General features: G+C 50.5%; 2 protein-coding genes across 9 annotated transcripts in view; one reads left to right on the top strand and one right to left on the bottom strand.

The window, feature by feature from the left end:
• Positions 1 to 21,848: 21,848 nt before the first annotated feature.
• Positions 21,849 to 88,270, top strand: ENPP6 (ectonucleotide pyrophosphatase/phosphodiesterase 6). The gene is made up of 8 exons (XM_084877763.1): positions 21,849 to 22,565; positions 52,923 to 53,102; positions 66,458 to 66,569; positions 73,535 to 73,676; positions 74,413 to 74,592; positions 77,834 to 77,971; positions 81,777 to 81,900; positions 84,619 to 88,270. The coding sequence occupies exons 1-8, from the start codon at positions 21,941 to 21,943 to the stop codon at positions 84,822 to 84,824; spliced, it is 1,707 nt and encodes a 568-aa protein (XP_084733889.1). The 5' UTR covers positions 21,849 to 21,940; the 3' UTR covers positions 84,825 to 88,270.
• Positions 88,271 to 127,782: 39,512 nt separating this feature from the next.
• Positions 127,783 to 141,891, bottom strand: part of STOX2 (storkhead box 2) — a 159,425-nt gene continuing 145,316 nt past the window's right edge. For 7 of the 8 annotated variants that reach the window (XM_084877745.1, XM_084877749.1, XM_084877746.1 and 4 more), the window contains exons 3-4: positions 140,246 to 141,891; positions 127,783 to 134,211 (exon numbers count right to left, since the gene is read on the bottom strand). The exon at positions 140,246 to 141,891 is cut by the window's right edge and continues 623 nt beyond it. In XM_084877745.1, the coding sequence (XP_084733871.1) occupies positions 134,016 to 134,211; positions 140,246 to 141,891 (1,842 nt within the window). In that variant the 3' untranslated portion in view covers positions 127,783 to 134,015. Of the gene's footprint in view, positions 134,212 to 140,026; positions 140,076 to 140,245 lie in introns of all 8 variants that reach the window. The other variant, XM_084877748.1, reaches the window with a different exon arrangement.

The following is a 141,891-nucleotide window of genomic DNA, read 5'->3' as shown; positions in this document are numbered from 1 at the left end:
TCTTCATGAAGGAGACTAACACTCCAAAGCCCCTCATGATTTTTTGTTTGTTTGTTTGTTTTTTTTTATAATAAGTGGCCCCTTGCTTGGAAGCTCCCAGAAGGGACCGATGGGTTAGAAAGTATATAGCTGTTTCCCCAGGTTCCTAACGGAACTGCAGACTTGCCCGGTCAGGTGCACACCAGCTGCAGAACTCTGGGTACACACTTGTTCTGTTTCCATGGTCAAGCTCACAAACATGGTAAGAACCTTCCTGGGTGATTTGTCAAAGGATTTACTTAAACTGTTTCTATCCAGACGCTGAGACTAGGTCTGTGCTTTTGAGCAATAGTGACACCCAGTGTCTGAATTTTTAGGGCTGAAAGGAAACCAAGAATGAGCAGGGAGGAGGAGGAGGACGACACCCTACATACAGCTGCTGTCTTTTATTGAGCGCCAACGGTGCCCAGAAAGGGACATGATGGTGAGCTCTCGTCCACCTTCTCTCTCTGCACCGGGCTGGCTCCACTCAGAAGTGAATGTGGCCATCCCTGTGAGCATGGGGCGGGGAGAGTCCTTTTGGGTAGAAAAGATGGTGTGTTGCATGTCACTAAGTTGACGCTGATGCCTGGTAACCCTATGAGTGAGGGATGGGCCACAGGGTTCTATCCTCAGCAGCCCAGCTCGGCTCCTACACACTCGCTCTTGTGGCTTCGTGGATGGAGTCGGCCCCTCTCCTGTTTGGCCTTCCTCTTTTCTGCTGCCGTCTAGCTCCCCAGCATGACTGTCATTGCCAAAAAGCCCTGCCTCCTCGTGATGTGCCCGAAGTCAGACAGCTTCAGTTTTGTTGTTGTTGTGGTCTTTTGTTTTTTGTTTTTAAAAAAATATATTTTATTGATTTTATACAGAGAGGAAGAGAGAGGGATAGAGAGTCAGAAACACGATGAGAGAGAAACATTGATCAGTTGCCTCTTGCACACTCCCCACTGGGGATGTGCCCGCAACCAAGGTACATGCCCTTGACCGGAATCAAACCCGGGACCCTTCAGTCCCCCGGCTGACGCTCTATCCACTGAGCCAAACCGGTTTTGGCCTTCTGTGATGTTTTAGACTGATTTGCTCTGGGGCCCACTTGTCCGTCTTCCTGGCGTCCAGAGTATCCACAGAGCTCTCTCCCAACACCATGTTTTATATGAAGACAGTTCTCCCCCCACCAGCCTTCTTCCCTGTACAGCTGTCACACCTGTGCATAGTGATTGGGAAGATGAGGATGGGGGTGCCCTTGTCCTTGACCTCTAATGACGCATCTTCGTTCTTGGGGATCTCTCCCAATTCTCCATTGCTGCCCTGCTGAGACTTACTTTCTCTTGATTTCTTGGCTGCGGTCTCCATTTGAGTTGATGACTGAGCCAATTTTATTCAGGGACTATTTGGCTTTAAAAATTAATGTTCAGCCGAAACCAGTTTGGCTCAGTGGATAGAGAGCATAGGCCTGCAGACTGAAGGGTCCCAGGTTCGATTCCAGTCAAGGGCATGTACCTTGGTTGCGGGAACATCCCCAGTGGGGAGTGTGCAGGAGGCAGCTGATTGATGTTCTAGCTCTCTATCCCTCTCCCTTCCTCTCTGTAAAAAATCAATAAAGTATATTTTTAAAAATTAATGTTCAATTTATTGAAGTTACATTTTAAAAACAAGCTAGCTCTTTCTTAAGTGTTTTAAATTCAGCTTCCAAATCATATTTTTAAATCTACTAATAAAGTATATTCTCAACAATCATATTTACTATTTGGGAAGGTCTACCAAACAGAAACATTTTGAAATGCTTAAAAAGAAACCAGAATATAAAAAAATGGGAAAATGTACTTAAAATATGCTAATTAAATTTGTCATAGGATCCCCATAAATATCATTTTATTTATGTATTGATTATATTCAAATATCTAGTTGAGCATATCTGAATAAAATGTCTTCCCAAATACTTTAGATAACTTTTTTCAGCTATAGTTGACATTCAATATTATTTCATATTAGTTTCAGCTGTACAGCATAGTGGGTTAGACATTTATATAACTTAGGAAATGATCCCCTTGACACCATGCATAGTTATTACAATATTTTTAACTATAGCTTTCAGATGTTGTACTTTACACCCCTATGACTATGTTGTAACTACCAATCTGTACTTCTTTTTAAAAAAATATTTTATTGATTTTTTTACAGAGAGGAAGGGAAAGGGATAGAGAGCTAGAAACATCAATGAGAGAGAAACATCGACCAGCTGCCTCCTGCACACCTCCTATTGGGGATGTGCTTGCAACCAAGGTACATGCCCTTGACTGGAATTGAACCTGGGACCATTCAGTCCGCAGGCTGATGCTCTGTCCACTGAGTCAAACCGGTTAGGGCCAATCTGTACTTCTTAATCCCTTTACCTTTTTAACCCACTCCCCCAACCTCAGATAACTTTTTAAAATCAGATAAGATATAATTAAGGCAATTTAAGTTACTAAAATGACTCAATATTGTCTTCAAAATTAAAAAAAAAAATTGTATCATTCTTTACACTAAAATCCCAAGTGCAAATAACTCAAAACACACTTTAAACTGTAATCACAAGACTCAATATTTAGATTCTTCGACAGGGAAAATTATCTTTATCCTTACAAACATAATAAATTCCAAGTAAACACAGTTTATCCTAGAATGCAATAGGATGGGATTGATAATGAGTTTGATTTACATATGAACTCAAACCTCCTGGTCTTAAAAAAAACACGTACCCTATAAACTGTTAATGTCAGCCCAGCCCAAGTCCATCTCTATATGGATGCTTGAGGGTAGTCATCAGCCCGCGGGGGCCTCAGTACTGATCCTTGCAGTGACACTGGCGGCTAACTTAGGGCCACCATTCCAGAACTCCAGGGCCTCCGCACTGTCTGGCGAGGGCTCCACACCTCGGGGGTGGAGACATTTGGGATTTTTTCCTCCTTGGTCCCCGTGAAGATGGTACCCTACTTCCTTCGGCTGCAGCTAGATCTTCATTTTGTGGGCTCCTGGTGTGCACCATCACCGACTGGAGGAGGATCCTGTCACTTAGGGTTTTTACTCAAATGGAATGAGAGTTCTCTCTTGCACTTCATTATATTTTTAGCATGAATCACCTTTTGCGGGAACTAAAAACAAAGTAAATGTAAACCAAATCGGCGAAGGCCTTTCCAAAACGCCTTCGCATTCCGAGACTGACTCTTTTCAGTCGTGTTTCCGCTCAGTCGTTAATGTGTGCGCTTTTCAAAAAGTCTAACACCATTCACACTCGGGTGTAGAAAGAACACATGCCCCAGCCTCAGGCGGGACCAGCAGAGGCTGCGGGAGCGGGTGTGCGCTGAGAAGTGACGTTGGAGGCCGACCGCTGGGTCAGAAACAAACCCGGACAAACACCTCCAAGTGAACATGTGACTTCACACACCGTGACCCTCTCCCCAGGCCCACGTCGCACATGAAACAGAAGTGCATTCCAGCTGAAACAGGTTTGGCTCAGTGGATAGTGTCAGTCTGCGGACTGAAGGGTCCCAGGTTCGATTCTGGTCAAGGGCATGCAGCTTGGTTGCGGGCACATCCCCAGTAGGGAGTGTGCAGGAGGCAGCTGATAGATGTTTCTCTCTCATCGATGTTTCTGGTTCTCTATCTCTCTCCCTTCCTCTCTGTAAAAATCAATAAAATATATCTTTAAAAAAAAGTGCATTCCACTACACAAATGCGTGACATGGAGCACGCGGAAAACTATGCCGCTCTCTCTTATTTCCAAGGTTTGGAAGGTTTTTTTCTCATTTTTTCTTCCAAAACACACTGGTGAGGGAACCGTTCTTCAAACAATCCATGGAGGAACCAACGCCGCTGGTCTGGCTCGTCAGCTGCAGTTACAATTGTGCCGCAGCAGCCAGCGTCCGCCTCCTCCTCCTCCAGAAATGTCGCTGAGCACATCTGCTCACCACTCCCCCCCTCCATCCTCAGAAGCCTGTGCTTGAAAGCGTCTTACGCTGTTATTTCCAGGACGTTCCTTCCAGCCATGCTAAGTTCTGCTGCTGACGCTTTTATGTTCTAGCATTTTTAAGCGATGATGCCTGCTTCCCGGCTGCTGCCTGGCAGACCCTGGGGGGAGAGGCTGGGATCTGAAGGGGCTCCCCACGTCAGAGATGGCCACGTGTCGGGGGAACACACGTGCCTAGAATCGAGGAAATGCTGCCAAAACCGGTGTGGCTCAGTGGATAAAGCATCAGCCTGCAGACTGGAGGGTCCCAGGTTCGATTCGGGTCAAGGTCATGTACCTTGGTTGCGGGCACATCCCCAGTGGGGGGTGTGCAGGAGGCAGCTGATCGATGTTTCTCTCTCATCGATGACTCTAACTCTATGTCTCCCTTCCTCTCTGTGAAAAATCAATAAAATATATTTAAAAAAAAATGAAGGAAATGCAGCCAGTCACAGAGAGCGGGAAGGTTCGATTGGAAGCCTAGTCTTGTGTGTGGCCTGTATGGGGCACGCTCTGTCCGTGACGGGAGTCTCCCTCTCCCTGAGACCTACGTGGTTTGTCCTCACTACCTCTCTCCCCCACCACGAGCGGGGTTTCCCGAGGAGAGTGAGTTCCTGCAGGGGCTCCCCAGCTGCCACCTTCCGCACCCCTCGGCTCCCCTTCAGGGGCTTTGACAGCAGGAGGAGGCCCCGGCTCTGCCAGCTGCCCTGGGACCCTGAGCCCGTCCCCACAGGCCACGGGGAGGGCGGTCTGTCACAACGCGCTGGGCGACGGCGTTTCTCCCACACCACGGCCGCCACGGGGTCTCACATGCTGTGACATCGTGGCCGATGCTCCCCAATCTGCATGTCCTGGCACATGGAGCAGGTGCGAACCTTCACCCAGCCACCGGCCCAGGGGGAGGCCTCTCCGGGCTGGAAATGATTGACCGGGGCTGCCGCTGACCCCTGCCTGACCTCCCCAGGCTGCGGGGACCGGGCCGTGCCCTGGACTCCCGTGAACACAGGGGGGGCCTGTCTGTACCCCGGAACCCCCGTGAGCCCAGGGGGCCCGTCTGTACCCCGGAACCAGGTGAGCACGGCGGGGGGTGGGGGGGTGGCTGGCAGTGGCTGCGGGCCCAAGGAACCTCCAATGAGAAATGAAGCAGGTCACTCTTTCACAGAACATGCCTCCTGCCCGTTGGAGGAAGTGAGTGAGCCACCTGCACACCAGGAGGCAGACTTCGGCTGCGGCCACAGGACTCCTCCTGTACCGGCCGGACAAGGACACGCCTGGCCCCTCTCCCCCGAACCACCCCCCCTCCTCCCTGCCCACCTGCAGCAGGAGAACAGGCCACACTGAGCTCAGGTCTGGGAGCGCAGCCTGGGGCCCGGGTTTGAGGAGCATGCCCTGCCCCTGCAGCGAGAGGCTCAGCCCTCGGCTCCTCCTCGGGGTGGGCGCCCGCCTCCTGGGTGGAGTGACCACCACCACTCGTCCTCCACAGGGGACACTGTTTCTTCTTTTTGAGGCATGTCGGAGGAGGCAGCCCTCAGGAAGAACAGTCTTCGTGATTGGCTCCGTGCGGTTGCATCTGACAAGGAGACGTATGAACTCCGTTCCTTCCAGATTAGTCAGGATGAAGATGGGTCTGAATCTGAGGCACCTCATATAGGCCTTTCCTTACTAGTAAAACATATGAAGTGTGCCAAGAGAAACATCTAGAAATGGATTTTTAGTTTATCAGTGAATACAAAATGTAACACTCTAAAAAAAAAAAAAATAAATGAAATGCCATCCAGGCTGCCCCTGCCTCATGTGACCAGGAAATTTGACCACTGTCCTAAACAGATGCTTCTTCTCTCCCAATGAGCTCACACAGAGGAACTGTGTTGAAAGGTCAAGGACTTATGCTGCTATTTTATTTTTATTTTTAATTTTTTTTAAAAACAGTGTCTTCAGGGAAGACATGGTTGCACATGCACTCAGGTTCACATTTGACAGAAACAAGAGCAGGGACACTTCCCCTCGCCCTCCTCCCTCTCGGGGCTGCGTGAGGAGCTGCAGACACGTACACTGGGTGCAGGCAAAGGGGCACCGGAGGCGCCCTGGGCTGGGAAAGACAGCTCACAGGCTTGGGAAGTGGGGAGGGAGACATTCAAGTAGAGCAGCTTCTGGGATCCGTGGAACTTCATGAGGCTTCGCTGCTTTTGGAATTGAATTTCTATTTCTTTTGGACGCGATTCTACATGAAAACGGGTCAGAAGGGGTCAGGACTCTCCAGGACTCATCTGTCCCCTCCCCGTCATTCAACGTCTCATTCTGCGGCTGCTTGCCCAGCATGGCTCTAAGAAAACCTAAGAATGTGAAACGTTCAAGTATTATTTTAAAGTTTGAAGATATAATACTTTGGTTGTGGGAACTCAGATGACCCCACACCACAGAGGAACGTCCTCTCGTCCAGAGACGGAGGGTGCGTGCCCGAATCCACGAAGGGGAGTCCGGCTCAGACACTGGCTCTGCCCTCCACACTCCCCGCGAACCAGTGCCACCGCGGGCTCTGCCCTCCACGCTCACCGCGAACCAGTGCCACCGCGGGCTCTGCCCTCCACACTCCCCGCGAACCAGTGCCACCGCGGGCTCTGCCCTCCACGCTCACCGCGAACCAGTGCCGCGGCAACGCCCGGGACGCCCCTCTTCTGAAGACGGGAGGGCGAGGATGACCGGGCCTTGTGCACAGCTGGAGGAAACACGGAGCCCTCTGGGAATTACCCCTCCACGGAAACTCCCAGCTGACACCCCGGCTGCAGGCTCCTGAAGTGGCTCTGAAGATCAGGCCCAAGTCTGATTGCAGAAGCCAGCCTGGAACTCCTCCCCCGCAAGGTGGCCAGGCGCCCGGGACCCCTGCGTCCCTGCCCACGGAGCCCTCTCCGCCCCACGGGGTGGGGGAGGTGCTGGCCCTGCAGAGGCGGCCTGGCCCCGTGAGGCAGGGTGCCCAGAGCACCCAGCAGCTTCTTCCTCTGCAGCTCCCGTGCCTGGGCTCTGAGCAGGGTGCTGCTTTCTCCCAATGCCCTAGACCCGTGGCCAGCAAACTGCGGCTCACGAGCTGCATGCGGCTCTTTGGCCCCTTGAGTGTGGCTCTTCCACAAAATACCACGGCCTGGGGGAGTCTGTGTTGAAGAAGTGGCGTTAGAAGAAGTTTAAGATGAACAAATGTGGCTCTCCAAAGAAATGTCAATCATTGTCCTGTTGATATTTGGCTCTGTGGACTGATGAGCTTGCCGACCACTGCCCTGGACAAACTCTGTGAGATCTGAAAGAGGAAGGCCAGGGGTGGTGGTGGTGTGTGTGTATGTGTATGTGTGTGTGTGAGGGGGGGAGGGTGCGGGGGGGGGGGTGGTGGTAAGAGAGAGGGCTGTTTCAGCCACTGGAGCAAACATCCAGCCCAAACACTTGACTATTTCATGCCACAGCCCAGCTCAAGTGACTTCCACTTTCCTTCCCAGAAAGGAGAAGTGGAAGCCAGGAAGGGGGGAGAAGAGGCAGGGGGCAGGAGGGCGAGGAGTGCAGTAGGTGGTGGCTGCTAGACTGGGGTTGGGATTGGGCAGTGGGGGCAGCAGCCAGGCGGGGTCCGTGGAGCACTGAGCGACAGGCAGTGGGGTGGGGGACAGCCTGCCTGCCCCAGCTGGCTGGTGCCAAAGGTAAACAAAGCTGGATGCTAAGGTGGACAGGATGAGTGTTCATGAGTAAGACGCCATTGTAATAGGGTGGTGGTCAGCAAACTGCGGCTCTCCAGCCACGTGTGGCTCTTTGGCCCCTTGAGTGTGGCTCTTCCACAAAATACCACGGCCTGGGGGAGTCTATTTTGAAGAAGCGATGTTAGAAGAATTTTGCTCTCCAAAGAAATGTAAATCGTTGTCCTGTTGATATTTGGCTCTGTTGACTAATGAGTTTGCCGACCACTGTAAAAGCGTGGGTGGACTCCAGTTTGCTTTGTACAGAAGTAACTGAGCACGTTAAAGGGAGAGCGAGGGGCTAGGAGGAGGCTGATAGGGCCCCCAGAGAGCAAGGAAGTGAAAAATTACAAAAAGTGAGACGGGCGTGGCATGGGCTCCTGTGAGCGCCATCTGGACTGGCAGCCACCAGCCAGGCTCCACCCCCCTCGGAGGCTGGGAGGGGAAGGGCCTGCTCCAGGTGTCAGCTGGAACTAACAGGCAGCTCCTTTGGCCTTGAGTTCTCTGGCCCTTTAAGGGGGGGCGTACAGTCAGCCTAGGAATACGGCCTTGAGCTCTTAGACACGACTTGGATGTTTTGTTCAAGTCTTTATGGGCCAAGCTGGAGGCTTAGTTGGGAATGGGGTTCAGAGGGGTCTGGCTGCAGTTGAGGCAAGTTGATGATCTTTTCTTTCTTTTTTTTTCCTCTCTTTTTTTTAAGTATTTGTATTGATTTCAGAGAGGAAGAAAGAAGGAGAGAGATAGAAACATCAGTGATGAGAGAGGATCATTGATTGGCTGTCTCCTGCACGCCCCACATCGGGGATCCAGCCCACAACCTGGGCATGTGCCCCGATAGGGAATCGAACCAGGACCTCCTGGTTCCTAGGCCAGTGCTTAACCGCCGAGCCACGCCTGCTGGGCGCGCCGAGAACCTTTGTCACTGGTGGAGGTGGTCTCTTCATGCTGAAGGTCGTTAGTGGTGGTCTCACGCCGCCTCAGGTTTCTGTGGGCAGCCTCACGGACCACGCCACAGCCGCTGCCAGGGATGTGCTGGCACCCTGACCACATGGTCGCTCCTGGCCTGGGGAGTGTCTGGGCTGTGCCCACTCTCAGCCCTGCCCCGGGTGCTCAGGGGGCCATGGCCAGCTGTGTGAGCGGAGCCATGGAGATGGTCAGGCTTTGGTGATGGGACTTGGTCCAGGTCCCGGTTCTGCCGCTCCTGTGCCTAAGCTTCCATTTCTCACTGAGGGAATAGGGGAAGAGCCGCTCCCCGTGGGCTGGTGGGCCAGATGGGATTGTTCTGTAGGGTCGGTGGCATCTAATGAACATTGTGCACATGTTCATTCCTTCTCTCCTCTCGTAGCAGAAAGTTCAGAAAGTGCCTAAACCGGTTTGGCTCAGTGGATAGAGCGTCGGTCTGTGGACTGAAAGGTCCCGGGTTCGATTCAGGTCAGGGGCATGTACATTGGTTGCGGGCACATCCCCGATAGGGGGTGTGCAGGAGGCAGCTGGTCGCTGTTTCTCTCCCATTGACGTTTCTAGCTCTCTATCCCTGTCCCTTCATCTCTGTGGAAAAATCAATAAAAATATTGATATATTAAAAAAAAGAAAAAGAAAAAAAGAAAGTTCAGAAAGTGCCTGAGTCAACAAACAGGCGAAAGACCAAAATTCCCTTTGTAAGTTGGTTGTTTGTAACTTAGAAACAAGATGATTATATTTAGATTCCCAAGACCGCTCACAAACGCTCAGCGATGCTAAATATAGACGGTGCCTACATGCGTACAGCAGAAAGTACAGGAGCACAAAGTCACATGTGGGCCGCAGCGTCAACACGCAGGATGTTTGCCAGTGAGGCGTCTGCTCTCGGGAGGGCGGCCATGGTGGAGACTCTGACAAAACCCAAGCGCCCGTGCTTCGTTCTTGTCCCCTGGCCTGGAACTTTCTCTGGAAGTTAAGAGAACGAGCTTCAGTGCCAGGCTTGACCTCAAGTCCTGACTCCTCTACTTAATAATTTTGTGGTGCGGGGCAAGTCATTGAACCTGGGCAGGCCTCAGTTCCCTCATCTGTGAAATGGGCTAAGAACAGTGTTGGTCCATCTACACACTGCAATACTACGCTGCCATAAAAAAGAAGGAGTTCTTACATTTGCAGCAACCTGGATGGAACTGGAAAACATCATGCTGAGTGAAATAAGCCAGTCAATGAAAGAAAAATACCACATGATCTCACTCATTTGTGGGTAATAAAGAACATTATAAACTGATGAACAAAAAGATAGATACAGAGGCGGTAAAGCATCAAACAGATTGTCAAATTACAGCGGGAAGGTTAGGGAGAGGTGGGGGAGATAAGAGATCAACCAAAGGACTTGTGTGCATGCATATAAGCATGACCAATGGATGCAAAACTCTGGGGGGTGAGGGCACATATGGGATGGGGTGGGAGGGGCAATGGTAAGATATGTACACATATAATACCTTATTAATAATAATAAAAAAAGAACAACAACAAAAAAAAAAGAACAGTGCGTGTCTCAGAAGATTTGGATGTGGTTCAAATGAGAAAACACACGGGAAGGGCTTGGTGGAGCGTCGGGTTCAGCCTGTGCTGCAGAAGCCTGCACACAGCCGCATGGAGGGAATGTTTGGAGAACTGGTCTACGGTTTGAGGGAGAGAGGAGGGACTCACCTTGCCCTTGCAGGACAGCTGCGCTTGGTACAGCTGCAGTTTATGACAACCACACTTTACGACAGCCGCAGGTAGGCACAGCGTGCGGGCTCTCTGCAGGGCAGTGTTACAGCCCGATGGGTGTGGAGCCAGAGGAGGCAGAAGTCTAGGAGGCCTCCAGGCCTCCCGGCACGCTGCAGGGTCCCTGTGGAAGCCATGCAGGAAGCACAGGGCCCCACGCTCTTCAAGCTCCAGTCACCCTGGAGTCAACGCTCTAAGGTCCTGGCAGTGACTGAGAAGTGAACGGAACCCGGAGATATAGATTCACAAGGAAATTTTTATTTAATATCAATGAATGCTCACTAAATGGGTGGTGATGGTGACAATATGCCAGGCTGTTAGCTTCTCCATCCATCCATTCATCCACCCACCCCCCTACCAAGCCCATGGTCTGCAAACTCATTAGTCAATAGAGCCAAATATCAACAGTACAAATATCAGGCCCACCCAAGAATGCACATGCTCTCCTTTGTCTTGACTTTTAGTAAAACTTCCTGTTTGTTTTTTTGTTTGTTTGTTTTTTCCTGTATAAAATAAACACACTGTATTGGCTCTGGGTCCCTGTCCCTGTCAGAGGACGGTGGTCCCACCCGGCCCCAGCTTTTTCCTTCTATCTCTGTGTCTGTCTCTTTCTTTCATTTTCTCAATCCTCAGCCACCCCTACTCAGGAACTGGATCACTATCTAAACTAGGTGGATGCAGAAAAGAGAAATATTTACACAATAGTGTGGGCAGGTGGACAATCCAAGTTCTTGTCCCCAATTCTCGGCTGACATTCACCTATAGGATCTCTATCTTACCATACAGCCAATGTCTCCTACCTTGCCTATTGGTTCTCTGACACGGTGCCCTGAGTCCAGGGAGTCCACAAAACACTCGGGCTCTAAGACACCGCCCAACAGGTTTCTTTCCTGCTCTCCTGTTACTTGAGAGCTGTCCCTGCGGGTGCTGTTGTTCCTAAAATGCAATGAGCTACCGCAGGATCCTTCTAGTTCCAGCACATATTTTTTGAAAAGCTCCTGTCTCTGAATGAACATTGATCAAAAGGGGAATTAAATGAGTGGGTATCACAAGGGTGCTGTTCTCAGAAAGTCCACAAAGGGGCACTATTGCCATGAACCCCTTTCTAGGCTGCTGTTCTCAGAAAGTCCCAAAGAGAAGAGAGACCATATCACAGGAAGGAACCGTGGGGTGACTTTCTGGTTGTTTCAGTGTTCGGATCCCGGTCCTGGGATGAGGGGCATGCAGGGATGTACGGAGTGTCTAACAAGCTTCTCAGGTCTCAGTTTCCTGAGTGAAGGAGAGGTCTGCTGGCAGGTGGGCCTTCCACTAGCTCTGCGGTGAGGTCGTTGATGGAGTCTGTGCCTACTTTCCATCAGGTTAGGCACTGAGCCCCGTCCTGGTGGTTTGTGATTTGTGCTTTTCCCTGGAAGACTGAGAAAAGTTGCATTTTTAGGGTTAATGATCGGATCTCATAAACACCAAAAACGTATTTTTCTATGTTTGACACCACTTTGATTTTCCTCAAAGCAGCATAAATATTGTCCATTGAATATGCGTTCTCCCTGCTCAGCTGTCTGTAGGGACTAGTGCGAAGGGAGCTCAGAGGAGGGCGTCCGTGTTTTCATGTTTGCGGGGACATGTCAACCCTCCTCCTCTGAGCGAGAGCAGCCTCCCTTCTCCTCCGAGCTTTCTCTCTTTTAAAAAAATATATATATTTTGCCAAAACCGGTTTGGCTCAGTGGATAGAGAGTCGACCTGCGGACTGAGGGGTCCCGGGTTCGATTCCGGTCAAAGGCATGTATCTTGGTTGAGGGCACATTCCAGTGGGGGGGGGGGTGTAGGGGGCAGCTGATTGATGATTCTCTCTCATTGATGTTTCTAACTCTCTATCTCTCTCTCTCTTCCTCTCTGTAAAAACAAAAACAAAAAAACAATAAAATATATTTAAAAAAATAAAAAAATTATATTTCATTTATAAACTCCCCAAGGAGTTTATAAGTTGGAATATATTTTAAACATATACTTTAAATACTCTGTTCCTGAGATAAATACGTATTTTGCAACTTCATTGGTTTATTTTTGTTTATTTGCTTTTTTAAATCCTCATCTGAGGATATTTTTCCATTGATTTTTAGAGAGAATGGAAGACATAGAAATATTGATATGAGAGAAACACATTGATTGATTGCCTCCTGCATGAGCTCTGACCAGGGCCTGGGCTGGGGAGGAGCCTGCAACTGAGGTACGTGTCCTTGACTGGAATGGAACCCGGGACCCTTCAGTCCACAGGCTGACACTCTATCCACTGAGCCAAACCGGCTAGGGCTTGGTTTAGTTTTAAACTCACACACGCATTCACACCTGCCTTGCATTTACTTTCAACACAACAATCTAGGGACCAAAATGGAAACATTTAGCTCATAGACTCATAGATTGTAGACTTTAGATTGGCATAAAATGTGAATGGGAGCCAGCAGATTTGCTGAGCCAGTCCTTGCAATAAGCCTTTGACATGGTCAAGATAAAAAGCCATTGGAGCTGCACCTGTCAGCCAGTTCGGAGCCGAGGGATGGACTTCATTTTGAACGTAGGGCTCCGCCTAGTGGCCGCTCGCGGGCTGCCTTCTGAAGTTGAGTTCCAAGCCCCGGTTTCCGAGGAGCGTCTCTCCCAACTCGCTTTCTTCCTGCTTCTCTTTTCTGCTCCCGTGTGTGAGCGGGATTTCAGCGTCCACTCGCCCCCAGGTCAGGAACCTTGTGTTGTGCTTAGGACTGGAGGATGATGACGGGCGTGTGATCAGACAGAAGGCGGAAGGGCCAGGGCCCACCGTGGCCGCTGTCCCATGGTCCTCAGAGGCAGCTGGCGGCTGGTGGAGGGAAGAACACCGGGCTGAGGCTCTTGGAACCCCCGGGCCTTGCTCCTGGCTGTGCCTAAACGAATTCCAGGCCGGCTTCCTTCACCTGCAGCAACAACAACATCCTCGTCAATCCTCCGGATCTCCAGGTCCGGGAAGGGGAAATGGGGTCCTCTCTGCCCTGCTCCTTGCAGGGAAGGGCAGGGAAGGGCAGGGAAGGGCAGGGCTCACTCCTAATGCTGTACATCAGACAGCCACGGAGCTTGACCAGATAAGAGTGCTCAGGCCCCAAGGAACCCGAGACTGGAAGGCTGGCGTGCCCCAGGTGGGCCCGAGGTGACTCCTGTGACCTTTGGGCTTGACCTCTGACCCTGAGCTCCTAGAAGCCCCTGTGACTTCAGGCTGGAGGTGATGCTTTGCCCTAAAGTGAGCACCCAGAGTTCGATTCAGGGGGGATCCGTGCCTCCGTGGCCTCCCCAAGGCTGTGGCAGGAGTCACCCCTCCATCGCAGCACCTCACAGAAACGCCTCCTAGACGCCGGCAGCCCTGGGCCTTGCTTTGATGGAACCCGTAGGGGAACAGATAGAATTGCAGAAGCAAAAGGATCGTTGTTACTTTATCAACTGCGTGAGAGGCTGAAGGACTCACAGATTCATAGAGTTTGTGGAGCTGGAGGGGGCCAGCAAGGTAGTTGAATCTTAGGGGCGATCAGGCCAGCACTCAGAGGCAGTGAGGGGGCGGGGGACAGTAAGAGGCAACCAGGCAGGCAGACAAGTGAGCAGTTAGGAGGCAGCAGTCCAGGATTGGGATCGGGATGTCTGACTGCCGGTGTAGGCCCAATTCCCGGGACTGGGCCTAAACCAGCAGTCGGACATCCCCCAAGTGGTCCAGGATTGGAGAGTATGCAGGCTGGGCTGAGGGAGACCCTCCTTGTGGCCACGTGTAAACCCTCCTCCTCTGTCTGCACCCACAGACTTGAGAAAGGGCCTCAGTTCCTCGAAGAGTTGTCTCCCTCTAGTGGCCAAAGATTATTTTTTATTATTATTATTATTATTATTATTATTTTGTTGTTGTTGTTGTTAAGATTCAAGCCTGGCCCTAACGGGTTTGGCTCAGTGGATAGTGTTGGCTTACATGACGGGCTACTGTGCTGACTGGAGGAAGGCCGGGCCTGCCCCTCTCAGGGTGGAGAGGAGCACAAAACAGCTTCACCTCGGCGCCTGGTCACAGACCCTGATCGGGGCCTCCTGCGCACTCAGTCCGAGGCTGATGGCAGGTCACTTCCGGTCAGGAAGTAGCTTCAGGGTCTGACAGGGTCGCGCATTGCCCCGAGGAGAGCAATGAGGGGCTTAAAACAACACACACGTGTCACCTCGCAGTCCTGGAGGTCAGTAATGCGAAGTAGGTCTCCAGGGGCGGACACCAAGGTGACGTTGGCTGCTTCCATCTGGAGACTCTCGGGAGAGACAACCTGTTTCCTGGGCCCGTCCAGCTTCCAGAGGCTTCCCACCCCTGGCTCCTGCTCTCTCCCTGCCTCCTCACACCTCACCGCCTGGGGCAAGTTCTTCTTGTTCTCTCAGGACACCCCTCTGACCTCCCCGCCCACCTTTAAGGACCCTGTGATTCCATTGGATGCTCCCGGGTCATCCAGGATCATCTCCCTTCCGACTGCACATCCATCTGCTACATTCATGACCCGTTGGGAGAGCCGTGGTTCTGCCTCCCACAGGGCACGCCCTGGGACAGTCCTACAGCATGCCTTTCCGCCCATAGCCTTTTTTTTTTTCTTTTTTCTTTTTTTTAAGATTGTTTTGGTTTTCCAATTAAGAGATAATTTTATTTTTATTTTTTAATATATTTTATTGATTTTTAAAAAATATATATTTTATTGATTTTTTTACAGAGAGGAAGGGAGAGGGACAGAAAGTCAGAAACATTGATAAGAGAGAAACATCGACCAGCTGCCTCCTGCACACTCCCACTGGGGATATGCCCGCAACCAAGGTACATGCCCTTGACCGGAATCAACCCGGGACCCTTTAGTCCCCAAGCCGACGCTCTATCCATTGAGCCAAACCGGTCTCTGCTGAATGCTTTTGGTTTCAATAGTTTGGAGGTGACAGTGCATGACGAACGATTGTTTGCCTTTCACGTCTTTGCTGCTGTGCAGAGCCAGCATCTAGCAGGGAGGGGGCCTGGCCGGCCTCCCCGCTTTGATGCCCCAGCACAGCTTTGTTGCTCTCCTTTAATGATGCTCAGATTAGATCTCACAAAACCCTTTGAAACTGGTATTGTCATTCCAGGATTTATGGTGAGGAAACTTATAAAATCACAGGCTATAATTATATTGTCAAGTTCAAGGACTATGCACATATTCCCCACAAAAGATGAAGGTTTTCTCAGTGACTCATGCTTTCTTGCAGGCTTGAATATTTAAAATATATATATATATATATATATATATATATATATATATATATATATACATATTTTATTGATTTATTTACAGAGAGGAAGAGAGAGGGAGAGAGAGTTAAAAACATCAATGAGAGAGAAACATCAATCAGCTGCCTCCTGCACACCCACTACTGGGGATGTGCCCGCAACCAAGGTACATGCTCTTGACCGGAATTGAACCTGGGTCTTTCGGTTCTCAGGCCAACGTTCTAGCCACTGAGCCAAACCGGTTAGGGCCATGCTTGAATCTTAAAAAAAAAAATTAATAATAATAATAATAATAAAATCATCATCATCTTTGGCCACTAGAGGGAGACAACTCTTTGAGGACCTGAGGCCTTTTCTCAAGTCTGTGGGTGCAGGCAGAGGAAACGCTGTTACTGTTTATGAATGGTATCCAGGGCTGACCTAACAGGTGAACAATGAAGGGGCAATTCCCACACTTGCCCTCAATGCTGACCTCAGTGAACCTCTTTCCCCACCTTCCCACGCTGCCTCTTCCATGGTCCCCCAGGCCATTCAAAGCAAGGGCCTCTTAACCTCGCCATCGGCAGCTTATCAGCTTCACATTCAATCAGAATTCTTGATGGAAAGAAAGCCCAGAACCTGTCAGAACCGATGCCACGTAAAAACACAGAATCACATCGATTTCAAGTCTGCAAGTGCTGTTGCGTGGGGTCTGACCAGCGGCCACGGGCTGTCCAGACAAACCCTGTTGTGACCCCGTGTCCTCTGACAACATTGCTCTGAAGTAGCAGTCAGGGTGCGTGTTCTCCATTAGAAGGCTCTGGGCTCCCTGACACATGTTTATTGCTGACATCTCACAGTTTGAAAATAGAGCTCGGCCATAGTTTTGGCTGAGTGGTCGAGCATGGTTGAGTAGTTGAGTGTCAACCCATGAACCAGGAGATCACGGTTTAAAAAATTTGTCTCTCCAAAGAAATTTCAATGGTTGTACTGTTGATATTTGGCTCTGTTGACTTCTGAGTTTGCCGACCACAGTCCTAGGCCGGTATCTTCACTGACAAAGTCAACCTTCACCTTAACTGAGCCTATCTGTCTTTTTGCATCGATGATAACATACCCTTGAAATGTCTGGGTAACCTGTAACTTCCCTTTTTCTAGATCCCCTTGGGGCACAACCTAAAGTGCTCGGTGCCAGGACTGATACCACAGATTCCTTCATTATCATGTTAATTGTTCCTGCACCCACCTAAGTATGTGTCCATCATTTTACTTTTTATCCAATCCCAGGGATTTCCCTGCTTTTGCCTTCTCCTGCCTCTCTAGTCTATCACCTGTGGATTTCATGTAAGCACCTATGTCCCTTCCCTTTGATTACAATGTATAAATACAGATGCAACCTGAGCATTATCTCAGTATATTGAGGTTCTGCTAAGTCCACACTTTGGCTCAAATAAACTCACAAAAATTCTCTACAGGTTTCAATGGTTTTTTTCATTAATAATATGATGTTAGCTGTGGTTTTTTCATATATGGCCTTTACTATGTTGATAAAGTTTAATTCTCCATCTGCTTTTTAGCTAGACCTCTTTGTATTATTTTTAGTGGTTGCTCTTAGCATTAACGTATGCATCCTTATTGTAATCTACTTAAAATTAATATTTGGTCACTTTACATTTTGTTCTTTATATCTGACTTTCCCCACTTTGAAAATGAAAACATGTCACAACAGTTTAATTCCATTTAAACATCCTACCCCTGTATTTTAAGCTACTGTTTTTGTCTTCTAATTCTTCATAAGGTATAAATAATAAGTCCCAGCATAGTGTTATTATTTTGACTTTAAACTTATTTTTTTGTCTAAAAGCAAGTTTTTAAATATATACTTTTTACTGATTTCAGAGAGGAAAGGAGAGGGAAAGACAGAAACATCCATGATGAGAGAGAATCATTGACCAGCTGCCCCCTACTGGGGATCAAGCGCATGTGCCCTTGACCAGAATTGAACCTGGGACTCTTCAGTCTGCAAGCCAATGCTCTATCCACAGATACCGGCTAGGGCTACACTATTATTTTTAAAGAGCATTTAAAAAAGAAAAATATATAGTCATTTATATTTATCCATATATCTACCATTTCTGATAACTTTTTTCTCTTCCTGTAGGTCTTAATTTTTTTTTTTAATCTTGTATTATTTCCCTTAAACTTAAAGGACATTCTTTCCTATTTCTTAGAGTAGAAGTGTGTTGGTGACTAATACTCTAAATTTTAGAAGAATATGTTCATGGGTCTAGAACATATTCTGTAGGGTGTCAGCCCTTTAAAATTTATTAAGATTCTAGTTCCTACGCCTTACCAGAGAGAGGGCCGATGGGACACTCGCCCTGGTCTCGGATCGGGGCAAACACTTAGAGGAGCTACGACTGCTGATTTCTAGGAAATGAAAGAGTTGACATGGGCCAACAAGGCCCAACAGGGTGGGCAGAACAGATGGATTAGCAGGGCCAGTGAAGGCTGGTGTTGGCCAGCATGGCTGACTGGAATCACACCTTCTGAAGCTCATTGATTCTACAGCTGGAAAGGACCTTAACCCTAAAGGTCATTCTTCCCTATTTCTTTCTTTCTTTAATTATTTTATTTATATTTTATTGCCAAAACTGGTTTGGCTCAGTGGATTGAGCGCCAGCCTGCAGACTGCAAGGTCCCAGGTTTGATTCTGGTCAAGGGCATGTACGTTGGTTACGGGCACATCCCCAAAGGTGAAAACCGCGTGTGGGGAGGTAGCTTTCTCAGAATCACACAGTTCCCCAATGCTAGACTCCCAGGCCCTAGGACCCCGTTTTGTCCCTTTTCCGACCCGTTCCTCCCATCTCCGACCCGTTCCTCCCGGAGGCCAGGCGCCACGGTGCTGACGGTCTGCACAGCACATTCCCGGGAGCTCATGCGTGTCCCAGGGCAAAGGTGGTCCCTGTTCTACAGAAAGTTCTCGTTCTTCTGCACTAAGGTTACACCCCCGCGGGCAATGACCTTAGGGCACTGCCAACCCTGGAAAAACAAGTGGCAGGAAGTCCTGTTACTTGGTAGGTGCTGACAACCCTCTCCAACCGAGGGCCTCCCCGAACAGACAAACACTGCCTTGGGCCGCCCGGCTCTGGGCACTTAATATTGACCACTTTTTCTGATCGAGCGCCTTTGCTTAGCATTGCTTAGCTTTGACTTCCCACCTCTTCTGCGTCACATGGACATGGGCCAGGAGTCTGAATGGAATCCCATCTCAAACTTTCCTTGTTCCTTTCTTCATATGTTGGCATGTATGATAAAGATGTTCATGGACAATAATTTTGATGCCAAACCTTAGAGAAACTACTAAACATGATCATATAACAATACGATCATCATAAACAATTCAGGGCATGTCAGCAATCCCGCCACCCACACGGCCCAGCGTGAGGAGGGGTGCGGCCTAGGGGACCTAGGGGCCTGTGGATTCTCTGAGAGCGCGTCAGGGAAGGCCTGGCCCCCTCACAGCTGTATTGGGCACTCAGGGGGCTGTATTTTGGGTTGCACTCCCAGCTAGCAGCAGAGGAGAGTGGGTGCCCCTTTTATAGAATCCTGCACCTCTCCCCAAGGTCATCCCCAAGGCGACTACGCGGCCTTGGCCTCTCACTGTTATCTTCACCGCCCGGAGGCTTCAGAACCACTCAGGGCCTGTCTACTGCCTCCCGGGACCCTCCCTCCCTCCAGGAGGAAGTTCTTCCCCCCACCCCCTACCCCTCCCTCCCCAGAAAGTTCTTCTTCAGGGTGTGTGACAGTGACCGGCACCCCCCCCTCACTCCTTCCCCTTCACTTTCCCTCCCTGCCTTTCCCTCTCCCACCCTTTATTGTTTCTGTTTAGAAGAACAAGTCTCCCACAATGCACAGAAAGAGAAGTAACATCATGTTCTCAAAGTCACACACTTTACGAATAAACTCCTCTTTTTTATTTTTTTTTATTTTAATTTTTAAAAATATATTTTATTGATTTTGTACAGAGAGGAAGGGAGAGAGATAGAGAGCCAGAAACATCGATAAGAGAGAGTCATCGATCAGCTGTCTCCTGCACACCCCCCACTGGGGATATGCCGGCAACCAAGGTACATGCCCTTGACCGGAATCGAACCCGGGTCCCTTCAGTCCCCAAGCCGATGCTCTATACATTGAACCAAACCGGTTTGGGCTCCTCTTTTTCTTATTTTCAATCATAAAAGGCATTATCTTCCTTGGAAAGATGAAGTCTGTGCCTGTCTGGTGTGTTTTCTTTTTTGTACACAATTTAGAGAGTGACCGGTGGTCTCTGGTGAGGGCTAGGCCCCAAATACGGGAGAACAGGAGGGCACGGGCGGGGGGGGGGGGGGGGGGGGGGTTGGGGGTAGGTGTTGTTGAGAGAGGCGTTCAGAGTTGATCGAGGTCAGGTGGCTGGTGTCCGCCTGCCTTCAGTCCCAGTGGAGGTGGCCCTGACCTTTCAGCCTTCACCAGAACCCAAAGCTTAGCTAGCATTTGGAAGCACCAGCTGTGTGTCTGGCACATTTTATAAGCCTTTTTCATTGCCTGCCACCCTGGGCACCCTGAGAATCTGGATTAGCGCTCAGGCTCTCACCCCTGTGCCTGGCTGTAGTTCACTGAGCCCCGGTCAGCCTCCGCCTCCCGCCCCGGCCCGTCCTGGGAGGGAGCCTGCATCCTTTCCAACTCTGCCTTCCCATCGCAAACTCTTACCTCCAGCCTCCTCCAGGCCCTCCCAGGACAGTGCTGCCTCAGAGCACTCTGCCCGCAGTGACCCCTGCTGGCCCACTGGGGAACTTCCTCTCTGCCACCACAGCTCAGCTGAGAACCACTCCTCCCAAGGATGGGTTTGGACCCCAGAGACTTGAAAAATAAAGCAGGAGACAAACAATTGGCTTGGGAGAGCTAGGGCCAGGAATTTGCCAAGAAATTCACAAGCAGGACCACCGAGTTTAGCTTATATACGGGGTGCACAGGTTTGCATTTCTAAACCGAAAGCGACCAAGTTTAAGTGGAGCAAAGAGGTAGGATGGCGGCAAATTAAAAAGATGGCCCTTCTCCTGGGCTCCTCCCCGGGGGGAGTCCAGGTGCACAGTCAGCGTGGCCTTCTGTCATCTCCTGCACTTCCTCCTCTCTGTGGGGGCTTGTGATCCTGGAACCTTCATCCCAAATATCAATAATAGGGCGGCACGGTCTCCCCTGGCATTAATTCCGGGTTGTTTGTGGATCCAGCTTCTCCAAAGGAGTCCGCTCCTGATTTCCTAGGGAAGGGTGAGCAGGGATGTCTTTTGAAAAAAAAAAAAAAAATGGGTGCTGTCCCGGTAGGCCTTGTGCCTTAGGGTGCCTGACCAGCTCGGAGCCCCAGAAACACCACAGGGCCGTGGCCCTGACTGCGGGGACAGGCCATCTGCGCAGCCTGCTGGAGGCCTTCTGTGGACCACGTCTGTGACGCTGGGACTGGCCGGCTCCCTTCGCGTAGACGTGACCCGGCTGGCGTGTAGCAAGGTCAGAGCCCTGAAGGCCACCTCCAGGGCCACCTCCTAGGCCCCCTCCAGGGCCACCTCCTAGGCCACCTCCAGGGCCACCTCCAGGGCCACCTCCAAGGCCACCTCCAAGGCCATCCACGGGTACATCCCGAGCTGAGCCAGGAGGGAGGCCGTGGACCGTTTGCTGTCTGGGGCGTGGCCGCGGCTGGGAGGAACGGGAAGGAATGTGCTGTTTTCATCTTCCAGACACTCCTCCGCTGACAGAAACCATGCCCAGGATCCTGCACGTGGTGAACTCTATCCTGGGCGCTGCTTTCAAGGCAGAAACAGATGCGGAGACTTCTTATCTAAAACTAATCTCACAACTATGAGATGATAGAAACAGCAGCGGGGAAATGTTAGGGGCAAAAATAAAAAAAAATAAAAAATAGAATATTGGGGGCTAGTTATTGTTTTTTGTTGTTGTTGTTTTCTTTTTGAGGCTAGTCAAGTGAAGCAGTGGGAGTGGAGAAGGAACAAAGAAATCTGTAACTGGCTGTGATCAATTAGTTGTAAGACACCCCTGCACTCGGACCAGCCCAGCCGAGGCTAGCTATTGCTATGGGAAATATTAATCCAGGGTCGCCTGGATTAAGGAAAGGACCTTCTGACCTGGCTGGGAATTGTGGGGACCTGGGAGTCAACCTCGGACCTAGGGGGAGGGGTCATCCTTGGAATGCGGCCCATTCCATTCAAGAACAGCCCGAGATCATGGAAAGAGGAACAACCTCATTGCCCCCGCCCCAGCCTCTTCCTTCCCCATGCCTGTCACGCCTGTGTAATCTGTGTCCCGCCCTATAAGAGCAGCCGGCTTCTGAGGGGTCTGCAGAGCAGATTTTTGTGGATGACCTGCTGCTTGGAATCAATGCTCATAGAGGACTCAAGAAAGAAAAAGAAAAAAAAAAAGGGTGCTGTACCTTTAAATTCTGAAAGTGAACTTGGCTCAGGAAGGCCAGCAGTCAAGGTCCAGCCCCTAGAAGAGAGAAGAGCTACAGACTCTCCATCCTCGGTCTTTGCACGGGGACGACCGTGCCAGCCGGCTCGGCAGGCTCCTGGCAGCATGGCGGCGCCGCTCCGGGCCCTCCTGCTGGCCCTCGCCCTGGGCCTGGCCCAGCCAGCCGCTGCCCCCCGGAAGCTGCTGGTGTTCCTGCTGGATGGCTTCCGCTCGGACTACATCGGCGACGAGGCCCTGGAGTCCCTGCCCGGGCTGAAGGAGATTGTGAGCCGGGGGGTGAAAGCGGACTACCTGACCCCCGACTTCCCCACGCTCTCCTATCCCAACTACTACACCCTGATGACCGGTGAGTGCCTGGTCCTCTGCTTGGCAGGGGGGGGGGGGGGGAGTGGGGTAAAGGGTGTGAGGAGGGTGCTGGCATCCAACAGGGGCCCCTCAGCGCCTGGCCTCGAAGTCTGATGTGCATGTTCAGGTTCCCCTAGTCCCCGGGGACCGCCAGAGAAAGACAGGAAGTCTGTGTTCTCGGCCGAGGTGGTTGTTTTCACAGTGCTGTTCTCCGGAAGTTATCCCAAGGACCTGCTCTGGATTCTCGGAGAGTGGAGAGCAGAGGGAGCTGCGTGGATGGGTGATTGGAAAAGGGGGCTATTCGGTGTGCAACTCAGAATGCTGGCTAACCCCGTGCTTTCCAAGTTCAACGTTCAAGGGCCCATTTGTCCTCAGGAGCCTGTAGCACATTCCTTCCGTCCCCTTGCCCTGCAGTCATCTGTTATCCCCGGGGAGTCAGCATGTTTATCAACGTGCTGGGCTGTGCGAGGTCCACGTGCATTCCTGGGGCGCAGGAGGGAATGGCCAGCTCAGTCGGGTTGTGAAGTATCACTTAGCGATGCCACCCGGCCCTTTGGCTGTTTGGGGGCAGGTGACACGGTACAGAGAAGAGGTGTGCTGTGCTTCAGATTCCCACTGTTCACCGGTAGCATCTGTTATGAAAACCAAGCAGAACAAGCCCAGCCAGCATGGCTCAGTGGTTGCGTGTCGACCTATGAACCAGGAGGTCACGGTTCCATTCCCGGTCAGGGCACATGCCTGGGTTGCGGGCTCGATCCTATCATCCTTGATGTTTCTATCTCTCTCTTCCTCTCCTTTCTTCTCTGGAATTAAAAAAAAAACACAGGACAAACATGCCAGCTAACGCAGACTGGGCCCGGGTGCGAGGAAGCTGGGTGGGGCCCGGGGCGGCCTTCCCTCAGGATTGCAGAGGGTCAACGTGAGTCCATGGTCCTGTCCCGTCTGCTCAGCAGGGACTTTCTGCGCACGCAGTTGGGTTCCTGGCTCCCCGTTGGCTTCCCAGTAACCTGTGTGAGGTCCAGCGAGCCACTCCCAGGAGGAACTGAGCCAGCTGCGCGGAGGGTGCTGAGCTCGGCCGTGTGCTCTGAGCGCAGGGAGCGCTGTCGGTTATGAGAGCGGGAAGGGGACGAGAACTCCGGATCTCCTCATGGGTCCCCACAGCACAGCTCAGCCGCAGGAGCCTGCAAAGACAATGGACATATCTGACCTCCTGTGTGGGTCCTCTGTGTAGAGACCCATAAAAACTCCATCAAATGAAAGGGGAAGAGACTTTGGAGAAATAGAAACGAAGGCACTGAGACGGGGGTTGGGTGGGGGGTGGGGGGGAATCCAGGCTGTGCTTAAGAACAATGCATTTGTTGGTTTTAAAATGTTTTCTGAGCAGACAAATAGCAGCCTCTCTGAGATGGGGGGGCGGGGGGGAGGGGGGACAGAGCCCTCTGGTCCCCCCTGGGCGTGCGTCCCCCCTCGTCGGGAAGCAGTGTGCAGGCCACGGGTCACACATAGATGCCATTGTGTGTCACAGCCCGACTGCAGCTCCGTCCCAGGAGGTTCGCACACGCAGACCACCCCCTCCAGCCGCTTCCAGAGCCTCCCGGGAGACCCCATTCATAGCTGCCACGTGCAGTCCCTGGTCTCCGGGGAGAGCGAACAAAATCCATCTCAGAAAGCCGGGCTCCGGGGAGTCAAAGGGGCCATTGCCATCCGCACAGAGGGATCGGGCCAGAGACACGGCCTTTTGTTGGGGGGACCCCCGTTCCTGACATTGGCACCAGGAGTGATGGCACCGAGCCCCGCCACACAGAGACACGCCTCGGGTTTAGGGATGGCTCTTGTCACGTGTCCTTCCTATGGGGGGCCGGGCAACCCCTCCCCAGGCCTTCAGCACTCCATTGTCTGTGTCCATCTATACATTCAAGGTCTTTGGCTGATTACCTCCCACCCACCAACCCTCCCCGCCTTCCCTCCAAGATTCTGCACTCTGTTCCATGCTTCCATGTCTCAGGATCCACTCCGTTCATCAGTTTATTTTGTTACTTAGATTCTGCATATGAGTGTGATCATGTGATATTTATCTTTCTCTGACTGACTTATTTCACTTAGCATGATACTCTCCAGGTCCCTCCATGCTGTCTCAAAGGGTAAAATATTCTTCTTTTTTTACTGCTGCATAGCATTCCATGGTATAAATGTGTTACAGCTTTTTTATGCGTTGGTCTACTGATGGGCACTTGGGCTGTTTCCAGATCTTAGCTACTGTAAATTGTGTGCTATGAATACAGGGGTGCATAATTCTTTCTGATTGGTGCTTCTGGTTTCTTAGGGTATATTTCTAGAATTGGGATCAATGGGAGTTCCATTCTTAGTTTTTTGAGGAAACTCCATACTGTCTTCCACAGTGGCTGCAGTATTTGTATTCCCACCAGCAGTGTACTAGGGTTCCCTTTTCTCCACATCCTCGCCAGCACTTGTCATTTGTCAATTTGTTGATGGTAGCCATTCTGACAGGTGTGAGATGGTACCTCATTGTCATTTTTTATTGCATCTCTCTGATGATCAGTGACTTTGAGCATGTTTTCATGTCTCTTGGCCATCTGTATGTCTTCTTTGGAAAATTGTCTACTTAGGTCCTTTGCTCATTTTTAAATTGAATTGTTTGTCTCCCTTTTGTTAAGTTGTATGAGTTCATTATATATTTTGGATATTAACCCTTTATCAGATGTATCTTTGCCAAATATGTTCTCCCATGCAGGGGGCCCCCTTTTCATTTTGTTGATTGTTTCTTTTGCTGTGCAGAAGCTTTTTATTTTGATGTAGTTGCATTTGTTTATTTTCTCCTCAATTTCCTTTGCTTTAGGACATGTATCTATAAACATATTGCTATGAGAGATGTCTGAAATTTTGCTGCCTATGTTTTCTTCTAGGATTTTTATGGTTTCACGACTTACATTTAAGTGTTTTATCCATTTTGAGTTTATTCTTGGGTATGGTGTAAGTTGGTCTAGTTTCATTGTTTTTTCATACATCTGTCCAATTTTTCCAACCCCATTTATTGAAGAGACTCTTGACTCCATTGTATGCTCTCGCCTTCTTTGTCAAATGTTCATTGAGCTTGGGTTGATTTCTGGGTTTCACCTTCAGTTTCAAACTGAAGCTCCTTGTTATGTCTATATCTATTTAGATGGTAACATGAAATGTACACTCTGATGGGAAAGACTGCTCAATACTTAGGTCAGCTTTCCCCCTTTCCTAGAAGCAATATTAACACAGGACGTGTCTAGCAAGGCTCGTGTTCATGTGTGGATGATTCTGGGCAGGGCTTTCTGGTACCCACTGAGGAAGCAAAGGCCGGAGAGGCCAGGCTGTGAGGCTGGTATCAGCTCTGCTGCCCTGGAACCGACTCAGGGCTAAGTGCAGACTCTTTCCCTCAACATTCATGCTTATTTCTCTACCTGATGTTGAAAAATTCCTCTTTTTTTTTTATGTAAGGAAGAATATAACCATGGGGAATTATACTTGAACATATGGTTTGAGCATTGGAGCATTTTATGCACCAACAAGAGTCATGTTGATGCTTTGGGTTTTGAAAAGGAGGCTGTTTCAGGGTTCCCCAGGATTCATAGGTGAGACTTACAACCTCACCTCATTACGGGAATTATTGCCCATAAGACACAAGGCCCTGGTGTCCTTCTCTTAGCGGGAGGAGGAGGCCTGGGTTCTTGGAAAGAGCCTTGGCCTTGGAACTGGAAGAGCTTAGATTGAGTCCTCTCAGTATCTGGGGGACGCGGGACGACTTGGGGCAAAAGACATTGCACTGTCTCAGTTTCCCCAGCTCTCAGGTTGCCACCAGATGCAGAGGTGAACACGAGCCATACAGAGGGATTTAAGTAGAGTTTCACAGAGGGAACTAGAACAAGTTAGGTTGGCACGTCTTGGTAGGCCTATATATAAGGAAGCAAATGTCTGAAACTCCTGGGAAAGAGAATTTCATGGGAAGGAAGCCACGTGGCCAGTGATGGGAAATGAACAGGCTGTGGAAGGAAGCTCAGAAATCGAGCCCAGTCATTGACTTAATGCCCCTGCAGCTGATTTTATGTTCTCCTTCAAGTTATATGTGTATCGGGATACATGTGCACAAAATAGTGATTGGGAAAATAGTGATGGGAAAAATCCATCAAACCATTGACTTCTGGGGACACAGGATCCTAAAAGAGGGCCTTTTACCAGGAAGGTTACACTCAAGTTGAGGATGGGAAACACCTCAACTACCTGGTAATATTCTAAAATGAATGACAAGGACTGATGTGTTGAATTCCCAATCCCTGATACCTCCGAGTGTTACCATGTTTAAAGGTAAGGTCTTTAGCCCAGCAGGCATGGCTCAGTGGTTGAATATTGACCTATGAACCAGAAAGTCATGGTTCAATTCCCTGTAGGGCACGTGCCTGGGTTGTAGGCTTGATTCCCAGTTTGGGGTGTGCAGGAGGCAGCCAGCCTGTCAATGATTCTCTTTCATCATTGATGTTTCTATTTCTCTCTCCCTCTCATTTCCTCTCTGAAATCAATAAAAATGTATTAAAAAATAAAAAGATTAGGCCTTTGAGAGGTGATTAAGTTAAAACGAGGCCCTCGAGTGGAGCCCTATTAGGAAGAGGAGAGAACAGGCCACCTGAGGACACCGTGAGGGGCTGCTGTCCGTAAGCCACGGAGTGAGGTCTCGGCAGGAACCAAACCTGCTGACACTTTGGTCTTGGACTTCCAGCCTCCAGAACTGAGAAGTAAATTTCTGTTGTGTTGCCACCCAGTCTGTGGCAACTCTAGCAAACAAATGCACCAAGACCAACGGGTAGTTTCCGGACATGCTACGGAGGACCAGAGGAGAGGGGGGTTTCTTCCTTTTGGAGGAACGGGTGAGAGCATTTTGAGTGAGGTGGGCTCTGTGCTGGGAGGAAGAGCCACCAGCATTGTGTGGGTCAGTCTACCTTACTGGACGCATAAGCTCTCTTCAGGAAGAGCTGTGTGACTCAACGTCATTGAGGTTAAAAATGCAGCCACAAGAGGAACTGCTATTGGGTGCTGTCTATGTTAGTATGGCTGTGGATCTTTCCGTAAGGTTATTCTCTTTTTGAATTAAGTCCACATTTGATTTAAAGTTTCACATGAAATCCATGGAAGAAAAACAGTGGTGTGTTCACTCCAGATCGTGCGTTAGAGAGAATGTTGAGTATGTTTTCAAACGGCATGACACTTACCAAGGCCAATGGCAACATTTGTTTGCAATTCTTTGAACACTTTTTTTTTAATTATTAAAATATAGTTGACGCACAATATTTTATTAGTTTCAGATGTACACCACAGTGATTCTACCTTTGTATACCTTAGAGTGTGATCACCAGGATACGTCTAGTGACTGCATATCACTGTGCAAAATTATTGTGGTATTATTGACTATATTCCTGTGCTGTACACTCTACCCAGTGGTTTAATTATTTTTTAAGTGGAGGTTTATACCTCTTATTTCTCTTTACTTTTTTTCACCCATCTCCCACCCTCTCCCTCTGGCAACCATCAGTTTGTTCTCTGTATGAGTCTGTTCCTATTTTCTTTCATTAGTTCTTTTGTGTTGTCTTTTTTAGAGTTCACATATAATTAAGTGATTTTTAGATAAGGAGAAGAAGAAGGTTGGAATTATGCTTTGTTTTATTTGAGCAATTAGCAGTCATTGAGGTGAACTGGTTACCATTTATGTCTAATGATCCTATGTCTCAAACTGTGTCTATCAATTTTGTTTCAGATTTTGATGATAAAGTTGGTGGCAGCGAGAGGGTTGAAAGGAGAAGGGAGCTGTGCCAAGTGAGGGATCAAAGCTGTTGGGAATTTAACCAGAATGCTAGCCATCGGCGTAGCCTGAGAGAGAGCCCAATTCAGCCAAGATTGCTGAAGCTATGAGAGCCGAGGGCACAGCAAAGCGTGAGAAAGGCAAGCGGTTTCGAACCTCACAAACAGCCGTGAGGGGACAGCCGAGGCCAAGTTGTGTGTGGTCCGGATGTCGGACCAGGGCTGGGTCAGGCAGGGCCACCCTGTGTTCTCAGATTGCTCAAGCGGTCAGGCTGTCAACATTGGGAGACACTACTTCGATGTTTGACACATGGTGTTATGGACTGAATTGTGTGCGGGCCCTCCCCCTGTCCTCCTCAGTTGTCAGTTGGAGTCCCAATCCCCAAGGCTTACATTGTGACTCTATTTGGAGATAGGGTCGTTCAAAAGGTAATTAAGTTAAAATGGGGTCAGTAAGCCGGGGAGGGGAGTTGCCAACTCAATATGACTGGTGTGCTTATTAGAAGGGGAGATCAGGACACAGGTGGGCACAGAGGGAAGACAAGGGAATTCGCGGGGAGAAGATGATAAAGCCAAGGAGAGAGGCTTTAGAAAGGACCGACCCTGAGACACCTTGACCTTGGACTTCGAGCCTCCAAAATGATGAGAAATCTGATGTTTGTGGTTGGAACCACCAGCTGTGGCACATGGTTACAATAGCTCTTGGACACTAGTCAGGTGGGAGGGTGACTACACGGCTAGTAGAAGAATGAATGTTTTCCTGGACAGACTACTGCCACCCCCAAACCTACGTACTGAGGCTCTCCGGTGGTTTCTGCCCTGAGATTGAGGTAGTCTGGTGTGCTGGTTTCCTGGGGATGCTGTAACCAATTCCCACAAGCTGGTGGCTTACTTAACACCACAGAAATGATTTCTTCCCAGATCTGGAGGCCAGGAACCTAGAACCAAGGTGTCGGCAGGGCCACCCTGTCTCTGAAGGCTCCTGGGAGAACTGTCGCATGCCTCCTCTTAGCTTCTCGTGAGTGTCTTCCTTGGCCTGTAGATATGTCCCTGCATCCCTCCAGTCTCTGCCTCCTCTGTCACATGGAATTCTCCGTGTGTCTCTGTATGTGTCTCTTCTCTTCCCAGGACACCAGTCATACTAATGGCTTCATCTTACCTTGACAAGTGTGAAGACCTGTTTCTCAATCAGGTCACACTCATGGACGCTGAGAGATAGAGCTTAAACTGGGGAACACAATTCAACCCGTGACACCTGATGTCGCAGAGAGAGCTATGGTTTTGCTGCAGAAGACCTAAGCTCATGGGTTATGTGACTTTCTGGCTTTTGGAACTGAAGCAGTTCTTTTGCATTTTGATATTATTTAGCAGTAGAATGGAGAAAATAAACTTGGCCAAATAGGCTTGGGGTGAGGTCAGAATGAGAAACGTGTAAAGTCAACATTCTGAAAACTCCACATTACACACTGTATCAGGAAGATGAGGCTAACCTGTGCTGCAATAACAAGCTACACCAGAGGCTTACAGCAACTCAGGTGTGCTTCTCACTCATGTATATGAACACTGAGGATGAACTCGGCCTCGTTTCCTCTTCGTTTTGAGACCCAGGCTGAAAAAGCAGTTTTTAAATAACATGCTGGTCACATGGCCAAGGGAAAATGGCAAATGGCTAAACGATGTGATAATGCTTAAAACTTCTACCTAGCAGTGTCACAAGTCACACCCACTAACATTTCATTGGCCACAGCAAATCCTATTGCTCACTCGATGCCAGTAAGTCAGGGTGGTGCAGTGGATGCAGGACACGGAATGGGTACTTGCATTTAAAAAAATATATATATTTTTATTGATTTTTCACAGAGAGGAAGAGAGAGAGAGAGAGAGAGAGAGAGAGAGAGAGAGAGAGAGAGAGACATCGATGAGAGAGAAACATCAATCAGCTGCCTCCTGCACACCCCCTACTTGGATGTGCCCACAACCAAGGTACATGCCCTTGACCGGAATCGAACCTGGGACCTTTCAGGTTCCGTAGGCCGACACTCTATCCACTAAGACAAACCGGTTTTGGTGGTACTTGCATTTTGGAAGAACCTTGTGGGTCTTAATGAAAATGAATGAGTTAGAGACCTACGTATCTGCAGCTCTGGGAGGGTTACCATGGTCTTGAACATTTCCAGGAGAAGGTGGAACTAGAATTAGACACTGAAGGATGAGTGGAAAGATTGGTAGCAAGAGATAAATTTTGAACCAGGTCTTCAATAAAAATCTATAATGATTGATCTGAGGGACATAACATAAGCAAAGTCAGAGACGCATTCACAAGATGGGAGCTGCTCACAACATTCACCACTCAGGTGTGGGATAGAGCATTAGAGAGGGATGCATTTGTTTTCTTTAGAGACATTTAGTTGGTGGAAGGCTTTGGAAGCTAAATTGAGCCTGGCCAGTGTGGCTGAGTATTGAGTGTGACCCATGGACCAAGAGGTCAGGGTACATGCCTGGGTTGTGGGCTTGATCCCCAGTAGGGGGCATGCAGGAAGCAGCCAATGTATGATTTTCTCTCATCGTTGATGATTCTATCTCTCTTTCCTTCTCCCTTCAACTCTGAAATCAGTAAAAACATTTTTTAAAAGAAATATGATTGGAAGATAATCCAATGAGCTCATCTTTTCTCCCTTTTCACTTGAAACATTTGAGCATTTTTTCTTTTGATGGCTGGGAGTGAATGGTTGAATTGGAAGAGTGCCATTGAGGCAGAACTTTCTGATCGGATAACGAGTGGATATGGAAGAATGAAAAGTAAGGGATCCTGCATCAGTTCCAAGGCTGTGAGGTATTCAGGAGTCTGGGACCCCTATGAGCAGAGAAGAGAAAGTTTGGGGGACTGTTTATTGGGGAGGTAAAGTTTCGTCAGAATAGATTTCAAGTTGGAGTAGAATATCTACCTGGAGTTGAGACTTCAGCAGGGGTCCTCAAACTTTTTAAAGTGGGGGCCAGATCACGGTCCCTCAGAGAGCTGGAGGGCCGGACTATATGAACTACTAATTCCTACTGTAACACCTCGGCTGCGCTCACTGCCCAAAAAACCTGGCGGGCCGGATCAGACTCCTCTGCGGGCCGCATGTGGCCCGCGGGGCGTAGTTTGAAGACCCCTGCTTCAGGGGATCAGTGACAACGTCTTAAAGGAGAGTCCGTCCAGAAGCGTGTAGAATACCTATGGGGGAGGGTTTTGGGGGGGGGGGAGAATTTGCTCCTGTGGGTGCCAGGGGACCCAGCCAATGGGCTTCCTATCTCTCTGCCTGCCACTCAGCGGGTGAGGACTCTTCTCCCAGAAGCACAGTCAAGTCTGTCTTCTCACCTGCATGATTTCCCCCCTAAATTTTGTCACTTACTTCCTGGGGACACCTAACAACAGGTTTCTACTGAAAACGGAAGTCTTAAGGGGCCCTGGTTAAGCTGCCTGAAGAGGCGGGCTGGGTCAGGGAGGGGTCGGCCAAAGGCCGCCGCGGAGAGCGCTGACCGGCTCAGGCCCTGAGAAAAGAGTGTGTTCCAAGAATTTGCAAGACTCGTCTCTCCCGCACGTCATTATTTCAGCTCCTTCAACAGCACTGAAGGGCCACTTCCCCGAAGGCGTGTTTCTCTTGGCTTCCATGGTGACGAGAGGAACCCCTCGCTCCATGGTGTTCAGCTGCTGGGAACCGGCCCCGCAGAGGGAGGGTAGGGCGGTGGGGAAAGTTTCCGAATGTGGTTAGAGCTTTGGATTATAACAAGAGCCAGCCCTTCTCAAGAAGGTCCACCCCCCCAGAGCCACCGAGGCTGCGAACCTGGGCTGACCTCCTCCCGCTACTGCTGAGTGACAGGCCTGTGCCCTCCCACCCAGGCTTCATCAGGAGTGCCATGTGCCAAACACGGGTAAGAGGGCATTGAAAGCGAATTCCGAGGGAGCCTGAGTCAGCATGGGAGCGCTCATTTCGGAGACTCGAGGCAGCACCTCCTCAGGTTTCAGAGCCCCCTTCGTGAATGAGGCCATTGTCTGTCGTCTCCGGGGTGGGCGGGCAGCTGGGGGGCCTCTTGGAGAAGATGGAGCATTGGCTCTCGGTGGATATTGTGCCGGATCATAACCATCTGCCCTCGGCCCTTTCCAGAGGGAGGAGAAAGGGGCCGGGGAAGGGCCCAGCCCCACGGCTGGGCTGGCTCTTGGGGACGAAGGGCTGCCAGGTGGACATCGCAAGCGGACTTTGGGGACACTGAGGGTGCTCTGCACCTGAGGAGGTAGCTCCCCGACCCCAGGCCCAGGCCGCTAAAAGCGTGCACTCCTGAGGAGGCGGGACCGGAGGGGACCAGCGGTGGTTGTGAGAATGGGTGTGAGCATCTGCCTGGGCTGCGGGTGAATGCTCCGGGTGTGTGGGGAGCCCAGGCCCCCTGCCCCGTCCCCTTGGGCCTGTGCAGCCCTATCTGCTCACCCAGGCTGTCCCACCAGCACAACCGATGGGAAGCAGGCTGGAAAACCCACGGGGTGAGCACGGGGGAGTCAGCCGGCCAGGTTCCTTCTGGAGTCTGTGCGACCCCCTGGGACTTGGGATGAGTCACGCCCTCTTCCGTCCCAAGTTCTCACTGCTTCCCACCGAGAGGCCTGGGGTTAGCCATGTGCTCAGTGAGTGCAGAGTGTGGGGTGGTCTAGCCCAGTGGTCAGCAAACTCATTAGTCCATAGAACCAAATATCAACAGGACAACAATTGACATTTCTTTGGAGAGCCAAATTTTTAAACTTAAACTTCTTCTAACGCCACTTCTTCAACATAGACTCGCCCAGGCCGTGGTATTTTGTGGAAGAGCCACACTCAAGGGGCCAGAGAGCCGCATGTGGCTCGAGAGCCACAGTTTGCTGATCATGGGGACTCTAGGCCAGCAGTCACCAACCAGTGGTCCGTGGCCCTCTGGTGGTCCCCGCGAGATCTGAAAGGTTGGCTGGTGACTGCTGGTCTATGCGCTCTGCTCCAGGACTGGGGATGCCCGGGAGGGTCTAAGGAGGTTAGGGCAGAGGGACAGGGTGACTGGCAGGGGTGCTCAGTGACTGCCTGCTCCTCTTCCCCGATGGTCACAAGCCCACCTCTTTGTACACTTGGAGAGCGTGGCCGGCAGGGTGGGAGGTGGCAGAGGGAGGTCCCGTGCCTGTGAATAAAGTGGGCCAGACACCCACAGCGCTTTCCTGAGGGGGCCCTGGGCATGGGCTCTGCTTCCAGGTTGTGCTCACAAATCAGACAAAGGAGGCCACCCGCCGTGCAGCGCGCCCTGTTCCCTGAGCAGGAGGGCTCCCTCTGCACGGGGCGGGCGTGGCTCTCAGGTGGACCGGAGAACGCGGATTTACTGGTGGAAGGCACAACCTTAAGCAAACACAGGAACTTGGGAGGAAACCTCAGATATTGGGCTCTCAGTCCCTCATTAGTAGACCACAGGCCCCGCCTGCAGCATGCTGCCCGGCCCACCCCGGTCCGGCCCAGGACCATGGAAAGCCACGCCAGCCCTCCCGGGCCACGTGGACCCCTCCAGGGCTCAGCGTTGTCTCTGGTGAAGGAGGCGGGCCCTCTCGAGGCTACACCCTTGGCCTACAACACGTCCCACCCAGAGTCCACCAGAGAAGCAACCCAGGACACGCTGGCACCTCAGAGAAGTCCCCAGGGTCCTCACGCTTGCTTCCAGCAGTCCCTGGAGAATGCCACGAAGCCACTCCATGGAGATGTTCCCGGAAGCCAGGCCACAGCCAGTTATTTTAAGTTTTTCACACCCGTCCCCCCAGTCTGTGGTCAGGAATGCTCCGTGCGTGGAGGCAGCACCCCCTGCCCTGGGTCCAGCCAGACTCCCCGGGGAGGGAGGGAAGAGGCAGCGGGCACCACAGGCACCACCATCTGGGGCCACCAGGAGGGAAAATCATCTCTAAAGGTACATAGAGAGCAGGCACTGGCTTCTTATGGGAGGGCCCCCTGGATGGATGAGAAGCAATACATGGGACGGCTGTCTCTCTTTTTGAACAGTATGATTTATCTGTTTAAAATATCAAATTGAAAGGGTTATCTGGATCCAGTGGAACTTGCTCATCTTTGGTTGACTATCGGACATGTTCACTTAGCATTGGCTAAGCCCCTGTTTGCATTCAGGCTGCTGTGACAGTACCGCAGACTGGGCGTCTTACCAACGACAGGCATGGGCGTGTGCTATATTGGTGCTGGCAGGGCTGGTGCTGGTGCTGGTGTGGCCCTCTTCCAGGCAGCAGACGGCCACCTTCTCATTGAGTTCTCACATGGCGGGAAGATGGCAGGACCTCTCTGGGGTCCCTTTCCTAAGGGCACTAATCCCACTCACTAGGGCCCCACCCTTATGACCTAATCCCCTCCCAGAGGCTCAGCCTTAGCCTGATGCCCTCACATTAGGGATTAGATTTCGATCGATGAGGTTTGAGAGGACACCAACATTCTGTCCACCGCACTCCCCTTGGGACTTCGGGGAACAGAATCACATTAAAGGGGTTGTTTACAGGGGGCTCCCCAGCCCAGTGGGCCTAAAGCAATGTTTGGTTTGCTCAGTTTGTGTTGCCAGCTTACCAACCATAGCCAGCCGGGGCCCACCTCCTGTTCAGCCCTGAAGCTCCCACTCCCCAGGTGGCTCCCTGAGGCTCCCCCTGCAGGCCAGCCTGCACCTCACCCTGCGTTTGGTCTACACTTGCTCAAGGGCAGGAGAATGTGGGAATGTGGGCAGTGTCAGGGCCCAGTGCCTGCTCGGAGGAGACACTTGATGGTGCTTGTTGCACTGCACTGGGTCAGTGCCAGGAACTGATTTCGGACCGCACAGTAGAAGTCTCATGTCCTCTGTCTTCTGGCCTCCAGACTTTTGTTGTTGTGCCTCATCTGCTGAGGGTCTGCTATTTGCTAACGAAGCCCCGGCCATACTCCAGAGCCTCTAAGCTCCCTCCTTCCTCTTCACACCGAACATGCTTCTCCTGTCAGGCCCCGAGCCACACCACCGCCACATTCCTCCTGTCATCATGGCCTCCCGGCACCCAGGGATGTCCCCGGTGTAGCTGGGGTCTGTGGTCGATCTCATTCCAGGTTCCGGTTCCTCCCCGTCTGGCCCGCTCCCCGGCAGCCTGGCCATCTGGCCTTGTCCCAAGCCATGGCAGCCCTCCCTGTCCGTGTCTGCCTGGGCCTTTCAGAGTTCGTTTCAGCGTGCATTTGTCCGTAAAATATAACACGGAAACCATGTGGAGGAGCTCGGGAATATGTAACCGAACCCACAATATCCCGATCCAGAATTTCCCCCGAAGGCGTTCAGAGTTACAAAATGTAAAAAGCAGAAGAGGCTTTGGAAATCTGAATGTGTTTATTCGTCTCACAGGAGACCGAGCCCTGACTCAGGTCCTACCACTAGGGCAGGGCAGAAGCTCACCTAGCACAGGTCTCCGAGTCCGGGCAGGTCCGACCTCCCTCCGGTGACCAGGAGGGAAGCCCAGGTGTCCTTCCCGACCTGCCTGCCCGGTGACCCAGGCCACCTCCTTGCCCGAGCTCTCAGCTGGGCTCTGGGCTCTCCACTCCACTCTTCATGGGTGGGCTTTGGTTCTTCTCTCACCCTCATCTCCAGGATGGGTGAGCTGCAGTGGAGATGAGATTCAAGGAAGCTTTCTCGTAGATTTTTAAAAATATATATTTTATTGATTTTTCACAGAGAGAAAAGGAGAAGGATAGAGAGCTAGAAACATCAATGGGAGAGAATCATTGATCAGCCGCCTCTTGCACACCCCCTACTGGGGATATGCCCACAACCAAGGTACATGCTCTTGACCGGAATCGAACCCGGGACCTTTCAGTCTGCAGGCTGACGCTATATCCACTGAGCCAAACCGGTTTTGGCGCTTTCTTGTAGATTTTATCAAAGATCTGGTCAGAGAGGAGATTGAACCACCTAGAATGCTGGGGTGGTGCTTGGACTCCGCGCAGCCGTCCTCCTTGCGTCCCAGGGCTCTGGGTGACACTGGAAGGCCGGCTGCTATTCTTTAAACTCCGGACGTGCCAAAACCGGTTTGGCTCAGTGGATAGAGCCTCAGCCTACGGACTGAATGGTCCCAGGTTCAATTCCGGTCAAGGGCATGTCCCTTGGTTGCGGGCACATCCCCAGTAAGGGGTGTGCAAGAGACGGCTGATTGATGACTCTCTCTCATCGATGTTTCTAACTCTCTATCTCTCTCCATTCCTCTCTATACTAAATCAATAAAACATATTAAAACAAAACAAACAAACAGAAAAACAACTCCCGGACGTGAGCTCACCAAGTTCTGATGAAACAGATAAGGCAATCTTGTTCCAAAGAATTCACTCTCAGACTGTGTCAACATGCACTTTTCAACATGAAGCTGAAAGCCAAGATAATCAGATGAAAACAAAAGAAACGGTGTTATTTCCCCAATTCCCAACCACCTGTTGGACTGGGTGGGGGTCTTGAGAACTCGCCTCCAGATTCCATCAGCAGACATCGGACTGACTCCTAACCTTCTGGCAAAGGGGTCGCCAGGGTCCAGGGGGCCAGTGGTGACCCCCCTGGTGGCCCGGAGTTTTGGAAGCTGACCTCTCCGCCTCTGCTCTGCCGCCTGTTTCTGTTGGAGGCCCGTCTGGAAACGTGCAGCCCTCCCCTTTGCTTGGCTGCCGCCCGGGCCCAGCTCCCCTCCGCCCAGCTTTCTCTTCCCCAACAAGTCATCCCTCCTCTGAAAGGCCTTGGCCTCCGGTGGTAACGTTTCAGGGCTGGGTGGGGCTTGGATTGATTATGTTCTAATCTATTCATGGACTCCTTCACCACTGACTGTCAGAACCACAGAAATTGGCAATTGTCACAGCCTATAATGTCGGCGTATATTCACACAGTGCATTTGTATATGAACAATCTCCCAGGACGGGTATATTGAACGTTTACTTTGTGAGGAGGGCTGGTCTAAAGATGACTGGGACATGGCCTCGTCTGTCTGTCTTGAATGAGCTTGTAATTAAGACGGAGCAACTAAATAAATACATGTTGAGATAAATATAAGCACAGGACAGAGCAGAATAGGCACAGGGGACGAATAGCTCATTCCTGAGGCTGTGAGGTGAGGAGGGAAGGTTCATGTAGGGATGGTGTCTGGGTAAAGCCTGCAGGATTCAGGCAGGTGGCAATAATGAGTCCTTGGGCCCCAGGGCCAGAATGAACCTGGGGTCAAGGATTTGATAGGCTCTGTGGAGAGGCAAGACTGTGTGGAGCAGTGGTCGGCAAAACTGTGGGTGGCTCGAGAGTTTTGCTGCTCTGTTGACTGGATTGGCTGACCACTGGTATAGAGGATCAGAGAGAGAGAGAGAGAGAGAGAGAGAGAGAGAGAGAGAGAGGGAGGGAGAGAATCGGAGGATCAGACAAGAATTCAAGCGACTCTTAGGGTATAATTAATAAATTAATGAATCAACATATGTTCACAAAGTTGAGTGCATAAGAAATAGTACATGCTTTGATTTTCTTAACAAAATCTAAACCCATGGGGACACCTTGAAAACATTCTAAGTCAAACACGCTACACAAAAGGGCACACATTGTGTGAGTCCACTACCATGAGGTAGGTAGACTAGTCAAGGTCACAGAACCAGGTAGCAGAGTGGTGGATACTGTGAGCTGGGGAGATGGAGTGTTTAATGGGACAGGGTTTCGGTTTGGGATAATAATTCTGAGGATGGATGACAGTGGTGATGGTTGTACAACAATGTGAATGGACTTAATGCCACTGACCTGTACATTTAAAAATGGCTACAATGATAAATTTTGCATTTGTTTATTTTTACCACAGTAAAAATAAATAAATAAACCCAAATCTGGTCTTGACCCCCACCCCACTGGGCTCAATAGAAAGTCAGTCTCAGGCCTGACCAGTGTGGTTCAGTGTTTGAGTGTCAACTACTGAGCGAGGAGGTCACGGTTCTATTACTGGTCAGGATACATGCCTGGGTTGCAAGTTCAATCCCAAGTAGGGGGCATGCAAGGGGCAGCCGATCAATAATTCTCTCTCATCATTGATGTTTCTATCTCTCTCTCCCTCTTCCTTCTTCTCTGAAATATATATGTATTTCAGGGTAAAATTTTTTTTATCAGTCTCAGATACTATTGTGAGTAACAGGGTGACTTTTCCTCCTCCAGGGTTACACAGAGGTCCTGGCTCATAGATAATCCCAAGGCACTGGGCAGCGGCCTGGTCACTGGTCCATCCTGATTCCCCCAATGCTCACATGTTGGTCCCTACAGCTCCATGCCCTGGCTCTGCTGTTCTGAGTTGGAAACCTCATGTTTGGGTTCCGGCCATCCCTGTTGTGTCTCTCATCTGTCAGTGCTCCCCCCAAGCAGTCCTCCCCGTTTCCTGCTCTCCCTGGCCCAGCTGACTCCCTCATACCTTTCCATCAGGACCAGCTTCGTGGCGGGTGCCCATGAAGAGCAGGCTGTGAGGTCAAACTCCCGTGTGATCCCATGACCTCACACTGCCTCTCTCCCACTTTTAGGGAAGTGGCTCTCAGGGCAGCGCCCTCCGTGTCTGACCCTCTGACAGCCAGGAGGTGGTTGTGTTACGCACACGGCACATGCCTGCACATGGCACATGCCTGCGCACAGCACATGCGCACACATGCAGACACCCGTAGGAGGGCATGTATCTCCGTCTTCGGGCTTCCTCCAGACGGAGCCACCTCACGGGCAACCAACTGTTTTAATCCCTGCTTTGTGCGTCTCAATGGACAATGCAAACAATTGGCCCTTCTGGGCTGGAGTATAAAAGGGAGGATTCAACCCCAGACACTCAGCTGCTTATCCCAAAGGGCCCGGGCTGAGCAGTCGGGGAAAAGGGCTCGAACAGGCCTCTTTTGATAAGCCACATCTGGGAGCTGACTTCCCCATTCCTGAGTTGCAACCCCCACCCCGGCTAGCCCCTCCAGATTGTCCTGGTTCTGGGGCTGGGGGCCTGGTGGTCCCACCCGGGCAGGGCCCAGTCACCTACCTCCCCCTCAGGTGTCTCATGGCCCTGACACTGTGGAGGAGCTCAATCAATGCCTCTTTGTATTTGTTTGAAGTTACTCGGAATTTGCGTTATCCGAAATCTCAGCCAGTGTCCTCGTAAGCCTTTCTCTTCCGATCCCACCCCCACCCCTGCCAGGAAGGGTTTCTGCTGCCTGTCTGTCCAGGGGGAAGCTTTTGTCCCCCAGCAGATGACAAAGCCAACGGAAGTGGCCAGGGTCGCCTCCGACACAGCTCCATGACCCTCTCTGCTTCTCCTCCCCAGGGCCGTCCACACCCAGCCCCGGATGTAGAGTACAAAGCAGAAATGGGTATAATTAAGTCTTCTGCAAACTCGAATATTTTAAGAGGCAAGTAGACACCCAATTTAAGATTATGATGGTTTGCCTTTTCACTGAATTTCAAATTGGTGAGTGGCCCAGGGCTCCGGTGGTTTAAGACGACGGCTCTCATGTTCCCAGAGACAGAGGGTTGGGAGGTTAGGCCATTTGTAACGAGTCTAGAAATGTCCTCAGAAGCCACGCTGCTCCTGCTCTGGCCCAGGCTCTGTGGCCAGGTGGTTCCGTGGGCGGCGGGAGAGTGTGGGTTTCTTAACTCCGATCAGAAATAAAGAGGCATCGCTTCTGCCAAACACCACTTGCTTGGATTTCACTCTGCCACAGTGAATATATTGTGTTCAGCTCATGGCCAAGCCCATCCACTTCTCCCCGCACGTGGCCCCTTCCTGGGCTCTGGCCTGGTCACTCCTGTGCTGTCCCTGAGGATACCTGGGTGAGGTCAGCGACGGGCCGAAAGCAAGAGACTAGCTTCTAGTCTGGGCCAACTTCATGGCCTGGGTTTAGGGTTTGTTTTCCTGACAAAATGAGGCAGATGAGGGCTCCAGGGAATGAATTTGAACATTACCATCGTCTTCTTTTTCTTTTCTTTTTAAAAAATATCTTTATTGATTTCAGAGAGGAAGGGAAAGGGAGAGAGAGAAACATCAATGATCAGCATGATTGGCTGTCTTCTGCACCCCCCACACTGGGGATTGAACCCTCGACCCAGGCGTGTGCCCTCACAGGGAATTGAACCGTGACCTCCTGGTTCATAGATTGACACCCAACCACTGAGCCTTGCAGGCCCGGCCATCTTCTTTGTTTTTAATCTATTGCTGTGACCATCCCTGATCTGCTTCCCCTGAACTTCCTGACCTTGGCTTGTGTCCATGACCTTGGCTCGCATCCATGAAAGGCAAGGTGTGTAGGCGATGTCAATGTAAAAAAACCATTGACACCTGTAAAGAATTTTTGTGAGTTTATTTGAGCCAAATTGTTGATATATGCCGAACGTCAATGAACTGAGGAAATGCTCCGGAGAATGGCGGGTTACATCTGTATTTATACATTGCCATCAAAGTCAGGGACAAACGTGAAGTCCATTGGTGATAGACTAGAGAGGCGAGAGAAAGCAAAGTAAGTGATAGACACATACTTAGGTGGTACAGGAACAATTAACATAACAATGAAGGAATTTGTGGTATTTGTCTTGGTGCCCGCCTGGGCACATTAGGTTGTACCCCAAGGGGTCCAGAAAAAGGGAAGTTACAGGTTACCAGACATTTCAAGGGTATGTTATCATAGATGCGAAATGACAGGCTCAGTTGAGGTGAAGGTTGACCTTGTCAGTGAAGATACCGGCTTAGGACAGTGGTCAGCAAACTCTAGAGTCAACAGAGCCAAATATCAACAATACAGTGATTGAAATTTCTTTGGAGAGCCACATTTGTTAAACTTAAACTTCTTCTAACACCACTTCTTCAAAACAGACTCACACTCAAGGGGCCAAAGAGCTGCGGTTTGCTGACCACTGGCCTAGGATATAACTACCTACCATTACTGCTTTTAGTTAAAGTTTGATTTCAGACCATCCTTTGTGGTGACTTTAGGTCTGAGTTCGCCAGACCATGGCCATGGAGGCCTCCCCTGAGCTGGTCAGGTTAGCTGTGGCCCCTTCTCCACAGTGACCTCCCGCCCCTCTTCACAGCACGTCCCCCACAGGAAGCTTATCAGCATTTCCACTGACTCCCAAAGCCCAGGGTGAGAGTTTTGCACATACTCCTCACTCTGGTAACGCTCAGGGCTGTGATTTAAAAAAAAAGGGGGAAACAGCCTGGCTTGAGGTAGGATTTTTGGGATTAGAAACCCGGGCCAGAAATTTCTATTTAAAAATCACACCCTTCACCACCATTTCCCCAAAGAGCAGAGTTCAGACTTTTTAGCAAAATATCTAATGGACTACGTCCCCCTCCCGCTCACTGGAGCAGCCCGCACAGAGTCACAGAAGGAGGGCAGCCTTGGGGAGAAACCTTCGGCATGACCCTGAAGGGTGATTTATCACATCAACGCCAACCCACGCTCCAGCCGCCAACCCACTCTCCAGCGGGGCCTCGGCCTGGGGGGAAACGGCCTGATAGGCGGGCTCCGGGCCACTCCCGAAGGGCACAAATGGGAAATATCCAGGAGATTAAGGAACAGCTAGGACATTTGCTCTCTTAGTCACCCCATCTGTCACGCTGATTCCGATCAATCTTTCTAGATCTCATGGGTGTCCAGTCCAAGTGTTTCCAAGGCCAGGGGTTGGCTCCTCCAGGCAACGCCTCTGATCACAGGAGGAAGCACGTGAGATGCCAAGAGTGGCCCCGCCCACAGCCCCGGGGATTTACAGGGAACCCAACATCTGTATGTTCAGATGTCTCCGCCATTTATTTATCTATTTTATTCTTTTACACTTGTAAAAAAATTGAATTTATTGGAATGACTTTGGTTATGAAATAGGTTTCAGATGTACAATTCTATAGTACGTCATCTGTATATTGTATTATGTGTTCTGCACCACAAGTCAAGTCTCCTTCTGTCACCATGAATGCCCCATCTGCCTCTTCCACCTCCCTCCCCCACCCCTTCCCCTCTGGTCCTCGCCATGCTGTTGTCTGTGGGTTTTGTTTTTGTTTGTGCTCAATCTTCTCACCTTTTCACCCAGCCCTGCAGCTCCCACCCTCCCCTCTGATCGCTGTCAGCGTGTTTGTTCTCTGTATCTATGAGTCTGTTTCTACTTTGTTAGTTTATTTTGTTCAGAACTGTCTCCACCATTTAATTGGCAGCACATTTTCTCATCTTGGGTCCTCAGAATTTACCTTTTTGAGGGTAAACTGTTCTCTGGAGCTACTGGGGTCAGTTTGCACACGTGGCTTCTTCTGTATTCCATGTCCATCTTACAGGAGATGCCTGTGTGTGGCCCAGAGGAGGGGACTCCTAGTGACCTACAGCGGTCAGCGTGGCCAGGTGCCTGCCAGCGACAGGAGGGAGCGTGGTCTTCCAGGCCTCCGGTGGCGTTGGGAGGGCTGAAAGGGGGCAGCTGGGGAAGAGGTGACTTTCTTTACTGGCAGCAAAAGCCTCAGCCAATGTTTGACTTCGTTAAATGGAACTGGGTTGGCATTTTAAGAGAATGTTTGCTTTGTAAGTCTCCAAATTTAGCCCACAGAAGCCAAGCTTGGATAACGTTTGTGTAAAGACACAGCACTGGGGAGGGCTTCAGGCACAACGCTTGGCTTCTAGAATCCAAGGGTAGACCCTAGAATAAAGTCAGAGATCTCTGGGCTTGTTCCACCCATGGGCCATGCTATGACTAGTAAGACCCTAGCACCCAATATGCAGTCGTTTATTTAAAAAAAAAAAAATGTATGCCCCATGACCACAGGACTTTGTCTTGCTGGGTCCTTACCTCAGCTCACAGAGCCGTGCCTGACTCGTTCATTTTTTAAAACTTTATTGATATTTTTACAGAGAGGAAGAGAGAGGGATAGAGAGCTAGAAACATCAATGAGAGAGAAACATCGACCAGCTGCCTCCTGCACACCCTCTATCAGGGATGTGTCCACAACCAAGGTAGATGCCCTTGACCGGAATGGAACCTGGGACCCTTCAGTCCACAGACCGATGCTCTATCCCAGTGTTTCCCAACCTTCTCTCATGATGAGAATCACCTGGTGGAGTTGTTAAAACACAGATTCCTGAATCCCAACTAAGAAGTGCTAAACTAGGATTTTTGGGAACATATAGGTAAAATTGCATACCTAACTTAGTGCTCTGTATATAACATCTGTCTTAGAGCACTAGTTAAGTATGCAATTTTACCTATATGTTCTCAAAAATCCTAGTTTAGCACCTCTTAGTTGGGATTCAGGAATCTGTGTTTTAACAACTCCACCAGGTGATTCTCATCATGAGAGAAGGTTGGGAAACACTGCTCTATCCCACTGAGCCAAACTTGTTTCAGCTGACTCATTCATTCATAAATACACTCAGGCTTGGGGCAGGTGTTCCTCATTCACACTCATCTATGCTGAGAGCCTTCCATCAGCCCAGAGGCTCACTCGTCAGGCCCTGGAGACACACGGGCACTAAACAGGGCAATGTTTCTACCTCATGGAGCTGCCAGGGCCACAGAAATAGCAAACATGTATCCTTCATTCTGTCCCAGATTTCTCAGAACTGCAAAGGCCCTTAATACCCAAACCCTTCCTTCTCCATCTTCCACCACCAGTGCAGACCTTCACCAATGAGGGGTTTTCCTTAGTTCTGCTCCCCCCATATCCTCCGGAACATCCCCCAGTAAATTTCAGGTGTGTCTACTTTCATCTCCATCTCTCTTTTTTTATTTTTATTTTTAACCATATATATTTATTATTGATTTTTTACAGAGAGGAAGGAAGAGGGAGAGAGAGTTGGAGACATCAATGAGAGAGAAACATCAATCAGCTGCTTCCTGCACACCCACTACTGGGGATGTGCCCTTAACCAAGATACATGCTCTTGACCAGAATGGAACCTGGGACCCTGAGTCCGCAGGCCGACGCTCTATCCACTGAGCCAAACTGGTTAGGCTCCGTCTCTGACTTGAATCCCTGTGGGTCGTGGTGCAGACTTTGGGTTTTGTAGTGCAGGAAATGCCTTGGGGAGGTGGGTTTGAGCAGGGGCGTGGTGTGACAGAAAGGTCATGCTGGCCATGCGGGCATGGGAACACAGACCACCTGGGGTGAGGGCGGAAGTGGGGAGGTCTCCAGGAGGCCTCAGCTCCGACCAGAGCCGGGCAAATGTAGGAACTGCAACTTGACTTTCGATGGCATCCTTCTACTACAACTGCTTTTCCTGAATTCACCCAAGACCTTCTGATAGCCACATCCAATGACGTCTTTCACCAGCTCCATGTGGTATTTTACCTTTGGACAGACAAGCTTTCTAGAGACCATCTCTTTATTGGATTCTGAGTTTCCTCCATCCCCTCAACTTCACTTCCAGAAACTTCCACTGATTTCTCTCTCTTTTAAAAAAAATATATATATATTTTATGATTTTTTTTACAGAGAGGAACGGAGAGGGATAGAGAGTTAGAAATATCTACCCGTGTTTCCCCGAAAATAAGACATCCTCTGAAAATAAGACCTAGTGCATCTTTGGGAGCAAAACTTAATATAAGACAGTCTTATTTTCGGGGAAACAGGGTATCAGCTGCCTCCTACACACCCCCTACTGGGAATGTGCCCGCAACCAAGGTACATGCCCTTGACCGCAACTGAACCCGGGACATTTCAGTACGCAGGCCAACGCTCTATCCACTGAGCCAAACTGGTTTTGGCTGATTTCTCTCTCTCTCTCTCTCTCTCTCTCTCTCTCTCTCTCTCTCTCTCTCTCTCTCTCTCTCTATATATATATATATATTTTATTGATTTTTTACAGAGAGGAAAGGAGAGGGATAGAGAGTTAGAAACATCAATGAGAGAGAGTCATCGATCAGCTGCCTCTTGCACACCCCCTTCTGGGGATGTGCCCACAACCGGAATCGAACCCAGGGCCTTTCAGTCCGCAGGCTGATGCTCTATCCATTGAGCCAAACCGGTTTCGGCTGGCTGATTTCTCTTATGTCAGCCCCATCATCTTGGGGGTGGCTAAGAGTTTGTTCCTTGATCTTCTTTTCTCCTTCTCTCATCACCTCTGTGGTCTTGTCCCTTGAGAGGTCTGATCCCTCGCAATTTCTGACAATTCCCATTTGTCACCGCCTGGGTTCCAGACAGCCACTCATGTGCTTCACGTGTTCTTACCTCTGCCTCGTATGGATATTGGATACCAATGGAGTCATTCGATATGTGTGGTCTCTTGGATCTTGCTTCTTTTACTGAGCATAATATTTTTGAGGTTCACCCACATGTAACCACAGGCTGTTCCTTCGTAGTGCTGAGTAGTGTTTCACCACATGGATATCAGTCATTTCTTAAAATAAAAAAGCTCAAAACTACAAGGGCACGGACACAGTATTATGAATGTCTCTGTGCCCTTCCTGTGATCCCCTAATCACTAACATTTGGCACATTCATTCATTCTCAGGTGAGAAATATAGCGTTCATTTTTGGTGTTTTCGTGTGTTTTTTAAAACCAGTTGAAAGTAAATTGCTAACATCATGACCCTTCACCCCTAAACAATTCAGCATGTGGGGCTTGTTCTCCTGCGTCACCACATGGCCTCCACTGGCCAAAAAGGATCCTCCATAGCTTTTAAAACATAAAACCGAGAGGTTCAAGCAGTGCCTTTGGTTGCCACGTTTCTTTGCTCTCCACGAAGAGGAAGCGTCTTGCCCTCGTGTTTTGTTTGTTTTCAGGAGTGACCTTGGCATTCTTGGAAAGCCCAGCCCGTGGTCCTGTGAACAGGCTGGCTTTTGGATTCGTCTGGTTTTTCTCTCTGGTTAGATCTGAGTTAAGCCTTATTTTGGCAAGAATATGACATTTTGAAAATCCAAATGAGGACACAGTTTTATGCGAGTTGGGAGCGGGCACATGCATGCATGTGTGTTTGGGGGAGAGGGCGAAGGGGCAGAGGGATTACCACTGCCAATTGGAGTGAAAAGTCACTGACCTTAAGCAAAAGGGAAAAGAGAGGGTGATGCAGGGCTGGGGTCGGGAATGATAAAATATCCGACAGAGCAAACCTGGAAAAGGTAAGTGTGACTACACCAGAGCGGGTGATGAGGACAGGGGAAGGCACAGGAGACGCAGAGAGAGGAGAGTTAGATGGCAACCCCTCATTTCCCAGGTTGTGGGGACCCTGGGGCTGCCTGGGTGCAGGGCTGCCTGGGTGTGGGGCTGCCTGGGTGCGGGACTGCCTGGGTGCGGGGCTGCCTGGGTGCGGGGCTGCCTGGGTGCGGGGCTGCCTGGGTGCTGGCCTGCCTGGGTGCAGGGCTGTCCAGCCTCGCTGGCCTCGCTGTCGGCCTCGGTCTGGGTTTTTTGCGGGTTCAGCATTTTCACAGGCAGCTCTAACAGCCCCGGGGGCTCCTTCCAACAGTGAGATGTGAAAACAAAATGACAGGCGGCCCTGGGCAGCACCCGGGTTGCGGGCCGTGGAGGCATTGTGGCCGCCAGCAGAGGGCAGTGTCGGGCCAGGCATGTCCCAGGCGCAGGGCGCGCTTTCTCCCCAGGTGAGCCCCGGGATTAGTTTCTGAATTTGGGACTCGCCTCTGGCAAACTTTCCGGAGCAAAATGTGGTCAGGCTTCTTTTCTTCTGAGTCAAGAATTTTGAGAGTCTTCCCCAGACTATGATGTATAAATATGAAGTAAGAAATAGGCTGCAGCCTCACCCCTCCCTAGAAACCACTGATCATTGCAGACTAGTTGATAACATCCCCGTTCAGGGGGGGGTGGGGGGGGTGGGGTTAGGTGATGTTTATCAAATGTCTACTGTGTTCCAGACACTGTGCAAAATTTTACCTGCCCCAAATTACCCACCCTGCAAGGAAATATGTTATTATTATTATTTTTTAAATAAACATTCTATTGTTTTTGTTTTTTTTTACAGAGAGGAAGGGAGAGAGATAGAGAGTTAGAAACATCGATGAGAGAGAATCATCGACCAGCTGCCTCTTGCACACCCCCTACTGGGGATGTGCCCGCAACCAAGGTACATGCCCTTGACCGGAATCGAACCCGGGACCTTTCAGTCCACAGTCCGACGCTCTATCCACTGAGCCAAACCCGCCAGGGCTGAAGTATATTGTTTCCATTTCCCACTGAAGTGACGTGACACGTGTGGGGTCCCACGGCAGGCAGGCATAGGGTTCACAGGTCAGTGTGCTGGGCTCCAAAAAGCTTCCTGCTGGGCCCCAGGCTTCTCGTAGGCCCTCCGTTCCCGCCTGCTCCCATCCTGCCCGATACTTCCAATTCTCACTCCCAACCTCCTGTATGCCAGTGGTGCCTACTGTTTGCACAGGGAAACTCGGAACACGTCAGAGGGGCCCTCCTCACAGCCAGCCAGGGGGTGAGTTGCGCATCTGAGTTAGGCTTCCATCCCGAAGGCAGATTGTCTGTGAACGTGTTTTACACATGCTAGGAGCACCCCAAGGGAATGCTGGCCACATGTCATTGGGTGAGGCTCCTTGTCAGTGCCAAACACGGCTGTGTGAGTGCTGGCCATGGGTCAGAACAGATGGGCTAGGCTGCCGTGATGACCTACATTCTCTTCCCCCCATGGCTTGAGGGGCTGGTCTCACTTCTCTGGCCACACCTGGCTCAAGGAGTGAACACGGATGGATAGGCCGGCATCTGACCTCACACCTTCTCGCAAAGACAAACAAGGCGGCCCGGGCGGAGACACGAGTCCTCGTCCGCTTGCTTCTGGTGGCGTGGCTGCTTCTCACTGGCTGGAGCCGCTGGTGTTGCTGATGACCGCACACTCCCCAGCAGCTGGAGCCCATCATTCTGTATCAGCTCTTGGCCTTGGCGGCTGTTCTGATAATATGTTGAATTCTGGTCACCCATCGGTCACCCGGGGTTCTGCACCGATGGAGAAGCTAGATGGGAGAACATGGCTTGGATCCAAAGCCTAAGTGTGCTCTTCTCCTCACCCCCCCCCCCCTTTTATTTTTTTATTTTTACTGAATTGAACTCCCCATTCTTACCCTCCACCCTGCTCCAGTCATGGGGGTGGGGAGGGCAGCTGGAAAACTAGAGCAAGCCGTATGTGCACCCCCTCCCCTCCCCCCCATTCCGTCTCAGAGAAGAGAATGCAAAGAGGCCTCTGCCCGGCCACAGCAGACAGGATGGGAAGGCGCTGGAGACTGTTTTAGCCAAAGTCACCGCCCCAGGAGCGTGAGGCCTGAGCCAGAACGATGTCCAGGGACAGGAGGGAGCTGGTGGGGAAGGTGGGCACCTGATCACCAGGGAGAAGGAAGTTCAGGACAGAGACACTGCTGGCTTCCCTCCTGTGTAAGGACCCATAGGCCACGAGCTTCCCCTCCAAGGACCTCCCATCCCTAGAGGCACTGGGAGGACTCAGTGCTGAGGAAGTGTGCCATGAAAGAAAAGTACCACATGATCCCACTCATTTATGGAAAATAAAGAGCATTATAACCTGATGAACAAAAAGATAGACACAGTGGCAGTAAAGCACCAAACAGACTGTCAAATTACAGTGGGAAGGCTGGGGGGTGTTGGAGAGAGGGGTGGGGGAGGTGGGGAAGAGATCAATCGAAGGACTTGTATGCATGTATATAAGCACAACCAATGGACACAAGACACTGGGGTGGGGGGCAGGAATGAGGGTATGTGACAGAGGGTAGGGGAGGCTGGGGGAAGGTCAATGGAGGGGGAAAAAAAGAGATATATATTGTGTATTACTTTAAACAAAATAAAACAAAATAAAATAAAGAGATCCCATCCCCAAAGCAGAAAGTAATTCAAGCTCGCCCCTACGTCCTCGCAGAGGGGTCGTGGATTCAGTTACCTGGAAATTTCTGAGCTCTGCTAAAAATTCACTTCCCCAAACCAAAGAGTGTTTACATAAGAACTGCCAATCTTGCGTGTTTGTCCTGACGCGGGAAAACCGTTTCTGCCTCCTTTCCTGCATTCTAGTCGTTAAACAACGGCTCCAAGCCAGCGCCCGCCAGAAAAACAGCAGCGCGTTCGTTCGGGTCCAGCGACCTCAAAAGCAGGAGCATGAATGTCTCTAATCAAACCTCCTGCCACCCCTTTAACATTTCGGGTTCTTTTTGCCTCGGCGCCTCCCGCAATAACCAAAGCCTGGCGTCTGGCACACCCGCAGGAGCGGCACGCGCAGGGGAGCTAACGGAGTGCTCCCCACTGGCAGGCCCCTCCGAAGCCGTGCCTTTAACGCACACGCTCTGCCTTCGGATCAGTTAATAAGATGTATCCTCGGCAGAGACGATCTGGGGAGCACATTTCCTTTTGTGGGCAGTGCATCCGAGTCCCTTGGATAGCAAGTATTTATTTGAAAATGCACTAGGCAGGGTCTCCGCCGCTCTCAGGCCCTCAAAGACTCCGGGGAAAGTGCTCGGAGGAGTCTGGTGGTGGGAAGCCCTGCCTTCCATGACCCGCTCGGGCCGCCTGCTGGGACTCGGCTATGATTGCTTCCCGGGGCCGTGTCAATGTGAGGTGATGCTTATACACTTGACCTCCAAAAGGCACTCATTAGCGTGAGGCCCGAAGGGTCCAGAGCTTTGGACGACTCTTCTTTCCAGAGGGAGAGGGAACGGCAGATTCTTGCTTGCTTTGTTAGTGCCCCTGGGCTGGCAGCATCCTCCTTTAGGATATTTACGGTAACGGCTCATGCCAGTGGGCAGGAGACAGGAGTGTGCCTGGCTTTCTGAGACCCACGAAACTCCCTGTGGCTACTTTCCTGACAGTCTCAGAAGCAGACCTGGATTTTGAGGCCATTTCTACGAAGACGGCCCGGCCCTGCTGGGCGGTGAGAGCCCAGTGGCTGCAGGGTCGCTGGTCCCAGAGAGTGTGGACTGGGGCAAAGAGGCCTGGGTTGGACCATGCTCTGCCTTTCTGCCCACCGCCTGGTCACCCAGCCACGCCGAACCCCAGTCCTCCCATGGCATCGGATGCTATCGTCTGTCTCTCGGAGTGACGGGAGGCCCAGTGAGATGGAAGCTGGAAGCTCTAGTTCCCACCCCATGGGAGGTGGCCGGACACTGCTAGCTCGTCTTTTCACAGAGCCCACCAGCAAGCACCTGTCGAATTGGCTCAGGCCTTTGCCCTCCTGCGCCTCCTTGGCCCCCCGCGCCTCCATGCATTGCCCCAGGTGCAGCGCTGCCTGAGGAGGCGGAGCCTAGACCCTCACCAGGGACGGAGCTCGTCCCCAGCCCTCCTGTCTGGAGGGTGGAGCTGGCCGATGGCATCAGAGCCAGCATGTGGGCACCAGCTCCCTTTCCTCGGGCTTGCAAAGGGCCGGGACCTGTACCAAGTGCCAGTTCCTACCCTGTGATTCCTGCAGGAGGCCACAGCCGCAGAGAGCCAGGCCCCGGGCCAGGCCGCCTGCCGACACCTGAGTCCCCTCCCCCTCCTGGTGTGAGACTCTCTGGGCCCCAGTGGCTTCACCTGAGAGGTGGGCTAGCTGTGGTCTCTCTGACCACTTGGCTGGCATCTTCCCACCGAATCCATCTCCTTTCAGAGCTGGACAGATGGCCCTCCGCCTGGTTCAGTTGTAACCCAGACTTCCAGCCTGCAACTTGGAACTCAACTCCCGAGGGCTGCGTCTGTGAAAACATAATGTCCTAAAAGAATCATCTCCAGCTCCTCATTAGTATGTGTAAACTATTTATGTTGTCATGTTTGGAACACACGGATGCGCCTAAAATGTAAGTTTATTCTTCACGTTTCAACCAGCTGTTTTCTCAAAAATTGATTTCAGAGTGATGGGAACACAGCCTCCTGTCACAAGCCCAGGCCCAGGCCACCAGCAGAGTGAAGCCCACTCTCCAAACAGGGTCCGAGAGGGTCTTGTTGGCAGAGCTCCCCTCCACACGCGGGACCCTTTAACTCATACAAGGACAAAGCACTGGTCCCGGCAAAGCTCTGGGTAAAAACCCACCCTCTGTGGACCTCCGGGCTTTAAGGTCAAAGCGTGACTTTGCAGTGCCTGGGCTTCTGGGATGAAATAAAAGGTTTCCCTTTTGCTACGTGGGATTTCCAAATTTTATGTTATGGTTTTTCCTTGTTTTTGCTTAAAAATTAAGAGTGTGTGTGTGTGTTGGGGTGGGGACAGTCAGGAAGAAACAGCAAACAAACAAAAGCCCACGTCGGTGAAGTGCAGTCAGCTCAAGGAAGCAGGCCTTCTCCGGTGCCAAGTGACGCTCTCTGCAACTGCAACAACTTCTGATGCACTTGCCAATGTTTGTGTTATTTTTACTTTAAAGATGTAACAGATTGCCGCCACATAAATAATGTAAGCCTCGCGTTTCAAAGGCGGCCAAGCGCGTGTGTCTCTCGCTTCTGGCTTCTCTTCTGGGACGAAGCCGTGCCCAACAGAAGCACCGCCGTGTCTCTAGCACTCCATTTGGACTGGTGCTTTTTTGTGTTGCATCTAGTTCTCGCCGTTTTGTTCCAAATGTCACAGGTTCTGCATGGAAGCTGTAACTCCGCCTCTACAGGAAGGAAGGGAATGCGCTCTATAGCTTGTACTTGTGATCTCGCAGGAAGGTCACCGGCTTGGAGGGGGAACAGGAGTGCTGGGGAGAGACCCTAACCCAAGTCCCACAGGGGTCTGCCATTTCCACTTAGATTCACACTTAGACTTCCAGCCACATTTTTCACACAGCAGCCTCAGTTTAACTTAAAATAGCTTAGACTTGGCAGATGGATTTCACACAAAATGATCCCACCCTCGATCAATTATTGGACTTTTCACTCTGTTGTGTGCCATTATGGTACAACTGAGAGAGGAGAAACATCTATGTTAAAAAAAAAAAAAAAAAAATCAAACACCAATCTTTATGCTGCTCTATACTTCCTCAGTGTGGTTGAACAGCTCTTATAAACCAAAAAACAAAGATATATATATATATATATATATATATATATATATATATATATATATATAAAAGGCTAATATGCTAAGTGTCTCTCAAACTGTCTGACTGGTTGCTATAACGAGCGCTGACCACCAGGGGGAAGATGCTCAACACAGGAGCTGCGGAGCTCCAGTGACTTGGCAGCACTGGTTCTCGGGTGATGCACCCTGGGTGATTCCAACTTCGGTCGTGGGTTATGTTGTTGCTGGGGCACTATCGTCCCTGAATCTGGTTTCCTGCACTCACACTTTGTGCTTGCGGACGATAACTACTTTGCAGAGTGCTCTCTGGGACCCCTCAGGGGATGTTGGAGAGCCGGTTTCGGCCCAATTCCCACAGGCCAGGCAGAGGGGACCCCACCTGCCAGAGGGACCCCGCTCACTCCACAGATGCTGGGAGAGCCACGGGAGGTTGGCTCCAGGGCATTTTCTGCCAGTACCGCCCCACTGGCCACCTCCTAATTAATTTCCCTTCAATGTGCACGAATCCATGCACCGGGTCACTAGTACAATATAAAAATCCCGGAACAGTAACGACAGCTTTGTGTTCTATTTACTGCAGGCAGACATACTGAGGTCCACCAGATGATCGGGAACTACATGTGGGACTCCAACACCAACAAGTCATTTGACATCGGTGTCAACAAAGACAGCCTGATGCCACTCTGGTGGAATGGGTCAGAACCTCTGTGGGTCACTCTGACCAAAGCCAAGAGGAAGGTCCACATGTACTACTGGCCAGGTGAGTGCATCCACCCACATCTCAAAACATCGTGGAGTCCCCAAAGACAAGGGATGACATGTGTGAAGCCCGGGCCAGGGCTTGGAAAGTGAGATCTTTAGTCAAGAAAGATGGCTTTTGAACGTGTTTGTAATCTTTTCTTTTGAACTCTCTAACACCAGAGCAGGCACAATGCCATTCCAGATCCCCCTGGTTCGGCAGTGCTGCTGTAGTCTATCATGCTTTTTCCTGCGCAAAATCTTCGATACACATGAGAGATGGTTACAGCGCGCCTATTTGCCTGGCAAGAGAATCTGGCATACCAATTCTTTAGGTTTGGAGCTCCTCTACTGCGTTGAAAAGATGATTCAGAATACTTACAACTGTCAGTAGTGCATTTGGTGGAGCCCCTCAAAATAATATTCAATGAAAAATGAAATTAATTAATTTACTGCAATGAGGTGAGCAACCATGCCAGCTGCCCTGGCTGCTCTGAGGCGTCTTCAGGACACTCTTGTTTCGCAGTGGAGAATAGCTCATTAAGGATGAGAGGACTAAGTGGTAATGAAACAACCGACTTCGCATTGTCTTCCCACTGGAGGGCTTTGTTCTCGGGTAAGGGTGCAATTTGACTTTTCCATGGGCATGGCTGTAGACACTTTCTCCCTAATTCTGATTGCCATGCGGAAGAAAGTCTCAGGGAAGGTCTAGAAGAAATGAAGGGACAGATAGGGAGAAGCAGCTGAGGGGGTTTCATTGGCTTGGGTTGGAGGGCAGCAGCGGCCTGATAGAATGATGAGAGCATGGTGGGTTGTGGGGGACGGTGGATGAGAATGGGGCGAAGGACCAGTAAGCCAAGGCTGAATCATAGATGGCCCACAATGAGGGCGTGGCCTTCAGCAGGAGTTTGGAAGATGCTGGATGGAGAGCTGCTCGCTCAGGGCACTCCAGGCTACACCTGCTCTCAGGAGCATAGAACACAACAGATAGAGCCATGGAGAGCCATGCTGTGGCGAGGGCCCTGGAAGTGCCACAGAGCAGAGCCTGGCATGTTCAGGGGAGCTGTGAAGGCAGGAGCAGGCTGCCTTCATCCAAAACCGGGCAGAAGAGCAGGCAGACACAGGCTGGCCTGCGGGCAGATGCAGTTTCGGGGGGAATGCTAGTTTCCCCAGAAGACACCTGGGATAGTGTCCATTGCAGACACTTTGGCTGGGATGGTAAGAAGCTTTGGGGCAAGGGAGGGGCTTCAGAGAGCTCCATTACCTTTAAAGGAGACTCTAGCTTTTGCATGAAGTTAGATTGAGATCAAGGAGACAAGACAGTGCATCAGCCAAGCTGATCAGACTTGCGGGAGGAGCCATGCTCATGGTTCAGCCCAATGCCGGGAGGTCTGAAGCCAAAAGCTTGAACTGCAGTTTGAGGTCATTCTCAGAAATTATTATTTCAAACAAACAAACAAACAACAACAAAAAAACCCCACAAACCAACAAGGTCCACATGCAGACACAGGAGTGTGCGGGTTGGGTGCGCCGCCTCAGAGACCACCTTAAAACACACCCGAGGGCCCTCAAGGCAAACACTGCCCACGGGATCTGGTTAACCCAACATCTAGGTTTTGGAACCCTAGCTCTTCCTGAGCAGTCACAGAGCATCATTCTTATATATATATATTGATTTCAGAGAGGGAAGGAGAGGGAGAGATAGAAACACCAAAGATAAGAGAATTATTGATTGGCTGCCTCCTGCACGCCCCCTACTGGGGCTCAAGCCCACAACCTGGATATGTGCCCTTGACTGGAATCCAACACCTGGGACCTTTCAGTCTGCAGGCCGACACTCTATCCACTGAGCTAGGGCCACAGAGCACCATTCTTGATCTCATGATGGAGAATCTGGCTCCTTCGTTATAATAAACAACTTGAACTTCTATATCACTGAGTATCTGTAAAAAAAACAAACCTCAAAGCTAATTTGCATGTAAAATATCTCATTGCCCCTCTAAAACAGCTCCTCAAGGGCCACGTTCACAGTTCGATAGCTAACGCGGTGCGCTGCCTTAAGATCAGCTTAGGGTGCTCACTACCAGGAGGAAAGCAGCTAAAAGGATAGCCTCCTGGCATTTCCCCAGTGACCTGCAAGAGGATTCATTAAAGACCTAGCATTGGTGACTTGATAGAAATTTCTTGATAGAAATGGATGAAAAGTCTCTGGTTTCCTACACACTGTCCAGTCCCACTGAACTGGAGACCCAGATAGTGGCCGCCCAGCTTGCCGGGATGGCCCGGCACTCTGGCTGACAGCTGAGGGATGGGGGTCACTGCTCTCCTCTCTCCCTGGGCCCCCTCCCGCCACAGCTAATAGCACGGCAAGTGTCCATTTGTCTCAGGAAGATGAAGCGAAGGGCGGTGGCGTTTCTTCTAAACACGGCTGGATTTTGTTTTCCTTCTCGAATCCTCCTCTTCCTTCCCCAGTCCCACGGGACATTGCACAGGCCCCTCGACGAGGCCTGGAAAATCTTCATTGCTCCAGTGAGCTGTGTTATGACACGTTGAGTCTCGCCATTAAGTCAATATTTAGAAGAGCAATTTAGAAATGGCAGGAGTTCAAGTCTTCCTGTCAGGTAGATAAAGCAGCAGACTGAAAAATTGATCAGTGGGGAGGAGTCCAAAACACCTCACTTCCAGTCCTGAGAAAGAGAATATTGTAAGCAGACCTTTTATTCCCACACCCAACGGTGCCATGGAGCCATGCAGGGAGCAGCAGGCCTTGGGACACGATCCCAGGCCCACGGTGGAATATTTCTTTGGGAAGGCACGCATAGGACCTAGTAATGTTTTGCAAAGGATAAGAACTGATTTCATTTTTATAATTTTTAATATATTTCAGAGAGAAAGGGAGAGGGAGAGAGAGATAGAAACATCAATGATGAGAGAGAATCATTGACCAGCCTCCTCCTGCACACCCCACACTGGACCCATTTAGCCACTTCCTCACTGGGGTCAGTCACTTACCTTACCTGTCCTCCTGTTTCATTGTTTGTCCGACAGTGATGACCATATGTACCCCGCAGGCTTGCTGGGCATGTGAAATGAGACGAGCGATGTAGAGTATTTGACCAGAGTACGATAGATGCTCAATCCATCCTCTGCCCCCAAATTCCAGAACGAGAGCTTAGCCTATGTCCGTTTTCATGAGACATGGGGAAGAGCTCCCACCCAGCTCACCCTTAGCCCCAAAGAAAAATGTTTGAATTCACACCAGGAATTCAAATCTGCCCTTCAGCAAGGAGCGCAGAGGGAGCACAAGCCCTGTTTTAACTCGCCAAGAGGATTCAGGGCAGGAAAGGGACAGAAAAGGGGTGGGCAGCTGGCGCTGGCCACTTGGTCACTGGAGAAGGAAAGGAGGACAAAGTCTGGCTTTTCCACGCACAGGACACGTCATACCCCTGACCACACACAGAGGTGCACTCAGCGCCGGGCAGGGTGGGCACTGGACTGGCCTCTGGCGATTGGCCCAAGGGTGGCAGAGAGGTGAGGTTGCCAGGCCACACACACAGCACTCACTCCTGGCCCCAGTGTTCCTGGAAGTAACCCAGAACCACCTCGCAGGTCAGGGTCCAAGGTCCCCTCAGACACACGGGGAAAGGGCCATTTGTCCGACTCGGGGATCACAGGCTCAGATTTGAGGGGCTGGGCATGGGGAGTCCCTGGACAGGTGCCAGCGCTCAGCAGAGTACCTGTTCTGGGAAGGAGGCTTTGGCTGGGAATACCATGTGGGGCAGACGTCAAGATGGCTCCCCGTGGGCCAGCATGAGCTCGCTGCAATCATGGGCTCATTTGTAAGATTGGGGTGATCTTGAAGCACAGCACCTGCCTCAGCCCGGATAGCCTATCTGAGAGGCCTCCAGGGACATCAGTCCAGCGGTGGTCACTCATTCCTCACCTCGTTCCACCTGGGAGGAGGGCAGGCCCGACCCCAGCCCAGAGACTGTCCCACCGACTGTCCCACCGGAAGCCAACCGGCAGGTGCAGAGATGCAACTCTACCTTTCCCCTCCTCGTGCTTTTCTGTGGCTTCACCACCAACTTCCTAAGCGGAGACTCAGCAGGGGGGAGGCACCTGATTCTTCTTCTCACGCTGGCTCCCTGTGAGTCCCTTCCGGTGCCACTGAGGCATTTTCATGGAGGCTTTGGAATCGGCTCTCAAGGACGAGTTGCTTCTCATCTCCTCTGTCGCCCGGGCTTGCTCTCTGCCCCTGCACACAAGGCCCGCCCACCACCCTCTGCTCCATCAGAAGAGCGATGACGCAGTCAGAGGTCTCCCAGCCTGTGGGCCCTCCTGACCCAGGGGATCAAAGGGGCCGCTGCCCCCCCCCCTTCCCCTCCCCGGACCTGTTCCCACAAGCTCCTGTGGCTCCGATGCCTTTTTCTGGAAAAGCTCCCATGATTCTGAGTTAATTGGTTTCGCTGCTTTAATAAGGTCTCTGGAGACATGTAGTCAACAATCGTACACCTGCCTCCGATCACGGGAAATGGCGCTCTCAGGGCTCATTGTTACAAGATGTGTCAAAGCTGGGAGCGTTTGCAAGGTGAGCCCTGTGCTCCAGGAAGCGGGGGGAATGCGAGTTTTAGGGGATCCCCTTGGTGGTCCTTGGAGAGAGTTGCCAGGAAGCCAGGCTCCTGCGGGGAAGCCGTGGGCATGGCGAGAATGTCCCAGAGCTGGCGACCAGTGGGCAGGGAGGGAGACATTGGGACGGTCACGTCTCCTCTCCGTGGCTTTTCCTTCCTCACCCGTACAATGGAAAGATTGGATGGAAGGCTGCCAGGAAGGAGTCACTTGTCTTGTAGACATCATCGATTTGCACATTTATTTGGACAGTTGGGGCCCATCGCAGCCAAGTGGTGTTGTGACAAAATGGGCATAATAAAATAATGGAAGTTAAGTGTTTTGAAGAAATGTCTTTTAAAAAATATATATATTTTATTGAGATTTTACAGAGAGGAGGAAGGGAGAGAGATAGAGAGTTAGAAACGTCAATGAGAGAGAAACATCGACCAGCTGCCTCTTGCACACCCCCTACCAGGGATGTGCCAGCAACCAATGTACATGCCCTTGACCGGAATCGAACCTGGGACCTTTCAGACCCCAGACCGACCCTCTACCACTGAGCCAAATCGGTTTCGGCAGAAATGTCTTTTTATAAAAATATTTTTTTTATTGATTTCAGAGGTGAAGGGAGAGGGAAAGAGAGATAGAAACATCAATAATGAGCTCTAGCTCAGTGGATAGAGCGTTGGCCTGTGGACTGAAGGGTCTCAGGTTCGATTCCAGTCAAGGGCACTTAGGTTGCAGGCTTGGTCCCCAGTGTGGGGCACATTGGGGAGGCAGCCAATCAGTGACTCTCATCATTGATGTTTGTCTCTCTCTCCCTCTCCTTTTCCCTCTCTGAAATCAATAAGAATATATATATACATAAATATATATATTAAAAAAAAAAGAAAAGAAAGAAACATCAATGATGAGAGAGAATCATTGATTGGCTACCTCCCACACGACCCTTACTAGGAATAAAGCTGGCAATCCAGGCATGCTCTCTGACCAGAGTCAAACCATGACCACTTGGTTCATAGGTTGATGCTCAACCACTGAGCCACACTGGCCGGGCTGAAGAAATGTCTTTTTAATTCCTTCATTTATTTTGCACAAAGGTGCCTGTGCTGAGTGGTGGTCCTCTGGCTGTCTGTGAGTGCCCCGTAACTGTGTTCTCCTCAGATTGTCTGTGAGGCCCTGTAACTGTGTTCTCCTCAGATTGTCTGTGAGGCCCTGTAACTGTGTTCTCCTCAGATTGTCTGTGAGGCCCCGTAACTGTGTTCTCCTCAGATTGTCTGTGAGGCCCTGTAACTGTGTTCTCCTCAGATTGTCTGTGAGGCCCCGTAACTGTGTTCTCCTCAGATTGTCTGTGAGGCCCTGTAACTGTGTTCTCCTCAGATTGTCTGTGAGGCCCTGTAACTGTGTTCTCCTCAGATTGTCTGTGAGGCCCTGTAACTGTGTTCTCCTCAGATTGTCTGTGAGGCCCTGTAACTGTGTTCTCCTCAGATTGTCTGTGAGGCCCTGTAACTGTGTTCTCCTCAGATTGTCTGTGAGGCCCCGTAACTGTGTTCTCCTCAGATTGTCTGTGAGGCCCTGTAACTGTGTTCTCCTCAGATTGTCTGTGAGGCCCTGTAACTGTGTTCTCCTCAGATTGTCTGTGAGGCCCTGTAACTGTGTTCTCCTCAGATTGTCTGTGAGGCCCTGTAACTGTGTTCTCCTCAGATTGTCTGTGAGGCCCTGTAACTGTGTTCTCCTCAGATTGTCTGTGAGGCCCTGTAACTGTGTTCTCCTCAGATTGTCTGTGAGGCCCTGTAACTGTGTTCTCCTCAGATTGTCTGTGAGGCCCTGTAACTGTGTTCTCCTCAGATTGTCTGTGAGGCCCTGTAACTGTGTTCTCCTCAGATTGTCTGTGAGGCCCTGTAACTGTGTTCTCCTCAGATTGTCTGTGAGGCCCTGTAACTGTGTTCTCCTCAGATTGTCTGTGAGGCCCTGTAACTGTGTTCTCCTCAGATTGTCTGTGAGGCCCTGTAACTGTGTTCTCCTCAGATTGTCTGTGAGGCCCTGTAACTGTGTTCTCCTCAGATTGTCTGTGAGGCCCTGTAACTGTGTTCTCCTCAGATTGTCTGTGAGGCCCTGTAACTGTGTTCTCCTCAGATTGTCTGTGAGGCCCTGTAACTGTGTTCTCCTCAGATTGTCTGTGAGGCCCTTAACTGTGTTCTCCTCAGATTGTCTGTGAGGCCCTGTAACTGTGTTCTCCTCAGATTGTCTGTGAGGCCCTGTAACTGTGTTCTCCTCAGATTGTCTGTGAGGCCCTGTAACTGTGTTCTCCTCAGATTGTCTGTGAGGCCCTGTAACTGTGTTCTCCTCAGATTGTCTGTGAGGCCCTGTAACTGTGTTCTCCTCAGATTGTCTGTGAGGCCCTGTAACTGTGTTCTCCTCAGATTGTCTGTGAGGCCCTGTAACTGTGTTCTCCTCAGATTGTCTGTGAGGCCCTGTAACTGTGTTCTCCTCAGATTGTCTGTGAGGCCCTGTAACTGTGTTCTCCTCAGATTGTCTGTGAGGCCCTGTAACTGTGTTCTCCTCAGATTGTCTGTGAGGCCCTGTAACTGTGTTCTCCTCAGATTGTCTGTGAGGCCCTTAACTGTGTTCTCCTCAGATTGTCTGTGAGGCCCTGTAACTGTGTTCTCCTCAGATTGTCTGTGAGGCCCTGTAACTGTGTTCTCCTCAGATTGTCTGTGAGGCCCTGTAACTGTGTTCTCCTCAGATTGTCTGTGAGGCCCTGTAACTGTGTTCTCCTCAGATTGTCTGTGAGGCCCTGTAACTGTGTTCTCCTCAGATTGTCTGTGAGGCCCTGTAACTGTGTTCTCCTCAGATTGTCTGTGAGGCCCTGTAACTGTGTTCTCCTCAGATTGTCTGTGAGGCCCTGTAACTGTGTTCTCCTCAGATTGTCTGTGAGGCCCTGTAACTGTGTTCTCCTCAGATTGTCTGTGAGGCCCTGTAACTGTGTTCTCCTCAGATTGTCTGTGAGGCCCTGTAACTGTGTTCTCCTCAGATTGTCTGTGAGGCCCTGTAACTGTGTTCTCCTCAGATTGTCTGTGAGGCCCTGTAACTGTGTTCTCCTCAGATTGTCTGTGAGGCCCTGTAACTGTGTTCTCCTCAGATTGTCTGTGAGGCCCTGTAACTGTGTTCTCCTCAGATTGTCTGTGAGGCCCTGTAACTGTGTTCTCCTCAGATTGTCTGTGAGGCCCTGTAACTGTGTTCTCCTCAGATTGTCTGTGAGGCCCTGTAACTGTGTTCTCCTCAGATTGTCTGTGAGGCCCCGTAACTGTGTTCTCCTCAGATTGTCTGTGAGGCCCTGTAACTGTGTTCTCCTCAGATTGTCTGTGAGGCCCTGTAACTGTGTTCTCCTCAGATTGTCTGTGAGGCCCTGTAACTGTGTTCTCCTCAGATTGTCTGTGAGGCCCTGTAACTGTGTTCTCCTCAGATTGTCTGTGAGGCCCTGTAACTGTGTTCTCCTCAGATTGTCTGTGAGGCCCTGTAACTGTGTTCTCCTCAGATTGTCTGTGAGGCCCTGTAACTGTGTTCTCCTCAGATTGTCTGTGAGGCCCTGTAACTGTGTTCTCCTCAGATTGTCTGTGAGGCCCTGTAACTGTGTTCTCCTCAGATTGTCTGTGAGGCCCTGTAACTGTGTTCTCCTCAGATTGTCTGTGAGGCCCTGTAACTGTGTTCTCCTCAGATTGTCTGTGAGGCCCTGTAACTGTGTTCTCCTCAGATTGTCTGTGAGGCCCTGTAACTGTGTTCTCCTCAGATTGTCTGTGAGGCCCTGTAACTGTGTTCTCCTCAGATTGTCTGTGAGGCCCTGTAACTGTGTTCTCCTCAGATTGTCTGTGAGGCCCTGTAACTGTGTTCTCCTCAGATTGTCTGTGAGGCCCTGTAACTGTGTTCTCCTCAGATTGTCTGTGAGGCCCTGTAACTGTGTTCTCCTCAGATTGTCTGTGAGGCCCTGTAACTGTGTTCTCCTCAGATTGTCTGTGAGGCCCCGTAACTGTGTTCTCCTCAGATTGTCTGTGAGGCCCTGTAACTGTGTTCTCCTCAGATTGTCTGTGAGGCCCTGTAACTGTGTTCTCCTCAGGGCATCTGCATGCGGTCGTGGGAGAGGATGCTCACCCAGCCTCAGGTGGGAGTATCAGTGGGAAAGTGGACTCGAAGCAGAGATTAGACGATGCCCTAGAAATGAACCCTAATTAAGGGTAAATTAAGGGTAATTTCCATCCAATTTCCCTGGGAGCCATGAGCAAACAAGGTGGTGCAAAGTCAGACCTGCCCTGGGAGTGGCTGTGAAACCAGAATCTCACTCCAAAGCTATTGTTTGTGCTGTGAAACCGCGAGGCCCGGGCCACCGCCTCTGCTCCCCACAGATCCCCCTGCAGAGGCAGGCACCTCTGAGTGACCTGCAATGACCTCCTCTAACCAGACCCCATGCTCCTGGGGGGGCCCCGAAACGGCCTGGAGACAGCAGCCCCGAGGCTGAGCAATGCACCCACCGGTGGTAGATCCAGAAAGGGGCCAGAGAACTATCTCGTGGGATCCATCCATACAACGCCCCCTCCAGTCGGCTGATTTCCATCAGATAAACACCAAGGAAAACAAAGCCAAGCACCCGCACTAATTCATGACGCAAAATTAGCCTTGCTCTCTCTAAAACCACCAGTTCATGTTCCATTACATAGTGGCTGTCATTTCTTGCTGGCTGCTTTCCCTGTCATTTATTCATTCTGGGTTAGAAGATTAGAGGTAAGGGAAAATGCTTCTTTTAAAAAAAACATATTTTCATTGATTTCAGAGAGGGAGAGTGAGAGGGAGAGAGAGATAGAAGCCTCAATGATGAGGGAGAATCATTGATTGGCTGCCTTCTGCATGCCCCCTACTGGGGATCAAGCCTACAACCCCAGCATGTGCCCTTGACTGGAATTGGACCCGGGACCCTTCAGTCCATAGAGTAGGCTGACTGAGCCAAACTGGCTCGGCTGCTTCTCCTTTTGAGACTTCACCAAGGAGAGGCCATTGGACAAGGGAGCCGAAAGATTCCATTTCTCCCCATTTCTGTCCACTTGGGGGTAGGAGTCTAGTCCTGCTTGGGGCACATGGCGGTATAACTTCTATTCAAAGTAACCGTGTCTGCAGGACTTGCATTCAGCTTATTGATACTAACATCCCAATCCTCCATGTCTTCCTATAACTACATTTTATATTTTACATAGATACATCTTCTCTATCTATTATTCTTTATATCTCTCTACTGACAACGTTTGTATTAGGGTGGCAGCAGCCTCATACATCTTGTGTTCATTGAGTCTCTTGACTGCATTATTTTCTCCTGTGCTTGATTTAATCTCACGTTTTTAAATTTATCATGGCCCCTAAGTATACAAAACCCACTGCTAAAGTCGCCAATAAGAGGCCATGCTGAGCGATTGGCCTGAAGTGAAATAAAAGTGATGAAGGACTACAAAGGTGGCAAATCGGAGATGGTTATTGTTCTCCAGCCACGCACGTCCCTCCCACCATCGCTACGAGCTTGAAGAACAAGGACAAAGTGAAGGGTCTGCTTCTTTGGAGGGTCTGAAGGCAATGAGACCACGTTGAGGAGGGCACAGATCAGACACACAGAGACTCCGAATGGCCTGGATCGAAGGCCAGCCACACGACTTTCCCCTCAGCACCGCGGCGGTCACGGCCCAGGCAAAGCGTCTGCGGTGCTGAGAGAAGAGGCTGGCCCACCTACTATGTTGAATTGACTTTTAGCTCTGGGTGGTTTAAATGACGCAAGAATCGTTATCAGTTACATTAATTACGTCATGTGAGCGCAAGGGTTAGCTGGGAGTGCTGGTGTGAAGGCAGCTGAGGAATTTTTGGAAACTCCAGATAAGCTGAGGGTGGAGGAGAATGACTTGCCAAAGCAAATAGTCAAGTTGATAAAACCTCCCTAATCTGGAATTGAGCGCCTGGAAGGACTTTCGTCCACACGGAGGCCAAGTGGGTATCGGGTTCAGGGCGCTTAAGGACAGGATGGCCATCTTGCTTGGGGGCAGTGCTGCAGGATGCAAATTGAAACCCTTTGTGCTCTGGCAGGTGGGAACCCCGGAGCCTTCCAGCGCATGTGTAAGCACTCATGCCAGTGAGCTCGGGGCCCTGAGAAGTCGCGGTGACCCCGCTCCTCCCCCAGGTTGCCTGCTGGCTTGCTATGCCAGTGAAATGGAAAGAAGGACGTTTGGAGAATAATGTACCTTTCAAGCTTTTACTTATTGTTGGCCCCGCTCCTGAACTTCGTCCTTTTACTGGTTATCCTTTTCCTAATGTCAGAGTGGACATTCTCCTTTGAGCCACCACCCCTTTGAGGTAACCAATGGATCCAGGAATTACAGCAGCTGCTAAAGCCTTTTATCTGAGGGGGACTGTTGCACAGGCTACATGCAACCAGGGAAGATTCGAAGACACGGATGCAATCCTGGAAGGATGCTGCCATGGTCCTTAAGTTAAATTCATTGTAATTTCTAAAAATTAAAAAAAAATCCATAACAGTGTTACAACAGGTCTATGTTGCCACACATTTTGTATAACTTCGTGTAATTAATTAATAATTTTTTACATCATCCTTTAACCTAGGCAAGTATACATTTCTCAGGCAAACTATATAACTATGCTAATATTAAATCCAGATTCGTTTTAATCCAACAAAGCTTTAAAAGAATATATGATTGATAATATTACCAAACATAATTATTATTACACAAAATACTGATTGTTTGATATTAATGAATAAACACAAAAAAATTGTGCAGCTTTTTACTTATGAAATGTGTTAGTTGAGTACTTGTGGTCAGCATGATTGTAGAGGTTTCAGGTGTGGGTTTCTATCTTAGAAGATCTGAATATTGCACAGTGTGCCCACCACTCCACGGCAGAACTTCTCAACACAGTTTGCTTTATCTGCAAAAGCGTGGTCAAAATGCCATTGCTTGTAAACTCCCATAACTACATGTCAGATGTGCCAGCAGCAGCTACCTGGCCGCTCTATGTAAGGCTGGTAATCTTTTGCAGGATAAGTGGTGTCTTGCTTGCATTTGGGTTGTTGGCCTTGAGCACAGATAGACACAAAGTGTGGGCCCACTTATACCTGGCTGAGGAAATAGCTTTGAGAGAACAACAAACATTCACAAATTAATCTTCGACTGATAAAACGCAGGTATCTTAAGTGCTGTAACTGGCCAGGATCCCACTGGCATTTCTTCCAGTGATGAGTATTTTCTAAGAATCCTTGGGGCCTCTCACCTGTATATCCATCTCAACAAACAAATCTTGGGAAGGCAGCTTCCTGCCTTTGGGCCTCTCTTAGATACACTTGCTCTCCCTGCACCCGTGATGTCAGCCAGAGAGGGGTGGCGTGTCCGCGGAGCACTCGGAGCTTGCTCCAGAATGCCGGGTAAAGGAATTCTTCTTGGAGGCTGCCCCACCTTCTAATAAATCAGCTTTAACCAGCTACAGACCAGATGGCTACCAGCTGTAACCAGCTGTGCCCAGGAGTGGGCTTAATGTGATTCTTGACAGACACTCCTTTCTCCCCACATTCCCAACTTGTCCTACTGTTACTCACGTCCACCTTGGAAATCATTTCCCGGGGCTGCAGGAAAGCTCACCATCTGGTCTCCTGACACCCCTTGTTTGAAGCTGTGTTGGGTGGACAGTTCTCCACACACACCTTATTGCTTCTCACTTTGAACTTGTGCTTCTGCTGCTCTCTTTGCTTGGGATGTCCCTTTCTCTCCCACCTTCACTTCCAGCCCCCGACACGTTGCCTAGATGCAGTCTGCAAGACTGAGCCCAACACGGGCATTCAAGAAGGGCTTCCAGGAGGACGTGCCCCTCACCACCTCGCCCAGACTTCACGTAGTACCCTGTTTTCCTATGTGTCTCCTCCCTCTGGACTTCTCTCCGAGGCGCTCCAGGTGGGAGACCCCGGCTAATAAATGTCTCTTTCCGCCTGGTCTGAACACGGCAACTAGTTGGTAGTAGGTGCTCAATGAATGTACCCAACTAACTCAAACGGAAGTGGGCTCAACCCTCTGCTGCCTTAGATCCTGAGAAGGTTGGGTGTCTCTTCCTCAGGGCAACTGCTTCTACCTTCCAGGGGGCTGGGGCAGAGAGGCTAAGGCCACAGCAGCCCCTAAGACCTGAGTGCCTGTTATTCTTTTACTTTGTTTTGGGAGAGGTCATGGCTTAACCCCTTGCGTTCACTAGGTGATTTTTAGGCTTGCTAATCTAGTGCAGTCCCTCTACGTCCAGTCAGACTAGTGAAATGCTTACTTATTTTATTATTCCTGGACTAGTATCTAACACCTGATTCTAGAATAGGCAATGCTACAAAAGAAGAATTAGTGGTTATGAAAAAAACTATAGGAAAATGTTTTAATTGAGACATTTCTATGCACTAATTAATTTTTTTGTTTCAAATGTAGGAATTAAGAAAGACAGTTATTAACCAATTTCTGTTAGTCCCTGTTAGGGGACTGATGTTGAATAGGAATGACATTTGAGAATTTCTGCCCCAGTTAAACAAAATTACAGTTAAATATGCTACTTAGCAGCAATAAGTCCTTTAAATTTCTTGAAAATGAACAACAACAAATTTTTTTAAAAAACTAATGGAGCTTACATCCTGAAAGAGGCTTATCGCCCTCCCTCAATCACTGAAGAGAATAACCATTTACCACCTTTTTTCCTTCTTAGGCTGCGAGGTTGAGATTCTTGGTGTCAGACCCACTTACTGCCTGGAATACAAAACTTCCCCAACGGATATCAATTTTGCCAACGCAGTCAGCGATGCTCTCGACTCTCTCAAGTAAGTGCCCCGGGCTCTTAGCCATGCCATTGCTCTTCCTTGTTTTCAGCACCAAAGACAAATGCTAACGTGAATGAAGAAGGCTTGGTGTAGGTGGAATGTCTCTAATGTTTTGGTACAGATGGGAGGTAGGCCGTGACGTGGTGAGTGCTTGTATCTCAGACGATATCAACAAGTGTGTGACCAAAAGGGAGGATCTGTGGTGAAATAGGTCTGGATAATGGCTCCACCCTCTTCTTGGAAAGGTACAAAGCAATGAGCATAGAACTTTATCTTCTCTCCCTTGAAACCATAACACAGTTTGGAAAATGCAGCAATTAGTAATAGCACATGTGAGTCTGTCAGGGAATGTGACCAACAAGACAAGTCAGGGCAAAGTCTCAGTCAGCCTCAGAAATCACGATGTGGATGTCAAGATGGATGACCAGGTGGGGTGATCTCCATGAAAAATCACCCGCCAAGAGACTGAGGATATTGGGGCTCTTACGTTTCCAGGGCTGGACATGGGGTCGCCATAGCTACTGAAGGGGCCTCTTGGGCGGGGTCAATGTGGACGACCCATCGCGTTCAGAGGGTGGAGACCATGGAAGGACGTTCATGCAGGGCAGCTCTGGGGAGCCTTACTCCATAGGCACTGGCCACGGGACTCTACCTCAGGTAGCATTGGTCAAGTATGAATCCCATTCTTACCACCAGCACCGCAGGCATCATGGGGAGTAGCAGTGACCCCTCGGAGCTGACAGGAGCAGACAACAGGCTTGCCTTTGCTGTCTCTTAGAGTGATTCCACTTCCACGAACGTCTATCAAGAGGGCATTCTGGGCACGTAAGGGTTCAGGCTCTGATCCACAGATTAGAGAGAAAATAGGTTTAAAATCCTTAAGGAAAAGGGACAAAGTAAAATTTTAGGGTATTTGCGGGGTTGGTGATGGGGGGCATGGAGGCAAGGGACGGGGATTGGAGGAAGTCACCTATATGTCAACATTCTCCACGAGGGTTGTAACTCGAATGTGCCATGGGATCTGCCTCCTGCCTACTCTGCTGTCTTTTCTTGCCCACAAGTGCTGGAAAGCCACCCACATGGCGAACTGGAGTGTTGTGTGGCAGCCTCATTTGTGCAAACAAAGCAGAATGGCGTGGCAGGCATAGCAGAGGAGCTGGACCTTTCCATGGGTCTCGGTTTGCATGAGGCTGTTTCCAGCATGCACAAATACTAACACTCCCTACAGCATGCACAAATGCTAGTGATCACTCCCTACAGCTCACCACCTTGCCAAATGGGAAAATGTGGAACACAGTTGCCACACAAACACCTCCCAACAATGCAACACTGTTGGGCATGGGATCTTTTTTGCATCCATCTTGTCGTGACAGCTGGGTGGTCTCCCACTGTGCACCGCCCAGGGACGCACAGGTAGAGAAGTATGAGTAGCTGAGAATTATGCAACAGTCCACGTTAATTTCTTTCCGGGGGACTCAGAAGATGACAAGACAGGTCGGAAGGAGACTCTAAGAAACCCAGACGCAGAAAAGGATGGTGGAGAATTATGGGATACTATCATTGTAAGATGCAGAAATGCTTAATAACGTAGAGCAGTGTTTCCCAAAGTGTGGTAGGCATACCCCCAGGGGTACGGGAAGAGTTTGGTGAGGGTACGCATTGCACCGGAGTTCGGTGGGGATATGCACTGCAGCGTGCTTAGCTGCGCCTAATTCTACGTTCTCATGAGTACAAGTGGTACTCAGTGTTACGAAAATTATAGAAGGGGTACACATATGTCAAAAGTTTGGGAAACACTGAGTCATAGGGGATCATCAAACCACAATCTATCAGACGAGAGTAATTCCATCCTGCCAGGCTCCCGCAGGTTACCAGCTGTGCTTCTGGCGTCTGGGCGCTAATCCGTAGTTAAGTCTGGGAGCGTAAGCAAGATTACTAGACGCCGCCTTGTACCGCACTGCAAGGACAGGGGCTTACGTTTCTGGCCTTATTTCTAACTTTTGGATTGCCTTTGTTAACAGTAATGTCCACCATCCCTTGAAATTGCCTCCCTTTCCCTCTCCCTCATTCTTTCTCTTTCCAACCCTCGTCAGTCAGGAAAATGAATGTGGCATTATGAACTTTTTACATTGAAAGGAAATCTGGACAGAATCCCGAGGTGCTGGGGGACCGGAGTGTCCCTGAAGTCCGGGACGAGGGGCCCCTTACAGCTCTCAGGTAACTGGGCTGATGGCCACATGTCCTGGCTCTGTTCCTGGACCTTTAAGCCATAAATAGCCAATAACAGGCCTGCAGACATTCCCACCCATCGCTCCTCACCCGAGCACTCCGTTACAAATGAGCTGGCCTGTGATGGAGACCAGGCCCAGGTGGGAAACAGCTGGCGACCAAGAATTTGTCAGCTAGACTCCAAGCAGGCGAGAGCTCTAGGCCTGGAAGACGGGGGTCCCTCATGAATCAGGGAGACCCCAGTATTGAAGCTTTCACGCAAGGCACATGCATAAATCCCGGACTCTCAAGCACCCCGAGGCCGGAGCTGCCGGCATCTGGAGTTGACAGCTTCCTGACACGAAGCCATCAGGGACCTCCGAGAGAAACCCTGGCTGTCTGATCACACGGAGATTTGTGGACATGGCAACTAGGCTAAGAGAGACCAGCCCAGTGGCTGCTGCGGGGAAGCGAGGTGTCTAAGACGAAATGACCTAAAAGCATTTCATTGAACTTGACTGCAATCCTGGCTGGGAACTGTTTCCCACATACAAGCCCCACCCTGGAAGGGTGCACACCGAGACACAGGACACACCGTGCAAGCCGCACAGCCACATGCTGAGGCTTATCTAAACGAATGACTTTTCTGGACGGCTCCGCACATTCAAACGAAGCACCGTCACCCTTCATTGTCATGAACTTGGGCCTCAAAGAAGCTTAGGAATAAGCGGAAATGCATCAGGGCCAGCAAGAGGCCCACCCGCCGCCGATGCACGTGGAGATCTCAGTGGCTTGTTCTCTGCTGTCTTACATGCCGAGGGAGTGAGGGCTGGCCACTCCCACGTGAGTGTGACCAGTGATAACATCATTTGTGGGAAACACCTAAATAACAACCTAATCCAACCCCCGCTGTGAAGGACAGTGGTCTTGGCATTTGTAAAGAAGAGCCAATTTATGTGTGTTCTAAAGAGAGAAAAGTGGCCCCGGCTGGGTAGCCCAGTTGGTTAGGGCATCGTCCCAATGTGCTAAGGTTGGGGGTTCGATCCTTGGTCAGGGCACATATAAGACTCAACCAATAAATGCATAAATGAGTGGATGAACAAATCGATGTTTCTCTCAAAAATCAACAAAATTTAAAATATATATATATATTATTGATTTTTTACAGAGAGGAAGAGAGAGGGATAGAGAGTTAGAAACATCGATGAGAGTGAATCATCGATCAGCTGCCTCCTGCACACCCCCTACTGGGGATATGCCCGCAACCAAGGTACATGCCCTTGACCCGAATCGAACCTGGGACCTTTCAGTCTGCAGACCGACGCTCTATCCAGTGAGCCAAACCGGTTTCAGCATAAAATCAACAAAATTTTTGATAAAATAAAAATAAAAAGAGAGGGGGAAAAAACCCCCAAAAAACAGTTCTCTTACCTTGAAAGCAAAACTGTGACGCCCACCTCAGGGCTGGCAGTAGAGCAACAACACAGGGTCATTAAGCAGTCCGACCACAAGAAAGGGGGGGAGGGGGCGTTCACTTGTGTGCATCAAAGCCAAACCAAATGGGAACAGAAGTTAACAGCCAGGAAAGAAGGGCTTACCAGCTGAGGAATTGGTGCCAGCCCAGAGTCAGGGAGCTGGTGCCCAGAGCCTGGCTCCCGATAGCGTCCGGGGTGGGCTGTGTGGAAGGGAAGTCATTCCTCGCGGTGACAGAAGGAGTGGGGTCATGGGCTCTCTGACTGGCTGGGCCAGGGGAGTTGATCACTGCCTCAGGCTCCGACGTCAGCACAGCGTGGCTCTGTCTGGTTTCGTGGGGTGGTCCCTAGGGTCTTTCTGCTCTCATGGGCCTGGGTGACACAGCTGAAGTCCAGATGCCACCTGTAGCTTGGCCGGAACGCTGTTTGTGTGGCCAGCAGGCCTGAGGCTTTGTTCTCAGACAGTGTGATGCTGCCCAGAAGCCGATGCTGAAGGGCTGGAGGAGGAAGGAAGGGGTGGATGGGCAGGAAGGAGGAAGAGTCACGGCAGAGAAATTGCATCGCACTTGCCTTGGCTGGCCTGGCACCAGTGGATGTCACAGCATGGTCGTCTGAAAGGTCGTCCAGAAGGTCGTTCGGCTGTCTGGTCTAATTAGCATATTATGCTTTTATAATTATAGATGAGAACCGTTTTCCCAAGATCAGTTGGGTTAAGCAGAATGTGCTGAGGGCTGTTGAGGTTTTTCAGAGTTTTCAGTGATTGTGTTCAGGGTGACGGAGTCGGTCCCGCCTGGGTTTGAGTCCCATACACCTCTCACCAGCTGTGTGTTGCTGGCAACTGTATTGAACTCTCTGTTCAATACATACATACCTTATAGGGTTGTTGTGAGGATTACTCAAGATAATGTCTGTAAAAGCCCTCAACATATCACCTGACCCAGAGAAACTATCATTCACAGAGCACTTACTATTATTATACATCCAACCGACAGTTTTATTTTTATTTTTATTTTTTATATATATTTTTTTAATTGATTTTTTTACAGAGAGGAAGGGAGAGAGATAGAGAGCTAGAAACGTCGATGAGAGAGGAACACTGACCAGCTGCCTCTTGCACACCCCCTACTGGGGATGTGCCCGCAACCAACGTACATGCCCCTGATCGGAATCGAACCTGGGACCTTTCAGTCCGCAGACCAATGCTCTACCGCTGAGCCAAACCGGTTTTGGCCCAACCAACAGTTTTAAAAGCACCTACTGTGTGCCAACTAGTAGACTAGAGATAGGCCAGTGAATCACCACCCCTAGGGTAAAAGAATTTCATAATTTAGAGAGAAGGACAAACACATACATGGGCAACTACAGCCAATAGGAAAAAAATCATAACCAGAGATGAACCTGGAGTGCCGTGTCAGCACCTGAAGGGCCACGGGTTGGGCCTGAGCATCATGGCCGACCTCCCCGAGTCCGGGGGATGGTAGTGTAAGCAGCACTGTGTAAGCCGCACTGTCGGGACTGCCCTGAGGCTACTTGCTCCCCCGGTGGTTGCTAGACACAGCAGGGGCACAGCAGACTCTGAGGACACCTTGTCTTTCCTTCCTCGCGTTCCAAGGATGGGAAGGCCCATCATGTCCTGAGGGTGGAAGGCATGGTCTCACCAGGAGAGACCAGACCACCTCGTGTGTGAGTGTGTGTGTGAGTCTGTGAGTGTGTGTGTGTGTGTGTGTGCGTGTATCCGTGAGTGTGTGTGTGTGTGTGTGTGAGTCTGTGAGTGTGTGTGTGTGTGAGTCTGTGAGTGTGTGTGTGTGAGTCTGTGAGTGTGTGTGAGTCTGTGAGTGTGTGTGAGTGTGTGTGAGTCTGTGAGTGTGATTGTGTGTGAGTCTGTGAGTGTGTGTGTGTGTGTGAATCTGTGAGTGTGTGTGAGTCTGTGAGTGTGTGTATGTGTGTGAGTGTGTGAGTGTGTGAGTGTGTGTGAGTCTGTGAGTGTGTGTGTGTGTGTGTATCTGTGAGTGTGTGTGTGTGAGTCTGAGTGTGTGTGTGTGTGTCTGTGAGTGTGTGTGAGTCTGTGAGTGTGAGTGTGTGTGTGTGTGTGTGTGTGTGTGTGTGTGAGAGAGAGTCTGTGAGTGTGTGTGAGTCTGTGAGTGTGTGTGTGTGTGTGTGTGTGAGTGTGTGTGTTGGCGTTTAACATAAAGCTTCTCAAGAGAAATCGGGGATTCCACCAGAGTGTTAATTATCAACCCTTGTAAAGTCCAAGCAAACCAATTGGCTCTCATTCCCTCTCCTTTACTCCAGTTTGTACCAGTTCCTAGGGAAGAAGCTCGTTATGCCAGCAGCACCATCGCTGCTTTCTGAGGCTCTGGGCGAAGGCAGGGCTGAGGAGGAGGCTCTGGTGGCGCACGCCGCGCGAGGCATTTTCCTTCCATCTCGTTTCCATCACCAGCTCTGGCCACTCCTGGCCGGGCCTCGGGGGTTAAGTTAGCTTGGCTTTTACCCAAGTCCTCTGGCCACTAGCGGGTGTTTTTCCTGGGACCCACAGCAGTGTGGTCACTGCAGGATTCCCTTTGTCCACATTGGAGCTGGCCCTCCCGTGTCCCCAGGGGACAAGGGGTCCGGAGTGTGTGCTGGTGTCAGCCCCGAGCACGGACCTGCTCGCCTCCCAGAAGGCCGTGGTGACGTTTGCTCTGGCCCATCAGTGACCCCGCAGTCCGGGGATTTAGTCAGAGGCCCCTCGACTGCCCAGCAATAACGGGACCCCCTTATTTAAAGGGCTGCTTCTCTTTTTTCTGGCCCCCGATGCCAGCAGGGAGCGGGGCGGAGCTATCAGAGCATCCCTGCCTGTGCCCACGCCTTCCACCTAGCGCCGTGACGGGCAATGCCACAGCAGCCAGAGACGAGGGGCCCATGCACGTGTCCTCGGACCCTTGTCACCAAGGTGCTCAGGACCGGCGTGTCTTGGTGCTGAATGCCTGCCCCTCCCTGCAGATCCCATCCTGTTCATTTTCAACACGGATTCTGCATCCTTTAGTTTAGCTCTTATGTTCGGTATTATTCTGTACCTGTTTCAGAGGCACAGCGTGGCGGTTAGACCATCGTGTCCTTTAGAGAGTGTCCCCCCGCCCCCATATTCCAAGGACCCCCCTGTCCACATCACCCTGTCATTTAGGGCTGTCGGCCTTGTCGCCCTCAGGGAGGGTTTGGGGACGCCGATGCCGCCAGGGCCTGGGAGCGGGGTGAGAGTGGAGACGGGGGGCCTCTCGGCGCTGACTCTCCCCCTGCTGCCCCCAGGAGTGGCCGCGCTGACCTGGCCGCCGTCTACCACGAGCGCATCGATGTGGAGGGCCACCACTACGGGCCCTCGTCGCCGCAGACGAAAGACGCCCTGAAGGCCGTGGACACCGTGTTCAAGCACATGGCCCAGTGGATCCAGGTGACCGGGCCGAGAGCAGGGCCCCCGCCGCCCTCCCTCCTGTCACTGCCTGTCTGTCCCCTGGAGGGTCACGCCCCTCAGCATCCTCTCCTGCTGTGGGAGCTGACAGGCCAGCCGCAGGCCGTGATGGTCTCCCTTCCTCACTCACCCCTCCTCGGGGACCAAGAGACCCCTTGTTTGACAGCCAGGGCCTGGGGGCGGGAAGAGACGTAGATGGCACCGTCAGCCAGCCCAGCTGGCCAGCTGGCCCGGTTCTGCACCGAAGTCAGTGCCTGGGAGCCAGGCCGGGCTCTGTTCCTCGGGTGCCACGGCCTGGCTGAGTGACTTGAGCCAAGGCGTTGTGCACATGTGTGAGATGGGAGGGACAGTTCTAGTGCCGTGCGAGTTGGTTGAAAGAGCCAGAGATGACAACAGTGAGGGCACTGTGCCGGATGAAAGGCCCGAATGTGTCACTGGAGCGGGATCGGTGCCCACCCCCTCCCCAGAGTGCTTCTGCTGAGTGCGAACTGCATCTTCAGGAGGGGAGCAGACGATTGAATTCAGACTTGGTCATGTGTCTTTCTCCTATAAAGTGTAGCTTAAAACACCTCCCCTTCTCCTACACATCCTCTTTCCTCTCCCCCTCCCCTTTCTTCCCTTACCTCTTCCTCTCCCCCTCTCGCTCCCCCTTCTCCCCCTCCTCCTTCCTCTCCCCCTCCCTTCCCCTGCTGTGATGACCGCCTTTGTCCACCCACAGGAGCGGGACCTGCAGGACAAGCTCAATGTCATCATCTTCTCCGACCATGGGATGACGGACATCTTCTGGGAGGACAAAGTGATTGAGCTGAAGCAGCACGTCAGCCTGGGGGACCTGCAGCAAGTGAAGGACCGAGGGCCCCTTGTGAGCCTCTGGCCAGCCCCCGGGAAGCACGCGGAGGCAAGCGGCACACGGCGGGAAGGGAGACGGACGCGGGAGGGGAGGGAATGGGGCCCGGCCACCACTCCGCACTTGGTCTTTGTCCTGCCACAGCTGGTGATCTCCATCACCGTCTCAGCCTCCCCTGCCTCCGTTTTCCCTTCTCTAAAATGGGCGTGCTGGGACCTGCCGCACTGACCGTTAGTGGCCACTGAAGGAGAGAAAGCGTGGACAGTGCTTCACAGGCTGAGTGCTGAGCCCTTCCCGGGCCTGTGGCTGGCCCCGTAGCACCTGTCGGGCAGTATCAGACGCACATGCTCTTTCTCGGGAGCAGCCCCGTCTGACTGTCTGCCAGTCAGACAAGCAGGTGGATGCGCCGCTGAGGCCGTGTGGGCTGTGGTCAGCTTTGGCTCAGGACCCACTCTGCTGGGGTCCCACCCCGCTCCCCATAACCCGCATCTTCCTACCCAGGCCCCCCTGGCCACGTAGCCCAGCTTCTGTCGGGGCTGCGGGAAAACACAGGTGCGCGCTGGCCCTGCACGGACGATGCACGTGTCACTATGATCATCACCATCAAAGGCCGGTGCTCCCAAGGGGTGTGGCGGAGTTCCCACAAGTGCAGATGTGGCATCTCGCTTGCTCCCCCCATCTCTGCCCTCCGGGGACCGGGCACCCTGAGATCATAGGCCTCTACCCCCCCTTCTCCCCAAACACCAAGTACATCTGGAGAACTGGGTGCTGCGTCACCCGAGGAGAGGAGGAGGAGCAGGTGGTACCGTTGGGTGACCACTCGGCCCACCCAATGGTTGCCTCCCAGTGTAGGCTTTGGGGCTCCGGCCATCTCCCAGAGAAACTGCTCTGGGCCAGGACAGTGGGTGCCGGCTGTGGAGGAGGCAGCCGTGGGGTGCCAGGAGTAGGCCTTGGCGGGTCTGGTGCCTCCCCCTTGCTCACAGCCACGAAACACTGGCCCACAGGTGCTGGGAGGTTGCCGGTGTAGATGGAGCGCAGGTGTAGACTTTGGCCAAAATTTTCTCTTTGGCTCAGAGAGACTCCTCTTTTTATTTTATCCCACCCAACCCAACGAGAGCCTGAGAGCTGTCCGTGTGGGGCTGAGGGACCCAGTGGCCCACGGCCCCCACTCCAGCTCTGCCCCCTCCCCCAGCAGACATCCCTTTTTCTCAGGAAGGGAAGGCGTGTTTGCCCTATGTCCCATGAGCTCCCTCCACACGAAGTGGGATGACGGTCTCACACACGGGCAGGAGCCACAGTCACCGCTTCTCTCGGTGACGGTCTGTTTCCCTGGCAGGCAGGCTCCGCGCACCCCCAATTTGGCACCTAGGAGGGCACCGTTTCCGGGATGCCTAGGTGGCGGCAGCTTGCGAGCTGGGAAGCGCTCCTCCCAAGCAGGCGGCTGCCAGCTGCCTAGAGCAGTTGGTAGATCCTCCACACGTGGGGGCCGTGTTTGGGTGACAGTCTGTCACGTGATGGACACATCCGTGGGTGAGACTGACTGCCATGTGTCCTCGGACGTTCCCCTTCTCCAAAAGCTTGCGGCACAGGCACCCCACTTCCCCGAAGCACGGACTTGAGTAAGGAGGAAGTCACAACGCAGGGGCCCATCGGAAACGCTGCCAAACAGCCCGAGGGCTAATTAATTTCAGAGTCCAGGGGATAAACTCCAATTTGCAGTCGGCTCCTCGGCGTCAGCCAGTGGGTTTTCATTTTGGCCAGAAACATGTAAGCTGCTGCTAGATATGGGAGGTGTGTGCCGAGTTTACATGTCATCAGGAAACCAGCAGTGTAATCAGTGGCAAACTACTGGTACTTTTAAGATTGGAGCCGAGGGAGGGCAATGGTATATTTACAAAGATAATATTAATAATTAAAAAAAAAGAAAAAAGATTGGAGCCGAAACCAGTTTGGCTCAGTGGATAGAGCGTCGGCCTGTGGACTGAAGGGTCCCAGGTTCAATTCCAGTCAAGGGCATTTACCTTGGTTGCAGGCATATCCCCAGTAGAGAGTGTGCAAGAGGCAGCTGATCTTGATTCTCTCTCATCAATGTTTCTAACTCTCTATCCCTCTCTTTTCCTCTCTGTAAAAAAATCAATAAAATATATTAAAAAAAAAAAAAAAAAGATTGGAGTGTAGGTAGGACATGCTCTAGGTCAAGTCAGAGAACAAACCCTCTTTTTTTGGTCATGGTGGTATCCGATTTCTCATTCTCTTTTTATTTTAGCATTTTTGACATACATAAGCTTTTGTAATTTGTTCATTTGTTATTAGATACCAAAAATTACTATAAAATGTGTGTAAGGTGTAAAGGATAATATTATGATGGCACCTTACACTGAGTGGCCAGATTATGATGATCTCTGAACACATAATAATCTGGCCACTCAGTGTATATCCCATAAGATAAAAGGCTAATATGCAAATTGTCCCCTCAACCAGGAGTTTGACCAGCAGGCAGGCCAGCCAACTGCCTATGTCCCCTCCCCTTGGCCAGGCTGGCTAGACCCCACTCATGCACGAGTTCATGCACTGGGCCTTTAATAATATACTGAGTGGCCAAATTATTATACGTTCAGAGATCATAATAATCTGGCCATTCAGTGTATATTCAATATACTGAGAAATAGCACAGTAGCGTTACCTGTAGGAACACCTGTGTGCCCTTCTCAGACGCTATCACCCCTGCAGCCTCCTCAGAGAAAGCCACTGCCCTACATTTCGAGTGATCATTTCCCTAATTCTCTTTATAGTTTTACCAAATATGGTCATTAGTTTTTGTAGTTATTTGAACCTTCTAAAATAAGAAAACTCTTGTCTGTATTCTTCTGCAACTTGCTTTTGTGTGAGTGAGTGTGAGTGTGTCTCAAACTGAAATTCAGGTGTTCTGTGTCGCTATAATCCATTTCCTCTTCATTGCTGTATAATATTCCACTGCCATTATCGCCTCGACCCAGGTACCCCATCCACTGTCGCTAGGCTTTGGGGTTGCTCCAGTCTGCAGTACGTGTCCCTCTACAGACACACAGGTGCACATGCACCGGGGCTCTCACAATGCCCCTAAGGGAACCCCTTGTTTTCTGAGGCATATAGGAGTTTCTCTTTTTTTACGTAACCATGTCTATCAGCTGTGTGAGTAATTTCTTCTTTCTTTTTAGTCTTATCAAGTCCGCCCTCTCCTCCAGGTGCATTCAGTATTCACATTCATGTGACGAAGAGAATGCAACCCCAGTCACCCTGCCATTCTTTGCAGATATACAACAAGCTGCGGACCGTGGAGCACATGACCGTCTACGAGAAGGAAGCCATCCCGAGCAGGTTCCACTACAAGAAAGGGAAGTTCGTCTCCCCCCTGACCTTACTGGCCGACGAAGGGTGGTTCATAACGGAGGTAATTATAAAATAGACGGCCATTTACGCATGAGGCCTCTGGTCAGCAAACTGTGGCTCTTTGACCCCTTGCGTGTGGCTCTTTCACAGCCTGTGCGAGTCTGTTTGGAAGAAGTGGTGTTAGAAGAAGTTTACGTTTAAAAAACGTGGCTCTCCAAAGAAATTTCAATCGTTGTACGTTGATGTTAGGCTCTGTGGACTGATGAGTTTGCCGAACACTGCCTTAGACGAGTTCTCCCAAACAACCAAAGGTACCAGGTAGCTCTTCAGCCTTCCCAGGGAAGAGGTTTTGTTTTCACTTAGATGTAGCTCATTCCATGGTTTCCTTCTCTAGGGAATCAAGAGGCTTGGTCAGGTGACTTCTATTTATTTATTTGTTTTTGTTAGTCCTCACCTGAGGGTATTTTTCCTATTGACTTAGACTCAGTGTTTCCCAAACTTCTCTCATGATGAGAATCACCTGGTGGAGTTGTTAAACTACAGATTCCTGAATCCCAACTAAGAAGTGCTAAACTACAATAGAATTTTTGGGAACATATAGGTAAAATTGTATACATAACTAGTGCTCTAAGACGATCTGGAAGAGGCGGCTCCGATGGGCGGTGGCAGCCGGAGTGGCACTGTCCAGGCCTGGCTAATGGCGCTCCCAGGAGCGGGGGTTGAGTGCTGGGAGCTGCTGGCTCTCTGGTGGTGATGAGGGTGGTCTGTGTCAGCCGTCTGAGCACACACGCCTGCCCTCTGCACCCCTGGCACACATCAACAAACAAGATGGGGCAGGGGCATGGAGAGAAACCCCATCCATATGGTGCTGTCCTCCCCCCTCCCTTCCCTTCCCTTTCCCCTCGCCCAGGGAGCTCCATTCCTCTCCAGGGCTGGATTCCCTGTGAGGCATTTCTCACTTCCAGGACCAGGGCCAGAGCCTGTGCAGTCCCGCCTGCTTTAGAAAGAGGGCGCCGTCTCAGACAGGGACAGAGACACGGGCAGAAGGACATCTTCTTGCAGCGGCCTGTGGCACACACGTCTGAAGGCTCTGTGGCACACACGTCTGAGTGCTCTCCCGAGAGGCCCCGTCAGCGAGGCCCCACAGGGCCCAAGGAGCCTCGCTGACAGGGCCTCTCGGGAGAGCACTTAGAATGGCGGTGCCAGACTCTGAGCGGCAGGGGTCTGTAAGGAAACCTTACCCCCAGGCCCGTCACACACCCAGGTCAGCACTCACCTTGTATTTATTTATTTTTTAATATATTTTATTGATATACAGAGAAGAAGGGAGAAGGATAGAGAGATAGAAACATCGATGAGAGAGAAACATCAATCAGCTGCCTCCTGCACACTCCCTACTGGGAATGTGCCCACAACCAAGGTACATGCCCTTGTCCGGAATCGAACCCAGGACCCTTCAGTCTGCAGGCTGACGCTCTACCCACCATTACTTTTTGCAAGAGTTCCCCATGGCTACACACACACACACACACACACACACACACACACACACACATGTCCTACCCCATCTCACCTTTGGCCAAATCTGGAGAGTCTGGGCACCTCCCTAGGAAGCCTCCAGGTGGGGTCAGGCTCTCGACCGGCAGGTGGAGGATGGGCAGCCGGGGGGCTCACCCTCTGGGGCAGGTCTATGCCTCGTCAGTGCTGCCCCCGAGTGAGCACCGGGAGGGGAACGTAGGAGCCGTGTGCCGGTGGGGAAAGCTGCTCGGTGGGAAAGGAGGAGCAACAATCATTCAGCCAGTGCCCCACCGGAGCATATCCCGTCCGGTCACTCACCGGAAATGGCCAGCCTCTCGCACATGCAGCCGGTTACCGCTGCTTTTGAAAATCTGAGGACAGTGGTCCCTGGAGCAGGTTTTCCCCATCTGGAAACTCGTGGGTTACCCTGTGAGCACAGATTTTCATGGTGGTGTGTTTATTTGTGGAATTTCCACTGGAATTTTTAAATCAGGTCATTGATCTCCATCTCCCTTCCCCCTGTGCCTCTGTCTCGGGGTTCTTGTGTCCGGTGGGGCTCATAATCAGGGAAGTCGCCAGCAACTCAGTGTCCTGCCTGGCATCCAGGAGTCTGCCTGACTGTGACAAAGCTAAACTGGGACGCGTCCTGATCACCAGCTCAGGATCAGACAGACAAGGAACAGAAACGGTCTAGCAAGTCAGAAATGCAACACGGGAACGAAAGTGTGCCCGTGGGAAAACACGAGCTGCAGCTGGAGGAGGAGGAGGGACGAGGGTGACGGAGACTCAGGAAACGGAGCGGCAGTGACAGAGTGCCATTTGGCAAGCAGTCACGCTGGGGGCGATGGATGGGCTGAGAAGGGTTGGTGTGCGATCTGACAGCTAAATACACAGAGGTGAGTTCAGGCCTCACCGCCACCCCTGCCCGGCCGTCATGCCAGAGCGCCTTGCCCCGCAGCCTGGGCATCTGGGACCGGCTGCAGCCATTCGGCGAGCACCTCCTGTGTGTCAGGTCATCCTCCAACCTTCCTGAGGCCGGTGTGATGGCTCCGCAGGGAACCCGAGCCTCAGGTGGATCACGGGCTAGGAAGGGGCAAGGTGAGACTTAACCCACGCCCATCTCGTTCCAAAGTGTCTCTCTCTCTCTCTCTCTCTCTCTCTCTCTCTCTCTCTCTCTCTCTTCTCTCTCTCTCTGTCGGTCTCTCTCTCTCCCTCCCTCTCTCTATTTCTCTCCCTCCCTCTCTCTCTCCTTTATAACTGGCCGCCACTTCAGGGAGTGAGGAGGCAGGGACAGGAAGGGCCTCACTTGCGGGCCCGCAGGAGCACTGGGGACTTCTGGCTGTGGTCAGTGTAAGGACGGGAGATGGTGCCTGGGTTTTGGTCCCAGGCCTGCCTCTCGGCAGCTTTAAGAGCAGCGGTTCACCCGGGTGTGCCCTGGCTTCTTCAGCTATAAGCAGGGACATACCGCCCGTGCTGGGATGCTGTGGCGATTTGGTGAAGGGCGGTGTCGGCTCTCGGTGCACCGCACGGCATGCTGACTACATGGGACTCTTGCTGTCTGGTGAGCCGGCCTGTGCGCTGCTGGTAGCTAGTGATTCTAAACTGACGATGGCCCTAGCCAGCTTGGCTCAGGGAGTGGAGCATCGGCCCTGCAGATGGAAGGGTCCCAGGTTCTATTCTGGCCAAGGGCATGGATCTCGGTTGCAGGCTGGATCCCGGCCCTGGTCGGGGCTCCTGTGGGAGGCAGCCAATCGATGTCCCTCTCTCTGTGTCTCTTCAGCTCCCTTCCACTGTCTCTAAAAATCAATGGAAAAACAACCCTGGGAGAGGATAGAAAAATAAAATAAAGCCAAAACCAGTTTGGCTCAGTGGATAGAGCGTCGGTCTGTGGACTGAAAGGTCTCAGGTTCGGTTCCGGTCAAGGGCATGTACTTGGTTGTGGGCACATCCCCAGTAGGGGGTGTGCAGGAGGCAGCTGGTCGATGTTTCTCTCTCATCCATGTTTCTAGCTCTCTGTCCCTCTCCCTTCCTCTCTGTAAAAAAAAAAAATCAATAAAATATATTTTAAAAAATACTTAAAAAGTAAAATAAAATAAACCCCTCCCCAAAACATCTGATTACGAGGCGCAGGGTGTAGTTCAGCTCTGAGGAAGAGACCGCCTGCATGCCCAGAGCTGCCTAGCAAGGTGCGGGCTGCCTCCCAGGGGCAGAGCTCCGGAGTGGAAGTGATCGGAGGGGTGACCCGATGCCGAGAAGGAAGTGCCCCCTGCCACCGGGTGGCGGTCGGGCCCGGTGCTCCCGGGCCACGGGGCTGGGACCCTGGAAAGTAACCGCCTTGTTGGTTTCAGAGCCGAGAGCAGCTTCCGTTCTGGATGAACAGCACCGGCAAGAGGGAAGGCTGGCAGCGCGGGTGGCACGGCTACGACAACGAGCTCATGGACATGCGGGGCATCTTCCTGGCCTTCGGACCCGGTAGGCGGGGAGCCACGGGGTTCCCCAGGCCGCGCCCCCGGCCGGCCGGGGCTCTGGCGGAGGGGAGGCCGGCCTGACTGCTTTATGAGCCACGCTGAGCAGACCCAGCCGGTCTCCGGGGCACAGCCCTCGCTGGCCGGCTTTCAAATGCTTCTTGGGTTTGGCAAATGTGGCCGAATAGTTTTCCTTGTAAATTTTAAACCCTGAGTGCAGTGCGGAAAATGTGTTCCACATGTTTGCGATTCATTTTTCACTTAATTCATCAGAATGTGAGTTCGCGGCCATCCGATGTCCAGGAATGCTTACCGGACACCGGCGTGCTGACAGCTGCGAGTTTCAGCGCTGGTGTGGCTGCTCCCCGGCCAGGCCCCCACACCCCCTCCTTGTCGAGAGCGCCCAGCCCTGGGGGGCATTCGGTTTAGGGCAACCAGAAGCTGGCCTGCGCTCCAGGGCAGGCTGGGAAATGCCCCGGAGGCTGGCTTCCTCAACCAGATGAATCCTGGGGCGGGCAGAGAGCAGGGGTGAAGAGGGCCTGTTTGGTCATTTGCTTTCATTTTGTAGAGCACCGGAAATTCACATTTTGCAAAAGGTTATCAAATACTCTGAGGATCATACTACCACCTGAAACCCCCTTTCTTTAAAAACAAACAATTAGGTTAGCTCTAGCTGGTCTGGCTCAGTGGAGAGGGTACCTGAAGGGTACCTGGTTGGATTCTGGTAGAGGGCATGTACCATGATGCAAGCTCCTCCCCCCAGCCGGGCCCTGCCGTGCAGGAGGCAACCAATCCATGTGTTCTCTCACATTGATGTTTCTCCGTCTTTCCCTCTCCCACTTCCTAAAAATTAATGGAAAAATATCCTCAGGGGAGGATTTAAAATAATAATAATAATAATAATAATAATTAGGGTAAAGAGCATTCAACAGCCGTCACCAGTCAGTTGACTGGCTCATGAGCTACATTCCTGCTACTGTCCACCCTCCCGGTTAAAGAGACCGAGCCGACCCTGATACCCACATTCCAAATGCCCCTTTCTGGATGCTGAAAAGAAGGCTTCCATTCATGAAAGCCACGCTTTCCTTACAAAGTATAAGCTAGAGACCACCCTGGGGAGCAGCCGAGCTCCTCTTCCTGATACCACCAGCAAAGGCACGTACCGACCCCCTGCTGGGCCCACTCTCCCCACCCAGACACAGCTGCTGAGAGCCCGAGCTGTCTGTGTCCGCTCCCTCCGCGGGGCCTCTGGCAACCTGAGCTTAGCGAACTCATGGGTCCAAGTCCTTCCCCACACCCAATGCTGAAGGAAGAATCACAAACAGTAGCAGCAAACATCTTAGAGCCCTGACCGGGTCAGGACCTGGACCTGGGCCTGGGGTTGGGGCAGAGCAGGGCGGGGGGGAGGGGGCCGTGCAGAGGGTGTCCAGCATGTTGCCATGAACCAGTAATGGCCCTCAGGTGCTCCCCGGCAGCCCGGGCCCTGCCAGACCCATGCAGCTCAGAGCTGAGGGAATGAGTGATGAGACCCCGAGGACTCCGTGGAGGTCAACTGCTAGGTTAGGCTGGAGACACTCCAGGGCCGCAGCCTCGATCCGGGAGAGCACCAGACGGCCGGGCTTTCGTTCAAAACCATCACCTCTCCCTTCCCCGGAGAGAAAGAAAAGATCATGAATGCAAAACAGTTGTCCGTTGAAGGAGTGTTTATGAGCGAGGCCCCGGCTGTATCTTAAAGCAGAAGCCAACCAGAAACGTTAAACAAAATACCCAGAGCTGCCTTAGCTTCGGCGGGGGAGATTCTGTCCGTCAGCACAGGCCTCCCTCCCGGGCTCCTTGCCTACTAAAAGCCCGTGTCTCTTAGAGGCCGAAAGACGACCCCTGATGCAAACCGCCCGGGCTCCCTGCAGACATGTTCCCGGGCAGAGAGGGCCGGGAGAGCCGTGCCCACCGTCCCACCTCAGGCTCCCGTGAGAGATGGAACCGCTTTACACACGGCTGTTCACTCAGAAGACAGTTTAAGAGCAAGGCCATTCCTGGCTCTCTAGCTGCACACGGAGAGGAAGGCCCAGCCCTCCTGGTTAATTGTCGGCGCCGCTCGCTCAGGGAGGAGGCCCGGCATCCTGGCTGCTGCCAACGGGCCGTTTAGGAAGTCAGGGAGTCTGGCCCAGGCTGACCTTGAGCGTAAACCGTGCTCCTTGCCTGGGGATTTCTCTCTCTCTCTCTCTCTCTCTCTCTCTCTCTCTCTCTCTCTCTCTCTCTCTCTTTCTCTCTCTCTCTCTCTCAAACATATTTTATTGATTTTTTTTTTTTCACAGAGAGGAAGAGAGAAGGATAGAAAGTTAGAAACATCGATGAGAGAGAAACATTGAACAGCTGCCTCCTGCACACCCCCTACTGGGGATGTGCCCGCAACCATAGCACATGCCCTTGACCGGAATCGAACCTGGGACCCTTGAGTCCGCAGGCCAACGCTCTATCCACTGAGCCAATCCAGCCAGGGCGGATTTGTCTCTTAAAGGAACTCCAGGAGCCATGGAAAGCTACTTCCTCTCACAACCTGTGGCCTTCTGCATCTGCCACGCCCCCCTACAGAGCTGGTTGTGCAACCCCAAAGCCCCGTGGAGCCTGAGCGTGATTCCTCCACCCTGGGTCGTGCCCCTCCCCGCCCGGTCACGGACGGAGGTCTCGGATGGTGATGACTTGCTTGCCTGCCTTTGTCTTTCAGATTTCAAATCCAACTTCCGAGCCGCCCCGATACGCTCCGTGGACGTGTACAACCTCATGTGCCGCGCGGCCGGCATCGCCCCGCTGCCCAACAACGGGTCCTGGTCCCGGGTGATGTGCATGCTGAAGGGCCCGGCCAGCCCGGCGCCGCGGCCTCTGCCTGCCGGCCTGGCCCTGGCCTTGACTCTGCTCCTGCTCCTTCAGTAGCTGCGCCTCCGTGTCCCAAACACTCGGCCAAGGGGGCCTTCACAGGGAACAGTTTTATGTCCTATTTGAGTAATAGCTTCTTGAACGCAATCAAGGCCACACACACTGCCAATATTTTATTCTTGGATGATTCTATACATAAAAAAAAAAATCCCTACTTCTTAAAAAAACAAATATCTGAACTGAAGATAAGGAAAATCTTGCTCTTAATCTGTTCAGCTGTATGTCAGCTTGTCCTTTCTTTTTCATTTGGAAATTCAGATGAACTGTCTGAGCAAGGGCCTGTCCCGAGCAAGCAGCCTTTGAGAGATTATTGTGTGAGGGTCCGGGACCCCACTCCGCCCTGCTGTGCACAGAGCAGCCCCTCTCCTGTGCTCTGTGCACACCCAGGAGCCCTCCACAGCCACACAGCCTGGACTGCCCCTTCCTTCCCAGAGAGAGGAGGTTCCCCATGACAGCCGTGGCTGCCATCTGTTCCTGTCCCAGCTCCTGGAGCTTTTCATCTTCTACAAAGATCCAAAAAGGGTGTTATCTTAGCGTGGGCCACCCGTCAATCAAAATCCCAAAGGATTGGAGAACTCAGAATAAGGTGGCAGGCATGACTGCCCTCCCAGAGTTGGGATGCACAAAAATGTCCACCTCACCTTGAGCAGAAAAGGCTTAGCATAGATCAGGGCTCCCCTGTGACTTCTCACGGGGTATCCAGGCCTGAAGCCTCGCCTGTAGCAGCCCCTGCGTGCTGTGGGTGGGCTAATGGATTGCCTGCTGCCTGCCAGCGTGAAGGCCTTCTCAGAGACTACACTCTTTGGGTCACCACACACAACATGGACTATAGCAACGCCCGATGCACATTACAGCTGGGAAAGGTATCTGGCTGGTGAGTGAGGGGACACCTCTGCAGAAATCTCAGGCCATTGCTTGGAATGGTGATGCATTAAGCACAAGTTTGATGCGTCGGTGTCCTGGAGCTTTGCTTGTTAAACAACAGTAGCAAAGTGGATCCCTGTGTGACCACAAATTCCAAGGAAAACCAGGGTGGGGTGGGAGCAGAGAACCTGATGGAGTCAAACCCCCATCGCTGACCAACAAGCCATTTGATTAGGAAAGTGGTGCAGCCGCCACCTGCGAGAGACGAGCCGCTGAGCCTGGCTGGAATGTTTTCAGTCCGTCATCGAGTTGGGCGCAGGGGATCTTGCACAGACAAGGGACAACTGAATGTTTAAGTGATCCGACTCATGGACACACATCACTGCCTTAAAAATGACTTTGCAGGAAGCGAGGTGGATCCACCAGTGAGACTTTTGTGTCAGGAAAACAACCGCCGGTCTCCTCCGGAGATGACGCCCTTCCAGGGTGTTGACCTTGAAAAGCGGGTATCCACGCTCACCCTGACTCCCGAGGGCGAAGCCAGCCATCTCTGTGCCTTGAATCAAGGGAGTGAAGGGTCCCTGTTTCAAAACGTCCACTTCATCTCCACACAAGCTTCCTAAGGGCTTACATGATTTTAGAACGCAGCATCGGATCTAAGGACAGAAGGCAAACCAGCCTCTGTCTGGTTAAAAGCAAATCAGTGCTCTCAACACTGGCAGCGGACGTGAAGTGCACACCCATTGTTCCAGCTTCCTCTGTCCTTAAAGGATGGAGCTCTGATGAACACCGCCCCACCCGCCTTCCTGTGAAGCAAGGATCCTGAAAAGAGACACAAGCAATTCGGTTAAAAGTGGATCATTGAATGAAGAGGGGTCTAAACATGTATGCTGTCCTGCATTTGTCTTTCCTGCTCTGTTCTACCCACACTTCCACCACTACCACCACCACCACCACACACACACACACTTACACACACACACTTACACACACACACTCACACACACACACTCACACCACACACACACACTCACACACACACACACACACACACACACACTCACACCACACACACACACACACACTCACACACACACACACTCACACCACACACACACACACACACACTCACACACACACACCACACACACTCACACCACACTCACACCTCACACACACACTCACACACACACACACACCACACACACACTCACACAACATACACTCACACACTTACACACACACACACACTCACACACTCACACACACACACACACACACACTCACACACTCATGCCTAAAACCTTCAAGTTACATAATCAAATTTCAGATAGTGGTCTGACGAAGTTACTCAATAAATGCTCTCGAAGCAATGAATGAGAATAAAGAACTTTTGGAATGATGACTATTGGTAACTAACTGAGAAAATCCTGCCCCTAAAGGGAAAAAACACTTTGTGCCTTAAAGAATACATGCATTTTAGTGGCTGGATTCTTTGGCTAAAGTTCTCTCCCCAACCCCTTTGATTTTTGGTTTTAAAGGTGCCTTCTTTCCCCCAGGAAAATTTTACTTTCTCTAAATGGTTTGGTTTCACAGAAGTAACATCTGTGAGGAATCCAGACAACCTTTTCTGGATTATTTTACCACTTTGTGGCTAATTCCAGGAGGCTGATAATGACATTGGATCGACCTGCCAATAACAAAGATAAAGGGGAGATCCTTACATCGAAGAGGTGAACGGCCGCTTTCCCCTGTTTCTATGCATACTCTCCAGAACCCAATCCAATTACGTCCTGAAGATGTAAGCTTAAGGTAGAACAGGTCCAGAGAATTCTTTCTCACCTAGACGAGTTCTGAGTGATAACTTCAAGCTCCCTTTCCTCTTAAAGTGACCCTGGGAATCCCTGCCAGATCTGAGTTCAGACCCAGACCCTTCAGGCTGGCAGGACCTGGGTGGTCCCCACGTGATGCTGATGTCTCACTGATGGAAGGCTTGGGTTTGCTCTAAGGAGAAATGGTGCCAAAAGGACCCTGGTAGACCCGAGTCTCCCGACAGTCATTTCATAGCCCAGCAGTTTCTCCTGGGGCCTGCAGCCCCCCTTAAACCAAAGCTGATGGGTTCACCCCGGTGATGGAGAGAGGAGCCCGAGAGCATCGCAGGCTTCCCCACACCCGCTCCTCCCCGGGTCTGTGATTCCCAGCGGTGCTATCAGACAAACTCTTGTTCAAGACACAACTCTTTTATGGATTTTCTAAGTGGTTTGCATTTCTGTAAATATCAAGGGATTTCCAAACACGATCACATGTTTACTCTTTTTAAGCAACTCGTGACAGACCAAAGTCCGCACGTATATACCACTGGCGAGTAGGAAGGGAGGGTGTGCGTGGTCGTGGCAGACTGGTTATAAACACGGGAAACCTGGCCTCGGGTACGTGCTATGAAAATACACTTCTGTGTTGCTTTGAAATCATAAAATCGCACTGAGTGCAAGTGCCTCAAATGTTTAATAAATGTCCCATAAATGTGTGTTGAATGAGAAAAAGAATAAATGTCATTAAAACAATTTGCTTACACCTCAGATATTCTGTCTTGAGTACCTCAAGTTAAATAAGCTTTGCTCTTTTGGCTTGCTTCCTTATCCACTGGTCATTATACTTCATTCCATAAACCAGACATATTCCATCCCATCCTTATACATTTGACAGAAAGAAGGAAGGGAAAGAGAATGGAAAAAAAGAGAGAAGGGGAGGGAAATGAAGGGAAAAAAGGAAGAAAATTAGGTTTTAAATATACTGAGCATATTTACTTTAAAAAATGTGACAGCTTTATCAAGGTTTAATTCACATGCCATAAAAGACCCCTTTAGCAAGTGCGTAGAATTCTGCAGCCATCGCCACAATCAGTTTCAGAGCCTTTTTATCAGCCCTCAACGCCATGTCCATTAGCTGTCACTCCCATGTCCTCCCACCACCACCCTATGTCTACAGATTTGCCTCTTCGGGATATTTCATAAAATAATGGAACCATGCAATCTGGTCTTTTGTGGCTGGTGTCTTTCACACAGCATAATGTCTTCAAGGCTTTAGCATAAATCAGTGTTATTTATTTCCAAAACTAGGGGCCCAGTGCATAAGTTTATGCACCTTGAAAGGAACTGTGGGCCACGAGGCTGCAGTGGGTACAGGGCCAGGTCTCAGCCCATCCTCCATGCCTCCACCTGACCCCTCCTGCCATGGCCCCTGGTCCCCTGTCTGCTGGCAGCCCCATTCCCATTGCTACCACTCCCACACACTGACAGTGCCAGCTCTACTCGCACTGCTGGCGCTGGCCCCAATCCCTCCACACCATCAGCAGGAGTGAGTGGAGTCAGTGGGTGCAAATGGTAGCTGCTGCCCTGATTGCCCCTCAGGAGCAGGGGAAAGTGAAGAAGCCCTCAGGGACGATTGGGGCCAGCAGCTGCCGCTCACACCCACTAACAGTTCCGAATAATTGGGACCAGTGCCAGGCACTGGCAGCAGGTATGAGTGGCAGCTCCAATGCCAGCTCTGGGTTCAAGCAATGCCGGCACTGACACGATGGCTTCAGTGCCGGCAGAGAGTGAGTGGGGCCATCACTGGCAGTGGGTGTGAGAGGCATGTGCCGGCCTTCATCACCCTCAGGAGCAGGGGAAGGTGGAGAAGCCCTAAAGGGTGCTGCTTGCACCCACTGATGGTGCCAAGTGATTGGGGCCAGCACCAGGCAAGGGCAACAGGTGTGAGCAGAGGCTCTGGCACTGGGCGCTGGTAGCAGGTGCGAGTGCTGGGTGGGACCTTGGTGTGCAAGAGCAAAGAGTTTTCAGTAACCACCAGAGGCTTGCCCTGATGACAGTGACTGGCACCATGCCTTGATCTGGCATCCCTGTTCACTTGCTCCACTATCCCACTACTGCCAGTACCTGCCATGTTCTGCGCTCTGCCACCTACCATGTTCTGTGCTCTGCTGCCTGCTGCTGAGGCCTGCCATGTCCCATGCGTGCCCCCTGGTGGTCAGTGCACATCATAGTGACTGGTTGTTCGGTTGTTTGGTTGTTCCCCAGCTTGGCCTATGTGCATATTAGGGCTTTCTATACATAGATACTATTCTATTGTGCAGCTATCCTACATTTTATTTATCTATTCATTAGTTGATAGGCACACCTTTTTGGGTATTATGAATACTGCTGCTCGGAAGGAACATTCATGGGTGAGTTTTTGTGGGTATATGCTTTCGTTTCTCTTGGGAGAAACGAAAGCATATACCCACACTCTCTTGGAGTGGAATCGCTGGGTCTCATGGTAACTCTATGCTTAAACTTTTGAGGAACGTGTCAGACTGTTTTCCACATTGGCTACCCCGCTTTGGAACTTACCAGCAGGCTTCCTGATTTTGAGCATCCTCACCGACACCTGGGTTTTACATGACAAGCCATCCTGGTGGGTGTGATCTCTTGCTGTGGCTTTCTTTTGTGTTTCCCTCGTGACTAATGATACTGAGAATCTTTCCATGTGCCTGTTGGCCATGTGTCTATCTTTGCTGGAGAAATGTCTATTGAAGTCCTCTGTCCACATTTTTTACTCGAATGTCTGTCTTTTTTTTATTGAGTTGTAACCGTTCTTTATGTGATCTGTATACACGTCTTTTCAGAGACATGATTTGCCAATGCCTCTCTTCTCATCACGGCTCCTGCATCTGGAAGGGCTCTGTAGCCGACAGGAAGGGAGGACACTGGTGCACCAAGTCAGGAGGTTCAAAGATGGACCCCCAGGAGTTCCCGATGCTGCATGCTGAATGCCTGCGAGGGCGTTTCTTTCCTGAGCCACCTGGCACATGCATCACTGTGCTGGTTCCAGGGTCCCCAAGGGACTTAGGAGGACCCGGCATGGCTTGGTCCACATGATGCCACATGGGACCACCTGTCATCTGGTCCTTGGGAAAGGAGCCCCACACAACTCACTTCCCTGTGCCCCTCCGCACACCCCCCTCCCCCACCCCTGCACCTCTTCCCTCCTCTAGCCCTGCTGGCTGCCCTGGTCTCCTTGTTGAGCTCACGTGCAGAGCACTCTAAATTATTAGGTTTCACACGTTTTGCCGGAAGCCCTCATAAATAAGCCAAAATCCTGTGAACGAACATTCTCCTAATTATGAGTCTTACTTAACTCTAAGCAAAAGAATGATTCTTTTCCTTTCCTCTTAAAGGAAAGAAATTTGTCACGTAATTGCCAACAGTTTGTTATAGTCTCATCAAGTTGAACTTACGCATATCTGTATACCCAGATCCTGGAACAGAGCTGGGCACACAGTAGGCTCTCAAATACGTGAAAAATGGATGCGTCTAATTTTTTGAAAGAGCTCACTGGCTGTGTGATACAATTATTTGATGATATGGAGCCGCCTCTCCAGCCACGAACCAGGGGCAGTGGAGCAGCTGGGCAGACAGGAAGAAGAGATAAACGAGCTCTGTCTTCACCATGTGTAACGGGGCTTCCAGCAGGCCTCCGCCACCAGCTCGCACTGTCCTCTTCCTGTGGCTTGGAGGAGTTTGGAGTCACAGTCACTGAGTCCAATTGGCCATTGACCGGGGGAGTTGGGGGCAGGGGGTGGAGAGGAGCTTTCAGTGGGAGGGAGGGAGGGGACCCTCTCCAGGAGAAGCCTTGTCTAGCCTCTCCTCTCTCCTCTGCTTCCTGCTGCTTCAGAGCCTCTGGCCTCAGTGGTATTGGGCGGACAAGCAGAACCGAACTTCACCAAAGCCATGCCCCTCCACTCGCTCAGTGGGTGGTGAGGGCCAGAGGGATGGGACTAGGGTTGGGGAGGGGAAGAGAAGCAGGAGACAGGAGGTGGTTCTTCTGCTCTTAGAAGAAATAATCAGAAGGGATTCTGGCAACTCAGCACTGTCCAGACCATATAGTTCAGCTCAACACAGCTAAGAGGGGCTTGGGGTCAATGAGCCACAAACCTTCTTTCCCTGGCACCTCTGGGAGCCCGCATGGAGGGTAGGTGGTTTGTGGAGGCCTTGGCATCCCGGACCCAGGCTGCTCTCTGTGCCGAGGCCTAGCATCAGCACCGGCTTGGTGCCTGCATCAGGAAATGCATTGGACACTAAGCGTCTCTTGTTGGTCTTGGGCAACTGAGCAGCAGCCAGAAAGTTGAGTGACCTGCCTGAGGCCACACAGCTAGGAACGAGAGATCCTGGTGAGTGTGACCTTGGGCATGAAGAGAGGGGGCACAGCCCTGGCTCAACCTGCCGAACCCAGCAATCTCCGTCAGCACTCCCTTATGCCCCCACACCCCCACCTCCAAAAACGAGTGAGCAAAGTCCAAGCAGGATCTGAATGGAACTGCTTCAGACATTCTCATAGCACCAGCCCTCCCAACCTGTCACTCACACTATCTTTTTTTTTTTAAAAAAAAAATATGTTTTATTGATTTTTTTTACAGAGACGAAGGGAGAGGGAGAGAGAGAAACGTCGATGAGAGAGAAAAATTGACCAGCTGCCTCTTGCACACCCCCTATCAGGGATGTGCCCACAACCAATGTACATGCCCTTGACCGGAATCGAACCTGGGACCTTTCAGTCTGCAGACCAACGATCTACCACTGAGCCAAACCGGTTTCAGCTCACGCCGTTTCTGAAGCTGCCAATGATGACCCCAAAGCCCCATCATGTGGTCTCTGCCAGCCCCAACATAAAGAAACACGCGTTTCTCTGCACATTGTAATAATCTCAACAAATTCCATTTTACAGATTTTGGGGCGCTGGGTTCCAAGCCTGGCTGCCCAGAACTGGGTGAGGAAACTCATAGTATTGATGCCCCAGCTCCAACCCTGGGGATCCTGATTCCAATGGTCTGGAGGGGGCCCAGGTGTTGGTATTTTTAAAAAATCTTCCCAGGTTATTCTAATGTCCAACCAGGAATGGAAAAAAATTAGTCAAAGAAGAAAAATCTCAGTAGATACTGGGCCCTTGGATGCATGCTAAGGGAGCGTGCATGGCTGGCATAATTTTAATGCTAGAATTTGTCCCGATTAGGACATGCGTTGTGTTCTGCCATGTTGTGGAAAACACATCTGTCAGGCCGCGGGAAGGTCTTCAGTGCTTTGTAATAAACGGCAAAGTCATCAAAAACCAGCCAGGAAATGGTTTCTGCTCCAAACGAACTGCATTGGAGGTACACTCACTGCGGTGAGTCACAGCTACTGCCAGCCACCGCGGGCCGCTCACAAGGAATCCGCTCAGAGACACCTACCGCCCGCTGGGACCAGCTCCGTCAGTGGGGCCGCAGCAGCTGTGGGAGATCCCTCAGAAACGCGGCACACCTCGCTCTGGGCCTGACAGGAGAGGGCATGGAGGATGGAATTTAATTGGTCTTTGTGGGAAGTGGTCTCACCTGGTTAACCGTCAGTCTGAACCGAGAAAACCAATCTAGCAATGAAATGAACACGGATGAGGTTAAGTCCAGCAGGGATCAGACAGTCCCACCGGGAGAGCCACTGAGAGTCAACAAACTGCTGAACAAAGGCTCAGTAGATGCTTTGCATCTCGAGCCGTCAGCCCCACCCCCGTACTTACTAAGGAAAGGCCATCCTGGGAGCAGCCCCCCCCCCCCCCCCCGGCTCAGCACCCACACGCAGCTGGGACCCCGAGGGGCTGGGGAGGGCCAGCCAAGCAGAGCAGAGGACAGAGATGTCAGATTAGGAGATTCTTCCCGATTCATTCACTTCCAAGCTCACCTCACCTGTGTGCCTGCCCTGAAGGGAGGTAAGCATCATGATTTCTTTCCTGGCTGCATCATCTCAGCCCCAGGCTGCTACTCACGTGAGTGCAATAATGAAACCTGAGTCATTAAATCCTCAGACTCTGATGTGGGTGGTGGGAGGGGAAAGGTGAACTTTTAAAGCTGAAGAACAGTGATGGCAACTATAAAGGAAGCATACAGTATTTAAACGTCCATGTCAAAAGCTAAGCAAAACCAAGTTCCTTCCCCATCATCAAAAGAACATTGAAAAGAATTACAGTAAATACGATAAATGGCGAATATCCTCAATCTTTAAAAAACCCATATGACTCAATAACAAAATCATTTAGACTCCAATAATCAAATGGATAAAAGGCACAGATAGCTATATACTGTACAAATACTTAATGAACAGGTGAGATAATTCTGTAATTTCACAACAGCAGGGACTCTAAGTAGGTTAGGTAGACTGCTTGACCCCCAGTGTAGAAAAACTATTTTCAGAGAAAAATGTGAAAAGTACTGACGTCAAATCCTCCACTAAGGTACTGTTTCAAAGTGAAAATAAGGAGCAGAATCACAGTTGGACAGTCGATGAAAACCTGCCAGAAAAAACGCAGTCACGGAACTAATCAAAACCACAACTGTTTCAAGATGAGCTCAATTACGTTAGAGACAATATAAGAATGGAAAAAACATGAATCAAAGGATAAAATCTCAGAAAGGGTTAAACTCAAGAAAGAATTAGAAAGGAAGGAACAGTTCCAGACAGGAGATCTCTGCAAGATGGAACTGGGTTATGATTCACAGCAGATAATGCTTTCGGGGAAATAGAAAGTAAAGTGAAAATCAAAAATAAAATAAGAGAAAGTGATGAGTAGTGAAGAGAGGCTAAGAGCATCTAACATAAAGTAACAGGAACTTCGAAGACGAAAACCAAAGCAGAGAAAGAGGACCCGTGTGAAAACCAGAACGCAGAGAAACGTTCCTGAAACGGAGAGGAACGAAGCTGACCCAATGGAACGCTTCACAGACCTGGGAACTCAAACCAGAACCGCGAATATCAAAGCGAAAATTTATTGGGTCTCATGACAAAGAAAACATCCTTCAGGCATAAGCAAAAAAGAAAGTGATTTATCATGAAAAAGACTTTTCAAACACAGCACTTATTGCAGGAGAAAATGTACTAACATATTTGAGGTCCTAATGGAAAGAAAATGTGAGCCAAGGATTTCATATCCAGCAAAAACGGATTTTCAAGTATGAGCAGTCCAAACTGTCATCGACATGAAAGAATTCAGGAAATATTGTGCCCAGAAAATATTCCTCTTTTCTGATGAGTCTATTAGAGAACAAGCTTCAGACAACCAAAGTGACCAGAGAAGCACTGGCACAGGGCCTGGCGTTGAACAGGAAATAAACAGCTTTGCAGAGCGAGGAGAGAGCGCAGCACGCAGAGGCCGTACGCACTGACAACAAACCCCTGACATGGCTGGTTTTAAATGGGGGGCAGGGAGGTGGGTAGGGAATGTGCCCCAAAATGAACTGTTGTGAGCAATCTGATCAGTGGTGGGAATATTTGTGATGCTATCACATAACTAATGTGGAAGAAAATGGATGAGCCGATATGAGCTATCCTATATAATAAAAGGCTAATATACAAATTAACAGAATGGCAGAACGACCAATTGCTATGATGCACACTGACCACCAGGAGGCAGACGCTCAATGCAGGTGCTACCCCTTGGTGGTCAGTGCACTCCCATAGGGGGAACACCCCTGAGCCAGAAGCCAGGAACAGTGAGCAGAGTGGTAAGGAGTGAGCAGGCAGGCAGTGAGGTTCGAGGGGTCCCAGACTATGAGAGGGTACAAGTGAAGCTGAGAGGACACCCCCCCCGCCCAGCAAATCAGTTCCAGGCATGAGATCTCTGCTAGATGGAACTGGGTTACGATTCACAACAGATAATGCTTTAGGGGAAATAGAAAGTAAAGTGAAAATCAAAAATAAAATAAGAGAACATTAAGTGTACAAATTTCATGCACCTGGCTTCCAGTCCTATATAATAATAGGCTAATATGCAAATCAACTGAATGGTGGAAGAACCGATGTGCACTGACCACCAGGGGCAGCTGTTCAATGCAGGAGCTACCCCACTGCACTCCCACAGGGGGAGCCCTATTCAGCCAGAAGCCCTGAGCCCAGCTCATGGCTGGCGAGCCCAGCAGCTGTGGGAGGAGCCTCTCCTGCCTCCATAGCAGCATTAAGGATGTCCAACTGGATATCCCCTGAGGGTTCTGGACTGTGAGAGGGCACAGGTAGGCTAAGGGACCCCCCCCCCCCACATCTGTGCACTAGTTTCATGCACTGGGCCTCTAGTTTTAATTATATAACCCCTGTGCTATCGAGAGATAGGGTTTCCAGTGTGGAAGAGAGGATATAGACTAGAAGAGGGTCAATAAGACCTTAGGATCCTGAATTTGAATTACAAGTATCAGTAAAAACTCCTAGGGATTTTATCTTTAAACTAGAGGCCCAGTACATGAATTCATGCGTGGGTGGGGCCCCTCAGCCTGGCCATCAATTGGGGCCATCGGGATGGTCTCACTCAGTCCCAATCGTGACAATTCCGGGAGGAGGGACCGAGGGAGGTTATCTGTGGGAGCACACTGACCACCAGGGGGCAGCATCAGAGCGACCAGTCAACCAGTCATTTGGTCGACCGGTCGTAACAGTTGCTTACATGGGCTGGGCGTATCCGCAGTCCAACCCCAGTTCCCACTGTGCTTTCAAATGACAGTTGGGAGGACAGGGAAGCAACCCTTTCTGGGACAGAGTCCGCACCCATACTGATACAGTCGCTCCTGTGCCCAGAGCAGCTGACTGCCCGGCTAGGTAGGTAGCTAGCCGTATTGTGCCAGCTGAGACGTCACCCCTGAGCCACACATGGCTACTGAACACTTAACACGTGGCTAGGAGAAACTGAGATTTAATGGAAGTGCAAAGTAGATATCAGATCTCACAGGCTTAGTACGAAACAGAACATAAAATATTCGATTCCTACTTTGTGGAAACCCCTTTCACGTTCCGTGTGATTCAGAGTTCCCGCCCAGAGTTCGGGTTCTGGAGAAGGTCCGCACACAAATGAAGAGACTAGGAAAGCATTACTTTGGGAAATGGGGGCCAGGCGGTAGTCCAACTCTAGTGGAAGAACTACTACCTGCTCCGGCCTTGCCATCCCTTTTATTAAGATTAAGATTATGGGATACACCCGTATCCCTTAGGCAGGAAACTCCAATAATAGCCAATCAGCGAATTTACTTGAGACTAACACGTGGAGGCTGCTTCAACTATCAATGTCTAGTGATTAGCTCTGACTCTTCAGAGCAATTAAGGTTGACCAGCCCTCCGGATTCCCTGTCCACAGCTCTCTATTATTAAAACCATGATCGGCTTCCTGCAATACTTTTATAGTGATTCCATGTTGACCTGATACTATAGAAATAGTGTGTTAAATAAAATACATTATGAAAATTAATGTCACTGGCTTCTTTTCCCTTTTCTACATGAAGTTACTGGAAAATCTTAAGTTGTTTACATCCCTCACATTATATTTCTAATGGACGGTGTTGTTCTAGATTGATTCCCTGCCTGGGTCTTTGTGTATAGGATTCCCTGAGCTCGGCGTGTCTCCTTCTGGATCACACTGGCGTGCCCAGAGCCACTTCCCCATTTCCGTATGAGCGGGGACACACACACACATACACACACACACACACACACACACACGCTGTACTCGCCCCTCCAGAGAGAGAAGACGGGCCTCACCCAGCTCATTTTTGAGTCCCCCAAGCCTGGCAGACACACATGCCCCCCATTACAGAGAGGCAAAGGGTTTCCATAGATGAGCAATGTAAACGATAATTAAAACCCCAACAGTGTCCAATGCTGGTGGCCACTTGAGTGACCTGGAGTAACTCTATCTCCTGGTGGCCGGGGCCGACCTGTTCCCACGGGGAAGGGGGAACTGGGGTGAGGGAGCAGGGTCCCCAGCTCCAGAGAGGGCAAGAGCGAACATGGGCCGTGGCACGTTCTCCAGGAGTGGGCTTTGTAAACGCCCAGCCAGTCCTGTGCAGTGCCTTTCACATAGATGTTTGAAGAACATTTCTTTAATTCAAAGCAAGCCACTGCGCTCCTCCAGGCTCCTTAATCACTGGCCCAGATGCCAAGGAAGACACAATTCGAGCACCAGCAACGTTCTGTGCCAACGACAGAACAAGCAGAGGTGCCTGTGTAGGTTATTGGGGAGCAGGACACGTTTTACGTGCAGAGGAAAGTGTAAGGAAAGGAGAGTCTCACCTTGTTCACTGAACCAGGCGTGCTCTGACTTCCTGGCTGCTCTGGGGCTGAGGCACCCTCCCATCCTAAAAGCCTCACCTCTCCCCGCCTCGGCCTTTCGGGAGAGCTCGGACTGTCCCTCTCGTACCTGTGCCTTCTGTCCTGAGACGTGGGAGGTGCCCGCCGTGGCCGGCCATCTCTCTGCTTGAGTCCCCAGGTGGTGTGGTCCCTCATCCGGGCTGGGGTCAGGGACCGCTTCGCCGAGTCGCCCAAACGGTAGCTTCTTTATTGACAGGCAAGAGCTGCAATTCACGAGGGAAAACACAACCACAAAACACAACAAACGTTTCCAAAATATCACATCTCGCCAGGCCTCGGAGTCAGGTGGGCGCTCGTTGGCCCAGCAGCAGGCGCTGGACCAGCTAGAAATCACATTCAATTGCAGGGAGGGAGGTGGTACCTTTCCTGCCTGAGGCAGCCACATGGCCCTCGGTGTCCTAGCCTTTTGCCCGCCTTATATCTTAGCCTGCTCGCCCACATTATACCTTAGCCTGCTTGCCCGCCTTATACCTTAGCCCAATAGTCGGCAAACTCATTAGTCAAAAAAGCCAAATATTAACAGTACAATTGAAATTTCTTTTGAGAGCCACATTTTTAAAAAAATATATTTTATTGATTTTTTTACAGAGAGGAAGGGAGAGAGATAGAAACCTAGAAACGTCTATGAGAGAGAAACATCAACCAGCTGCCTCTTGCACACCCCCTACCGGGGATGTGCCCGCAACCAATGTACATGCCCTCGACCGGAATTGAACCTGGGACCCTTCAGTCCGCAGACCGACGCTCTACCACTGAGCCACACCGGCTTCGGCGAGAGCCACATTTTTAAACTTAACCTTCTTCTTCAAAATAGACTCTCCCAGGCCGTGGTAAATATTTTGTGGAAGAGCCACACTCAAAAGGCCAAAGAGCCGCATGTGGCTCTTGAGCCTCTGTTTGCTGACCACGGTCTTAGCCTGCTTGCCCGCCTTATACCTTAGCCTGCTTGCCCTAGTTACCCTAAATTGAAGGTGGCAACATGCCCCGAGTGGCAATGCGTTACTCTTCAGCCACAGGGGTCAGAGGTCAAAGGCTCTCCCAACTCCACCATTTGTGTTTGACTTGGGGGTTTTCTGTCAGGAAATGGGAATTTGGTTGATAATTACCAGGCGTACAGATAAGGTTTCCTCATTAAAGTCTCATAAAACCATGAAAATAAATCACTGCAAGAGGAAAGAGAAAGAAAATCTTCTGTTTAGACTTTTCCATGACCATGGAGGCCAATTACTCCTCCTCTCCCGGCCCCGTGCCTCGGTGTTCGGCTAGCGCGGGGCCCGCTAATCAGAGGAAGGAATTTCGTCCAGACCTCACAGAACTCTCCTGATTTCCAGTTAATGGCTCGGTATGTCAAGGACAGGCCAAGCCTGGCAGAATAAATTATGGGAGTGCAGCTGAGGAAACACAGTGGAGGAAACCCACGTAATATATGTCTGCAGATATGATAGAAACATAAATAAATACTACCATTTCACGAAAATCGAAGGGTTCATTTGGCCCGTCTGGGAGATGAAAGCTGTCAGGAGTCACGGGAGCAGGGACAGCCCCAAAGGAGACGCCAGGAGAAATGAGAACAGACGCCCCCCTCCCCCCTCCCCCACCCCCCTCCGAGGGCGTTCCTTCCTTTCCTGAGCTTCCCTGCCAGGCATGAGGGGCCGATGTGGCTGGGTTTCTCTCAGGAACTCCGCTTCGGGTGTTTCCCCACTCCGCCATCAGCCCAGGACTTTCTCTTTTCCTACCATCATCGCTCAGGTCCCAAGTCCCAGCTTTCCCAGCACTCTGCGTTCTCCAGACTTCGACTGGCCAGCCAGTCAGGCCATGGCATCCTGGAGCCACGGGAGTCAGCAAGGGCCTCCAAGGTTTCACCAGGGTCCCTGAGAAACTGGGACCCCGGCCTGGGCAGAGCGGGTGCCCTACAAGAGCCGGGGAAAGAAACACCCTTTTAGAGTCAGTTAATAATTCCAGACTAAAAGAAACCCAGATCATTGAGGCGTAAGTTATAGTAAAATGAAGCTATTCGGGGCCCATGGCTGGGGGGTGGAGTGAGTGACCGTCTGGTTTGACAGGGACTGAGGTGGACGTCCAGTGCTAGAACCGGACAAAGCTGGAGGCGCTGGTCACCCCACGGGGTGGACCGGAGGCGGTAATCGAACCCCAGCACAGTGCTCATGTCGCCCTTCCCTAAGAGACTGCAGCATGTCCTCGGCAGTGACAGCAAAGCTCCCTGACACAGGAAGCTTTAGATTTAGAGCCTATTTTCTCACCTAAAGTGACAGGTACAGCCCAGCACGAAGCTCCAGCCGGAGGCTCCATCTGCTCCATCAGCGATGGGAGTGATTGTCTCTGTCTGCTCAGCTGCCGGAAGAAAATACCAGTTTGGGCAGCTTAACCAAGACATTTATTTTCCCACCGTTCTGGAGGCTGAAAGCCCAAGACCCAGGTCCCAGCTAATCCTATTTCTGGTGAGAGCTCTCTTCCTGGCTTGCAGACAGCAACCTTCTCATTGTGTCCTCATAGGGCTTTTCCTTGGCGTGTAGGGACCAGGAGAGAAAGAGAGAGAAAGGAAGCTCTCTGTGTCTCCTATTACAAGGGCACTAATCCTATCGGTTCAGGGCCCCACCCCTATGATCTTGCTTGAGTTTACTTCCTTAGAGATCACTTCTCCAAACACAGCCACCTCAGGGAACACAGGAATGTGGGAGAGACATAAACATGCAGTCCATAACACTTAGGTCACTCCATCGTAACTAACCAATTTTAAATCCCCATTTGTAAAGATCCATTGAGAACATGGACATGGCAGCCCTTGGTGGACCAGAATGCCTTGTATGAGCTGATCATACTGTGATGACTGGAGTGCCCATTGGCCATCGGGATGGTGTTCTCTGTCTTGGACTGAAAACACCCACTTCTTCTTGCCCACCTTTCTGAGTGTATTAACTGTTCAATGGCTTTTGTCTGCTGCTTGTTATTGGTGCCTTCACATGAGCCCTAAAACTGCTTCCCTCAGACCCATTGCCACAGACAATCCCCCTCCCCAACCATCACTGCTGCCCTCCCTCCCCCCTCTGGTGCTTTACCCAGAGGCATGGGTCAATGGAGAGAGAAAAGGCAACACTCTGGAGTCCAAAGTCAGGACCACACGTCCCTGCCGCTACATGGCAGCACTTCCGGTGCTCTGTCCTGCACATTCGAAGTCCCCAGCACAGAACGTTACGTCCAATAGTATAGTTGTATAAAGTCTCCAGGTATTCAGCTAACTTGACCCAATTCCCTTCCTGTCTTATCTGATAAGGAGGGGTACTCATGTTCCTCTCTTTTCAGATGTTTGTACCAATGGCAAGTACTATGCTCAAGGAGTTGTCACTGAAGATTCTGGAAGAATGACCGAGTATGGTGCAGGCGGCTGGGCACCATCTCGCCATCATCATCATCTGAATCATTTTTGGGACCTTTTATCTTAAATTGAAAACATTGAAGCAAAAATGGATTCCTAAGTGTAAGTGTCAAGAGCCCAGCGTTAATCCCTTGCTTACCTGGATTTTCATGGAGGTCGCAGAGCGACTTTTTTTATTTTTATTTTTTTTTATATAGGTTTTGCAGCTGTTCCTTCTGGGCTTCCGTTTCCCACCATGTATTGCAGAGGTTCCCTGGCCGTGGGCGACAGGACAGAGGAGCCATGCTGAGTGTCACCAGTGCTTAATGATCAGGTTGGAGTGCCCTTGCGGCATGTCTGCCTGGTGTAGGGCAGTGGTTGGCAAAGTCATTAGTCCGCCGAACCAAATACCAACAGTACAACAATTGACATTTCTTTTGAGAGCCACATTTTTTAAACTTAAACTTCTTCTAACGCCACTTCTTCAAAACAGACTTGCCCAGGCCTTGGTATTTTGTGGAAGAGCCACACTCAAGGGGCCAAAGAGCAGCATGTGGCTCTCGAGCCATAGTTTGCCGACCACAGGTGTCGGGGATGTTTGCTGAATGGCTGCATGAAGACCGGATTCTGCTCCCTGCCTCTGCATTCCTGTTTAGGTTCATACTGGCTGTAACTTCATGGCGGATAAATCTGGGCATTTTTAGATAAGAATTCGAGCAGAGGAGAACCGGTGACTCTCCCCAGGAACGCGTCTGTCATTCAGCAGAACTGTGCTTCTCCTGTTGGGGGCGGGAAGAGGGGGTGCATGCCCGTTTCTGAGTCCACACAGCCCCTGAATGTGTTCGCCTCTGTTTGGATGCCACACTTTGGAACACACTGCAAGGCCATTCAAACCTCCAAAGCTGTGTCTACACAAAGCATCCACTTGGTTACATAAGCGGTGCAAGTTAGTCATGGGAACAAGATTTTTTTTTTTTTTTTTTTAATTTACAAAAGCGTAACTTGGCAGTGGAGAACCCTGACAAATGCTGCTTAAGTGGGGTGACCAAGGTCAAGATCAACAGTCATAAATTATGTTGAAATGTGCCCTTGGTATGACGTGATGAAATGGCACTTTACTTCCGTGACCTTCCTTTCAAATGCCCATAACCCCCGTCGGATCTTGAGAAAAACATCAGACAGATTCCATCCTGCGAAAGCCCAGCCAGTTCTCCTCAAAACGTCAAGGTCATCACAAACAGGGCAGTCTGAAACTCAGCCACAGCCCAGGGCAGCCCAAGGACAAGGCCTCTAAATGCAATGTGGATCCTAGAGGGAAACCGTGGGGCAGAATAAGGACTTGAGGGAAAACCAAGGAATCAGAATAAACCACGGACTTTAATTAATAAGAATGCATCGAGCCCTAACTGGTTTGGCTCAGTGGATAGAGCATCAGCCCAAGGTTCGATTCCGGTCAAGGGCATGTACCTTGGTTGTGGGCACATTCCCAATGGGGGGTGTGCAGGAGGCAGCGGAGCAATGTTTCTCTCTCATCGATGTTTCTAACTATCTATCCCTCTCCCTTCCTCTCTGTAAAAAAAATCAATAAAATATATTATTTTTGTAAAAAAAAAAAAAAGAAAAGAATGTATTGACATGGGTTCATTAATTGCGACAAAGGTACCATACTAATGTCAGAAGTCAACAAGTGAGGACATGTGTGAAGGACACAGGAGTAGTATATTCCTATATACTCCCTCTCCTAATCTCTGGACTACCTGCTAATTTTACAGTAAATCTAAAACTGTTCTTCAAGCAAAGCCCATTAATAATATTAATAAAACATGTACAAGGCAATGCTACTTACTAGGTTGCCAAGGTGAAGGGATGTGTTAAGAATAAGTAACATGTAGCCCTGGCCTTGACATTTTTCTCAGTGGTTAGAGCATCGACCCACCGACTGAAGGGTTGTGAGTTTCATTCCCGGTCAACAGCACATCCCTCGATTGCAAGCTCGATGCCTGGCTCCAGTCTGGGTGGGAACCAGAGGCAACCAGTGGGTGAGTCTCTCTCACATCAATGTGTTTCTCTCTCCCACCCCCTTCCTTCTACCCTCTCTAAAAAAGTCAATGGAAAAAAACACCCTCAAGTGAGGATTTCTTCAAAGAAGAATAAATAAAATGTTTATTTTTAAGTTTATTGAACCACATTGGACCTTCAGGACATGGTGCTAAGAGAAATACATCAGACAGAGAAAGACAAATACTGTATGATCTCACTTATATGTGGAAACTACAGTCACACACAAGCTCATAGGTCCAGAGAGAAGTTGGGTGGCTGCTGAAGGCAGGGATTGGGGGGAGGGGTGGGTAAATAGGGGGAGGGGAGTCAAAAGGTACAAACCTGCAGTTATAAAATGACGCATACGTTCTAGGCTTTAGTTATTGTCTTTTAAGAAGAATAAATAAAAATTCACCATCCCCTTGACCATGGAAGTCAGCTAAGGAGAGAACACATAATAATCTTACTCAGTTTTAAGTTTTCTACCTTATCTCCTTAAGGGGCAAAACATGCTTTGAGACCATTAATGAATAAATCAGACATGAAGCTCGCATGTTATGTGACTCCAGTCATGGAAAATATCAGAAGTAGGGAAATCTATTGACATAGAAAGCAGGTTAGTGGCTGCCTGGGCTGGAGGGTGGGAGGAAGGGGGTGACTGGCAGTGGGGTGGGGTGTCCTTGGGGTGATGAGAAGACTTTGGAACCAGACAGAGGTGATGATTGCACAACATGTGAATGTACTAAGTGCCACTGAATTGTTCCTTTTAAAAATGGCCCGTTTTGTGTTAAGCAAATTTTACCTCCATCAACAAGACCTAATGATATTAAAATAATTTAAAAATAAAATAATGTAATCCTATATAATAAAGGGCTAATATGCTAATTGACCAAATGGCGAGTGACCAGTCACTATGATGTGCACTGACCACCAGAGGGCAGACGCTCAACATGAGTCCCCCTATAACACAATCTCTCTCTCCCTCTCTCTCTCTCTCTCTCTCTCTCTCTCTCTCTCTCTCTCTCTCTCTCTCGGTTTTCTATTCATTTTATTTGGCTTTTCTAAACACCAAAGAAAAGTAAGGATCCAATCAATAATGATTTAGAGGTATACATAAAATCTAATCATAATGCCAGAAGCAACTGTGACTAATAATTTAGTATTTTTCCTCTTGTACTTCTTTGTATTTTATTTTATTAAGGTATCATATGTGTACATATCTTATCATTGCCGCCCCCCCCCCCCCCTCACTCCCGTACATGCCCTCATCCCCCATTCTCTCTTAATCCACTCTGAAAGCATGGTTTCCATTCCGGTCGCCAGAGCTGTGTGACATCACCACTTCTGCAGACGGGCTGTGTATTGGCTCTGGCTTCCCGGCTTCGTGATAGAATTGCTCCAGTGCCTCCCACCGTGCGGCTGTCTGACCAGCGTGTCCTTCGAGGGACCTCCTTGGACAGATGCAGTGTCCCAGGGGTGAAGGGTAACCCTGGCGAAGTCACTGCTCTGGCCCTAAAACCAGAGAGCATGTTCACTGCCTGCTCCTGGCGCCGAAAACCACTACAGCCACCCGCAAGCCGAGGCTGCCACACTGTCCTTTTAACCCGACACCTGCCGGAAACGCTCAGGCTTACATGCCTGAGATGACTGAGCACAAGTTCAGACAGGGCAAAGGTAGACATGACTGTCAGGACTCACTGAAGAGCAGGCATAATGTGGGAGGGGAAAAGAAAGTTCAAATAAGCCAAAAGCCCCCCACAGGGACTCTAGAGAGCACATGGTTTCCCCATTTACAAACGAAACGGAGAGTCAAAGGCATTCGCTTTATTTGGACTAAAAGTCACGGAGGCGAAAAGACGTGTGATTGAGAAGAATCTGTGGCCGCGAGATCTTTCCGGAGAAGAGATGCGATTTCTCGGAAGGAAAAGGAGGAAAACCTGACTACGGACAGCCCTTCTCGCCTGTGGTTTCCTAGAGAACTAAGGCTCCGCCTCTGACTCGCGTTTTGTGTTAAAGCTGACTTTTTGCTGGACACTCACCTGGACATCCCCTCCTCAGTACAGTGGAGAGGGAAGTCTTAAAGGACAAGAGTGCCCGCCCCGAGAAACCGGGATCTATCCTAAGACACACTCAGACTCTCTAGCGGCCTCCAGTCCGTCCCAAGTCATCCTTAAAAAAAAAAAAAAAAAAAAGAGCAAAGGAAAGAAACCAGAGAAGCACTTTTTCTGTATCTCACAGATTCTGGGGAGGCATTTTCTCCTCCATACCTTACCTGGCCCCAGGGAAAACCTGTGACCTGCTTCCAAGACATGGTCTCAGTCTATTTCCCATATGAGCACTCAGAACAGAACCAGGGGGAGTATTTATTTATTTTTTAAAATACATTTCATTGGTTTTCTACAGAAAGGAAGGGAGAGGGATAGAGAGCTAGAAACGTCGATGAGAGAGAAACATCGACCAGCTGCCTCCTGCACAACCCCTGCTGGGGATGTGCCCGCAACCAAGGTACATGCCCTTGACCGGAATCAAACCTGGGACCTTTCAGTCCGCAGACAGACGCTCTACCCACTGAGCCAAACCGGTTTCGGCCAGAGGGAGTATTTTTGAGCGAGGCATAACCAGGGAGGGAGAAGGGAGATTAACATGAGAACGTGACGTGAAGCTGGCTGGGATCCCATCCATATCCTCCGGGGAAAAGGGTAAAACAAATGCCGCAAATTAAACCACCAAGGGGAGCACTCGGCTCCATCGCTCCCGTGTGGACGGGGCAGGTTCAGGCCCGTGGGGAGGCGGGCGAGGTGCCGAGGGAACCCGGGTGAGGAGGGGATTGGAATGGAAAGCCGCTTGGCATCTGTGAGCCGATGACAGCTCCATAGAGACCCACGGGAGCCGGCCCACCGGCCCGGGGGCCGCGGGACAGGTGCGAGAAGCAGTCTGGTTTCCTGGGTTTCACACACAGAATCCCGCCTCGAGAGAAAGACGGGGCCCACCCGTTCTCCAGACCGGGCCTTCCCTTCAGAAGGAGGGCCCCTGACTCCGGCCACGGGGACACAGGAGGGTGGGGTCCTGGGAGCCAGGCTGCCTCCTTCAAACAAACAAGAAACACAGCTGAAACCGGTTTGGCTCAGTGGATAGAGCATTGGTTTGTGAACTGAAGGGTCCCAGGTTTGATTCCAGTCAAGGGCATGTACCTTGGTTGCAGGCACATCTCCAGTAGGGGGTGTGCAGGAGGCAGCTGGTCGATGTTTCTCTCTCATCGATGTTTCTAACTCTCTATCCCTCTCTCTTCCTCTCTGTAAAAAAATCAATAAAATATATATTTAAAAATAAAAAAAATAAATAAAAATAAACAAGAAACACAGTAAAATGGAGCTGCTACTTGTTTTCAACATTCCTGCGACCTCTTTACAGACACCTTCTCTGTGTTTCAGTCCTCGGATTACCGGCTCGAATGTCGGGGATGGCGGATGCCGGGTGCCCCAGGGCAGAATGGTCGGGCGGGCGGCAGGCTCTTGGGTGGCCCCAGCTGTCTCCATCGGAGCTGCTTTCGTGACATGTCTTTCCCGCCCACCACCCAGTGTGCTGGGATCTGCCCGGGCCCCGCCATGGCGGTGGGTGATCGCGGACGCTGCTCTGCCCCGTTGATGCTACCCCCGTCCTAGCCCAGGGCCCCTTCCTGCCTGTGAGGGCTGGGGGCCCGGCCACCCCGGAGGGAGCCCGGGGTTTGTCAGGAGAGCCCCAGAGAGGACAGGAGAGGGACACTGGCTCTCTGGGCTCAGCGGATGCCTGAGTGTGCTCTCCGAAGACAGTCAGGAGCTGGGACTCCAGAACCGGGCCCGGGTACTCGCCGGCACCAGGTCTGGGAGCTGGGCAGCGGGGCACTCAGCCTTGGAGGCAGGGCTGCCGTGCTCACTCGGGCTCTGCTCTCTTTTCCATCCACTTTGGGATCTGGAACCATGTTAGAAGGGCCCAGCGGGCTAAGGGCCCACGGAGAAGGCAAGGGCCTCTAGACTCAGGCAAGCAGTTCTAAGTATGTTCTCCCCCCTCGGGGGCCTGGGGACAGACCCAGCTCCCAGGGGTAAGAGCTCCCCCCACGGAAGGCGGCCCCGGTGGAGGGAGCCCAGTGGGCAAGGAGGTTCTCCTTCTGGGCCTACGCGTGGAGCCTGGGTTCTGATGGTTGGTTCTGGATTTCGTTCCATCTGGATGTTTCAGGCCAGGCTCTTTGCTGCCCAGGACAAGAAGTCAGACCCACTTAACCAGCAAACGTACCCAAGGCTCCCTGCCCACTGAGCTCCGGGAAGAGGCCCGGAGGCTGCACACGGGGTGCCCCTCCCCGGCCTCCCCCACCTCAGCACCACCCGCCCTCCCGCCAGCCCGTCTCTGGCCCGGAATGGGAACGGGCCTATCCGATGTCACCAGCAGTTGGGGCCAGTGTTCTGGGCCCTCCTATCCTTGCCTGGCCGACTGTGGGCACCGATCCCAGCTGACCGTGTTCTCACTCATTATTCATGGCGGTTCGCGCCTCACCGAGTGACTGATCTGTTTGCCTGTGTGATTAGCAGGCAGGAACTTGCTGTGCCCCGGCCGCCAGATTTGTAACTGCACCAGGTCAAGTTTCCTAACAACTGCTTTAACAATAGCTTGTCCACTGACAGGTTGTACACGGACGCAGAGTACCCCGACCACAGACGCGGGGTAATGAACTGTGTTCAGTGACCAGGACTTCCCCAGCCTTTGGTAAGAGGGATGTGCTAATCAAGTCTTTTCCTGAAAGGAGTGAAGTTCAAAGGGAATTGTTCCCAGCACTCCCTGGGAAAGGCAACGCCCAGACAGGAAGAGAGCCAAGAGGCAGACGTTGAAAAGAAAGAATGCACAAAGGAATCATCACTGGGGTACACTTCCGAGACCAGGATGCCCCATCCTCTGGTGAGGAAAGTCCAGACTCCCACGCCTTCTGTTGAGGTCTCTCCCTGTATCACACCTCCACTTCAGCCTGAGGCTCAGCACCCAAGCGCTATCTATGCTAGTATTTCAGTACTTCTAAAACGCTGAAAATTTTAAAGAAAAATTAACGAACTGCCTTAGAAACACAAAAATAATAATACACAATTGAAATACATTCAGGTTCAATTATATATCGTGGCATGAAGGCTCATGGCATGAAGATGCATGCAAGAATAGGCCTTCCTTCCCATGGATTCACTCCCAGCCGACCAGGAGCCTGCAAGTCTTTGCTCCTGGCTGGAGCACCACTCCTGTAGCTCCCTCCATCCCCCCCCCCCCCACATTCCCCCTCATAGCAGGCATCTCACCCCACCTGGCCACTCCACACATGCGTATGCAAATTAACCCGCCATCTTTGTTGGGTTAATTTGCATACTCACTCCTGATAGGCTGATGGGGTGTTGTAGAGGTATGGTCAATTTGCATATTTCTTTTATTATTGTAGGCTAGAGGCCCGATGAACAAAATTCATGCAAGAGTGGACCTTCCGCCAAAACCAGTTTGGCTCAGTGGTAGAGCGTTGGTCTGTGGACTGAAGGGTCCCAGGCTAGATTCCGGTCGGGGGCATGTACATTGGTTGCAGGCACATCCCCTGTGGGGGGTGTGCAGGAGGCAACTTGTCGATGTTTCCCTCTCATAGATATTTCTAGCTCTCTATATCTCTCTCACCTTCCTCTCTGTAAAAAATCAATAAAATATATATTTTTTTTAAAAAAAAGAAAGAAAAGAAAAAGAAAAAAGAAGATAGTGGGCCTTCCTTCCCCTGCTGCTGGCACTGGCTTCCCTCTGGCACCTGGGACCCAGGCTTCCTTCACAGTCACAGCCTGGTCCAGAAGGACTTCTGGTCTAATTAGCATATTACCCTTTTATTACTATAGATTGCACTAGTTGCTAACACAGCTGAGGGGGAAGATGGAACTTAAATAATAGAAATGTGTGTTCTTACAGTTCTAGGGGCTGGAAGTCCAAGATCAAGGTGTCGGCAGGGGTGGTTTCTCCTGAGACCTCTATCCTTGTGGAAGGCCATCTTCTCCCTGTGTCCTTCTTGTGTGTGTGTCTGTGTCCTAATCTCTTCTTAGAAGGACAGTGGTTATACTGAATTAAGGCCTCCCTGACACCCCCATTCCACCTTAATTACCTCCTTCCAGGTTCTGTCTTCAAAGAGTCACATTCAAGATACTGGGAGTTAGCACTTCAACAGTGAGTGTTGGGGAGACACAAGTGAGCTCATGATACCTGTAAAATATATTATGTCCACGGGATTCAATTTAGGATTCACAAATGTTTACTTGAAATAGTTTGTAGGTTCCAAGTTCTCACTGTATAAGAATTCCTGGCTGTTCCCAATGATTATCTCAAAAGTTATTCCCAGTCGTAAATGAGATAAATTACTTGTAGACAGGTATTCACAGAATCAGTCTCTATTTCTGGCGCCACTTCTCTGTCCTGTGGAATCTAACTGCCTGTGTGTCACTGGGTATGGAAGAGATCCAAGGAACCTCAGACCTGCTTCACCTGCAGTTCCCGCGTCGTCCTGGTGGCGGCGCCATCAGTACTGCCGTCAAAAAGCCATGAGTGCCATTCCGTATCCTGAGTTTCCTCTCAGCCCAAATCTGACATGGAAACAAGTCCTGCTGCTCCAACTTCAAAGACGTTCATATCTGCGCACTTCTCACCACCTCTGTCCTCTTATCTCACCTGGTGGCCCGCACAGCCTCTGCTCCCACGCTGTCCCTCCACAGCCTACTCTCAACCCTGCAGCCAGAGCCCTTCTTGTCAATGTGCCAGACCATGTCCAACCCTGAGATTTTCCATTTCGCTCCGAGTGCAAGTCAAAGCCCCAAACTGACCTTCAAAACCTGTCAGGGCTGCTCCCTGCCCCCTCTCAGAGCTCCTGCCTGCCCACTCTCCCTGCCCAGCGCCATGGGCACCCTGCTCTTGTCGTAGTAATTCCCTCTGCCCAGAACAAAGACTTCCTCCAGATGGGACAGGTCTAACTCCCTAACCTCCTGCAAGTCTCAGCTCACAGTGATCCTTCTCTAAAAGGCTTATCCAACCTCCATATTGGGCTCTGTTTCTCTCCCCCCCTCCGCCTGCCGCCCCATCTCTCCTCCACCATCCCAGGGTATGCCCAACCTCCCGACCCCTGCTCTGTCCGCCAGGCCTCCCTTCCCTGCAGGCTGTTTAGCGTTCTCGCTGCCCCACCTGCCGCTCCCGCTCCAGGTGAACTCATGGTCTCCTTCACAAAGCTGCTCCCTTCACCTGAACTGCAGCCCGCCACACAGCGGCCCTCAATAGATGGTGTTAAATGAGTGAGTAAATGAAAGTACAGAATTCTTTTCAACACTTTCACAGTGTATCAAAAAGTGGCATTTAGCCCTGGTTGGGTACCTCTGTTGGTTGGACTGTCATCCTCAAAGGTTGTGGGTTCAATCCCAGGTCAGGGCAGATATAGGAGGATTTATGAATCGTAATGTAAATATCTTTAAGCTCTACAGCAATCCACAGGTTGAGAACCGTTAGCAGGGTCACCTAAGACCATCGGAAAGCACAGATATTTACATTACAATTCATAACAGTAGCAAAATGACAGTTATGAAGTTGCAATGAAGGTAATTTTATGGTTGGGGGTGACCACAACATGAAGAACTGTATTAAAGGGTTGCAGCATTAGGAAGGTTGAGAACCACTGCCCTAGAAGCTTGAAGGGAGCACCAAAAGTGAGGGATCTTAATGTCTGAAGTGAGGCCTCCAACAAATGACTCTTCTCCATCTATGGGTAACAGCTCCTGGCTTGCCACCGGATCCTGGAGGAGACCACTGACCATGGCCACCAGGAGACAGACACTGGACACTTGCCATTCATGAACTGGGTGTCATCTGACCCGCGTGGCCATAAAACTGGAAATCCCAAGAGGCGCTCAATCATTACAGAAAGATGACCCATACGGGTCAATGCCTGAAACATCCTGAAGGTCATGCAAGGCCCACAGGCATGTAGAGCACACGTCCCCACGCTTCCCATGGCCACATGGCAGCCTTGTCTATGCCTGTGGCCTCTTGGCAGATTCTCAATAACCCACTGACTCTAAGGAAAACCACTCCAGGGGGGTAGATGGCTCTGTGCCACATGCCAGTGCCAGCCCAAAGTGGACAACTGCGGTCAGTCCTTACAGGCCAACTTAGGGGTAGCCCTGAACACTGGGGGAAGGAAATATTCCCAATGGGAAGCACTTAGTCTGAAGAGGAGGTGGCCTGGGGTGGGGCCCTGCATTGATCCATGGCGTGACTAGCACGTGGCCATATGGTCAGAGACAATGTCCTGGTTAAAAACCCACAACTCTATATGTATGTTATATATATATATACACACACACACACACACACACACACACACACACACACACACATATATATATATATATATACACACACACACACACACACACACACAGTTATATACATGTATATTCATACACATATATATTATAGTTATATACATATATAAATATATAGATATATTATATATGTATGTAATTGTAAAATAAAAACTTTGTATGCCATAATGGTAACATTATAAGTGGTTTTATTTTCTTTCTATTTTCTTAGATTTTCCCACTGTGTATTACTTTTGTAAACAGGAAAAGAGTTAACTATTGTTTCGGAACGGAACCTCCTTATGGCTCGGCATGCTCCGTGGAGTTCATTTTCCTCTGAAGTTTGACTTCTGTAAGCAACCTTGCGGCTGGTGAGCCTGTGGACACGGCCCACCATGACCTTGTGTGAGCCTGGTTCAGGAGACAGTGGACTCACGGTCGTTATCATGGACTCGGTGTATAAATAGAATAAGAAATGAGAGGCTTTCTGTCCCTCCCAAACCCTCCACGGCAGCGTGGCACCACTGGGCAGTCTGGGCTTTGGGGTGGGATTGGCTGGTGTTTGATTACTGACTCTGCTGTTTACCAGACTTTGGACCACACAACTGCCCTCCGAATCCATGTTTCCTCTTCTTGAGAAATAGAGGATGCCAACCACCTCATCCCATCCGCAGTCAGCCCGGAAACCACAGAATGGGAAGCAGTGTTTACAGGTTTGTAAGATCACAGAGCAAGTCTACTCTGGTGAAGGCAGCAGACAAGCCCTCCAGCCCAGCTCTGGCCTTCCTCTCTGTTCTCCATGTTAGCTTGGGAAATGACTTTACTTGAGACAAATAAATTCTAGTACAGCCCAGTTGGATGAATTTGAGAGCAAGAAAAGGAAGAGCCCTGCCATTAGGAAAGCATGTTCTGAACTCCGTAGCCATGAGAAAGGCCTGCACTCATCTCTGTCCCTGTCCCTGTCCTTCCCCAACATCATGACGAGGCTGTGGGACCCGGTGCCTCCGGGACACAGGCACGACAGCCCATGACTGAGCCCCCAAGAGCAATCAGGAACACCTCTTCCCAACTCCTCGGGTTCTGTGAAGGTGCCGATTCCTGTAATCAGCCGGGATGGGAGCGCTCCTTCCGACAGCCGCCGCACATGTGCTTTGGAGTTAGACAGGTTTGGATTTGCAGCCTGGATTCCCAGTCTTACTAGCTTTGTACCATGGGTAAGGACCATGTGCTCTCAAGACTTAGACCCTTGGTCTCTGAAACCAGGGTGATGAATTCATCTTAAGATCACCATCTCTAGCCTATTCAAGTGCCTAACATAGTAGTGGGGAAATAAGGAAGGCTCAATTATTATTATTACTAGAGACCCAGTGCACGAATTCTTACACCAGTAGGGTCTTTCAGCCTGGCCTGCGGGATTGGGCTGAAAGTGGCTCTCCGACATACTCCGAGAGATCCTGGATTGCGAAAGGGCACAGGCCAGGCTGAGGGACTACACCAGTACAGGATCAGGTCAGGGAGGGATGTGGGAGGTTGGCCAGCCAGGGAAGGAAAGAGAGGGTTCCAGATCGTGTCTAGTCCATCTCGTTCAGTCCTGATCCGCCTGCCCCCAGCAGCAAGCTAACCTATCCGTCAGAGCGTCTGCCCCCTGGTGGTCATGGCATGTCATAGCAACTGGTTGACTGGTAGACTGTACCCTGGTGGTCAATGCATGTCGTAATGAGCAGTTGAGCAGCCTTAGCATATCATTAGCATATTACACTTGGGTTGAACGGACAACTGGATGACTGGACACTTAGCATTATATAGGATTATATAGTGTTCTCGCTGCCCCACCTGCCACTCCCCGCTTTCATTATACAGGATTAAGTTCACATTCCCTAAAGCAGCTGAAGACTTTCTCGAATTTTCTAGGGAGCTCTGCTAGCTTTCCCTGTGATTTTAAGGGATAAAGTATATAGGAAGGAATCAACCACAGCTCTTATCTCCAAAATAGAATCGCAAGGGGCTCAGCCATGAGGAAGGATAGTAATGGCCAGTGGGCCAGAGCCCCGAGATGCTATTCATCCCACAGTCCCCTCCACCTTTAGGCGTGATGCCGAAGTTTGTTACATCAAAAATATCTCCAACCAGCCAAATGCACCAGTGGTAGTGACTGAAGTGTGTGCAAGTTTTCCCATAACATAAGGTTGTTAGTCAATCTTCAAACCTTTTGAATGTATCAGGAAAGAAAGAAAAAGGTGTGTGTGTGTGTGTGTGTGTGTGAGAGAGAGAGAGAGAGAGAGAGAGAGAGAGAGAGAGAGAGAAGGAGGAGAAGGAGGAGGAGGAGGAAGAGGAAGAGGAGGAGGAGGAGGAGGAGGAGGAGGAGGAGGAGGAGGAGGAGAAGAAGAAGAAGAAGAAGAAGAAGAAGAAGAAGAAGAAGAAGAAGAAGAAGAAGAAGAAGAAAGAGGAGGAGGAGGGGAGGATAGGGAGAAGGAGAAGATATGGGAGGAGGAAGAGGGGGCGAGAGGAGCAGGGGGAAGAACAGGGAGAAGAGGAAAGGGAAGAAAGGGAGGGAGAGAAGAGAAGAGGATGGGAAGGACGGGAGGAGGAGGAAAGAAAGCACACAGCTCTTTATTTTGGACTTCCTGGGTAATCAATCATGTCTGGGACGACAGCCTTGCAGGAACATCTGGGACGCATCCCCTGCCTCTGCCACACCAGGGCAGCGCTGAGTCTGGCTCTGAACCTAACTCGGGGGCACGTGGTAAGCCCACCGAAGGCAGCAGCAGGCTTTCCTCCTCCGTTGTGCCAGACAGAGAACTCCGGGGCCTGAGGGGACGTGTTCCCTGCAGTGTCAGGAGGGGGTCCTTGGACGCTCCCCCTCCAGACAAGCAGGAGCCCCAGCTGTTCCAGGGAGGCTCGGACGGAAACCAAGCGCACGCTCCTTCCTCTCTCTGTGCGTGCACTCCAACAGCCTCAAGGTCAAGGACGTCTGAGATGCTGGTCAGCAAGCCTGAGGACACAGTCTCTTTGCCGCTGGGGTTCTCCTCCGTAGACCTTGAGGATTGCTAACCAGCCTTCCCTAGGGGCTTCTCTTTTCAAACTATTAAATAGTTTGAAAGCTGGTGTTCGGGTCACCTCTCGTGGGGACACGGGGTTCAGCAAGAGCACCGCAGGCCGGAACCCACAGGGCCTTGACCGCTATCGAGGTTGCTCATTCAGAGTCCACTGCAGTCGCAACAAGTCTTGGGGGAACTCTGAAATGATTCCTCTGAGGCCTTGATTTCCTTTTGTGCGGAAGGAAGCGGCCAGCTCAGGCTGCCTCCAGGACTGTGGAGGCATAGTTCTGCATGAGCAGATGGCTAAGAACCAGGAGGGCCTCAGCATGATTAGCAGGAAGAAGGGTATCTGTTCCCTGTGTGCGTGTAAGTCCACAGGTGTAAGTCCACAAGAAGTAACTGAAAGTAGCAGTTACTTCTTGTTTGATGACCTAAACACATGAAATATTTATAGGGCTTTTTTTTTTTTTTAAAAAAAGCAACCATTTGCTTGTTGCCAAGAAATTTATGTGCCTGCTATTTTATTTTATTTTATTTTATTATCAGCAAATTGCTCGCATCCTTTATTTTTTTTATTTTATTTTATCTTTATTGTTCATATTATTACAAATGTTCCTCATTTTCCCCCCTTCCATTGCTCCCCTCCACCAGGTTCCCACCCCACCCTCCGCCCTTTCCCCACCCTCCATTGTCCTCATCCATAGGTGCACAGTTTATGTTCTGTCTCTTCCCACACCCCCCTCTCCCCTTTTCCCTGAGAATCATCAGTTCACTCCCCTTCCATACCTCTGATTCTATTATATTCACCAGTTAATATTGTTCATCAGATTTTTCTTTTAATTTCCTTGGTTTTTAGATTCACTTGTTGATAGTTACGTATTTGTTGTTCATAGTTTTTATCTTTATTTACTTTCTCTCCCGAAAGAACCCCCTTCAGCAATTCATATAATTTTGGTTTGGCGGTGATGAACTCCTTTAGCTTTTTTTTATTAGTGAAGCTCTTTTAAATTAGGACAAAAAGGTCTCCAGCTTTTATATGTTAAAAATTGTAACTGTTTATTGGGGGCATGGGACCAAAAACCCTCCTTTTATGGAAGCTTATGACATAGGCTCAGCTATTAACCTTTCACAGTGAAACCAGACCATGCCTCCTAAGTTCTGGAGTTCAGTGAGAATCTAAACATTTCCCCCCATATTCTTTTATCACAGGCAATTTTTGGTTCCGTGAAAGCGTACCTTATTACAAGGCCTTCCAAACGCCAGGGAGGAGGAGGTTTTAAACTCTTTATCACCCGATGGGGTTTTGATCTTCTGCTGACTGTTGTAACTTGAGAATAGGGGGCCTCCCTCGGGGGGAGGGGGGCCATTTGTGAATAGTCTGTGACTTGGAGCAGCTGCTCCTCCCTGTAGATCCTTCTTCTTCTTCTTAAAAAAAAAAAAAAAAAATATATATATATATATATATATATATATATATATATATATATATATATATATATTATTGATTTTTTACTGAGAGGAAGGGAGAGGGATAGAGAGTTAGAAACATCGATGAGAGAGAATCATGGATCAGCTGCCTCTTGCACACCCCCTACTGGGGATGTGCCCACAACCAAGGAACATACCCTTGACCGGAATCGAACCTGGGACCTTTCAGTCCGCAGGCCGACGCTCTATCCACTGAGCCAAACCGGTTTTGGCTAGGTCCTTCTTTCTTGATCGGCCCATTTGCACAGAAAGCTCCCACTACTGAGGGGTACCCGCCAGGCAAAGGACTGCAGAGCCGCTGCCTTGAGAGAGAGAGAGAGAGAGAGAGAGAGAGATGTCGAACACAAAGCTCCTCCACGCGAAGGATCCTTGAGCTTCTTATCCTTGAGCATAAGAGATCGGGAAGCCTGTTGCATCTTGGGAGCCTCGTGTCACCAACAGAGAGGAACACTGGCAAGCAGTTTCTGGGCGGCTGTGACCGGGGGCTGCGCCGAAAAGCATCGTAGGCAAGAGGCTGCATCCTCCAGCGAGTGAGAGATCTTTTCTTCAGCCCAGACACCCCGGAGGGAACCATCGGCCTGTTCTGTGCACGTGTCCCTGCCGCTCGGGAGACCGCTGCACCCTCGCGCCGTGCTGGGGGCCTTGAGAACGAGAACCATGTGGGAATGAGTGTTTTACTGGATCTACGGGGACTCGGGTGTCCAGGGTACCACGCCATAAAGCAGCGTCTGGTGAACTCTGCTCCTGGCCAGGCCGAGGAAAACGACATACAAGCGAAATGGTTACTTTCTCTCGAAATATTGGTGGCTAGAAATGGCCGGTTCGGTTTCCCCATGGTATACTTCGAGAGGGGCCAAAGTCCAGGGACCCTTGGTCATAGATGTGTTTTGCTAAAACCGGGTGAGGACAGGGGTGGAGCCTCAGCTGCTAAAGAGTGTCCTGGGTTACACGCCAGAATCCGCCCCGTGGACGCAGAGCCGGGGACAGGCCAGAGTTGCAGAGGCACTGACGTGAATGTGACCTCTACATGTGTTAAGAAATACACTTCCTAATACCCGCTGGTGGAGGGTCTGGGGACACAAGCATTGGGAAGGGTCATTTAACCAGCTGTTTGAAAAGCCTTGAACACGCAAATAGCTAAGAATTCTAATTCCAGGAAACACTCAGGTTCTTTAGGGGCGTTCGTTGCAGCCCAGGATGTCCATGTAAGGAAAACATTTAAAGAAATGACCACAGATGAGGACCAGAAGGCAGAGGATTTAAGGAGAGACGGGCTGTGCAGCCATCAGAGGCACGGTGCAGAAGGTTTAAAAATGTGACAGATGTCCGTAAGACTATGGGGAACAGGCAGGTGGCAAAAGTGTTGGGACTGCATGGTCCCAGTTTTGTTTAAAAACTCACAGAAACATTCAAAGGAAAATACATATGTCAACATGACACCTGTCTTGGTTGCACGTGTGAACACATATACGTGTGTTGGACTCTCTCAGGCTGTGAGCATACGGTGCTACATGGCTCAGTAAGTCACAGGTGAGGCTAGAGATTGTTCAGGACAGGTTTGTATTATAAGGTTATTCTAACTTTATTCAAGCTATTTTCCAAATCTGCAAATATTAAAAAATATATATATATATTTTAAAAAGAGTTGGATAGGATTTACATATTTGGGCCCTCAAAAGGAGTGAAGGAAAAGAGTCACATGTGGACTTGTATTTTGAGTTCAGAATCAGATTTGGTATTGAAGCATTTCAAATAAAAAGGAAAATAGAACAAGATCATGGCAAACTCACATCAATGACCGCGGGTGGTGTGGTGACTCGGCACAAAACCATAGGTGTTTCCGGAGTCCTGAAGGCTTTTTCTGTAGCCGGTGCAAGCCTATTGCTTTGTGAATGATGCCCTGACACCCGCAAGGGACCCCAAGTGGGTGTGACAGTCAGAATTTGGGGCGTGCTAACACGAAGCGGGGAGAACCGCTCACCAGCACCTGCTGGGCCCTGGGAGTGAGGATGGAGAAGCCTTCCCAGCTTCCAGGGCTTCAGAATCCACAGGCCACAGGACATGCCTGGGAAAGGGAGAACAGCAGAGAACACCCCGGCTGAAATGACCTGAGGGGGATGGGCTACAACCAAGGACTTCCTGCTGAAAGTCAGACTGGAGACGGTAAAGCAAGTGTGTGTGTGTGTGTTGGGGGGTGGGGGGGGCGGGGGGGAGGGATGAGGGGGAAGAGGAAGGGCAGGGGATTTGACAGTTCTATCCCCAGACACGGGCATACGAAATGACACGTGACAGTCTTCCAGTGTGTCACACTTTCTGATGACCAGTTTTGAAGTTCTGTACCAAAACTGTGTTAGAGAATTTGTATGTAATGTTAGCTCCCCTTGTCCCCCACAGGCACTCACAGCGTCCATGGAAGTAAACGTTACATGTAAAGGGTGAATTATGCATGGTCTCTGTCTTTCAATGTGCCTTCCTCCTGCTTTTAAATCGTTGTCATCAGGGGAGAGATCAACCAAAGGACTTGTATGCATGCATATAAGCCTAATCAATGGGCACAGACAACAGGAGGGTGGGGGCATGAATGGGAGGTGGGGGGTAAGGGAGGAATAAGGACACCTATGTAATACCTTAATCAATAAAGAAATTAAAAAATAAATAAATCTTGCCGAAACCGGTTTGGCTCAGTGGATAGAGCATCAGCCTGCGGACTGGAAGGTCCCAGGTTTGATTCCAGTCAAGGACATGTACCTGAGTTGCAGGCACATCCCCAGTGGGGAGTGTGCAGGAGGCAGCTGATGGATGTTTCTAACTCTCTATCCTTCTCTCTTCCTCTCTGTAAAAAAATCAATAAAAATATATTTTAAAAAAATAAAAATAAAAATCTTTGTCATCAATGCCCAGAGCACTCTTGAGGCCCCTCGGTTTTCACTGCTTTGAGGGTCCAGCCTCCATCCCTGTCGCCTATAAGAATGCCTCTGCCACAACAGTGCCGCCCTCGGTCACCACAGTGGCACGCGCTGGCTCTGTCCCTTACCCGATGGAGCCCATGCAACCCTCACAGACGTCCCTGTGAAGGAGGGGTGGCAGGACCATCCCCGTATTTGTAGCAGGTTCGATGCTGAGCCTCAGAGGTTGGATGAGTGGGCTGGCTGCGAGCTCCCTCCGTGGGGAGCAGGGGGGAGCGCTCGGAACTGGGGCAGCACCGGGCAGGGGGCTGTCCCACGCTCTCCTCAGCGTTTCGAACCCTGGTGGCTTTGCTCCTGGTCCAGGCATGGGGTGACATTCCTTCGGAAGCCCCTAGAACAGTGTTTTTCAACCTTTTTTGGGCAAAGGCACACTTGTTTCATGAAAAAAATCACGAGGCACACCACCATTAGAAAATGTTAAAAAATTTAACTCTGTGCCTATATTGACTATATATAAAGTAATTCTCTTGAATAGGAATCAAATAAACACAAAGAAAGTATTTTATAATTACTTTATTATGAAATATTAAGTAAACAAAATAGTGAAAAATTATAAAATTCTTGTCTTGTCTGCACCTACGGCACACCAGGCAACATCTCGCGGCACACTAGTGTGCCGCGGAACAGCGGTTGAAAAACGCTGCCCTAGAAGACAGTGACGATGGCTTTCACACTGTGTCCCCAGCCGGAAGGAAAGAACTGAGCATCCGCTGCTCAAAACACCTGTTGTATCAAATGAATATTCAAATGATATGACAACACATGCGGGTATATTTGTGTATAATCTTCCTATTGACTTTGGTTCCTTACTCAAACGGTGTTCTATTTATTTCTGAATTTAGACAAGCAGGATTCAGGGTACTATCAAATTTAAGCTTCATTTATCTACCTAGCTTTGCAAAGCCCCAATCTACAATAACAAGGTCTTAAATTTAAAAAAAAAATAATAAAAATCCCCTTTAATGGACTATCTTTTGGGGGGTGATGTTTTTTCAAGTCTACGATTTAGATGCATTGATTACAAATGATGATAAGGACTCATTAACCACAACATGAACTGACAAGCGTGGGTTCAGGGCCCTGCAGGAAGCATGTGGAGACTCTCCACTAGATTCCGGGGGAGCGGGGCTGGGTGTGACGAATGGTCTGGGGAGAATGGTTAAGCGCTAACGTGAAGAATAAGAACAAATCCAGCGCCCGCTTACCCTGGCCACACGTGGTGCATTGGCCTCCCTGCAGGATGGCATTTTCCCGGAGCCTGAAGGAAGAGGCCTCCTTACCGTCCCCCGTGAGTCCCACCTCCTGTGACAAATCCCAGTGCACGTCACCGAGCCCAGGAGCACGTCTTTGCCGGGAAAGCAGGGAGCACAGCGATCTGCAACTTTAGAAAATTAATAAGGCTTTTCGTGCGCAAGAGAATCGATGAGCGTTGGGGTTCAGCCCCCCTCAGAGGTGAGGCGGCCAGAAGGTGCTCAGAACAAGGAAGGAGGAAGCTAACAGAGAGGATTAGAACAGAGGACACACGGTGGCCTTTCCTCTGCTTGTTGTTATTCATAAACTTCCTTTATGAATGGTGATCTGAGTTTAAGATAACATCTGCTTGACTGGATCAGAAAACCATGGTCCATCTACACAACGGAATACGACACTGCCATAAAAAAGAAGGAATTCTTACCATTTGCAGCAGCCTGGATGGAACTGGAGAACATCATGCTGAGTGAAATAAGCCAGGCAATGAAAGAAAAACACCACATGATCTCACTCATTTGTGAATAATAAAGAACATTATAAACTGATGAACAAAAGGATAGATACAGAGATAGTAAAGCAACAAGCGGACTGTCCAATCACAGCGGGAAGGTGAGGGAGAGGTGGGGGAGATAAGAGATCAACCGAATGACTTGCGTGCATGCATGTAAGTGCAACCAATGGACGCAAAACTCTGGGGGGTGAGGACATGTATGGGAGTCGGGTGGTGGTGGTGGGGGCAATGGTAAGATATGCACACATAGAATACCTTAATAAAAAAATAATATCTGTGTGCTGTGATAAAGGATGGGCACCTGCAGGAAGCGAAGATGAAGAGGAGTCTTTTCGTAGAGGTGAGGCTTTGAAGAGGTGGGAACCAGGAGCCTCTGGCCAGCGCACCTGCAACGCCACGGCTCCCTTTGGGAACTGGACCTTGTAGTCACTCAGTGCACCCTGACCCCCGTCACAGCCAGGGCAGGAGCCCAGTCACGGTTTCTGCACCCTGTGCCTCAGAGGACAGCTTCATTCTGGTGCCATGGCGGAATCCCCAATGCCAGGGCACCAGTGAACCGGAGCTGTGAGGGCAGCGTGGGGTCTGATGTCCATGGCAACCCAGAGCGAGGCTTCACATTTTATTGTTTTGTTTATTTTGCTTTATTATTTTTAGCTAACCTGGGTCTTTGGGAATCATCGCAAGTAGTTGGTTAGAACTCTCTGGTCACATTACAGCGGCAAAATGAGTTAGCCACCGCTGGGGACATGGTTGTGGGAAGATATACAGAAAGATTACCAAGAAATCAAAACCAAGGACTTGCCTTAAAAGCTTGGGATGGGGCAGGGGGGTTGGGGGGTGGGGGTGGGAGCTGCAGAGGAGAATGAGAACATTAAAATGAAAAATTAGCTGTGGCATAAATCTCACAGATGCAAAAGGAGCAGGAGCAGGAGGGTGGGGAAGAAATGACAAGAAACAGAAAGGAAAACATGTGGCTACGATGCAGGGAAACTGAAATCGGGAGAGAGAGAGAGAGAGAGAGAGAGAGAGAGAGAGAGAGAGAGAGAGAGAGAGAGAGAGAGAGGGAGGGAGAGAGAGAGAGTTTTGTTCCACTTTTATGGAAAGCTTGCATAAATAACGGTCAGCTGTCTTTAGCTTTCAGATACGGTTACAGGAAACAGATTGTGGGCATGGTCCTAAGCACTAGTATTCCCGCGGCTCGTGGGGTGCTCTGGAGGAGCCGCCCACAGCCCTGCAGGCGCCCTGCTCAGCACTCACTTCCCTGCCAGTGAACTCTGCCCTCCGCCCTCCAGCTGCCCCCACACCCACAGCTTCTCCTGCCGAATTCTCTGGCTTCTGGCCCCCTCCCTGCACCCCTCTCCTGTGGAGACTGGCCCTCCGGAGCCCAGCCCAAGGGCCAAAGGCAGGCACTAAGGCTTCCCATCCGCTCTCTCTCTTTGAACAGCTTTGACTTTCAAAGCTAAACCCTGGTCCCCGGCTTCCTCTTCTGACAGGGAAGACACACTTCCAACAGCGCAGTGAGCGCATTTCTCGGCGACTTAGGTGAGAAGCAGGCACAGGCACAGCACACCGTCCTTTTGAGATCCCTCCTAAGGCGGACACACCGGGCCCTTCCCTGCGCAGCAGGCCTACGGGAAGGTGTGCTGGAGCTCCAGACTCACAAGGTCACCGAGAAGCAGTGGCAAGAGGAAGTGCTTCCAGGAAATCCAGGAAACAGCATAAACATGGCACAGATGGTTGAGCTGAGGTCATGGTCTTGGGCAGGGGTCTAAACTCCTAACTTTAAGACAAAGTGGAGGGCACAGGGTTGGAAATGATACATGTGAGGGAGGGGAAGAGACCCTACTTGGTCAGGGCAGGAGAGTGGAAAGGGGTGTTCAGAAAAGCCCTCGGGGAAAGACGGGTATGTGGTGTGGACCCTGAAACGTGATTAACATTTAGACATGCGAGATCGGGCGTGGGGGAAGGACATGGGGCTTACCAAACATGTGGTAATTACTGTGATGTCCACACACCACTTCCCAAGCCCTGGCAGGGTGACATAAGGGAAGACACACATGAAATAATAATATTAACATGACCCCCTTTACTCTGAACCTTACAGTTCTTTAGGTCAATCTTAGTAGGACACAATACGTCCATTAGTAAGTTTGTGGTCTTCACCGTTCTGTCACGCTAGTCTATTTTTTTTAGAAAATGTTCTATTTTTTCACTTCCGTGTTTAACCATATTTATCTCATCCTATCTAATAAAAGAGAAGCATGCAAATTGACCGTACCTTTGCCACACCCGCAAGCCATGCCCACAAGCCAATTAGGATTTGGTGTGCAAATCAACCAAAACAAGATGGTGGTTAATTTGCATATCCAGGCACAGAGCGAAGATAGGCAGAAGCCAAGCGCTGCAGAAGGGAGCAAAATTGTGGAGAAGCAAGCAAGCAGGGCAGAGAAGGGGGGGAGAAGGGAGGGAAGCAGGGGGGGGGGCGGAGAAGGGAGGGAAGCAGGCGGGGCTGCAGGGACCGCCACAGGAAGCACTATTGCAGGAATCTTCCTGCAGCGGGCCTCTAGCCAGTTTTATAAAGTGCCATGGGTGAAGTACCAAACCTATCTACTGCAAGTGAACAGCTAAGCATGGCTGTGCCTCTCAGGCTGGAGCAAGGGGTCACAGATAAGCAGGGGGCAAGGCTGGCGTGATCTCTGTAGTAACGGATCAGCATTTGCTCCATCAGAATGAACTCGCATGGAGCTCACTGGAGATACAGATGTTACCTGTGGCAATATTTATGGACACGTACATATAAGCAGGTGAGTATACTCACATGTACGAGTATCGCCCTGCTCTAGCTCCTTGCTGCCTCAGCCGAAGGGCCTAGAAACGTGGGCTCTCCAGCAGCGGTGGGCTTTCCTAGCACCTCAGACTGGGTTTCTAACGCCATCCTCCAAGGAGAGAAGCCCGGGCTCCTCAGAAAAGCGGCGGATCCTATCAGAAAATGTACACGTGAACCAGAGCATCTGAGAGTACCAGAGCCCTGGCTGGTGTGGCCCCGCTGGTGGGAGCGCCATGCTGTGTGCCAGCAGGTGGTCCGTTCAATCCTCTGACGGGGCACATGCCCAGGTTTCGGGTTCGGTCCCCAGTCGGAGGCGTGTGCAGGAGGCAGCCAATCGCTGCTTCTTTCCCACACTGATGTTTCTCTCTCCATCTCTCCCTTCCTTTCTCTAAAATAAAAATTTAAAAAATTAAATGAAAGTTAAAATAAAGTCCCAGAAAGTTCGGAAGGGTTAAAAAAAACACACACACACACACACAGTGAACACATACCTTCTTCACTGTGGTTGGTTAGGAGCCACACTGAACGTTCTTGCATGTCTTTTTGTTTCATTGCCACTTACAGACTACATCAGTCCAGGGGTCTCTGGTCTAATGCAAAAGCTATCTATCCATCTATCTATCTCTGAAATTTTGGCAGATTTCTGTATAAATGTTGAAGAACAAAAGGCTCTTAGCACAAAGATGAGAGAAAATGAGATTGGAGGAAAATAGTGGACTGTGGATGCAAAGAGGGAAAGGCAATATAAATGTGAAATGTAAAACACTAGCAATCAGCTGAAACCGCTTTGGCTCAGTGGATAGAGTGTAGGCCTGCGGACTGAAAGGTCCCAGGTTCGATTCCGGTCAAGGGCATGTACCTTGGTTGCGGGCACATTCCCAGTAGGGGGTGTGCAAGAGGTAGCTGATTGATAATTCTCTCTCATTGATGTTTCTAACTCTCTATCCCTCTCCCTTCCTCTCTGTAAAAAAAAAAAAAAAAAAAAAAAAAATCAATAAAATATATTTAATAAATAAATAAAACACTAGCAAGCAGTGGTATATATATATAAATAAATATATATAAATTTTATGTTATACATTCCTGTGTTATTAATATATTACTATATTAATAAACATTCTAGATATTTACATTTATATAATGGAGGTCAGGAATGAGTCAAAATATTAAGAGACAAGATAGCATAACAACAAACACAAATCATTGGTTTTACGTGGAGAAAAGAGTAAAGTAAAATGCACCCTAGGTAACAGCAAAGAAAAGTAATGCATGGAACTTCACAACAAAGAGAAGAAAGGAGGGCGTGAAGGCAGGTGGCCTGGGAGGAGCGTGTTTGACGGAGTGTGGGGTCACCTGTGTAAGTGGTCACCCAGACAAGCCCATGCTGGCCCAAGGTCCCTCCATTTGAGCTGCAGACACTAGTCCCCAAGTCCTCGCTGACGGAGGAGGGAGACTGGCCCCTTCATGAGCATCTGCTCCATGTCACCCCTCATATCCCAGTCCCACACCGCTGGCCTCCCTCATCTCATCTAAGGTGCAGACCCTCCCTTTCACACCTAATGTCCTACTTCTATTGCAACTCTTAAAAAAAAAAAATATATATATATATATATATATATATATATATATATATATATACACACAATATATATATACTATATATACACTATATATATATATATATATATATATATATATATATATATATATATATATAATTGATTTTATTGTAGAGGAAGGGAGAGGGATAGAGAGTTAGAAACATCAATCAGCTGCCTCCTGCACTTCCCTTGCTGGGGATGTGCTCACAACCAAGGTACATGCTCTTGATGGAAATCGAACCTGGGACCCTTCAGTCTACAGGCTGACGCTCTATCCACTAAACCGAGCCAAACTGGTTTCGGCTAATGCAGCTCTATTAAGACTCACCAGAAACCTTCTCCAGTCTATCTCAAGAGCAGGTGCCCTGATTTTTCTTGAAACTCCTGTGTGGTGCGTGCAAGGCGCTCTGTGAATATTCATCACACACACACGTGTCCCATGATGAACTACTCACTTTACAGGAAAAGTCTGGATTCACTGAGCTCAAAGAGGCGGATTGTCATTGAATCCATGTATTCCCACAGCAGGGATAAGCTTTCACCATTAAATGAACTATTAAAGTGGGGTGAATAACTTTTTATTATTCAGTGGCTCTAGATTTCATAGCTGGAACAGGGTTGGGGCAAATACGGAGTACTCTGCTTGGGTTGTCTTTATGGGAGGAAAGAAAAATCCCACCACTCGACATACGTAAAAATAGGTTAAAACCATCCCGTTTCCTTTGGAAAGAAAAGGGGTCCGAGTCCAGCCTTCCTTCTCCTCAGTGAGCGCCGCATTGCCTCCGTGTCCAGCTGACGAGCCGAGCTGGGAGGCACCCCGCCCTCCCCTCAGCACCGCAGCCCCTGGCCCGGCGTGAAGCTCACAATGCACTCTCAGTATCCTTGCTCTTCCGAACCTCACTCCTAAAAAATGGAGTGTCTGTCCTGGGGCCGTATGAGACACAGAGACAAACTCTTTCCTCTAAAATAAGGCTTGTCCTTCTGAGTTGTAGCCTTGAGGTCTCCCCACATACCCCCATGCCTGCCATTGTCCGAAGCAGGAAGCCCACTTGGGCGTCGCCTTGACAAGAAAGTTAGGCCCCACTCCTGCCAAGATCGGTTTGGTTCAATGGATAGAGCATCAGCCTGTGGACTGAGGGGTCTCAGGTTCGATTCTGGTCAAGGGCATGTATCTTAGTTGCGGGCACATCCCCGGTGGGGGGTGTGCAGGAGACAGATGACTGATGTTTCTTTCTCATCGATGTTTCTAACTATCTCTCTCTCTTCCTCTCTGTAAAAAATTAATAAAATATATTTTTAAAAAAGAAAAAAAGAAAAGGAATGCTGGTTCCCCCGGCTGGTGTGGCTCAGAGGCTGAGTCAACTACTCTAAGGACCTTCATCTGTAGCTGTCGATACTCCCAGGAAGGTGACCCGGCGTTAGCTCTGGGGCTAACCATACTATACAATATAAACAGGACCCAAGAAGTCACTGGTTTGATTCCTGTTCAAGGCCCATGCCCAGGTTGTGGGCTCGATCCCCAATAGGGGGCGTGCAGGAGGCAGCTGACGATGATCTGTCTCTCTTATGGATATTTCTATCATCCATCTCCCTGCCTATCTCCCCCTAAAAATCAACATTAAAGAAAAGAATGCTGTGTCCTAGCTCAGTGGTCGGCAAACTCTTTAGTCAACAGAGCCAAATATCAACAGTATAACAACTGACATTTCTTTGGAGAGCCACATTTTTTTAACTTAAACTTCTTCTAACGCCACTTCTTCAAAATAGACTTGCACAGGCCGTGGTATTTTGTGGAAGAGCCACACTCAGGGGGCCAAAGAGCCGTATGTGGCTCACGAGCCGCAGTTTGCCAACCATAGTCCTAGCTTAATTGTTTGATCAGATCACTTTTAGATTGGAAAAACGAAGTCCATTCTCCCAGGACAAAGATTGGCCACCACTGAGCGGAGACAAAGGAGCACTGGGCAGATCTGAGGGCAATCAAGTCTGGAGGCATTCTGACCTTGTGCAAGCACCTCATCGGAGGATGCCCGTATCTGTGAATGCTCACTGGTGTGTGTGTGTGTGTGTGTGTGTGTGTGTGTGTGTGTGTGTGTGAGTGTGAAAATCACATTTATTTGAGGATAGGAGTTGAGTGCTAACAAAACAACATCCACATCTCTTTATAATTTCCTATAGAAAACTTAATTATATGGATCTCTAAGTCTGCGTCTTTTACATTTGAATAGCTAGTCAAAAATGTGATGTTTTTCAACATTCCTGGAAAAAGATTTTGACCAGAAATTCCTATTTTCAGCTGTTTTACTTCAAAAGCTCTAATCACGATCGTGTAATAAAACTCTGTTACGAAATCATATTAAACAGAGCAGAGACATAAGTTGATCTCATCTATTCTTTCCTGGGTGCCAAAAAAAATCCACTTAGACATATAACCAAATGTTATTTAATATCTTAAAAAGTAACACAATCCAAAATGGATATTCCACACAACACTACAGAAACAACATGAACACAATATTACCATGTGGAGGGACTTTCAAATATAGACTTACAAAAATCCCTGTGCTTTTTTTTTCTTTTAAGTTATTATACTAAGCATGACAAGTAATCATCATTTACAATATGGCACACTGACACGATAAAAACCATGTTACAAATGTGCTGTTATAAATCAGTAACATTAGGGAAGACATTTCATGAACTGTAATTATTTCATATGAAATACTATACAATATAAACAGAACATCCATCTTGGATGACCTTTACAGCAACCAGAGACCAAGTAATTTAAAATTTTTTTTTTTCAGTGCAAACACATTTTTATTCAAGGCAGTCTTGGCTGCAAAACTCCTTCCTAACATACAGTAAATCCCACTTGCACTTCTTAATTCATTTACCCCTAATGCAATAGTCACATTCAGTCACTCCGAGGAGGGTACCTGCAGAATTACGATCCCTTTTTAAACTGTACGCCGAAATTTAATTCTCTGCTAGGAAGTCGTATCTATGTCAACTACTCTAAGGACCTTGATCTGTAGCTGTCGATACTCACAGGAAGGTGACCCGGCGTTAGCTCTGGGGCTAACCGTCCATGTGTGCCAATGCCACACACACGACTTCGCCCTTCCAATGTGGAAACCGAGGCGGTGTATGGGTCTCTAGTGGGGCCGGGGGGCAGATGGGGAGGGGAGAGGGGGGGGAGGCAGGGAGGACCGTGGAGGATAGGAAGGCGAGGAGCTGCTGCGTGTGTCGTTCATGATACATGTCCTAGAACTGCCGAGGACTGAGATTAGAGACCCCCGATCTCAGATTGGGCACCTCTTTTTGGTGGGAACGAGGGGATGGGGTGCCAAGGTCAACCTTCGGACAGGGAGGTAGGCGGCGATACGTGGACCAGCCAAGCTTCTAGCCTTCCGTGGGCTCCCGGGGGTCACTGCCTCCTGTAGGAAACAGCCCCTTTCCTCGTTGGCAGGGTGTGTGCGCATGTGTGTGCGTTTGCATGTGCGCGTGTGTGCGTGTGCGTGTACGCATGTGTGTGTTCGCATTTGAAGCCAACAGGAGCGACGTAAAGGTACAATCATAAGGAGGAGGTTGAATTCCCCTTGAGCTGGGTAGAATGCTGAACCTTGCAAACCAGCAACTGAAAGTCGTAGGAAACACAACTGTGAACACCCCGGAGGGTGTGCTAGGGGAGCCATCGCTGGGATGCTGCCGAAAGACACCCGAGATGAACTCGGTCAGGGAGATGCTGAGGTCTGTTTCAGACACACCAGGAAGTTTAATCATGAATTGTGTGTGTAATTTATGAAATGGGGAAATATTGGATGTAACCTCCATACTGTCAACCCTTCTGGGAGAGTGACGGAGTGACAGCCGATTCGGTTATCTGACGTGGCCACGATCAGACCGATGGCAATCTCTTTCCTGCCCCTGTTTGACTGACCCAAAGCAAAACAACGTTCTCCATGGCCGTTGCATTCCTGTGTCCTAGCTGTGTCCTAGCTTCCCCGAGCCCTAAACATGTGCGGGAGAGCCACTTGGGAACCCATGAGAACGGGCCGCTGAGACAACGGGCAGGACGGGCCGGGGGCGCAGGGGCTGGGAGAGGGAAGGGGAGGGCCACTTCTGGGGTCCACCGTTCCGGCAGAACGCGGCCCGCGAGTCCCGTGACCCGCCTGTGGCCACAGGGAAGGCCCCCATCCAGGACGTCCCATCTCCCAATGTGAGGACACTCCCAGCGGGACCAGCTCCCTGGGAAACCCAGCTTCTCCCGAGCAGGGCTCGCCAAGGGCTGGCTTGCTGAAGTGCCGAGACCTTGATACGGCTCTTCACTGAGATTCCCGTCTCGGCACCTTCCACCGCCCGGAGCAGCCATGCTCCTTGAAAGACACAGGAATCACAGAGCCGACAGGCAACCGGGAACACGGGTCTGTGCCCAGATCTACCGCCGCCTGCGGTGGCTCTGCGGGGAGCGGATGGACGGCCCCTTCGCCCATCGCTCCCGGGAAGGGGCACAGGGGGCAGTGTCACATGCCAGGCGCCCTGGGCTTTCTGAATGAAGATGGACAATGGTGGGACGCTGTGTTCGTTTTCTTTGACTTTATTAGCACACGTCAGAAAAAAAGCAGCATTGTGTTGGCTGATTGCTCAGGATGTCTATCAGACCGATAGAACAGAGACCACCGACAGCTGCCGCTGGGTGCCGGGCCGCCGTGTCCCTCCCCCCGTGTGTTCAGGCACAGGCGCGACGGAGGGAGGGCCGGCGTGGGGAGGCCTGCGGGCCTGGTGCTCCCGGAGCACTCCAAGGCCCCAGGACGGATGTGCAAAGTCAGTACGGGGCGGGGCGGGTTTCTAATCGAGCTCCAAGCACTGCCCGGGGCGAGCACCGAGCCTCTGCAGGCCTGGGCTTTGAACCAGAAACCTGTGTCCAAGGACACTTCGTGGTGAGGAGTGGCTTTCCTGGGTGGCATCTGCAGAAGCCGGGCCAACCCAACAAGGGGGCGATGCTTCTGTCATCATCACAGGGGGCTTTTCTCTCCCCCGGGGGGCCTAACGGAACTGAAATTTGCATTTTAGAAATGCTGGCTGGGCTGGGCGGGGAGGGAGACCTGGGGACAGCTGGTGTTTGGCTCCGTTACCCCAGTTTCACTATTTTAAAAAAATGTCTGCTTCCTGAAGTCAGAGAAGCGGTCATTTATTTTTATTAAATTTATTTTGTCATCTTTACCCAGCTATCCCATTGCCTTTCGGCTCTCCCATCCACTCTCTGTGTTTGGTGCACCCCTTCACTGCGGTCCCCTGAGATGGACAGATATATAAAACGGAACACAGCCTGTGTGACAGGGGGCGTGGGCACAGGCACAGCTCTTTTCCCGGGAGCGACGCCGGGCTCAGTGCGCCAGCATTGCGGGGAGCAGAGGACCAGTGCTCCCCAGGCTCCTGTGTCTTCGGTGACTGAAAACCTAGAACTCACCTCAGATGTTTATGGGAGCAAACCGCTTGCTACGTTATGTTTGCCAATGGGCTCTTCACCAGGGGGAACTTTTTAGCAAGAATGGGGGGGGCGGGCGGCGGGCGGGCAGGGAGGGGAGACAAGAAATTCAAACTTCCTACCATTCATCACAAAGCCAAGTGCGCTTTGGGGGGGTGGGGGGGAGGGGAGAGACAGGCTTCCGTCTGAAAGTGAAATAATGCCGCGAAAGAAAACCATGGCAATGAGAAAGTCATGAGTCCACGGAGGTGATCGCCGACACACACACACACACACACACACACACACACACACGCGCGCGCCACGACCTCATGGCACGCGAGTTCTGAACTCCGATTTTTCTGACCAATACACATCAATGCACGGCTGCCGCTTCATCAAATTTATGGAGGTAGTTATATGCAAAAATAAAAATTACCATAAAGTAATATGCTGCATCATAATAATACATAAATGTGCAAAATGCCAACAGATGGGTTGACCCTCGGACGTTGAACGCTACACAGAGATTCAACCGGATTCGGCTCTGTAAACCTTTCGGATGGCAAGCTCACTGTGAAGGGAGGACTCGATAAGCAGCCCTGGGCACAAAGCTGTCATTTCCCCGGAGGACACGGGGTCCTCGCAGCGTGGTCCCCGAGAACCTCGCCTGGGGGCCATCCTGGGTCACATCTGTTAAATGGTTCCTGCCACCGCCCCCCCCCCCCTTCTGGAAGCCCAGAGAGATCAGATGGGCTGCTTCTACCTGGGCCTTACCTCGCATCACTTTCAAAGTCCATCGTTCCTATGCTCATGGCTGCTGGCTAAGGGAGTTGTTTTGTGTGTTGTTGTTTTTTGTTTTTTTTTAAAATCACGTCCCGGGCAGAAAGTGTACACATTTTATTGGAACAATGCCTTCTATAAACCGTTTTCTTGCAAAATAGTGATAAATCCCTATCTTAAAGCTCCTAAAGGTAGTGATTTCTTTTTCCGGGTCATCCAGCATTGGATTCGGAGGATGGGGACTTTCAGAGGATCAACCTGAGGCTGGCGGGCTGTTTCAATGGTTATGTTATTTATGAGCTGAGTGTACGGTGAACACTGCAGAGCAGGATTCTTTTGGGGGGAGTGGGGGAGGGGGAGGATGAATTTCGACAGGAGAATTTAGTAACTGAATGGTATACAACTCCCCAGGGAAACGGACTCACAATGGAGTCTCTGAGACGCGATCCCTCCTCTGGACACGGTTAGGCCGTGAGACGGGGGCTGGCGGAGCCATCGGGCATGCCTCGGAGGAAGTGGGGCATGGCACGGCACGCCAACCGAAGGGAGCCTGTCAGAGGTGTGGGAGCCGACTGCGACCTGTGCTTAGGTTTCGCCCTAAGCACAGACAAGGAGCCGATACAGCCCCGAGGCGTCTGGCTCACCACGCAACTTCCAAATATCCGAGGGAGCACCAGGGAGCACCCCAATGCTGAAGGAATCAGTCTGGCCGCGCAGGCGACTGCGGTCTCTGAACGGACCGCCAGCGATGGAGCCCGACTCTGGGGCTTCACACACGCGGAGCCATGGCTGGCTCCGAGACTGACTTTTGGATATGTGTTTTCTGGCTCCAAACATCACATGCCACTGAGCTAAGTAAACTTTTGTTTTATCTTGTCAGACCGTTTACTTGTGTCCTATGTAACCCTTTTGCGAATGCTTTTCCCATGATCTACGTCGATTCCACTGCTCCCATAAAATAAACAAAGAGCCTTTCCTGGAAAGCTGAAGCTTGGCTATTCGTCATCCCTCTGCCGCCGCCTGGAGTCCTCTGCATCCCACGTGACATTGTAAACCAAAGCCAAATGCGAACCAACCGTCCTGAAGTACGCCGGCCGATCGCCACACGCACCCGCCTACACATGCCTCCTGAACCGGGCCCCGGTCTCTGTAAACATCACTCTGGCATAGTCCATGTATGCATAATGGTCGTTCCGGTCAATCATAAGGGGAGTACAGGTTAGAATCATACCACGTTTGCAGAATGAGCACATTCTGTTGTTCGTTACAGGGGCACACCTATATATTTCTGGTCAAAAACTACACTTCATGTCTTCTCTATAGATATCTTCCCAGGAATAAAAGGCCTGAAGTCCAACTCTCCCTCAACCTGCTCTTTCCTAGAACCACTAAAAATTATCTCCCACAGCCTAATTTAGGCATTCTATTTAAAACTACATAAAATAGATTTACGTCCTTCCATTAGAAAGAATAACATCCCCAGGCCATACTCTTCATTTGTATCACAAAGAACATTTTGCTTTTTAGACAAACTCATGATCGCATCTATGATGGTGAGACGGGATCCCCGTCCCTTTCCCGGACAGGAAGTGACCCCCTCACCGATTCCCACGCGCACCTTTCCTAAGAGCCCGCGTCCCCGCTTCCAGCAGGAGCGCGGAGCCCCGCCAGGCTGGGGGCCCTTCCTTTCTACCCACTTCAGATCCAAAGGCCTATATTCCTGTTAGTGATGGTTACAACTCAAGACAAGCATCTTGGACTTAAAAACAAAATCCTGACAACACACACTCCCAGGCTCTCCACCCCGACCCCCGCGGACGCACTTCCACGGGCCCCTGCGAGACCGCGCCACGGAAACTCACAGTGAGGGAGTGACGGCGCCCACGCGATCCACACACCGGGGGCCGGGGCCCCTTCTCAGCTGTTTGGCACGGACTCCCCTCCCCGCGGGCCGTGGCATGGGACACTGTGCGGTGGCTTCGCTGTGTTTGTTGGTTGGTTTGTTTGTTTGGAAGTGTGGAGCATCAGTTCTGGGGCACCATCTGCCCACAGACGGGGAGCAGCACGCACCTGTGGCATTTAGAAACGGCGTTGGCATGACATTGGAAATGCTCTTACACGTACAGTGTCTAGACTCTCCTAGGTGTGCTCAGTTACAATTAGTGAAGCAAAAAGTGTACGTATCACCCCTACCGCTATTCTGTCGCTACAGAGCCATACATGGGAGAAAGCAATACTCCGAAAGAAAGACTGGCGTGTTTTGCTCTAGCCTACTTAGCAGCACAGTTTAAGTAAACACCCAAACTGCGGGGGAGATGCTCGTCTTTCCGAAGATGTAAACATCAGTCCCAGTGTCGTAAACGTGGCTGTGCCGGGTGGGGCGGCGATCGATCGGGGCCAGGCGGCGTCACACGCTCGTCACCGAGGCTTGCAGGCAGTTGGAAGCTTTCTGCAGCTTCTCAGCTTCGCTGGTGGGGGTGTCCGTGCTCGCTCGGAAGCTGAAGGCCGGGCCGGCCCCGCTGTGGGCCGGGCTCAGGGTGGGGTTCTGGCGGCGGTTACTTTCCACGATGCTCGACGTGTTGGAGGCCAGGCTCTCCCTGGTGCTAGAAGAGCAAAAAGGGTTTGTTTTGTTGGGAACATAAACGATCTCGAAGCGAGTTCCAGAGGAAGAGCACACGACGGAGGTAAAGCGTCTCCTCGGTGGGCTCAGAATGCCAGAGACAGGCCGCCTTCCCCCGAGCATGTGCACATGTGCCTGCACGGCTCCGGCAGCGGCACACACGTGTGCCACCGGCAGCCCGAGGCACGGAGGGTCTTCTACAGCTACGTGCCCTTTAAACGCCTTCCCCTCCTGTCCCATTCAAGGAAACTCCTTCCAAGTTCAATGTGATCTACAGCGACCACATCAGGGTTTTTTAAAATACTCGTAAATATGCCGAAACCGGTTTGGCTCCGTGGATAGAGCGTCGGCCTGCGGACTGAAGGGTCCCAGGTTCGATTCCGGTCACGGGCATGTACCTGGGTTGTGGGCACATCCCCAGTGGAGGGTGTGCAGGAGGCAGCTGGTCGATGTTTCTCTCTCATCGATGTTTCTAGCTCTCTATTTCTCTCCCTTCCTCTCTGTAAAAAATCAATAAAAAATATATTTAAAAATTTTTAAAAATAAAAACAAATAAAAAATAAAATACTTGTAAATATACACCTGTAATGATCTCATTTCAGGTGGGGAATTCACTGATACAACTGCCCCTCTACCAGCTCAGTAATTGTACCCTCAAGGTTCTGTTTTCACTCTCCAGGGGCAGATTCTGACGTTGTTGGACCTCAAGCATGCCATGGCTACCCTGCGGCACTGGTGGAAATAAAACCCTTTGCAGACACCGTCATACCTCTGGGTCAGATGTTCACACTTTGGAGAAATACATTAATATTTTCTGATGAGGCATCTCAGATGTTACTCACTTGTTGGTGAAGTTTGCATTTATCCTCGCACCTCCCCCCACACACACATGCACTTTGGGTAGAAATATTTTATATTTTAAGAGATTCTTAGAGAATAGAGGGGACCTAAAGACGTTAGTATTTTGGTTTCTCTTCATTGTTCTGAGTTAGATTACCAGAAGCTAGTTTTTGCTCCAAGAGTTTTAGAAACATTTGAAGATTTCAAACGTGTGGAGCAATAGCGGGAATAAGGTTTATTGGCCTGACTGATGGGAACTGAACGGATGTTCAAGGTCCTCAAATGGTAATAAGAAACTTACCAGCTTACAGAGAGACCGAAGCACCCATCCTACTGGACAGAGTCAAGGTTTACAAAACATTTGGTGAGCGCTGGTCCCAGGACTGAGCGAAGCCTGTGGAAGCTAGCCTGCAGGTCAAAGGGCGATGGTGGACATCCACTCTCTCAGCCTCCTCCAAAACTGATGGCAATTTTGCCCAAACCCTAGACCTTGGCAGCCCTTACTAACAGGTTACTTTATCCTAAGCCCTCGTGGCCTTGAGTTTGCGTCTCACCAAGGAGCCAAGAGTTCACTGTTCAAAGGAAACTGTGTTTGTCGACTACCAAAGAGACCGCTGGGCATTCCTGGACTCCGAGGGTCCCGCCAAAGGTTAAGACATTTACAGAAGTTCTTCCATTGTGCCTATGGCTACTCTGGGCCTGCCGAGAGAATACGCAACACATCGGGGCTACGGGATGGAGCATGCCCAGCTTCCCACTTACCTGGCCCCTTCCCTAGGAAAGCCCATCGGAGACTTGCCAGCCCCAGCCGAGGCACAGTCAGGGGGAGGGAAGGAGGAGAGGGGAAAAGAGGGAGGGAGGAGATAAACATGTCAACCCCAGAGATTTCATGACAGGTTCCTTCAGTTTCATCCTTAACCATGATAATATTTCTCCTCAGGTATTTCACTTCATTTTTAACATCGGGAAAGTTACGTGATTTACCTACTCACAGAGCGGCCATGAAGAAACAGGCGTTGATGCAGAATGTGTACACTGCGAAGCTAGACATGTGGAAGTTACCTCTGTTCTGTATCTAGCGTGTCATGCACAGAGTAGCTACTGTGTGGGCTGGTGTAGGAATCCATGGGGGTCCTTCTTTATGGGAAAATACATTTAAAGTTCCAAAAACCCCACTTTTTAATAGGCTTTTAAGGCATGGGCCTAACACGTACCTGCTATAGGCCAGGCCCTGTGCCAGGCACTGCAAACACACCTCCCTGCGATGGACCTTCTACATTTTGGTAGCTGTCTGTGCTCCAAGCTGCCTCTCTGCCATGGCCAACCTATTCATCGTGACAAATGCATACAGACCTCCCGTGTGTGGCATTCCTATCGAGGGCTCAGGATATGATGTTGAAAAAGTTCATGAAGATGGAGCAGTATCAGTAAAAATATCCCTCAAATCTAAACGTGTTTTTTTTTTTTTTTTTAAATAAGAGAATGAATGCAGTGCCGCCTAGAGGTCTCCATGTCTTACAGGCAGATGACCTGTCCCAGCAGCTCTGTCGCCCGCCCACCTGGAACATGCGTTTCGTGCAGCCCCCAGCACATGGCACACGGTACATTAGACAGACACATCCCCACCGCAGCCTCTGATTTTCATACTATGTTTATCCACCAGTTTGGGGCTCAGATTTGGAACAGCAGACTTTTCATGTCAAAAAATTTCCTTTTCAATATTAGATCTATGACATAGCTTAAGTTACTATGTTGTTGTTTTTTTTTTCCTTCTCAAACGCCTTTCTAAGAAAAGGGACTGAGGAATTCTGGGAATGTAGTTGAACTTGATTGAAAGCTGAATGTGGCAATCTCCATTTCTGGAGGGGAGGGGGTTATTTGTGTGTGTTTTTCAGTTGAATCTTAGTTGCTCGGTGAATTATTTACTGAAAGACCCAAATAAATGGCCCACTTAAGATTTCTGTATCTCACAACCCGGGGGAGGTGTCAGTATGATAATGCTATTTGGCTAAAATACTCCTCACGCTCGTGAGTAAAACTCCCTATAACTCAAACATTCTCGTTTGTAGACTCTCCTCACCCATCCATTAGAAAGGCAGCTCAGGGAATTGACTGAGGAGTACAGGAAATACAGTTTAAAAATGGGTGTAGAAAGCCAGTTTGTCATCTAGCCTGTAATCAATGCGTATTAAATATGAAAGGGATACAAGAAGAAACCGCTATGTGCTAACTGCATGAAACTTATGGGTGAGCGACATAGTCTTACAGAGAAAATTCTACCTAGTAACAGTGGGCAGACACAGAGCTAATGTGTGAAGGTTGCCTCCTGTGAACAACCTTTACCTTCTACCATGACAAAGCACTTGGAGAAATGCAAATAAACTTCTTTATAAATTCTTGAGTTAGAACCATTAAGCTACCCTCAATGTCCCTTTAGTATCTCTGGAGGTCTAATGCTTCCCCTCAGTGGCAGTCCAGGGGTCAAGAGGCAACATGAAGGGTAGGAAACTGCTGTGAGAAGCATCAGGTGGGTAGAAATAAGAAAGAGTGGAGCCTAAGGTACAGGCAGGTAAAGCACACCTTCCGTAAGTGACGGTCTTGAACGTCTACCATCCATTACAGACCTTCAATTATGTCTGTATGGTGTCCACTGCTAGAAACTGAAGAGAAGAAGAAGGAGTAGAAGAAGAAATAGAAAGAAAAGGATGTACCAAATAACTGGTAAATAAGATTTGATTTGGAAAATAGAGAGCAAAGGTTATGACTTAAAAAAGTCACTTAATAGGCCAATAGTTTTCAGACTGAGTGCCAAGCTCCCTGAGGTCCCTGAGGGCTCTTCCAGGGACGGCAGCAGAGACCTGGGACCCCTGCTCTCTCACCACTCCAACCAGAGTGCCAGTGCTGTGGTCCGTTTAGATACTAGACTTCCACACGCGTTAACTTGGAAAGAAGGTTACATGACAATGATGATGACGATGATGGTGAAGAAGAAGAAAGGAGGTTACATGACAATAATGATGATGATGATGATTATGATGAAAGAAGGTTACCTGACAATGATGATGATGATGATGATGATGATGAAGAAGAAGAAGAAGAAAGGTTACATGACAATAATGATGATGATGATTATAATGAAAGAAGGTTACATGACACTGATGATGATGATGATGATGATGATGAAAGGTTACAATAATGATGATGATAATGATGGTGATGATGATAATAATCAAGAACTAGTCCTTTAAGAAAAATAAAAGCTTAATCTGTGACAAACAGACTGACAATTCCCAAATTCTAATTTTGGGATGCTCCATCCCCAAATTACTCAGAGATACAGTGAAATGATCACACTAGGACTAATTATAATTCTTAATAATGAAAAGAACCATATCTGGATACTTGCTAAATTTATAAATATTATAAAATCTTGGGAAATGTCCATCTCTCATCGCATTTCTGCACCTCAGAGTCACCAATCTGGAGTAAAATTTAGTAGGAGAATGAGGCCCCGAGCTGCTCTTTGAGAAGGAAGAGTTAAGCAGAAATAAAGAGGAGGTGCATAGACTCTCTTGCTTCCTGAACCCCTGAACCACTTCAGTGCACTGGATGTGACCACTGAGCGTTACATACTCTCAACTGCCCAGCCTTCGCCGAGCCACCAGCACCCACTAAAAACAAGCACTGCGACTAGAGGACCCTGACTGGTTGTGTCAGTGTTACAGGAGGAGGAACAGCAGTGCTGGCACGTGCTTTGATCTAAGAGAGCACAGTCCCCCATTCTTTCTGTGGGAGAAATAAGGTCCATTTCTCAGTGGGCACATGAGTGGGGAGAGGAAGCTGCATGAGGAAGGTGGAGAGAGCCACCAGGAAGCTGGTTAACATGGTAACAAGCTTCTACATCCACTGGCAAGGTGTTGAGATCTACTTTTACAGTTGACCCTTGAACAACACAGTGGTTAGGGGTGTTGACCCTCCCCCACCTGCAGTGTCAAAAATGTGTGTGTAACTTTGGACTCACCCAAAATTTAACTACTAATAGCTTACTGCTAACTGTAAGCATTACTGATAACAGTCAGCTAACTCTTATTGGTATTTTATATGTATTACGTACTGTATTCTTACAATAAAGTCAGCTTCAGCCCTGATCAGTTTGGCTCAGTGGATAGAGCGTCGGCCTGCAGACTGAAAGGTCCCAGGTTTGATTCGGGTCAAGGGCATGAATCTTGGTTGCGGGCACATCCCCAGTAGGAGGTGTGTAGGAGGCAGCTGGTCGATGTTTCTCTCTCATCGATGTTTCTAACTCTCTATCCCTCTCCGTTCCTCTCTGTAAAAAAATCAATAAAATATATTTTAAAAAATCAACTACAGAAAAGAAAATGTCATCAAGGAAGTCATAAGGAAGAGAAAGTACATTTATAGTATTTATTGAAAAAAAATAAATCTACCCTTTTCCAGCCAGTGTTGCTTGGTGGTTGAGCATCAACCCATGAACCAGGAAGTCACAGTTTGATTCCCGGTCAGGGCACATGCCTGGGTTGCGGGCTTGATCCTCAGTAGGGATATGTGCAGGAGGCAGCTGATCCATGATTCTCTTTCATCATTGATGTTTCTGTCTTTCTTGCTCTCTCCCTTTCTCTCTGAAATCAATAAAAATATATTTTATAAAAGAAAAAAAGCTGTCCCTAATTGACCCGGGCAGTCCAAACCCAGATTGTTCAAGAGTCAACTGTATGTTCTCACTAGAGGAACTCTCATCCTTGAGTGCATCAATTCATTCCCAACCCCCACCAACTCCTCATTCTGCTCAATTTTTGAAGCACTTAAAAAAAACAAAATGAAACAAAACACCCTTTCTTTACCAGCATGAGGGCAATGTAAACATGGAAGAAAAAAAATACTGGGAAATGATGGTCTTAGATTGGACTGAGGCAAGTGTGAGGGGCCAGCCAACCCACCAGTCCAGATTGGCGCTCTCTACAGCTGCAGAAACACTTGTTTCAAGTCCTGCAAAAGAAGCCAGAGACAGGCGGTTACCAACACAGCGCACCCAGCCCACACCCTCGTCTACGAGCCGAGCCCGCGGGACCTGACGCTCTTTTCCAGGTGTCTGCCCCCGGCCCCGGCCCCCGGGGGGTGGGGTGGGGTGTGTGTGTGTGCAGAGTGCCTCTTCCTACCGTGGCGAGTTGAATCCACTGTCCACAGTGATGCTGCTGCTGTCCATGCTGTCCAGGCGTGCCGAGTGGGTGGCCCTCTGGTGGCCGCTGCTGTCCGTGTCTTTGGGGGCGAGGAGGGTGAGGTTCTTCTCGAATTTCCTCTGCAAGTCCCGTTCCTTCTCCCTCTCCAGGAGCCACTGCATGGTGCCCACGTCGTCTCGGTTCTTCTCCTCCTCGGCGGTCTTGTTCGCCCCCTCCTCGGAGTCGTCGTCGTCGGAGACGTTGTAATAGTCAAAGGAGGCTTCCTGGGTGCCCCCGGGCTCCTGCTGGCGCTGCAGGGCCGGCAGCACCTGGGCGGCTGCCGAGCCCAGGGCCGGCTCCAGCTTCTCGCAGCGGCCCGGCAGCGTGTCCGCGGGGGACTTGGAGTGCGCTTTGAGGAGGGACAGGCTGGGTTTGTGGTAGCTGTTGACGGACAGGGTGCTGTGCAGAGGTTTGAACAGGGTGTCTTTGCTGAAGATCTCTTTCCTCTTGTCCAGGCTGCTGGGCTCGGCGCCGTGATGCTGCACGAGGCGTCCGTTGGCCAGCCCGTCCGCCGCCCCCGCCGAGCCCGGAGCGGCCGGGCCCCCGCCCAGCCCCGCGGGCGACTCCTCCTTGTGTCCTCCGGGCTCCCTGGAGGAGACCGGGGTCTGCCTGTCGGACAGCGGCAGCTTTTTCACCCCTTCGGCCATGGTCAGAGGGTCATGGTCCTCCTTATTCTTTCCCAGCGGCGAGGGCGCCGTGAGCACCGTCTCGCTGGAGGTGTTGCACTGGAAATAGTCGTCTGCTGCCGCTTTTGTGGGACAGGAATTGAGGTCCCCGAAGGACGGCAAACTCTCGGGGGCCTTGCCTGGCTCCAGGAGGCTGCTGGACGGCTCCTTGCCGCCGCTGACTATTTCGGGGATGCACGCCTCTTTGTAGCTCGGGGACAAAATGTGAGCCCTTTGGTGGCCGGCCGCCTGGGCAGCCCTCAGAGTGCCGTCGTCCGCGAAGGACGCCTGGACGGGGGTTTGGTCACCCTGGCTGCAGCCCTCGGCCAGGTCATCGGGCGTCCCCAGCGAGGACGTGCCCAGGGGGCCCTTGGAATTGTCCATGGACCTGGACCTCTCCTTGGCTTTGCTGGGCCTCTCGTTGCGGGACCGCCGGTCCTGGGTATGGCTGTGGCTTCGGTGCACTTTGGAGTGGGAGCTGCCCCGGGAGGGCTCGGGGAAGGGCATCTCCGTCCTCCGTTTGGCCAGCTCCCCGGACACGTCCCACTCGGGCGTCATGGGGAAGTGGGGCTCCAGCAGGCTGGGGGTGCTGTGCATGATGAAGTTCTCGCCCTTGTGCTCGATGATGAAGCAGCCCTCCCGGGGCACCCGGCTCAGGGGGTCGCAGAACTCGTAGTCCCGCTCCCCGGGGGCGTCCAGGTGGGAGCCCTCGGACGGGTCCCCCTTGGACGCGCGCGTCTTGCTGTGGGAGCGCGACTTGCCGTGCGACTTGCGGTGGGTCCTGCTCTTCTTGCTCCTGCCGCTGTGGTGGGCCGAGGAGCCCGCCTTGCTGCGGTGCGCCTTCTCCTCCTCCAGCTTCTTCATCAGCGCCGTGTGCCGCATGACGTTCTCCACCGTGAGGTCGGGGTTGATGCGCCGGAT

Source organism: Pipistrellus hanaki (genome assembly GCF_964339955.1).
Source record: "Pipistrellus hanaki genome assembly, chromosome: 3".
Lineage (NCBI taxonomy): Eukaryota > Metazoa > Chordata > Mammalia > Chiroptera > Vespertilionidae > Pipistrellus > Pipistrellus hanaki.
This window is presented reverse-complemented; position numbering and strand designations above follow the sequence as displayed.

What these genes read in the sequence shown, in the direction of transcription:
- ENPP6 (XM_084877763.1), top strand. Translation starts at nt 21,941, where the DNA reads ATGCGGCCCATTCCATTCAAGAACAGCCCGAGATCATGGAAAGAGGAA. An exon ending in CCCCCGGGAAGCACGCGGAG is followed by an intron (nt 74,593 to 77,833) that starts GCAAGCGGCACA and finishes CATTCTTTGCAG; the next exon opens with ATATACAACAAGCTGCGGAC. An exon ending in CTTCCTGGCCTTCGGACCCG is followed by an intron (nt 81,901 to 84,618) that starts GTAGGCGGGGAG and finishes TTTGTCTTTCAG; the next exon opens with ATTTCAAATCCAACTTCCGA.